Source organism: Rosa rugosa, chromosome 5 (assembly GCF_958449725.1).
Source record: "Rosa rugosa chromosome 5, drRosRugo1.1, whole genome shotgun sequence".
NCBI lineage: Eukaryota > Viridiplantae > Streptophyta > Magnoliopsida > Rosales > Rosaceae > Rosa > Rosa rugosa.
This window is the reverse complement of record NC_084824.1, coordinates 53499157-53642021: the sequence shown is the minus strand read 5'-3', so window position 1 is coordinate 53642021 and position 142865 is coordinate 53499157. Positions and strand designations below refer to the sequence as shown.

Here is a 142865-nt window from a genome sequence, read left to right as displayed (position 1 = left end):
GGTGGCCATGCACTTTGATCGCAGGAGCAGGGAAGGCGCCATATACTGCAACGGCGCAGTTCATTGGATAAGAGAGACAGGGGAAGCAAGATTTTCATTCTGCTTCTTCCCAGGTGGTAGGTTTGAATTCGAAAGAAAGGAAACTGATGTGCTGCACTACTTTGATATAGGCCAAGAACGTCTGCTGCTCGTGTCCACTACCCCTCCTGTCCCCTTGGTTGTCAAAAACATTCCGCAGGATTCTGATCCATGGCCCACTGAATGGCCGAGATTGGCTCAAAGATATTTTGGGGAGTCCGGTGGCCATTTGTATTTGATTGAGACTTATAAGAATTGCAAGACCCAATTTGATGTGATGGAGATGGAGAGGGACTACTCTGGCTGGTTTGTCAAGTATCATGTTGATCTTCATTCGGTATTCACAGCTCTTCCTGATCCGAATGCTTTTGTCATCTTGTGCCTCTCTCAAGAGAAGGAAAAACATGAAGAGGAGGATTCTTCAGCTGATCTTTTGTTGTATATGCCAGATAAGGTCATATCTTATAATCTGAAGAATAAGACCTTCAAGGCATCTGTTGTGGAGTTGGCCAATGAAGAACTTCTTCTTGCTATGGATGGTCGATTCTATAGGGATGAGGTTGTTATGTATCCTTACATGGAGGGTTTAGCTTGTGTGGAACGATAGAATCTATATACATTCCATATAAATTTTAGCTGTTTAGCATCTACTCTGCTTTGTACTAGAGATCTCTTTATAGTCACAATTGTAACATTCATTCAACTGCTTATTCGATATTTTTGCGGTTAAACAGTACGAGAAATTTAACAGTTGATTTAGAAAAATCAATGAGCCAATCTATTTTAGATCTACACATCTCTGGCACCCAAAAGAAAAATTATTCTTCCCTCTGATGCAATATACATTTCCCCAAGAGTTATCAGAGGGCAATTCTTTGGAAGTCCCGACGAATGCAATGAATAGCTTTCCCATTATTATGCAACTCAGCAATAAAAGGAAAAATGTGAAATGTTATACAACAAGAAGGAAAAATGACATTACGGATCAATTTAGTCACTTGGACAATACAGTTTTGACAAAGTTATGTTGTTGAGTTCCATATCGGAAGCACAATGCCAAGACATTCACTGGTCAAACAGTTATCATGAAAAAGGATGAGAATGCTAACAATCCTTTCCCAATTCAGATAGGTTTGCCCTTTGGAACAATTTGATCTTTGATCCACATGTAAATGGGAACCAGCACATAGTAAGCTCCTGCAGTTGCTCCAAGAATTAGCCGGAAAAGAAACACAAATGGATTGACGGGCTTCCTCACATCCTCAACCTTTGGACCAAGCTGCACCAAAACAGATATCACATAAATACGACAAGTGAATGCATCAAAGGGCAGGGAATATAAGCCTTCTCAGTAAACCTAGCACTTAATCCTCTAGGTACAATGTGTAAACACTTGTAGCCTAAATGGGCATATTCTGATTCAAAGGTCATTAACTGTAACTACTTCACTTTAAAGAGGTGTTTTAACCTGCTCCTGGACTAAATACTTGAATCAAACCTCAAATCTTAGGTTGTATTTACTGTTTAGCGGGATTGCTGCGTTCTATTTTCTGTTTTTGTATTTAAAATGAACCACATCGATCACTGTCACAGTCTCACCAACACCATCACAACTCCTCTTTGCCACTACTGCAAGTCCACAATCACTAGCATGAGCACCACCACGATCGGCATTCCACCAAATATGGTCGCCACTTCCTGTATTACCATTGCACCAATATGGTCGCCGCTGCCATTGTTGCAATGACATACACTGCCACTCACTGCTAGTACCAGAATCAACTGCCATAATCTCCACCACCACACAACACTCCTACCAACAAGTTCGACTTCGGTCAAAGTTTCTAAGAATGAAATGTGACAACCACTACTTTTGCAGGTATTTATAGAACTAAAACTTTATCTAAAATTTTCTCAAAAGGAGAGTATTCCGAGCTGAATTCTAGAGTAATAAATCACAGAGCTGGTCAATTAAGTCATGTTTCCTTCTTCTCTCAAGGCATAATGGTGCAAGTACTAGCTCAACAAATGGAATGTTGTTGCCTCCTAATCAAAATATTTTACGAGGATAATAACAAGCAAGCCTCGAATTATAAGTTATTGCAAGATGCTGCTCCGGATGTGGTATGTTTATCAAATGCTATAACGGTGACACTGATGCCATAGAAGAGCTTTCCTTTTCTAATCTGAGAAAAGAGCTTACTTTAACTTTTTACCTCTTTACGGGATAAAGAATAATGTACCTGGAGAGGGGAATCCCCACTTAAGGGCTTCACACCTGTCACAGAGCAACCCATAATCAGGCCATGCCGGCGAACTCCACGGTACCACTTTGGACCAATTCTTTTTAGTTTAACATCTTTGAAACCTGCCTTTTGGAACCACTCAATGTATTCTTCCTCTGTTGGGAAGAGCATCCACATGTCTGCGAAAAAACGAGACAGCCAGAAGGTTGGGTACACAGGGCCTATAAGACAGGCTTTTCCTCCTATTTTTAGTACCCTGTATGCTTCCTTGATTCCACGCTGTGGATCCGGCCAGTACTCTATACTGAGGAACAAAATCATAAGATTGCATAAGATTGGTGATTCTTGTATAAACAATCTATCTTGTATAGTATTACAACATGCTTTGTAGTGGAAAGCCCTAAAAAGCCCAACAATCTGAAAGCATAATACACAAAATTAATTGAACTCTTAAAGTTAAATTTGCTATAACAACTGCTTTCAATTTCTTTCATCCACCTCAATGATAAATCTGAAATAACGAAAGCAACATCATTACAGGAATGAATATCAAAATAAGATCAGATTCCATTTTTATATCACAAATTTCAATCCTCACTTGCACTTCCTTTTGAATGGCACTACATTACAGCAAAGCAACAGCAACATAGATGTTACCTTCCAGCAGAGACATATCTATCCGCATAATCAGTTGGGAATGGCAGATCCTCGGCATCACCTTCGATAATCTTGCACTCTTTCAAGGGCTCCTTCTCCTTAGCCTTGGCAAGCTGGTGCGGTGATTGGTCAAGAATTGTAACATTTTTGGCATCCACATGCTTCACAATCCCCAGTGTTGTGAACCCAGTTCCACCTCCAACATCTACCACTGTCATATTCCTGTCATAAAGATCAGCCGGCTCAAGAGCATCGTCTCTCATATCCTCAGTCCAATGCCCAGGGTTTATCACATGATCATAGACTATAGATAAAAACCTATAGAACCAAAATGCTTCTTGCTTGTGCTGTATAAACCTAGGCTGAGATGCAGGCCTTGAGGATGAGACACTGCATATGGGTCCCAAAATTCTAGCCTTGGAATTCCTTCCATAACTAACTGAAACCTTTTTGGGGAAAGACCCATATTGAAAATTTCCCCCAGAACCTAACCAAGTCGGTGCTATGCCAGAAGTGAGTTTCAGATTTTGAGCTCCATAGAGCATTGAAATAGCCATGGTATGATAAAAGGAAACAAAACCCACAAAATTAAAATGCTAATTTACACTTTTTTATCTCACTGATTACTCCGAACTAAAATCAAAGAAATGTATCAGATAACATGGGGATTAAGAATCAGAGTGAAGTGAGCATAGAAGCAACAACCATGGGGATTCATACTGAAACCACCATACTCAAAATCAAATAAGGAAAGGATTACCAAACAGAACCGGCTTACCGATGATTGTTCTACAAAGGGAGATAGGAAGACACCACGTGCTGTGGTAGTAGTACTTGGGTCAGTGCTGTAGTAGCTGCCAGAGACCTTAAACGTACCGTTTTGGACATTCATGTAAGACAAAGGCTGGTGCTTTTATTATTTGTGTCTTCTTCTGAGTTCAGATTGGCTATTACCCTTGGGGAATCAAACTGAAGAGCTTTAGAGTTATAAGCTTCTATTTGGTTTTGTCTTGCAAGAAAAATGTCAAAGTTGCATGCATCTACTTCAGAGATGGTTATTTACTACGTTTGGAAAAACTCAATGCGCTCTTTTATTGAATGGTCGATAATGAAGAGGGGAGAAATTTTGTTCAGAGATTAAAGGCACACATGGACAAAGCAAAAACCTGCAAATACTAAAGCCTAGAAAAAAATACTGCTTATACTATATACTGCACTCTCATTATTCAGATACGGGGATCAAACTATGACTATGTATTTATAGATTCCCTTTGCAGTTTGCGCAGATCATGATTTATGACATCTCTCAGGCCACCTCTGATTGTCTCTTCAATAGAAGCTCTGAGGGCAACTCCAATGGACCGTCTGATGACATGTCCGATGGAATTTCTGAAGGTATCTCCGATGAAGTCTCTGAAGGTATCTCAGATGAAGTCTCTGGAGGCATCTCTGATGAAGTCTCTGAAAGCATCTCTGATGAAGGCATCTCCGACGAAGTCTCAGAAGGCATCTCGGATGAAGTCTCTGAAGACATCTGCGATGCAATCTCTGATGGCTTTCGAACTTCCCTGAGCTGAACTGAGTTTTCAAAGCAGTGATAGAAACCGAAGTGAGGGAATCTCTCATACCAGGTGTCTTCCTGCTCATGTGTATCCCAGTGATCACCGCTGCTGCTCTTCCCATACTTGTGAATCCACCCTGAACCATTGTGGCCCTCGCCCCATGTTTTGTTCCACCGCTCTCCATACTTGCCTTCCCACCATGTTTCACCCTGCTTCACACCATGGCCATTTGGATCAAAATGTTCATCCCATTTGTCACCCCATTTTGACCAACCATCTCCCTCGCAGCGTTCAGCCCATTTGTCAGTGTATTTATTACTCCCACCATGTCCATCATACGTTTCACCCCACCTGCAACAGAAGGAAACAAACTGAATACTTCGAAAAAAGAACAGAAGTTTTGCAGAACATATGTTCAATCAGGGCAAGAGTAGGTTCACCAACACATGCACAAGTATTTGTATGTGCAAAGCAACTGCCAAGTGAAGATGTTTGGATCGCTTGTAATACAAATTAAGTTAATATCTGGTACCTTTCATGCCAAATGTGAGCATGACCAACATCAACTGGTGTGTTTGGATCAATTGTACACCACTTATGAGCCCATTTCTCTGCTTGGCCTGAAGCATCATAATGTTCCCACCATTTCTCTTGCCATTCATCACCTCTACCATTCTTTCCCCACTTGTCTGCAGATTTCTCCATATGCACAAGCCCACAATCCTGCAACCGAATCAAAACTTGCAATTCAGTTTGTCTTGCAATATACGGAATAAATGTAAATAATCATATGATAATTAATAGTTAATGCCTATAGAAGTGCAGGCAAATAGAGGGCCAAGGTTGAACCAGATTGAAGAAAATGCACATACATGGAGATTTTTGGCTACCAGTAGGTGCAGGGATGCTAGACATCATCCCAGAATTAGGTAAGGGTGAGGCGTTTGAATATAAATCACATTTCAATTAAGCCCAGTACAGTTTGTGTCTAAATCCTACTGGAAAGAATGGTTCGCAAATGTCAAATTAATAAACTCTAGTGGCAATCTCTGGGAACAGGTACGATGAGACGAACAAGAGAAGTCAATGAAAGAAGGAATGAGAAAGTCACTGAATATCAACCTTCGTTGTCAATAATAGTTCTAACGAGCAGATGTTAAGAAGTCAAGGGCTACAAATAAGCTGAAAACGGCTATATATCTCTTTTTATGACAATTCTGTTGGTGAAACATAGGATTACATTTTAGGGCGTTTTCACTTTTACAGAACATGAGAGAAAAAAAGAGAAAAAAAGAACAGCCTATATGATGAATCTGACCTACCACTATATAAAAAGTCCAAAGTTTTATCAAAGCCTTTGAGAGAGAATCTAGGAATGCAATCACTATAACCCAGTTATTGCTCATGACCCAAAAACAAAGGCTAATGAAATGAATACATATATATCAAGGAAATTAAAAAAGCATGAAGCATTATTGGCAGCTTTAGAAGCAGTCCTTGATGGGATCAAAAAGAAAGAGAAGAAGAATAGTGAAGCACAATAACCTGCCACATAGCTTCTTTCCAATGTTCACGCCAAACATTTCCGTATGCATCACGTCCTGATTTTTCTGAACCAAGCTCCTTGTGGCCTAACTCATCTGCAGCCTCCCAGTACTTATCTTGCCACTCAGTAACTTGGTCGGCACTGACACCTCTGATCATTGTCCACCTGCACGTCACGCCATCCGGCCTTTGCTCAACTCCAGATTCCTTCCACCACCTAGCTCCATCCGTATACACACCAGATAATGACTCCTGATCCGCCTTATCAAGAGCACGAGCAGCTTCTGCTGCATGTACTGAAAACTCATGTCCAAGTTCATGTTCCTCTTTTGTGGAAGTGGACTCAGCGACATCCACTTTCTTGACCTCCTTCAGTGATTGCAAAGGGGGAAGAGGAATTTCAGACAGATGACTCTGAAGGGGAATTGAGAGAACATCCAAGGATCGCTCTTTCTCCTTCACTGGAAAACTCAAGTTTGGATTTGCTGAAGGCTTTTTCGCTGCCTGCAAGTCGATTATATCATCTGAACTATCACTACTCGGCGGGGTCCAGGACCAAAAGTCTGGACCTGGAGTCCAAGTTCCTGAACTTTCTTCTGACTGAGGCACAGATATACTCCCATCCTGCATTCCTATCAAAACTAAAACAGTTCAACATGCAATTCAAAGAAAATGCTCAAATCACTAACAAACAACTGAAGAAGAAAGAGAGCAAATATGCAACTGAAATGAATCACTTTACAGTTCACCGAAACACTATAGTAACAATTTGCAAGTATCAATCTTTATTTTCTTGTGTTGGTGGAGAGATATGGCAAGTTACCAAACATGGAAAATAAACCATCCAATTCTACCAAAGAAGGAGATGACTCATTTTCAAAGCTTTTATTAGACTGAAAATTTTCCAGTCAAAGAAAGTCAACAGTAAACAAGTTAAGCAGAAATTCAATAGATCACAAAGTTCAGAGGTTGATACTTAAACCATTTCAATAGCTCAAAGTTTCAGATTTTTTTTTTTTTTTTTTTTTTGATTAGATCAAAGTTTCAGAATTTGATGGATGCAATCATCACAAATCAAATAAAGCCAAAACTTTACACTATAAAAATCCATGAGCATCAAATAGACCAGAAATTTAAACTATCAAACTCCAATTAATCAGTAATTCAAATTTAACAAATATAACACACAATTAATCAGTAATTCAAATTTTTCCAAATTCAAAGCAACACAAACTTGAAAACCTTTACGGCTTTACCTTCATCAGGAGCCTCAATTGCTCCACTCAAATCCGGTTCAGTCCTCACTCCACCCAAATCCGGTTCAGTCCTCACTCCACCCGAACCCGGCTCACCTGAACCGGACTCCTTCTTCGAGCCGCTCTCTTTCAAAAGCGCGCGAGCCGCCGCGATCGCCGCCGCGGCCCTATCGACGACCTGCATTCGCTGAATCCGATCCCTCTCCTCCTTCGGAACCTCCAGAATCTTCTCGAACTCCTGGCTCTTGTGCTCCAGATTCTCCGCAATGCTCTCGCCGGCGCCGCCGACGTCGTTGTCCCCCGGAGCTGAATTCTCGACGATTTTCTGGAACTTGACGGCCTTCTTCTCGTTCTCCATCGCCTTCTTCCACATTCCGAGGTACGACTCTCCGCCGCCATCGGAAGACGCCGCCCTGACCTTCAAGCTTACTCCTCTGTTTCCGGCGAACGGCGCGGTTCGCGCCTGCTCGAGAAGGATCGGGCATCGGTGTCTGTGCCCGTGTAAGGAGAACTGGGAGGCGCGTGGAGTACAGGCGCCGAGATAAGACGACGCCATTATTGTGGGGGAGAGTGTTTTTTGATCAGTGGAGAGTGAAGAGTGGAAAAGGAAGGTACTTTGGAGTCGAGATATTTCTAGTTTCTTATTGTTTATTTTGTTTTTTGTTCAGGAGTGAGGTAGCGAGTCACGTCGGTAACAGAGTTAGTGAATGTCTCACTCAGATTGGATTCGAATTGAGGTCCACCAGATGGAAGATTAATTCTCCACCGTAATCATAAGAACGCGAATACCCCTCAAACTTACTATCAGAAAGCGATTAAGGTTGAGATTTAAAATATTAAGCATGAAAGTTTTTTTGCTAGGCCGCTCAATCAACCTTCTCTAGGTGGTTAGATATTTCTAATTTCATTTTTTTTTTTTTTTTTTGGGTTTTTTGGAGAGGGGGGGAAATCATGTGATTCGTTCCGTGGAATAGAAGGAAGCTTGTGACGCGGATTCTGTTTGGGCCAATTTAGGGAGGATTTTTGGATGGGGGACACGTGGCGCGAATTGGAGGGAGGGACGGTACGTGACCGGAAAGGATTCTTGTATTGGGTTTAGAACCCGAAACCGTCCCCGAGACTTGGATTATAAAACGGAGCAGGTCCATGTTATGAACGCTTGTCTTGAGCTCTTTTCCTTTGCTTCATTGCTTGTGAAAAAAGAAACACAGATTGAGGTTGAAGCAGGGTAAGATAGATCGATATGGCTCTAACAATTGTCGCAGCTTTAGAAGCAGCACTGAGGGAAAGAGATGGCTATATATAGCTAAGACAGGTATAACCACACTACTCTACTAGTGCGTACATGGTATAACCGAGGCTAAGACATTAGTTCATCAAAATATTTCAGAAAAATAGGTGGCTGATTGAAATTAGCTTATTTAAAAGGAGATAGCTTCCAAAATTACTAAATTAGCTTCCCGCGGGTGGCTATGGGGAAATAGAGATGGCTTCCCCAGTTGGCTTAAGAAAAGAGCTAGATAGCTTCCCAAATTAGCTTGTGGCAATGGGAAAAAGAGAGGGCTTATTGAAATATTCGAGATGTGAACCAGCATTTGAATGCAACAAATAACCAGTATTTGTATAAACTAATGAAATAATGAGATGTGATCAATTTCGATGTCAAGAACCGAACCTAAAAAATCAATTTAACTTCCAATTCCACAACATTGAAGTGATACATGCACTAGCATTGACATGCAACTTTCACTTGGGAAATTAAAGTTCAGATATATACATGGAGACTTAATATGAAGATATATGGTTGTTTTTTTAAACAAAAGAAAATATTCCAGCTTCCGTTTGCTTCTCTAGTGATACATGCATCAATATTTTTTAAGCAAAGACAAAAAAAAACTAGAATGCATGTAACTAACATATATACAGACATATATGGTGTAAAGGTACAGTGAAGCTTTGATTTCCTTCGTGATTCCAGGAACCAAACTCGATAGAACTGCACGTTCCAACATGTTGTGTATGTGCTGCACCGGATTGGTAGAAAATGCTGATTAGAAATGTAACAACATTACATGCAACTTCAAGCTATTGTACCATTGAACAAGTAGAAGAAAATTCCCTGATATATATATAAAACCCCGTCACCCCGTGGCCAAAACCCACAATTATGTATACAATTTTCTGTGTTTCCTTTCTACTTCAAAACTTTAGACAACAATAGGCCCGCCTGGACCCGTAGGCGGTGGCGGCGGTGCTGGCGGTGGAATAATCTCAGGCCCAGGAGGCGGTGGAGGCACTATATCCGGTGGCTGCGGCGGCAGTCTGTCAGGTCCTGGAATTGGGTTATCTGGAAAAGGACGTGGCACATCCGGAACAGGAGGTGGCTTCAAAGGAGGTACTGGAAAATCCGGACCCGGGTTCGGACCGGGGTCAAGTGGTGGAGGATAAGGGCTGACCTCAGGTGGAGTAGTTGTTGGGATGTCAACTTCCGGAGAGGTAGATATTCCAGGTACTTCGGGTGGAACAGAAGGCCGGTCAAAACCCGGCACCGGAGGAGAAAACTCCGGCGGGCTCCGAGTTGGATACTCGTTGGGTGAGTCAGATAATCGAGCATGGACTAAAATCTGAGGTCGAGTGGGAAAGATAGGGTTCTTGAGTGACAATAACAATGGAGGGGTACTGGTGCTAGTACTTGTTTTGGATACTGAGCAAAGTGGAATGGTTCGTTTTACGAGTGTGAATGAGATTGCAGAGATGGACGACATTGTTGTAACCTTTTACATCAAACAAAATTTTGGAAACTGATTTGAATTTGCATTCAACAGAACTTTGAAGGCTGAAGTTTATGTAAATCATAAGCAGGAGGCAGCTGCATGTCGGTGACAGATGTATGGAGGTGGCAACGTGACAGATGGAGATCGAAGAGACGTGTATGTCATGCAGTGAGAACGACAAAGTGATTTGAATATGGAGGACTAGACACGTAACATGTATTCAGCAAGATAGTCATTTTATATTTATCCATATAAGGTTAGACCGTCTGATTACAAATAACTTAACTAAACAGACAAACAATGAACAAATGCACCGATATATTGGAATAAATTCTATATGACCCTATTCTCTCTAGCAATGCTGGTAGACCTGTAAATTGACCGGATTTGGATCGGATCGACCTAAATCCAAATCCGTTTACTTAAAAAAAAATTCGATCCAAACCCGCTCCGTTAACCCGGCGTATCGTTGATAGCTCGATCCAAATCCGTATCCGCCGGGTTAACGGATACCCGATCCGCCAATCCGACCCGTTATAATTTCAAATATTATAAAATTTTAAATAGTAATATTAAATTTATATCATTATACCTCATAAGATATTAATAAAATATTAAAACAACATGAAAAGTATCACCAAAAGTAGAATTACATTATCAAAATTCTTAATGCTTCTTGGAATCTTGGGTGATAGACTGTCCCTTAGATTTCTGCAAAAAAATTGTATTAGAAATTCTTCATATTTTATATTTTATATTTTTTAAAAATAATAATATATTAATAAAAAATAATATTTTATTATTACAAAAACGGGCCGGATCATTAACGGATCGGATCGACCTAGATCCGTATTTGATCCGTTAAATAAACGGGTTAACTGATTCGGATCATTAACGGATCAATGGATCAAAACTTTCGATCCAAACCCGTCCAATAGTCACGGATATGGAGCGGGTCCGGATCAAAATCCGGTCCATTTACAGGTCTAAACGCTGGTTCTAGCGCTAACCCTAACGCCGTCTACTGATGTCGGCGATGCATATGGTGGTTCCCACCGCCTTCCAAATTCCAAACCTATAGGTCCAATTGTCTTCCTCCCATCTGATGCCTTTGCGGGAGATGGGCACAATCCTCCTTATGTGTCAATTGTTGCACTGCCCTCTTGGAAGGGCAATTTTCTGCTCAATAGCAACCTGAAATCTTGGTGGTGGTCTAATGGGTGGTGGTCTAATGGGTGGTGGCCTGATTGGAGGCAGCCCGATTTCCAGAAGTCTCGACATGATGGCTGGGTCATGGGATATGGTGGTGAAGGTGTTGCGATCTGGATGCCAGAGACCTCTAACTCTCTCCTTGTGACTTCAACAGCTTTGACGCCGTCGTATAAGGCGCGGACGGGTGGCGGGCTGAAGCTGCTGGTAGGAACGATGTACTGTGGGATTCGACCGGAGCTGATGGAGATACCATGCTCGATCTGGGTGTTTCGAGCCCAGTTCTTGATGGTTCACATGATGGTTACCTGGTGGTGGCCACAGGTGGCTGGAATGGTCGTGGCTAGGAGGGTCTTTGGCTGTGGTACAAGGGGTCGTGCGACTGGTGGGATACTTCCCTACGACGGCGAGGCCGGAAACTATGGCATGCATGCTGCTGCCCGTGGGATATTGGGTTTTGACCTAATTGGGCTAGGTCAAACTATTGGGCCTATGCTTATGGCTTTTGGAAATGGGCTCAATGCTGTTGTGGGCCAAAAAAGGAAGATGAAGAAACTAATGGGCTTGGGCTCGTTATTGAAGCATTCGAGTCCATTCGGGTCTTCAAAAGTTTGGACAACTATGGGGCTTGCTTCACTCTGTTGTTAGGCCCAATCTCTCTATGGACCGGGATGCAATTGTGCCCGACAATACCTCCTTGCACTAACTTGAAGGGCGAGGAAAAAATATAGATAGGTGTGGTAGGGGCCTATTTACTATGTCTTGCTATTTTTCCATAGTTTATAGGCTCGCTTTTAATAAGTGAGCGGTTAGTTCGAATATAGATGGTTTGTTTCTATGTATCACAATAGTTCTCTTACTACAACTTCTTGATCTATCTAGTCAAAGGCAGCAAAAGGATATGTAATGGTCATCTTGGCATGAGTTAATGAAATTCACATTTGTTTCAAAAATGAACAAATGCACCGATCAATGATATACATTTCCAAGAGATATAACTGGCTCAAATTATAGAAGTGATTACTGCTTGGTTTGGGGTTTAGATACATGATTGATTCCGATTTTTATCTTTCTTTTTACCAAACATATAATATCTATACTATCCTTAAGAGAATGTTGTTAGCCAGAATTAAAATTTTTAACATAAATGACTCTAGAAGATTAAAATTTTATAAGAATTAATCAAATCACAAGACAATTATGACATTTATAAAATATATTTCTATTAAAAAAAAATTCACAACCCACTTTTTTCTCCCACTATCTTCTCTCTGCAATAACTGTTCTTTTTTTAGATACTTGAACATGCAGAGCATGTGTGAAGAAATGCTAGTTATTCACTATTAGAACAGCATATACATCAATCTTTATAATTATATCATATCTCTGAGGATAGGTAACTAAACAAATTAACAAGTACCACTCATTTAGACAAATAAGCTCATTTATTCAAAACGAGCCTACAGAAATGAATAAAACACCAAGTAAACCTAACTCTCAGAATAAAAAATTTAACCGTTTAAGAAACTCAATTATTGTACAATTAAACCATCTAAGAATCAAGTATATCCATCTTGTAAGCTAAAGAACTAAATAAAGCTATAATTTTTACTTTGCTTTTATAACTAGGACAAATAGTACCATTGTCTACTGTTGGATATATAAGACAAGCAATGCGGAGCCCTAGCCCCTAGGTTTCTTGTTCTTACTACCTAATGACCGACCCACGTTCCTTTTTCAGCAGCACATACCCCTCTTCCACAATAACTCAGAAGTTTCCACAAGACCCAAAGCAGCATCTTCCATGGTTGGGCACTTGGGCGCCTATAAACTTCTTTGGGGAAGGACAATCACCCCCATTCCTAGCTCTCTTCTACACCAGCAGAACCAAAGCTCTCTCCACAGTGACCTTTTCAGACTCATCAGCTTGATGGTCCACCCTGCGAATTAGAGAATTCTTTTCCTTAGAGCAACTCCAACAGATTCCCTATATTTTTATTTTTCTCTATTTTAAGGAAAAATAAGTCTCTTTTGCTCCAACAGATTCTCTATAACTATCCCTATTTTAGGGAAAGTGAGGAAAGAGAAAACCAAATTCCCTATATTTACAGCAAACTCTAAAATTTTAAGGAAGAATATGAAGATTTTAGAAATTGTTGTAAAATAGGGAATCTGTTGGAGTTGGAGAAGAAAAAGAGGCTAAAGTTTTGACTTTTGCTTCCCTATAATACAGAAATTATAGAGAAGCTGTTGGAGTTGCTCTTAGTAGGTAGAGGCATCTGCACATGTGAAAAAAAATTGAACAAGACAAATACCCTAGGGATTTGAGCCGCCAAAAAAAAAAAATGATGCTCTAGACGGCACAAGAGCAGCCCACCTTGGCATACATACTCCATCAGTTAAATTGATTAATGCCTTTCTTCATACGTTTAACTCAACAGCCCAACCAGAGAAAACCTAGCAAAGCTCCAAATGACGTATTATATTTTTGATAATTTAATTAAGAGGCTTGCTCTAGAGAGGACCTTCTTACTTTAAGAATTTAGAAATTTTCACTATTTTACACTAATATGTGACATAATTTAATGATCTCAACTTTTGATTTTTTAGATTCCTATGCAAGAATTATGTCTACAAAAAATCAACTAAATCCATGATCATTTGGTCATTCAAAATTGTGTAAACAAATGTGGTCCGTTAGATAAAATTAAAATGAATATTGAGCTAATCAAATGGTTAAACGTTTTTCGATTTGGTTAATTTTTTGTAGGACTCATATATATGTGTGTATGTAACTAGAGGATGAATGGTTTAGATTATTATACTATAAGCTAAAAATAAAAACATCATCACTTTTCAAATTTAATGAGGTCATCTCTAAATCCTCTCTCATTTAATTAATTTATTTCAAAGTTACAATGTCTTTCTATTTATTCATTTATTTACTTGCCAATATAATATTAAGAAACAGGATAGTTAATAAAACTAGCAAAACCTAGGGTTTTGAGCATAGAGAGCGACGGCGACGGCTTGCTCCTCATCGTCGGTCTAGCAGAGGCGCGATCTATCGTCGTTGAGCGAGTTTCAAAGGTGAGGCAGGGGAAGTAGGTTTTGCGGCTTGGAGCGGGTTTCTTTTTTGCGGTTTGGAGCAGGTGTTGCGGAGGAGCAGCTGGCGGATTTGCAACGACGATTGAACTAGGTGCGGTCTGTGTAGCGGCGGTGAGCGAGGATTGGCTGAATAGGAGGCCTCTGTTGTTGCGGTTGCAGTTGGGTTTGAGATCAGAGATCCTAATCGGTCCCTCGATTTTGGCCGTTTGGGTTTTGTTGTTCTTCTCTCCCAGTTCCAGCACCGATCGGGTTGATGCTGATCTGTGCTCGGTTGCTAAAAGGAGGTGGCGCTGATGCTGCGTTGGAGGGGACGTCCGCCAGAATCTGTGGCGGCGGCGGCGATGATTGGCAGAGGTAGATTAAAGTCTGCTATGGTGTTGTTGTTGGTACCCTTGGGCCTGGGCCTGGGACAAAGTCTTTTGGGCTTGGTCTCAATCTCTAGGCTAGTTTGGTTTGTTAAGAGGTCTGACCCTTTTACAAGACAAGAGCCTATAGATGTCTAGTTGTTTTATTTGCATCTATGTCTATGCTAGTACTAAGAATGTCTCTATGAGTCTATGTCTCTATGAGTGCTTAGCTTTAGCGTACCACAACTGCGTGCTCGGCGTTTTAAGGTTAGGTAGAATAGATTGCCTGCAAGGCGAGGTATTTTTATGTGGCATAGAGCCATAGACTACTCTGAGCAGAAATGTATTATTGGAGTAGTCTTTTGTACTATTTTTGATCTATGAACCGGGACATACTATTTGTATGCTTCCAATTTATCAAAAATATATATATATAATATTAAGAAACATTCTCAATAAGAAAAAAAAATATTGTTTTAACAAAAAGGAAGCTTCTATTCATACCTCCAAAATTGGTATTTGGACCTTTCTCTTTTTCCAATTTATAGTTGACTTTGTCAACTCATGTCAAATTACCAATAAGGACACAAAAGGAGGAAAAAAAATCTCTCTTTTTTTTTTTCTGAAAATATTTTTTTTAACCCTACCCCACCCTCCATTTCCATGATGTCAGTGAGGAATATTTTTTTATTGGACGATGGGCGTTATGGGAAAATTATGGAGGTTTAGATAGTAAATTGATTATTTATAAAAGTAAGTTGGAGATCTATTATGTTGGGAGGTCTAAATGCCAACTTTGGAGGTATGAATAGAAGCTCCCTAACAAAAAAGTTGCATCTCCTTAAGATTTTGATCATGGTTAAAATAGCAATTTTAAGGAAAAAATACGTGCATCCGAAGCAGTATGTACGTGAGCATCTAAACTCTCTCTTATTTACATACAGTATGCAATCTAAATCCATAATTTAACCATTGAAAAGTTAAATCACCATTTAAAGATCATTGCTGCAAAAATTTATTTTAATAAAAAATTGTTTACTCATTCGATTGCATCAAACAAATGAATAGCTACATTGAAAGTTAACAGTTGTTTGGCTCCAATTTTGTTGCAGCTGGTCAACAGTCTCTTTTCTGCGCGGGCGTGCCAGCACCGTTCGGGTGCGGTCGTCGGGGGTGTCCCTTGACCTGACTTCTTTTGAGCGACTGTAGACGAGGAGAGCACAAACCTCGTCGTGGGATTCTTTATGCCTCGTGGTGAGGACTTTTGCTGAGCTTCTTGAAAATCACAATCGATACTCGATGTTGTAGATCGAGCAGAGCGAGAACCACTGGGAAGTAGAGAGAACTTGCTAAAGCGTGACTTTAGCTTGGCTGGTTTGCGAGGGCGTTACCCTTGCTTGGCTGGTTCCATAACCGTTGTGGTCGTGGTACTACAATCGGCTCCCGAGGAGACTAGGACCGTACGTTGACAGAGGGTTTGGTGGCACTGAAAGTCGGCTTCTGAGAAGACTAGGACTAGGAGTGTGATCACCGATAAGAGAAAGAGAAGGAGAGGAGTTGCTCTTAGAGAGGTTTGCTCTAGAGAGAACTTAGATCATCTTAGAGATGTTTTGATGTATGAATGAGTCAATTGTTCTATGTTGTAGCCTCTATTTATAGGCTACCAAGCAACACTATTTGGCCTTAAACAACTTATAATGGGTTAGGTTTTAGCACTTAAACATTAATGGAATGTTAGGTTTGAATACTTAAACACTTAATGGAATTTGTTAGGTTTAAGTCATTTTCTGCTCCCTTATCCCTCAATTTTTATCTCCACTAAGAACTCAGATTCAACCTTCGATTTCTTCATATGAAATGATCCACCATGAATGTATATTATTTTGGTAAAATTTCAGAATTTATTTCCATGTGGTTGGGCCGGAAATGCTGCTGGACCTCTTACAGGTCCAGTTTCCAAGTTTTGCTTCTGCAGAAAATTGGACTGTTTGTTTGAAGGTTTTCCACTCCGAACGAGCTTTGGCACTCTTCATAAGAAATGATCAATGGGATGTCTAGAATTAATCTGGAAAGTTTCAACTCATTTGGAGTTCGGATGGTTAGTCCGCCATCCCTCATTTCTTGTCTAGCTCGCTTTCTCCTAGCCGAAGTAGGAAAATGTGCTAAAGTTGATTTTTCATTTCCATGTTTGGTAGGCCTTATTTAGCCTCTTAATAATATATTTTTGAACTTATCGAAAATATATATGTGAGCCACTGATATTGGCTCAATTTCTCCAAGACACGCTTTGTCAAACCAAAATGCTCATTTTGGGTCCAAACAACAGTCTCATGACAACAGTCCATTGGTTTGATGCAATCAAATAAGTAAACGATTTTTGTTAACAATGAATTTTTGTTGAGATGATCTTTAATGATTGATGTAACTTTTGAACGGTTAAATCATAAATTTAGATTGCCGACTATATGTAAATAAGAGAGAGTTTAGATACTCACACAGTCACACACATATGCTGGGATGCAAGTATTTCCTTTTTAAGGCTCCAAGTAGCACATTACACTATTACAGTGGATCATGATCATAAACATAAATACTGTGGCTAATTATCGTCAATTAGGTAAATAATGATGTTTTTGTAACTAAAGTCTATTTTCTCTGAGATGGGCCCAATCAAAGATGCTTTTAGGTCTTTTCATCAATTTTTGAGGATGGAAGGAGATTCAAAGATAATTACAAATAGCCTGCAAGTGAAAGTGCCGAATTACCTGGCATATCTAAATTCGTTTATGTAATATTGAAGCTTTGCACAGCTATTTGATTCCTTCACTTTTTCTCATTATTGGCATTGTACAAGTTTTATGGAATAATCTTTCGCATGCTTGGTTTACTCCAGCCAAATCATAAAATATGGCTTTTTCTCTCTCTCTTTTTTCAGCAATTGAAACGTTTTATTTAAATATTGTGGTTGATTCTCATCAATTTGGTAAAGTAATGATGTTTTCTTAACTAAAGTCTATTTTGTCTTAGATGGGCCCAATTAAAGATTTTTTTTTGTTTTTTTTAGGTCTTTTCATCAATTTTTGAGGAAGGAAGGAGATTCAAAGATAGTTTCTGATAGTCTAAAAGTAGCCTAAAAATAAAAGTGCCGAATTACCTGGCAAAGCTTTACACCGCTATTTGATTCCTTCACTTTTTTTCATTATTGGCATTGTGCAAATTTTATGGCACAATCTTTCGCATTCTCGATTCACTCAGCCAAATCATAAAATATGACTTGCTGTCTATCTCCTTTTCAGCAATTAAAACATTTTTCATCGATAACTGGGGACGTGCAAGTTAAAATTTAATTAAAATAATCATTAACATTAAACCGACTTGAGAAACACCAACAACTTTCTCTCTCGAACCTTTTATATTCCTTTTCATATTGTAAAACGTCATTTTACTTAATTTTTGCCCTAAACGTGTTTAGAACTCTAATTCATGTAGAGCAAGATAGTGAAGGACAGTAGTAGGGCTGTCACTCGGTTGGTTTGATCAGTTATAAGTATTACCAACTTCAAAACCAAAATTTTTGGTTTTTAATTGTATCTACCAAATTCGGTAGTTTGGTTTTCGATATTATCAACTTAATTTAGAACAACTAATTCTTTGTAATATAAATTAGAATGAATAATACTAGATTTTTCAATATTATAATCTTAAACTTTGTATTCATCTACTTATTATAGCTTTCTTTTGTATATATGATATCAAGTTTTAGCCATTTTCAATAAAACTAGGTTATTTAACCATCTTTGGGCAGGTTACTTAAAATACATGTACTATTAATGTAGTATACGTAGTAATATTCATACTATTGTCAAAGTTTTTATGTTTATTTCTTAATATACAATATTCATACTATTGTCAAAGTTTTTATGTTTATTTCTTAATATACATGTATGTGTATTGAAAACTATAGTATATAAAGCTAATATTTAAATAATCGGTAGATTCGGTATTTACCAAAATCAAACCAGCTTTTTGGGTAATTTTTTATTTCGGTTTTATCGGTCTCAATTACCAAAAAATCGGTTTACCAAACCTAAAATATCAGTTGGTATTCAATCGGTTTGGTAATTACCAAACCAAGTGACAGCCGTAGACAGTAACCCTGCCCTCCCTGCCCTCACCAGCTCAATCATCATTAACTACTTGTGTACTTGACCCTTTCTAGAATACTAAAAGCTCTTTAGAGGAGAATTTTTGTCCTTGTCTACGGTTCCTAACTTCCATCATACGCGGGGGTGAAAAGTGCGGAACATGGCGTGGGACTTGCCCTGCATAAAGTCGAAGTAGGAATCCAAATAGACTCTTTGGACTATCTCTAAGAGAAACGCAGAATAAAAAACAACATCAACACAAAAGAATACCAGCTTTCATACTACCAACCAAGAAAGAAGAAAAAAAAGCTCTCTCTTTTCTCCTTTCCTATCATTCCTTCATTCAAAAAGCCAAACCCAGAAAGCCCTGTGTGATAGATCCATCAAAGGGGTGTGGAATTTTGGTGTGGAAAATTGCTTGTAGGGACCATAAGGATTTCTGGGTCGTGGTTGGTTTCTGCTGTAATGGCCTAGCTTTGATGATCAATTCTGCTGCTTTGTGATATAGTAAGTTGGTTTTGGAATTCAGTGAAATAAAGGTTGGTGCTTTTTAGTGATTTTGTGGTAAGATGCAATCGGACGGGTCCGATTCCGTGAGCCAGAGTCCAACAACCCAAAGGCTGCAGTCTCTGTCAGCCTCGGATACTAGAGGGAAGCATCGGATACTGGCTGAGTTGAAACGGTTCGAGCAAGAAGCTAGATTCTTAGAGGTCAGTGATGGTGTCTTTGTGTTGTTTGGTTTTGAATATTGGGAATTGTGTCAGTGATTTTGTTGCGTTTTGTAGTTCTAATGTCAGCGGATGCATGTGTCAATGAGATGGTTGAAATTCTAGTTTTGAAATTTTTGAACTTCAATATGAGGTTTCTTAGTTTTGTACGGTCATCGAATTTACTGTTTGATGGGAGTTTGAAGGTTCGAAATGTAATCGATGGAATATCTAAAATAGAAATGGATTGGAAAAAATAATGCATTTAAGAGAATTGTTAGCTGGATGGTAGATGTGTTGAAATGGGAACAGAGTTTGAAATGTTTGGATTACTAGATAAGCTGTTTGCTAAATTATGCTGACCCTTTTGAGTGTATTCTCAGCTTTGGTTGTTGGTTTCGTGCAACCATCAAAGTTTCTGTTTAACAGGAGTGTGAAGGTTCGAAATGTAAAGGATGGAAAAATGGATCAAAATTATGCATTTAAGAGAGTTTTGTTGTTGGCTGGTATACATGTTGAAATGTGGGTAGAGTTTGAAATGTTATGGGTTAGTACTTGAGTTGTTTGCTGGTCCTGTTTCATTAAATCAGTAGGTTTGGTTGCCCAATTAGTGCATAATGCGAGAGTTTGGCAAGTTTTATGCTGACCCTTTTGAGTGTAATCTCAGCTTTGCTTGTTATGGCCAAAATTTATGAGGGTGGTGGTTCTTTTACTGTTACTGTCCTTCTATGGAAATGGATGTTTCTGCGTTCAATTTGGGTGATTTGGTTTCCCCTAGTGAAGATATCTAGTTAAGCTCTAGTTAAGATTCAATTTGGGTGAATTTTAGTCGGTTAGGTTGTTAGCTCTAGTTAAGATGTACCTTTGCGCTTGGGCAATCTAATTGCAGTCTTGATTGCTATTAGTTCAGTATCCAAGGTGGAGAAGGGAAATTCAGTTTGCAGCCGATAGATAATAAGGAAGTAGTTGGTTCAGCACTTTTTTGGTGTTTAGTTATGCTGCGTTAGTGAGTACTTGTGCTGGTGCACTTGAAGCTTGAGTTGTAGGAGGTGCTAGATTGTGTCTAACAACAGAACAGAAAGAAGTATCTAAGTCTTCGCCTAGATCAGATGGATCATAAGTTCCGTAGTCGAAGGTACTGTCATCCCCACCTTCCATTTGGTGCTCCATCTCTTCTTTGTCGCTAGTGTTGGTGTCCTGGACTATAGTATCTTCTTCTTTATCAGCCTTCTTAGTTGTGGAAGCTTTCCGATGACCTTCTAATTTTGTGAGCCGAGCGTCCATTGAGTCAAGTTGTTCCACAATCTTCAGCAACAAAACATCTCGCTTATAGTCAGTCAGACGACCCCTGAAGTTTTTCCCTGATCGTGTAGCCATTGGATCAAACTGTTGGTTTACAGACGGTGCCAAAATGATGCAGGACAAGTAGCAAAAGAACTGTAACTAGGGTTTGTTTGAGTACTCTTGGATTTGGTTGCTGTGCTCTTGTTTTTTTAAGAAGAAAAGGGATTTAGAATAAGAAACTTAAACTACTAGCATCACACCAGTAGGGTTTCTAGGCATCACACCCAGAGGTCTTAGGCATCACACCTAAGGTTAGGTTGCATCACACAAACCCGGAGAGAAGCAAAAGCTTTCAATTTTTATCAACTCAAATCTGCCAATAAAAGACTACAAAGGCCTCTATATATAGGGAGGCTAAGATAATTCTAGAATAATTAGGAATATCCTTAAAGAATCCTAAAGAAATAATCCTAATAATTATAAGAATCCTAACAATAAAGCCTAGATTTATTTGAACTACTTTCCAAATCCTAACTTAGAATATTCTGCTCGTATCCTTCATCAAATATAATGCACAATTCAATGATACTCATTCTGTTTTTTGTTTTCTGGACATATATCATTAGTTAAACGTGCGAAACAGTCACTACTTGAGACATCTTTCAATGTAGTTTTTTCAGACGTGTAGTTTGTTGAAGTCTTATATTGAAATAAATTCCAAATGCTCAATATTTTGGATTTATTCTGTGAATCTTCAATCTCTATATATATAATAAATTTCTGTACATTGTGAATGTAGTGTTTTGAGTGGTGAAACTGATTAAGAATAATACTGTCAGGCTTAGTGGGTTGCTTGGATAAATTGATGAGTAGGTTGAGCAAAAAGAGGGTGCGGTGGGCGTTTTGGGTTTGTAACCGAAAAACTCAGATATAATGAGAACGGAAATGCAATTATTTCTTTTGGAGCTGAAGTAACCAACTCTTATTATGACATTTCTTTTGCCGTTGACACTTGTAAATAACTTTTGTCAAGGCTTTTTCATGTATCTGCAACAATAGCCCCCCTTGCATTCCACTTCCTATTTTCAAGGCTTCAATCTGTATCTTACTTCCTGTGCAGTCACTCAGTTATGCTTTTCTTATTAGATACGTTGAAATTTGTGCATCACTGTGTTGACACTGTTCCTTTTGAATTCTCAAATATTTCTATAGCACACCTTAACAATTTTGGTAACCAATAAATCTCTCTCCCTGAATCAATATATCTGATCTACCACCCAGTACACGCACGGTCAAGCTCTTTAGTGACATGTTCCAGCTTCCCATGATCTGATGGCATGTTTCAGCCCTCCCTAATCTGATGACTTGTTTCAGCCTCCCATAATCTTATAATGACATTTCCAGCTTCCCATGATCTAGGTTACCTAAACCATTCAAGCATCTTGTGACATTTTTCAAATTTGGGTTAATAGGAATTGAGTCTCTGTTATGATTATTGTTTAATTTTTTCCTCTCTTTTTGGCCGAAGGATTCCCATGAACTAGTTTTGTATTTTTGTTATTCAAGAGGCATTGTGGGTGTGGCTCTTTTAGACTTGTGAGCATTTAAATTGTGGTTACCAAAATCTTATGGTATGACACTCCCTGCATTGGTCAGTTGAATTGTTGTAGAAAATTTTCTTCTTGCACACAATACAATGCTGTGAGTACTGAACAATAATGTTGAATTTGTTTTTACCGTTTCTGTTATTTGAGCAGGAAGAGCTGGAACAACTTGAAAAGATAGACAAAGCCTCAGCTGCATGCAAGGAGTAAGCATTGACAGATACTCGATTACTTGATATTTATTAAAATCCCCAGTTTTGACTAAGCAATGTGTTGATTGATTTATGTTGTCTATTCCAGAATGCTGAGTAATGTAGAAACAAGGCCGGATCCACTACTCCCAGTGTAACACCTCTGTCCTGATTCTTTGCATCATTTCTCAAATGGACTTTTTGCCTCTGCTTGAATTTGTGTGCTTGATTTTCTGTCCTAGCCCTATTATAAATCTAATGGTCTTTTTGGGTCCTTGTGGCTGAACCATAAATTCATAACCTTTGGATTTATAATACACAGCTTGGATTTGGATTGATCCTAGAATGTCTAAGCAGATGATCCAAGTCTCTGATTTTTCATTCTTCTACTGATTATGTTAATTTTTCTGGAGGACAGAACACATGGCCCCCTTAATCCATTTTGGGACCGATGGTTTGAAGGCCCCAAAGACTCAAATGGTTGCAAATGCTGGATACTTTGATGATCCGACTCACAGACCTCCGGTGCCAATTGTTGACAGAGGCTTACATTCAGACATTTCATAGATTTAGATTTCTTACTTTATTGGCATATGTTATATTAAAGCTTCATTGTGCAGATGACAATTTATGGTAATACTTTCATTTTCAAGCCTCTAATGAAGGGCAATTGTGCATAGTGTAAAATTTTTTCAATTAAAATGATTCAGTGTAATGGCAGACTGGCAGAGCAGAACAATTTTCCAGGCATATCATATTGTTAATGAAATGCTTTAAGATTCAGAATGTAAAATGTATAAAGCATTCGAAATTAGAAACAATCTACAAATTTGCCAGGAAATAGCTTTAATGATACACGACTGTTTTTACATCACTCAGCCTTGAAACCCATATATGAAAAATCTTGTGCAGTCAGGCTCTTCAACTAGGTGCTTTCCCAGTAACCCGTGAGGCGATCCAACCTAGGCCATCATACAACCCATCCCCGTTGAGGGCACAGCACGCTTGGATGTGCCAGTCATGATTCTTAATGCTGTGAAGAGATAGAGTGTCAGTGATCTCAGCTGGGGTCATGGCATCCTTGAGATCTTGTTTATTAGCAAAAACCAGTACAACTGAATGTTGAAGATCCTCATGTCCAAGCAACCTGAAGAGTTCGTCCTTCATAATGGAAATTCTGGCCCTGTCTGTGCTGTCTATTACCACAATGATAGCGTGAGTTCCACGGTAGTATGTTGCCCATGAAGTCCTCAGTCTATCTTGTCCACCCAGATCCCACACCTGTCATTTACATGATTGGCAAGTGACTTTCTTTAGCTCTTTATCATCTAACAATAAGTAAAGTTAAACATGTTATGACGCCTTCAAAGGGAGAAAATGAAATGAAAGTGGCATAAAATGTTGTATCAATAAAAATAAAATACAAGAGGTATATCGCAGCCTTTTAAATTTAGTATTTCAAATTTTTCAAAGAGTTGAAATGAATAGAACGCCTAGACCCAGTGATGTTAACAGACACGGAGCCTGGCAGTAACTTTTAATTACAACATTCAATTTCATGAACTTCTGATCATCAACATTGAGTCATAGCTATGACGCTCAGTTGTCAAGTACTCTTAAGTTTCATGCTTCAATTACCTATAAACAAATCATTCATATTGTTCCCTGATATCTTAATGGAGCAAAGTTCCTAAATATAGAGAATCCCAAATCATCATGTATCTAAAAGAATGCATGAGGGACGCTACAGTTTCCCCCTATCCAAATCAGAATCACATATTCGTAATTGTCTATGCACAAACAATAATACATATTAATTGTTAGAGTGAGTAACTAAGTACTAGGCTAAAAGTGAATCTTTAAAAAGTAATGATGAAAAGGAACTTCCTATTACACCAATATATATGTTCTTCCATCTAATCTAACTATCACTATGCAGAAACCCTCGACTATACCAGAACAGTTTGAAAATATTAGATTGACAGACCATCTTATCTCCCCAACTATTCCTGGCTTGTTGCCTTGTCGGTGTAGTCCCTATCCTTTACATTTTAGGTCTTCAAATACGAAAATCAATCAGCTGTCAAACATTTTGGATTCTCTAAGACGTACAGACAGGTGTCCCAACTAGGAGGTAGGCCTCCTCATTCCCTTGCTAGCATTTAATCTTACCAAAAAGACAATCTTTGCTAATGAAGAAAACTCTATTTCCGAAGTATGCAATTTTATCAATTCCTTTCAAAATTTTCTTTAGCACTGCATCCAACATAGTTTCTTTACTCTTAAGAAACTCTTGATTCACCTCTACACAACAACAAAGCATATGTTTAACCCCAAGCTTACAACACCTCTATCATATTTTCCTCATGCACACGCAATTCATACCCAACAAAAATTAGAAAAACCAATACACAAAACACAGAACAAGAAATGTTTACGGTACCTCAAAGCGAATGTTCTTGTAGACAAGCTCTTCGACATTGCTGCCAACAGTCGGGTTCGTAGTGACCACCTCTCCCAAGTGCAATTTGTAAAGGGTAGTTGTCTTCCCAGCATTGTCCAACCCAACCACCACAATCTTATACTCTTTTGCAGGAAACAACATGAACCAAAACCTCGATATGAACGCCCCCATCTTCTATCCCCCAATCCAAAAATCAAAACTTCACCTAAAAAAGACCCAAAATTTATCACAAAAACGATACAACCCATTAACTCTGGAATCAAACAGCACCCAAAAATTGATACAGACAATTACAGACACATCATTTCTGATTAGCTAAATCAAGATTTACGTGGGTTCAATCCGATTTAGCAGATCCATGATGAAAATTTTCAAGAATTGAAACATGGGAAAGGAAGATGATCGAACCTGGAATCGGGAATTGGCGGTAGACAATGGATGCTGAGGTTGATCTACAGAAACCCTAAATTGAATTTGGGGGTTTGATTGGGAATACAAGTTTGGGGGGTTTTCGGTGTTAGAGAAATCAAAGGTTGCTTTTTTTGGAGAGTAGAGCGATCGGTATATCCCAATATAATGCTTTGTTTCTGCGATGATGGTAACAAAGAAAAGGTCCTTAATAAAGAATTCTGAGTTGTTAGCTTCTGATTCGTTGGTGTGGGTGTTATTACAGGGCGAGCACTATTTGGGGCACCATAACTGCTGACATGTCTATGTTTCACTTTAGGGCCGTAAATCGGCTCGATACAGTTCGTGCTCGTAAAAAAAAAGAGTCGGGTTTGAATTTAATATTAAGCTCGATGAGAAAATCAAGTCGAGCATGAATTTTAGTATATTTAGCTCGTAATAATTAAAGTAAGAGTGCATTTAAGGAAGGCCTAAAATAGAAGTTATCATCAACATTAACATTTAAAGTCAACTAACATATCTTACACAAACAAATAAGTACTCAGTAACTAATAATGAGCTAGTAAACTTTACTAGAGACCTTTCCCTAATGACATATTTACACTAAAATAGAAGTCATCATCTAAACTGAAATTTAAAAGTTAGCTAATATGTCTTACAGTAACAAATAAGTACTAAGTAGCCAATAATGAGCTAAGTAAAGTTCACTGGAGAACTTTCCCTAATGGAATAATTACACTAATATAGAAGTCATCATCTACACTAATATTTAAAGTCAGCTAATATGTCTTACAGTAACAAATAAATACTAAGTAGTCAATAATGTGCTAGAAAAGTTCATTGGAGACCTTTCCCGAATGGCATAATTACACTAAAATAGAAGTCATCATCCACACTAAAATTTGATGTCAGCTAATATATATGTCTTAAAGTAAAAAATAAGTACGAAGTAGCCAACAATGAACAAGTAGAGTTCACTGAAACCTTTTCCTAATGACATATTCACACTAAAATAGAAGCTATCACTCACATTAAAAAAATCGTTATTTTTTATTGGAAAATTTGGGATCAATATAACAAGTATACTTTCAAAAATTAATTTCCTCAGGTGCAATATGTTGTATTCCATATTAAGCAATTTCTTTTTAGATATCAACTTCCCAATCAAATTAGATGTCTAAAACGATTAGCTAGCACCTTTGAACCAACTTTATATGTCACATTACAAAGGCGCAAAGAAAGACCCTTAGACGATCATCATCCCTGTATATATTGGGGCTGCAAGAAAGGCTCACAGAAAACGAGGTCTTGGGAGTAAAGGTGCTTTACTTTTGTTCGTGGCTGACTATGGATTTTTTGTTTCGCATTCACCGAATTTGATTACCAACACTTACGAACCGTTGATGCAAGAAAGGCTTGCTTACAGAAAACCAGTTGGGGCATAAAGGTAAGTTCTTTACATTTGTTAATGGATTTTCTGTTTCGTATTCACTAATTTGATGAGAAAGACTTACACTTTAGTATGTGTTCTTCTCGGAATCATGTCAATTTAGATTATAGTTGTAGTTTGAGAAAAAGAAATAATTGCTTTCTCATGATGAACGTGGTTTTTGAAAATGGGTTCGTTGTATCTTAAGGCTGGAATGTGGGTTAGTAATCTAGGTGCATTAGGGGCGCTATGGATATCTTGAAAGGGTCTTTCTAAATGTATCCAGCAAATTTCTATGTAGACCGAGTAAGTTTTTTACACCCAGCAAAATGATAGAATTTCTAATTACACCCTACAACTTTTCCAATACTACCCTTATTATTAATTAAATCCAGCAAAACTCACACCCAGCAAAATCCACACCCACCAAAACCCTAATTATCTCCCTTCGTTGAGTTACTTATGATGCGTTCCGCATCAATGAGGGTTGCGCCAAGTTTGTTCCCCAACTGAGGAACTAGTGCGGAGCTTCATTAAAGAGGACCGACTCAATGTGAGTTTCAGATAAAAGGAACTGAAAATAGTAAAAGAATTAGACAAGTAGTAACATTCGGTGGTTGTCTGCTGAAATTCTACCAATATTCGGTGTTTATGGCCCGAACATAGCAATAAATTTCGGTGCTTGTCGTCCGAATAGTATAGCAATTTTCGGTGGTTGACTGCCGAACGTACGTATTTCATTCGGTGGTAAACGACCAAATATTCTAATTATTTTCGGTGTTTATTGACAGATCGAAGTGCGATAAACTGCATCAATTTTTTTTTTTATTCCGGTTCTATGATAAACAAAATGAACAAACCTTATTTGATGCCTCCAAAATCATAATTGCAGTTACAACTTTGTCGATATCATGTGTATTAAACCCTTGAAGCAATTATAAAGGAAAGTGAAATTTGGGTTTAAGGTTTTGCTAAAAGAAACGACATAACAACGTGAACACAGTGAACTGCTGGGTACAAATAGAAAAAAGAGTTTCAGACTTTATGGTTTATTTTGTTATTATCTTTATTTACCGGTCGTGACCATTACTGTCATTTCATACGAGGATATAACTGTCTTTTCATGCAAAAATTGATATGCTGGGTCTACATAGAAATTTGCTGGGTACATTTAGAAAGACCCATCTTGAAATTGTTGTAGTTGTTTCATGATATAGTTCTTGTTTCATTGATAGAGCTGTGTTGAAATCCTAAGTGTGGAAAATGGGATATGGAAATGGAGTTATGGAGCTTGAAGATTGATAATTTTCTTAGCACTGTTGACAAAAATGCCACAGAAGGTAACCAGGCTACTTGGGATATCCTCAAAGATACGGCTAAAGATTTTCTAGGATACCTACGTAGTGGGACTCTTGAGCCAGAAATAGAAAGGCAGATTGGGTTTGCCCTGAAAAAATATGATCTTGCGGTATGTACACTGGTCCTACTTTGTTACATGTGCAATGATAAAGTGAAAGTAGTAAAGATTGATGGAAATTTGGAGGTCATGAAAGAGAATATTGGGCATTGGAGAATGATGAAAGATTTTTAGAGATTTGGAGTCACCGTTCGTGATTACTTTCTTGATCCAAAAATCACAGATTGTGAACGAATGGACAATTTCTTGAAATGCTTCAACTTTGGATATATAGGGTATGATAGGCTAACTAATATGGTGATCAAGCACCCGTTTTTAATTGTAAGCGATGGTCGCCGGATGGAATGTTTCTCCAAGTTTTGGCGTCATTACTCTAGTACTACTAATCAAATGTTGTCCTATGCATTAGATCCAAGTGGTGGTATGCACACTACTTATGTTCAAGGAAAACCCCAAGGATGGTTTAAACCAGGCATGCAGAAGGAGTTTCATGACATATGTGATTACACATGGTTTAAGGACATTCGAAAAACATCCTCGAAAATGACATAAACTTGAGACAAGATCTTGATCCATGACGTTTCCATTAGAAAAAGTCATAGAAAGGGTATTTAATGACGTTTTTTTAGCAAATGTCATCTAAACACTGTCATTAAAAGTCATATTTGTAGTAATATGTAACCCTATTTGTTGATGAATTGTCCACTGATATAGTCAATACTCAATATCCTATCTATTATCCACTGAACCAAGCAACTTTTCCAAAATTTTACCTATGGTATTGCCACTGTGGTTTGGTATTACACAAAAATTAAGCACTCTTTTGTGCATATTCCGCCCATAGTCTATGAAATGTGCAGTGATTACCATATAGTTGATGTTTTGACATGAGGTACATGTGTCTGTTGCCAAATAGATAAAAAGTGACCTTAATGGGAGAATGAATTAGAATTGTGTAGGCTCATAATAAGCTTTATATGCTTACTAAGGTGGGATCGAGTCAAAGAACTGATGAATTGGGGACATATTGAAATATTTTTAGGCTGAGTTATAGTTTTCGAGCAAATTGGGGAAGAACAAGCTTCAGTTTAGGGTTTTGATCGAAACGGTTGAAACGGGAGAGCTGATCATGTTTTTGTTATATATGACTCATAAGCCAATACCAGCATGAAAGTGTACACTTTTTAAAACATAGGTTCGGTTCGGTCATTTGAGATTTGAAAATGACGGAACAGTAACGAAACAAAGTTTTCATGTTGCGGTTCAATTTACGAAAAGCACATATTTTAGCTTAGGGAACAAGAACGAACCGTCAATTTCGGTTCAGTTCCACAGTTTCCTGCAATTCTTGAAATTGCATGACAAAACCCAAAGGCCTAAAGCGATCTTGTGCAAGAAAGTGGTAGATGAAGAGCTTGATCAAAGAAAGGGCTTACCAGAAAACCAGGTCTTGGGGCTTCAAGGTGAGTACTTTACTTCTCTTAGTGGGTTAACCATGGTAGACTATGGATTCTCTTAGTGGTTTTATAATGGGGAGCTTGAATTGAATGATGGAGGAAGAACAATGCTTGTTTCCTTTATCCCCTTCCAAGACTTGCAAACAGCAAGGAACGTATATTATTGTATTTTGAAAGTGGCGCACGAACGGGTCTTAAAGCCTTGGTTCTCCTTCCACTGTGCTGCAATAGGTCAACACTTAGTATGCTACGACAGATTCGACATGTTTCTGACCGATGCACGAGTGTCAGACACAATATATGTGAAGGGTTAGTCTGAATTGCCCGTTCCATGGGTTCAGAGACAAATTCGGGAGCTAGGAGAGGCTTTTGTGCAGATGCAAAAGCCTAATGCTACTCATAGTGCACTCAACAAGAGCTCTAGTTTTGTTGTGTGCAATGATGAAGTGAAAGTAGTAAAGCTTGATGGAAATTTGGAGGTCATGAAAGAGAATATTGGGCATTGGAGAATGATGAAAGATTTTTAGAGTTTTGGAGTCACCGTTCGTGATTACTTTATGGTACTACTACACAGAACACTTTTAGTAACATTGTTTCCATGACGTTTTTCAAACGCCACAATTGACGTCATCTCTACTAGTGCCGTCTTTGGTCTCAAGTTGTGAGGGCGTTTGAAAAACGTCATTAAAAACCTTTCAATGACGTTTGCTAAACGTCATAGACCTTCTTCTATTGACGTTTTGAAATCGTCATGGTAAGCATTTTTATGGCATTTGCAAAACGTCATGGAAAGATATTCAATGACGTTTACTAAACGCCATGCAAATATTTTTATGACGTTTATCAAATGTCATTAAATTTTTTATTTGTTTCAAAAAAAAATTCTGAATTTTTTTTCTTCTTCTTGTTACAGCTACATATCACCATAGAAACATACTGATATGTAAGAATGAATAACAAGCTAATTAAGAATCAATACTTTCATTACAAACCTCAATATTTCACTAAATGTTATTATTTGTATCAACTGAATCCAAAGAGTATTGAAATTAAAATGAAAATTTGGACAAACTGTGCAAACAGCAAGGAACGTATATTATTGTACTTTGAAAGTGGCGCACGAACGGGTCTTAAAGCCTTGGTTCTCCTTCCACTGTGTTGCAATAGGTCAACACTTAGTATGCTACGACAGATTCGACATGTTTCTGACCGATGCACGAGTGTTAGACACAATATATGTGAAGGGTCAGTCTGAATTGCCCGTTCCATGGGTTCAGAGACAAATTCGGGAGCTAGGAGAGGCTTTTGTGCAGATGCAAAAGCCTAATGCTACTCATAGTGCACTCAACAAGAGCTCTAGTTTTGTTGTGTGCAATGATGAAGTGAAAGTAGTAAAGCTTGATGGAAATTTGGAGGTCATGAAAGAGAATATTGGGCATTGGAGAATGATGAAAGATTTTTAGAGTTTTGGAGTCACCGTTCGTGATTACTTTATGGTACTACTACACAGAACACTTTTAGTAACATTGTTTCCATGACGTTTTTCAAACGCCACAATTGACATCATCTCTACTGGTGCCGTCTTTGGTCTCAAGTGGTGGTATGCACACTACTTATGTTCAAGGAAAACCTCAAGGTTGGTTTAAATCAGGCATGTGGAAGGAGTTTCATAACATATGTGATTACGATAAGCTGAAGAAAAAAAAAAAAAAAAAAAGACAACGGCAAGGAGGCAATGTCCAAGTTAGAACCAGTTTAGAGCAACTATTGAAGTTTCTGAGAAATGCTTATGAGCATGTGATTACTGTAGAAGATGCATATGCGGAAGTTGAAAAATGGTGGCTTGGTTTTCTAAATAGGGTCCATAAGTCGGCGGTTCAGTGAAGGTGTTCTTTTATCATTAGAAATGGTGGCTCGGTTTTCTGTTATTATTGCTATTATAGTTATTATTATCATTATTATTGTTATTATTATCGTTCTTATTATTATTATTATCGTTCTTATTATTGAAGTAGATGAACTTGGGTTTACTTTGGTGAAACTGAATAGGATAGGGCATTTAAATGATCATTTTGTCTTAACTACGCATGTGAAACAAGTTTTTTATATTGAAGAACCCCTCTATGCATAATGGTCAATATTAGTGAGGTGCCTGGATAAAGACTACGAAGGGACTGATGATGAGTTGGAAAACATAGAAGTTGAGCAACAACCATTTATTCCCACAATTCCATCAGTCAAAACCTTTGATGATGTAGTTGGTCATCAACCTAACCTTCATATTATGGGTTGACAATGAAAGCTTGCCCCGTGACTGATGGGAGTAGCAGGTTTATTAGGTTTCTGATATGAAATCTTATTAGTATAGGCTGCATTTCTAATTGTTGCTTTTAGTTGTTGTACTTTAACCTATTAGTTGATGAAATATATGTTGAATCAAGTTGTTGCTTGATTACTCAAGTGTTTGGTTTTGACTAATATGTCGTTCTAATTGTAAATGATGCATAATATGTCATGTTGTTTGTCATGTAGCTAACAGATTTTGTGCTTCTGTGATTCAGATCATTACACCATCTGATAGAGCAGCAACAGCTAAAGCGATAGCTTTGAGGATGAAAGCTACAAATGAAAAGATCTACTTCTAAGGATGCAGGGTCGTCAACCACACGTAAAGCTGTGTCTCCTAAGAAGAGGGTTGTGCGTGCTAAGAAGGAGGAGGTGTCCCTGAAGAAGAAGGTTGTGGAAATGAAGAAGAATACCAGATCCCCGAAGAAGAATACCAGATCGCCAAAGATGAAGGCCACATCCAATTCGATGGCAAGGTCAAAGAAGTCTATATCAAAGACTAAGTCTGGAAATATTTCTAAGTCTAATAAGACAAAGGCTGGTGAGGATGAGGAAGATCCCGATGCAACTGGTGGTTTGAAGCTGCTAAGGCGAGGGATGGTGACAATGAGTCGCATTACAAGACGACTCATGAGAGGCTGAAAGCTAACTAAACAAATTAATGATAAGGAGGAACCTTATGGTAAGCCAGCAAAAGAAATGCAGTCTTACATTGGGGTCTTAGCAAGTACAATGATCCTGATTCCTGATTGTCACTGCGGATTGGAGAGAGGTCGACCTTGATGGAAAACAAAAAATCTGGGAATCTATTTAGGTATTTAAACTAAACCTTACAATATATAGACTATATAGCTTTCAGTTACACTTGTTTCAGGTGTAAACTAACCTTCTTCTCCTTATACATAGGATGCATATGTGATCCCTAAAGAATGTAGGAAGCTGGTGATTACCTCTGCTACAAATAAATGGAGGGAATTCAAGAGCAAATGGACCAACAAGTACATTATCCCTTATATGGATACCCCTAAACTGCTTGAAAATCCACCTGATGATTATCGATGCGTTCAGAAGGCTAATTGGGATATCTTTGTTGCTGACAGGATTTCAGAAAAATTTCAGGTTTGTTAACTGTTGGAAACTTAGTGAATATGTTGGTTTCAGTTTACTGGTGGTTTGTATAAGTTAAATGCAATGTTGTTCCTAATTATGCTTTGTCCTGTTGGAACTGCATGATGCACAAAAAGAAAGGAAAATCGGTACCCTCATCGTATGGCACGTAAATGATATGCTTATTTACAAGCAAAACTGGTTAGTTTTGGATGATACTTATTAAACTTTGTGAATAGAGCTTATTGTTAGCAATTTTAATATAATTTTTATTTTTTATAGTCCAAGTCAATCCCTATAGAGGAACTGGATCGTGTGACAATGTGGGTGAAAGCACCTGAGGTGAAGAAGACGGCGAAAAGAATTGTAAGTTCTTATCTGAAACTTATTTTCTTGATTTGGTATATATATAAATATACACATATATTTGTTTATAATTGTGAATTACCTAATAAGTGAGCTTATATACATATATTTGTATCAGGAAAGCTTGAGATGATGTGCTCACCTTGGCATTGGGGAAGCTTGAGCATTCTGGCAGGGTACGAGGTGTTGGTGGTTTCACCAAACCAGCTTCGTACTTTAACCCGCCAAAACGCAGAAGGAAAAGTGTGGAAGAGACTGTGAGGAAGAGTGTGAAAATAATATTAAAAGAGGAGAGAAGGAAAATATACTTTCTATGAAAAGAGCTGCACGGGAACATGAAAGAGATATACAAGTTGCCGAGAAAAGAGCATATTGGACAGCCAAGTTTGCGAGGAGGTTGGAAGCAAAAATGAGGTGCCACTAGAGTCACCAAAACCTTTGACGCCACTCCATAAACATGATTCAGGCCAAGGGAGTTGGTTCGGACAACCTAAGAAGATTGCGACCAATATTGTGGAGGGTGAGGCCAAAACAGCAAAGAAAAAGTTGGTTCTGCCTTGGGTTGGGTGGCCATTGTAAAAATTTAGTTACCAAGCACTTAGCTGCTATACTTAACCGTCACTTATTTTCATATCCACAGCATAATCCAACTTATCTTATGTTATCCCACCAAAAATAATCCTCCTCCCGAGCCACGTCATCAAAGAGCCACACGGCAGCGCATCGCTCTCTCAGTAGTCCCACCCCACCTGGACTTCCTTGTACTCTCCTCCCTCCAAAGTCCAAACTTGGGTTTCTCCGCCCTTCTTTCTCTAAAGCCCCAACCTTTTCCCCTCTCTCTTCCCCCAAACCCATTTCCGGTCACAATGTCTCACTCCCTTCACCTCCTCACCCCCACCACCTTAACCTTCCCCAAACCCCATTCCTCCTCCTCATTCCTCAACCCCTTCTCCACTCCCTATCGCCGGTTTCCGGTCACCACCGCCTTCCCCACCCTCTCCATCAAAGCCTCCGCCGCCTCATCGGATCCCCAACCCTCCGTGCTCGTCTCCGGCAACGGCACCTCCTCCTCCGCGGTACAATCCCAGCAGGACTATGCCTCCTCCACCTCCATCGAGGTCGATGCCGTTACGGAAGCCGAGCTCCGGGAGAACGGCTTCCGAAGCACGCGGCGGACGAAGCTCATCTGCACCATCGGCCCCGCCACCGCCGGCTTCGACCAGCTCGAGGCCCTCGCCGTCGGCGGCATGAACGTCGCCAGGCTCAACATGTGCCACGGCACGCGCGACTGGCACCGCGCGGTGATTGAGCGCGTGAGGAAGCTCAACGAGGACAAGGGCTACGCCGTCGCGATTATGATGGATACCGAAGGGAGTGAGATTCACATGGGCGATCTCGGCACTTCCTCCGTCAAAGCCGAGGTTTCGTTTTCACAGTTTCGGAAATTTCATCGAACAAAGTTGTGTGCATTTGTTAATTGATGCTGATCGGCTTAGTTTTTGGTGTGTGCAGGATGGTGAGATATGGACTTTCAGTGTCAGAGCGTTCGGTTCTACTCTTCCGGAACGCACCATCAATGTGAATTACGAGGGTTTCGCCGAAGGTAGTTAAAGAAGTGATCTTTGCTCTTTTCATTTTCGTACTTGTTATTGCAATGATTGATTGGTTGAGTGTGAATGTGGTGTAGATGTGAAAGTGGGCGATGAGCTACTTGTGGATGGTGGAATGGTGAGGTTTGAGGTGGTTGAGAAGCTTGGCCCGGATGTCAAGTGTAAATGTACTGATCCTGGACTGTTGCTGCCGCGGGCTAACTTGACTTTCTGGAGGGATGGGAGTTTAGTGCGAGAACGAAATTCCATGCTTCCCACAATTTCTTCCAAGGTTTGGCATTGGTTTGCTTTTACTTAGAATTTCACGAATGCCGATGCATCTTTTTGTTTAGAATATTTGCATGCCAATGATCATAATGAGGACAATGCATGGAGTTTTATTCATTACTGAATGCCAAATTGCCATTGCATCTGGATCGAAGATTTGTTAGTAAAGATTAGAATATCTGCATGCCAATGATCTTGAGGATAAAGCATAGAGTTTTATTCATTACTGAACACAAAATTGCCAATGTATCTGAATCTAAATTCTTTTCAATAACTTGCATGCCAATGATCTTGAGGACAAAGCATAGAGTTTTATTCATTACTGAATGCAAAATTGCCAATGTATCTGAATCTAAGTTCTTTTCAATGACGATTAAAATATCTGCATGCCAATGATCTAGTGTGGACAAAGCATAGAGTTTTATTCATTACTAATTGCAAAATTGCCAATGCATCTGAATTGGGTGAGAATTCTAAGAAATCTTAGTAAAAGTCAGAATGACTTGCTTACCAATGACCTTGCTGAGGACAAAGCATAGAGAGACATCATTACCAAAACATACGCCATCCCCAAAACATATCAGTACCCTCACAAGCCTTCCTTTGTTATAAGTTATATTGACACATTAACCTTAGCATGCGATTTACCCTACTTCAGGTTCGGATGGGTTTGGAGTATTTACACAGAAAGCTGTCCCAGATTTTGAATACATGCGCAATCCCTTTTCATTGCTGCAGACTCATCATCGAGTACCATCTGTGGTTCTTTGGAATTGATTGTCCCTGGAACTAGGCGAACTTAGGCCCAGGCCTCGGGCCTATTCTATGGGCCTTGAAAATAAAAACTTATGTTACACAGCGCACAAAAAAGAAAATGCAAGAAAAAACAAAAGAAAAGATAAATGGGCTATTTAAAAATTCATCTGTTTTCATTAATTGATCTTGTATGGGCTTGTCCCTTTGGTGGGCCTTTTAAGCTCTTTCTAATTGAATTTCACTTGGTTTATTTTTGATGTCTTGTAGTGTTTATTTGTTGAGGTTGTTTAGTTTTTCATCTTAATCAATTTATTTTCTTATTAAGTTGTTACAATAAGAAATATTTTGTTTTGGTTTAATTTATTTATTGATCATGCAAGTTTAATAAGCACCTTCGCAGTATAAAAGTGTAAGACGAGTCGTATTTCAGTGTTACTTTGAAATATATTTACTCATAGATTACATATTTGTGTTGGATATTAGTGTTTTTCCCCCCTTTTGGGTAAAGTTTTGATTGAACTAATTTGGTCTTATGCTATGAAATCTTTATTTTAGTAATATTTTGTATATAGATTAGTTAAAAATAAATATTTAAATGTATTCAGAACCTTTCACTCTCGAGCCCTGTAAATTTAGTTTGTCCTGGGCCTCCGAATTCTCAGGGCCGGCCCTGCTGAAACATGGCTAGAGTCCCACGGTGTCCTTGCTGACCTCTATCTCCCCACATGATAGCCTCCTATGCAGTGCAAGTCCCACTACCTGAAAAGAACTCTGATCAAGCCTTGAAGTAACCTTTTGAGTCAACTAGGGGATTTCCCTCTTATAGCTACCCTGCTGGCTACACTTGTAACATTTCAAGCTAACTACCTGGCACTGCCCTTCATGATAACTACCTCAAGTACGACATTGTGGAAAGTCTCCCTGATTAGGAAATCCTCCACTAAAACTGCTGATGTCTCCATTAAACCAACCAATATTGTCCCCAAACTATCGCTCACTAAACCAACCACGTCTTGTGTCACAGCCTCTGAAACCAGGTCCTGTAGACAAGTATTATTATAAACTGACTTACGAGCTTATTATACAGTTATTGCCTAGCTTAGGAGATTTCTTATTATACAGTTATTGCTCTTTTCTTATACACGATACGTTTGATACAGTTATTGCCTAGCTTAGGAGATTTCTTATTATACAGTTATTGCTCTTTTCTAATACACGATACGTTTGATACAGTTATTGCCTAGTTAAGTCTGTCTCATCAAACTTCGAATCTCTCACAAAAGCATATCATGATCATTAACTATAACTTGAAAAGCCTTTGTCCTTTGTGTTAGTATGTGCCCAAGAAGACATGCACTTTTGCTTATTTTGATGAACTGCATGTTTATTTTCTTCATTGTCACAACTAATGATCTCATACTTAAGCTTTCATTATATTCAGGATTGGTTGGACATTGATTTCGGGATTGCTGAGGGTGTTGATTTCATTGCTGTATCTTTTGTCAAGTCTGCTGAAGTGATCAATCATCTTAAAAGCTATATTGCAGCACGGTCTAGGTAAAGAGTTAACTCTTAAATTCCACACTGGCACACAGCATACATATGGAGACCCATATAAAATATATGTATGTACACAGTATGTATATTAAACTTTTTGGTCAACTGTTATCAAGTCATCACGAAATCTCCATTTCCACTATTGTATAATCTCCTTCCCACACCTGTTTGGTCATACTACCAACTGCTCCTTGATCGTTTTATTGTTGTTAATAAGTTTGATACACACACACACACACACAGGTTGTATACGCTAATATAATCCAATATTTATGTCTTTTTGCTGGTCAAATCCAAATTGGTTGGTTTTGCATTCATTTTAGTTCAGCAAGTAAAGCATATAGTGCTATCACTGTTCCTTTTATTTTGGCAGTTTTCATTATGTCCAAGATGGTAAATTTGTATCTCATGAGATTTCTTTCATCATGTTGGTGCAGCGATATTTCTGTTGTGGCAAAGATAGAGAGTATTGACTCTCTAAAGAACTTGGAAGAGATCATCCTTGCATCAGATGGAGCAATGGTAGCAAGAGGTGACCTAGGTGCTCAGATACCATTGGAACAGGTCCCATCAGCCCAGCAAAGGATTGTTCAAGTATGTCGGCAGCTAAATAAGCCAGTCATCGTCGCTTCTCAACTACTCGAATCTATGATCGAGTATCCTACACCCACTAGAGCTGAAGTGGCCGATGTTTCTGAAGCCGTGAGGCAGCGAGCTGATGCTCTGATGCTTTCTGGTGAGTCAGCTATGGGCCAGTTCCCAGATAAGTCATTAGCTGTTCTCAGAAGTGTCAGTTTGAGGATCGAGAGGTGGTGGAGGGAAGAGAAACGTCATGAACCTATGTTACTCCCAGCTATTGGATCATCATTTTCAGACAGTATATCAGAGGAGCTTTGTATTTCTGCTGCCAAGATGGGTAAGCATTCTTTGATTGATATCTGTTATTAGCTTTGGTAAATATGTTTGTGATTCAGCTGAAGGACTTGTCCAGTTGGTAAGTACTCTATTGTTCTGTGGTATGAAGCTCGCTGAGTTGGTTGCATATATCACATAACATACATGCAGTAGATGTGCATTGATTGTCTCAATAAGAAGTCTTGTTTTCTGCTAGAATGAATTTTGCACCAGATTTTCTAATGAATTGATTTTACAACAACCTTTGTGTAGAAAGATTATGTAACAAATTCAACAAACTAACAAAACCCACACATGAAATAAACGTCCAATGCTCGTTTGATTATTCAGAATCATTCATATTTAGTTTGTCCATTTGGTAGCCCTGGTTTATTCCTGAAAAATTTCCTTTTATATAGAGGATGATGCACCAAGCCTGGTTGTCTAGAAGCTGGACTAACATTTCCAAATGACATAAACTTGGACTTTTTCCTCTTTATACATTGTGGCTCCATCTATATTGTACATTTCATTCTTGCATGTCTTCCTTCCCTCCTCTTTTAGTAATTTTATTTTGTTGTATATACTTGTTCTCTTGATGAGATTATGAATCCACTACTGCATGTATTCACGAATTGTTGTTACTTGTGTAATTTTATAATGTATATACACTGGTTCTCCTTTTAATCTTAGTATTACTAATCCTGATATTGCATAAAGAAAATTAGTTTACTGTTATGAATAAATTCCTGTGCAATGTTGATTTGTGCCCTTCTTTTGTTTTGTTATTTTGGCTGGTATGAAGTCATTTTTCTCCGATTGCCTCACTCATCACTAGCTCCACTCAGGGACCTGACTTGTCAAATAATTGACCATTGCTGTTAGATTTCATTCTTCTTCAGATCCCCAAAAGAGAAAAATCAAAATTTCTTGCCATTGTAAGCTAGCATGTGAACCTTTATCTTGATGTAAATTGTCATTTTGCAGCAAATACTTTAAGAGGCCTGACTTGTCAGATAATTGACCATTGCTGTTAGATTTCATTCTTCTTCAGATCCCAAAAGAGAAAAATTAAAATTTCTTGCCATTGTATACTTGCATGTGGAACCTTATCTTGTTGTAAATTGTCATTTTGCAGCAAATAATTTAGAGGTGGATGCTCTTTTCATCTTTACAAAGACGGGCCACATGGCATCTCTCCTGTCACGCTGCCGGCCTGACTGCCCAATCTTTGCTTTTACCAACACAACATCTGTGCGGAGACGTCTGAACCTACAGTGGGGGCTGATACCATTTCGTGTTAGTTTCTCTGATGATATGGAAAGCAACCTTCACAAAACCTTCTCACTGCTGAAGGCCAGGAATCTGATCAAATCAGGTGACCTTGTCATTGCTGTCTCAGACATATTGCAGTCCATTCAAGTTATGAATGTACCATGAATAACTGAATACTGGATCAGTTAGATTGCAAACCTCTTCTTGATCCTACTTGATTGTGTTATCTGTCGAACTGCTATATTCGTTGCTATCGGTACTACAATTTGTTTACGGTGGAAGAAAAGCGGGTCATTCTGGGAATAGTTCAGTCTTCAGTTATTTACCTTACCTCCGGGGTACCCTGCTTCAAAATCTCACCATAAAGTTTGGAGGGTTTATGCCACTTGAGCTGCCTGGTTTGTTCACCGAAGTACTTGCTAGTTGTAACATTAATTTGCTGGGTGTTGAGTAATATGAAGAGGTATGTATCCTTTAGAGGCAAAGATGCTTTTATGTTTTGTCAAAACACAATAATTTATCCGAACTATTGTATTACCTTGTTCAAGTTAATGCAACTGTTTTGACATTTTTATGAAATTAGATCATTCATGATCAACAATGATGGAACCATTTTGAAGTTACTGTGGAGTAATTTATGTATTCTCAGTCACTCTTTTTCTCCACTTTGCTTGCTTTCAGTCATATTTTGATGATTTGGATTGATCTCACACAATTGTTAGTGGAAAAACTAAAATGATTACACCCTCTCCATATGATACATTCAAAACTGATTGACATGCTTCACATAAGTAATGGAGCAAACAGGTTTATCCTCGTTAACCAATTGATAAGAACGCAAGATGTTCTTGAAATGCAGATTCAGGTCTGAGATTTCATCAACTTCACAACCTATTCATGCTTTACCAAACCCTAAACTAGCTACATAGATGACAGTACCTATGCAATTGCATGCATTTACATTTCCAAGTGGAGGAACAAATGACAAGATGTGTAGATTGCTTGTTTACCAAAAAAAAAAAAGACAAGATGTGTGAAGGCAGAGTGAGATTTAAAGCGAATTAAGTTGAGCAGAAATCAAACTAGTTCAACTAGTAATCCAAGAGGTGTGAGAATAAAAATATACATTCTAAAACAATATGGTAGATCTTTTCCATTGTTATTGTTTCCTAGGATTTCCTTCCACCAGGGATTGCATTTTTATATGGTAGGCAGTGGTCGGCAAATATCTTTAGAAGGACTTTAGTGCCAAATGTCTACAGAGAGGCATGTCTCAATCCTCTCAACAATATTGCATACAACGAGGATTGTTGCTTCACTCCATTTGATGACCCACTAGTTGACTTGCTGCATATGGTATCTTATGCGCCGACGGAGAGATCAATCTGTTTGTAGTGATGGCTGGATCAAGAATCCGCAGGGCAGCAATGCTGTACAAGATTTCCGCCTCTCACTTAGGCACAGGGATGTCAAGTACTGACGTTCCTAGCTAGGCTGCGTTTCATTCCAGCAAGAGTGGTACATGGTTCAAAACACCTTATTCCATCCAGCGTGAATCTCCTCCACCACTGGTATCAGGGGGTAGAGACCTTTATGAGGAAAATTGCCTTCCCATGCGACGATGAGTATGAGTGAATGTGTGGAGTTTGTAGTTACAGGCTGCAATAATCACGTGTACATTCTACAAATGTCATTGATTATGACACGGATCACTTTGCTAATCATTCGAGGATACAGCCTCTAATTGTTTCTTGAATTAATCAACTACAAAGTGCAAAACATTTGCTGATACCATATATATATAGCTAGTGAGAAATATTGTTCCAGCTCGCTAGGCTTCTCAGAAGCTAGTGGTAACGATCATTGTGGTGCTCCAACACCTTCCGACTCAAAATGCTGTGATCGAGCATTCGAGCTGCTGCATGAGTATCATCTCCATATTCGGCTGCCCTGACGATCTCTCAGCACTTTGGCACTTTAAGGACGGTTGCAGTGTTGCACTTCCAGAAAAAGGGGCAGTGGGGACGATATCAAGTGTATTGATCGAACAGACTAGCTAGCAGGCCATTAGCATTAAGTCTTTGCGCTTGTGAAACTATTGTGCTTAATTTCCTTGTATTGTGCTTCGAGTATTTTAATTAAAACACAAATGAAGAAGCTGATCTGCATGTATTTTTGGTTTGATCATGGATACCATATTTCACGATGCATTTTCTTCATGAAGCACCATAGATATATATTATCATTCAAGATATTCTTCACTTCGTTCTCTCCTATATTCACCGGACCATTTCATTTATATTTGGTCTGATCATTTCCTTTGGATCAGTCTATGTTCTAATACAATCTCGTGCATCTTGTTTCTAATGTATAAATTGTATTTACTTCTCTTCCATGCTGTCAAAACTGCTGAACATTGACGATTTCGGGTTAAGAAAAAGCCTGTCTAGAACTCCAGCTAGATCATTCATAAGATCGACAATGGGGTATTTGAAGCCACTCGAGTACACAGTACTGCCTCGATACAGTACGTGCTGAACGCATATATAGGTGACATATGTACATCGGTGAGTGCGAGTTCTGGAGCATTAATGATCTTTCCTTACAATGGAGAAATTCTACACATGTTTGCCAAATAAACAACGCATTCCGAATATCTGATTTACAAGTTCACAATACTCTCAATAACTTGAGCAACAATATATGGTACAAGCTAGCATGCAGAAAAATGTACCATTGATTATATATATAATGCAGAAGATACCATCTGGAGTTATATATATCTCCATTTCTTGGAAATTAGTTTGTCTCAGGAGTTGGGTCTACAAAATGATCGATACTCATACAGATTCAACCCTACTATGAACACAGAACAATTGTATCCCCTGACCGGCCAAAAACTTATCAACCAATCATAACTAGTGTTCAATGCAATTAACTTCGACTGGCTTAAGTTCAAAGTGATTGCAAACACAGACAGGCTTAAGTTCAATAGCTATAGGTAGACAAAGGCATGTAACGAACCATGCTTTGATGGTTAGTTGCTGACCATAACTTCGAGAGGTTATAGAGATCATCAGACATCAAGCACACAGGTATTTGGGAATTTCCCAAATAAACGACGCGTTCTTAATATGGTAATCAGAATACACTTTCACAACGTACTCTCAACTAGCAACACTTGATGGTTCATATAGTGCATCGACTGACATCCAGTATATAATGCAAAACATATATCTGAAGTAAAATACTTAAATATATCTCTATTTGTACGTTGGAAACTAGTTACTGTCAGGAGGATTCTGGGGTCTCAACACAATGATCGATATTCTTACGTACAGATTCAGTTCCCTACTAATGGCTAGTTGGCTACTATATGAAGACAGAATAACCGTATTCCCTAGCCAGAAACTTCTGTTCAATCAAAACTAGCTAGCTAGTGTAGTAGTGTACAATGTGACTAGTATCGACAGAAAAAGCCATCGAGCCACGCTTTGATGGTGACTAACTTCTGGAGGTTATAGAGATCATCAAGTTTTCATGTATACCGATTGCATGTGTGGTAATTAAGTAGCAAGTCTCAGATACAGTAGGGTATACAGCACATACAAGAAACATAATTATATACATTATTAATGAAGAGGAAGTAATCTAACTCATGTGCAACCTTTAATTATAGACAATAAGTTTTGCTTTTACATGGAATATGTGTGGTGTTGCAGGCCTAATTAAAACAGGCCGGACACTAATAAGAAACAGTCCATAACAACCCTACTTGGAGCTACTCGGAGCTTTTCAAACTATTGCATGCATTGGGAGACAGCTACAGAGGCTCCTTTTGTCCTCTCTTTCTTGTTCTTCTCTCATTTAATTATTCAAAAGACTTGCTAAATCACTACATTTCAGTGAAGAAAAGGAGACCTAATCAAAACCTTACTGTGGAGTGCTGGGTTTGCTAAAAGCACAGCAGGCCAAGAATTTCAATGACATAATCACAGTACTAATTAACTTTGCTTTCAGCTAGCTAGCTTTTTCCTCAGTGCAAACCATAAAGAGGTGGGCTCGAACTATCACACTAAAACTTCATAATTCAACTTGCCCCCACTCCACTTCATAATTGAAAAAGTTTCGAGGTGACTGAAAGCTCTAAGGATGAAATCTTCTACATTGGCAAGTAGTAATGACCGGGGACCTTTCAATCTGATAACAGCCTGTTACCTCCAAATATAAACACCACTAATATTACTAATGTGATATATATAAAGGAGTAAAACTAGATTTTACCCTTAAAGATGATTTCATTTGATACCTAACGTACGTACTATTAAAACATAATGATTTATCAATTAAAACTTGTAATGCTAGCTGCAGTTCAAGCCTCTGGTCACTTCCCTGTCATTATACGGATTATTTCACAACCTACAATCCGTATCGAACACTGTCATTCTACTTCTTGCAGTTCCAAACTCTCAAATAGTCTCAATCTCCTATTTATATTTGATGGTAGGAGAACGAAAATTAATTTTAAAAAAAGACCCTAGCCAAACTATCTATTAGAGGAGTCTGATGAAAGGAAATCATATCAAAAGAACTTACATTATTACCAAAGAGATATTTATAATCTATAAATATAAATTTGTGAAGTTTTGGTAAAGCTTGTCAATAATATGCGAGTGTTCCTCTCTCTTTTTTTTTCTAGCTTCTTTTTCTTTTTTTTTTGGGAGGGAAAATTACATTGAAATCTCATCCAATATTATTGTATAAGAAAAAAAAAAAACCACTAATAGCTATTAATTAGTAATCATAGGCATTTGAGACATATCAAGAAACTAAATCTGTGATGGGTATGATCCTAGATGATCTCTATCTTGGCATCATCGTACTGTATCAAAACCCACTTAATGAACATTATCATTCTGGACCCCTTCAACCCATAAGCTAAACATCCTAATGAAGTAGTTAATTATTCAATTATTGTAATATAGTAACCTAAACCTCATCATCAAGAGTAATATAAACAACAAATAAAGGAAACAGTATCAGAGCAATTGCTTACTGCGCTCAGTACTGCTTTTGCCCAGAAAAATGAAAAATAAAAAAGAAGGCCCAGCTAAAGAATATAAACTGCAATAGTCCAAACAGATGGGTACTGGTGTTGGGTGGACAAAGACAAAGCCATCATTTCATCTATAGGTTTCCTAATCAAGCAACTTTATGTCCTCATCAATCATCATCTATCATTTAAACACAGGCTAAGAGAAAATAATAATTGTTGAGGCACCAACTTTGTTTTAATTGATACAAACCAACTGATGTTTTCTTATAACCTTAAATACTAAGATGATGCACCTTCTCATCACAGATGATACACAAGAGGTGCTATATGCCCTCCGATCTGTTGACAAAGTCAAGCAAAGAAGCTTATCCTTGTGTGTGTGTGTGTGTGTGTGTGTGTGCAACTTTGCAACATTCAGTCCTCCTTAGTCCTTACGGTTTGGAATAATGAGTTTTATGCATGATGGAGGTTGGAATCCTTACAGTTTCTTGTAAGCGAGGTCAAGGTTTGGTTATCAAGCAAAATCTTACATAAAACGAATATATACATATCTCACACATTCAAGTTTAGAAAAATTAGTTTATACACACACACACATAAACGTTAATTTATGTTCGTTTCACTTATTAATCACATAATTAGTTATTATAAAAAAGACGCACACGAATTTTTTAAATTTAATTTGTAATGGGAAAATTTTACAAAACCAAAGATGGAGAGTTCCACCATATAACAATGCACTAGAACTAATTAAGATCATATAATACTACTCACTACTGTGCCAGCTTGAGAATTATATGGCAGGCTAAGCTAAGCTAAGCTAAGCAAAGCAAATCATATCATACAGATATATATATATATATATATATATATATATATATATATATATATATATATACATACAAGTGTTTGTGTGGTTGGTTCTACAATATAGAATTCTGATCGAGCTAGCTTAGCTAATTTAATAAGAAAGATATAGATTGGACTAGTTTAATAGGGAGGGAGGGCCGTAAGGGTTTGGTAGGCCAACAGATGTGGTCCTTTAATTTAGAGGAAGATAGACTAGTGACACTATTGTAGTACATGTGACAATGTGACATATGCCCTCTATTTCGTACTTTTAAAAGTGGTTAAATAGTGGATGGGGCGTTTTTAGTAGGTACGTAGCTTCCGCAGGATGGTAACCAATGTTGGTACTCTATTTAGCTTTTAGGGTTTAGGGTTCCAATAATGCAAATCATAGGTAGGGTTTAAAGAAATCATAACCTTAATCGTCCTCTTCTCCTTTGAGGTCTTTTCTTAATTTGTACACACATTATTGTTTATGGGGGAAAAATTTCACAAATGGTCACTCAACTATGACTCATTCGATACTTTGGTCACTCAAGTTTCAAATATATCACTTTGGTCACTCAACTATTACATTGCCAATCACTTTAATTACCCAAAGAGTTTTTTTTTTAATGAAAAAAATTAACAAAATGATTGACAGTGTAATAGTTGAGTGACCAAAGTGATATATTGAAACTTGAGTGACCAAAGTGTCGAATGAGTCATAGTTGAGTGACAATTTGTGGAATTCTCCCTTTATGAGGCTTATTTAGTAGTTGGCTTCTGCAAGATGGTAATCAATTTTGGTGATCCCAATATGTTAGTCCTTCATTAAGTTTTTAATATTTATGGGTCGAACAATGCAAATCCTCAGTTAAAAATAGGTTTGAAAACCTAATTATATCGTTCTCTCTTTTGCCTTGTACGTGTTCTTAATTTGTACTCATATCAATACTAAAACTAGCTAAATAAAAACAGTGTTATACTAAATTTTTGCAATTGAATCTTCCTCTAGATGATGGTTGAATATGTATGACCTCAGATCCATTATATCGTTCTCTCTTTTGCCTTGTGCTCTTAATTTGTACTCGTATCAATACTAAACCAACTTGCTAAATAAAAACAATGTTACACTAAATTTTTGCAATTGAACCTTCCCCTAGAGGATGGTTGAATACGTATGACCTCAGATCCATTATTGAAAATCAAAGTGGGTAAAAGGAATGGTTCAAGTCTGAGTTCTATTAATTAGTAGTTAAGCAGTACGTCATAGAGACAGTGTTGAAAGTCATCTAAATAGAAATGAAAAGGGAAGCTAGGTAGACTCCAAAATCTTGTGCATATATAAAGCACAAGCATGAGATCGTCTGCACAAAGAAAATTATCTGGGGGATTAGATCAACCTTTCCAAGTAATATCAGTAGATGTACCATAAAAGGGGGTCTCAATGCATAATGAATTGATGGGGATCATGTGAGAGAGGAGGGTGGGTGTACCTTATGTGATTTTAGGAGAGAGTGGGTATACCTTATGTAACTTTGCTGTTAATTGCATGTTTCTGTTCATTAGGGCAGCACGACCTTCCCATGAAAGATCGATCCCTTCTTGTAGTTCAAAACAAACAAACAGCTGCAAAATGAGTAACAACATTAGAAGAACACGAATAAACTGATTATAACAGATCCAGTAACCCTACGTACCGTCTGTGCATTTGTATTTGTCTCAACTGTCACAACCTCTGTGATACCCAGGTTTTCCAAATCCCAGAGAGTTTCCAATAAGATAAGATTTGTTTATATCTATATTAGTTTTTGAACAATATCAGTAGTTTAGTACACCATTATTGTATATAGGGTCCCTGCATAAGGATTTAGACGTCTCATCTAATCTACCAGGAAAATAAACATAAACACACACAGACCCACTTCATAAAACTCTCACTTATACACCAAGCTCCTTCAACTGTCATGACTAAATGGATCGAAACTGGAAAATGACATGTATGTATATATATTGATGCAACAAAATTGACCAATTAATTAAGTCGGATCGTATCCAACTTTATTTTCTTCTTTATTCAGCAACTTGCCATTTCCTCAAGCTTACTATATTGGTGTTTCTATTGGCGGATCTTGTCATCTATCTCTTTCTTTTCAAATAATTGAGTAAAACTATTAGCCTCCATAAATTTGATTCCTCGATCTCCAATGAGGTATGAGCTAAGATAATTTAGATTCGAGCTATATATGGTTTTCTTATATTTAAATAGATTTACCTGAAAATTTAATCATATGATATATATTGCTATACTACTTGAAACAGTTGAATTAGCATGCATTGTATGGTATGGCAGCCACAGAAAACCTTTTCAGCATTCCCAAAATGTAAAAAATAAAAAATTAGAAGAAGAAGTTTTACCTACTCAATTCATCCACACACACACTATATCTTGATTAAAAGTGAAGTGAAAATAAAATATTGTCTAATTATCTACAAATCAATATTTCCATTGTGTCCATACTAATTCTCTAGTCTATGACAAAAAGAATGAATAATATTTAGATTCACTTTCATGATAAATGAATAAATTTACTCTAAAGTTGAACTAATTAAAATTTACTCTGAAGGGACGTATGCACTTTATGTGTCTCTAGTGCCTCTGGAGTAGTACTGAAGGAGAATTTACGCTAGTCTCTACGAATTTATATATTAGAGTAGACCGATTTCTATGTACCACCGTGGGTACTACCACACCTTCTTGATCTGTCTAGTTAAAGACAGCAAAATGGTATGTAATAGTCATTTTGACATGTGATGAATGATATTGACACCCGATTTGGATTTGATTCAAAAAAATAAAAATAAATAAATAAATAAAATGAAGAAATCAATAAACCAAAACTAAAGACGTATAATAGAGCATTAGGGATATATGGTTCACGTTAAAATGGGTAAGTCTACACATGAAAGATAGAAGAAATCTCAATGAAAAACTAATGACTCGACTAATAGTGGAATACCAAATTCATCCACACACACATTCTTTTGTAATCAGTCACACTCTAAGAAGACAAAATATGGTTTTATAAGAGATAAGATTTAGGGTACGGTTTTGCTAACAAAAGTGCAATTAAGTAAAGTGCTTAGTTTGTTTAATTTTGTTGCTCTACAACACTTAAAGTATGTCACCAAATAAAGAAAATCTGTTACTTTTCTCAAGTCACAAAATGTGTTAAATTCTAAATTTAAAGCATTTGAATCCCAAAAGCTAATAACAAGCCCATGTTCCCAAAAGCTTTAAAGAGAGAATGATGAGCCTCAAGAAAAGAAATTCAATTATTGCATTTTGGACATCATGAAAAGAAGTTCACTAAAGTGACATGAACAGTCTAACCTCATTAATTAAGGTCCTAACAGAAAGAAATTAAAGGGATATTAGTCTATGGGACATGATTTTGTTGCACTAATTCTTTTAAGAGTTGGCTTTTCATCATCTAAAGCATAAAAGAAAAAGAAAAAAAAAAGAAGATACTCACAGTATTATTTGACAATGGAACCTTTCAAGTTTAAATACATGAAGTTAGGCCTCAAAGGATGTTTGAACTTTAGAGAAAGGAGACACTGATGGTAACATTTGAAAGCTTTGGCACTCGTACGTTACTTGCACAGGAATTTAGGTATTTTGTTGGCTACAAGTTTACAACTTTAAAAAGGATAATGATGAAAACCATTTCACATTGTAATTATGTGTGCGATTGTGAGTTATGGTAACAAAGGTAGTACATTGAGTGACATTATCACCATCTCATTTAGATTGTCTATAAATTTTTAACAACTTCTCTATTATTTCTATCCAAGCCATTTCGACAAAAAAGTTGAGAAAACTTCATTTCATTTGATCACCGTATTTTGCCAATAACTTCACTAATGTAAAAAAATCCATTAACAAGGCACAATACATAATTAGTGCAAAATGAGCCTCGAATAGTATACTTTTTTAATTACACAATATTGATGAATTTTAAACTGTAGACCTCATTTAACATTGTAGGAGAATTAGCATTAGATTAGTTAATAAAGGAAGAAATAATATTCACAATTTTCACCTTTTGATTAGATACATCTACCAATGTAGGTCATGTGACGAAACTCAAATTTGGACCACATTTTCTATGTTGTAAAACTATATATGGTAAATTTCTTGAAATTTAACTATAACCAAATGCAACCATGCAAGATCGATCTATAGTGAAGTACGCTCTGTATTTTTGCAATTCAAGTGATTCAACAAATGCCTCAACGGCTCAAACTAAGATCCATCATTTTTATTTTGGCAGGAATGAAAAAAATAAGATGTACGTACATAGCTAGATAGAAGTGATTGGCCATAATGGGAAGAGGGGAAGACATGTTACAAAATATGAAGGCCCCTTCATTGGATGGTTTCAATTCGTGATCAGTAATTTAGATTTTTCCCCTTTGCTTTTAATAGGCGAACCCAAAAAATGTACACAAAATTATTAACTTTGTGTCCTCATTATAACACATTGTTCAAAATTGACCAGACATGCGTACAAGAGAAGAGTCATGACTCATGATCATCAATGTAAAAATCTTTTGACTTCACTTTTTTTACTGCTAATAAACTCATTTGTCAATTTTGTCCAATTGTCGAATGTTTGTTTCTCTCGTACTCGTACACATTGTTTTCAAACCTAGCTCAATCAACCTAACGGTCCAACTCTTTTAGCCATTCATTGGCCACTCACAGTGAACTTCAAAATTAAAATGGTAAGAATTGAATTATTTCAATATTGGATGAGTGAATTTCATGTATGTCTCTAGGCCAATGTGATCAAGTCTCAAGAATGTAATTACTAGAATTTTAGCTCTTATGAGTCAACATCACCATCGTTTCTTTGAGTTGACTAGTCAAAAGATTTGTTAGTGAGCCCAAATAGCTAAAATATCTTTGTAAATTGCAGAAAAATAAATGGTGCAAATATGGTTATTAAAGAATTATACATAGGTTTACAAAGAAGGGTGATGAATTGGGTCTCATTTTACTCACCAAGTTCTGCAAAATATATATGTATATAAATCACAATACTTCAACAATAATATATTTTCATTTAAATTTCTTTAGTGGAAAATGTCAATTCAAAAGGCTGAATTTTACGTTTTTACGTAAATTACCCATCTCTTAGGGTCATGATGGAAAAAGTCATCACTAAATAATTTCATATGATCCTACTAGTGATAGCATTGTAAAATAGAAATTAGTCATTACATATCATAGAATAAAGAAAAAAGGCTTCATTGTCAATTTGGTACTTTGGGTTTTATTATAGTGTTAATTTACTAGTTTAGGTTTTATTTTTGCCAATTTTGCCCTAGATTTTCACATATAACCAGTCTGCTACTCTAAATATTATTTTAGCTAATTTGCTACCGTATATTCTAAAAATGAGCTCATTTACTACCCTTCTGTTAAATTAACTTTAAAAAAATAAAAATAAAAAAGGGGTATATGGGAGGTTAGGAGGCTCAGCCCCACGCCCAATAATATTATTAATAATAGAATGATGAATGTAATCATTGTACAGCGAGGGGACATATTACTTAAACCTCAAGTACTAGTACAAAAATCTTCAAAGAATGCATCATGGATAATCACAGGAGCATTATCAAACCAATAATCATTTAAATAAGCAACACCAACACCAGCAATGTAAGCCAATCTATGAGCCACACAATTTACTTCACGATAGATAGATTATAAATTTAAAGAAGGAATTGCACGCATGTATGCTTTACAATCCTCAACAATACAATCTAGGATTGCTTTAAATTAACTTGTTTTAATTCGTTTATTCCTCGTCCAGACATTGATTAATTTTGAAAACTAGCTAGGGTTGCAAATGGCTAGTTTTGAAAATTTAGGGAAGCAAATTGGTTAATTTTAAAAGTCTAGAGTATTAAATTTGATGCAAGGCTAGTAAATTGGTTAAGATAAAACCTACTATAGTTAATAAGTTAATTTTAAAAATATAGAATAACAAATTATACTTTATACTAAAACCTACCCTCCAAATAACTGTTCATTACTATTCAATGACTAGTAATTGAACGATTTTGCCCCTATATGTCACTATGTTGCAAGATTTACTCTCTCTCTCTCTCCCCCTCCCGCTACCCCGCATTGCTGCGGGAGGCTTAATAGCAACTAGTTGACACTATAGGTGAAATGTAGAGTAACAAATTGGCGATAATCCCAAAACAGAATATTGAACTTGGAAAGTACTTCATCTCGTAGGGTCATGATGCTTCTGCTAAGGTGTCACCAATTTTACGGTCGGAGAAATCGACAACGTACTGTTTCTTCTTTATATCAATACCAGGTTCGAACACCTCCTTTGGCCAACTTCTACTCCCCAAATGCCTACCTGAGCGCTTACCTGTGGGAGGAGCAACACTATACGGCCAATGTACGTTGGAAGCAATCATTCGTGAAGCCCAACCAAGTTGTTTCAACCACCTTAGCAGCCTCCCTAAGCCGTTCTAATGCAAAACAGAGCTGAATGAGAACTCATGGGAGAGGAGATTGAGTCCCAGTTAGTGCTCATTGCATCACTGTCGTTGATCGCCTATTCGTCCCACATATCAACTAGCAAGTGAACGGATACTCAAGCAACGAACACCAAGAACTCAACCTTGACTTTCACCGATTAACCAAAAGCTCCTCCCAAACCCAAACCACAACTCAAACATATGTTGGACGCTGAAACAATCTACCCCCAAAACCCTACCCTAGGTACAACGCCTACCACCGCCTACTTGCAATATTGTCGGAAGTAAATTCTCAACTGCACCCACATTAATCTTCAAGGACGTCAATAGGATTAACATAAGGTTAGAGCTAGATACTGTAATAGTTGCCCGAGATCACCATTGCACTATCAAATTGCCATGGTCTTATAGGGAAAATCTTTGCATGAGACCTGTTCGATGGAAATGACCAAGAAATCCACCCCATCTCTTTCTCGAATGGTCTTTCTAAATGTACCCAGCAAATTTCTATGTAGACCTAGCAAATTTATTTGTTTATAAATATTTCTAATTAACCACCTAAATTCCCATACTAACCTTTTCTTGTACCCAGCTAAAGAAACAAGCCAACGAGGCGATGAAAACTTCCCAGCTTCATACCAACCACGGCCAAAGCCTCGTCTCTCCGATGGAAAATTCTGAGGCAGCAGTGAAGCCGAACTCATCTAAGTAAAGTTGTGCCTATAATTCCCTTGATTGATTCTCTTTTAAAAGTTTGAATAGGAGACAATGAGCTTAGCACTCGTCCAGGGCTATTCTTCCTCTGAAGAAGAAGAAGAAGAAGCAGAAGAAGGCCAAAATGGCCTCCATTACCATAACTCATCGGACGACGACGGCGTGGAGCACAAAGTAGCATCCTCCTCCGTTTATGAGTCGTCCCGACCCACCTCCTCCAATACCTCTGCCCTCCAGTCTGCTTCCGACGCCTTCTCTGAGAGTCCGAGGTACCTCTCTTCTTTTTTCTTCTTTCTCTGCAATTCAAAGTTCAAAATTCAAAATTAGGTCTTAGAATTGAATTGTTTGTGTTTGTTGTGAAGCCCTTCTTTGCAAACTAACCGGTCCCTTCCTCAACCCTCTCTCTTCCTCTTTAATCAAACTGAGCTTGAAATTTATGTATCTGAATTCTATGTGCTGGAGCAGATAAGCAATCTGCAATTGGGGTTAAGCGAATCACGAGGAAGACGACGCTAAGTTTCCATCGCTTAGTTTCTTTGTTGGGTACAAGATAAGGGCAGTTTGGGAAATTAGGTGGTTTAATTAAAAATATTTATAAACAAATAAATTTGCTGAGTCTATATAGAAATTTACTGGGTCTACCCCTATGAACGATGCTTGAACTTTTGAAAAATTTATTTAAATAGAAGACATCAAAATAATCAAATCACAAATCAGAACCAAGTACTGGTGCAAGGTTTGAAGCTACACTAATTGACATATCCTTGATATACTCCATAGAAAAAGAGAAGGTGCTACCCCACACAAACCCTAGCGAGCGTAGACGTGGTTGAAGAGTGAAGAATCACACATCAGAAAAAGTGACATAGAAATACAACTTACAAATTAGTTATTGACGTAATTGCAATGAAGTGTTTTTGATAAATCACACCTAATAAGTGGTTAAGTAATTAGATACAATATTGTGTTTTCAATTAGTAGAGGGTCACGCTTGTTGTTTATCTTAAGGGAGTAACATAGTTCCACATTAACCCAGCTTTAACGGCACAAAACTAGCATAAACCGGAATATCATACCCACGGTTGATGTCCCAGAACCCAGAGGCCACAATCGCCTCCTCCTTTACGGTCAGTCTTGTCATATAGACATAAGAGCAATCATCCCCATCCAGGCGACGGGAACTTATCATGAACTTATTAAGTTGCATCTCTTTCCCTCACATGTTTCTAATTTATATTTTTACATTAGGGAAAAAAATTATCGAAGGATTTCTGATATCTAAAAACAAAATGTCAAATAAGAAAAATTAAAAACCTTTATAAGAAAAGAGCTCAAAATTCATAATTTGATCCCCACAAACGGACACCACTTGATTATATACATATGTACTAATAGCATAAGCGTCTCTTTAATAATAAAAGGGGATTCCTTCAATTGATTTTTTGTCCTATTGTACTATAACTTTGGTAAAGTAACATTTCACTGTAGGAATCATTTACTTATAGGTCACCATCATATACGATCGTTCTAAAGATTTCACGGGAACCCCAGTAGTTACTGTTTTCTTGACTATTCTGATGTATTAAAAAAAAAAAAAAAAAAACTATTCTGATGTAACCACATTAATTAATTTATAACAGTAACTAATTTTAGCAGTTAATGAAGGCAGAAAATGAACCAAGTAGGTGAATATATTAAATCTTGTCCTCTTGGAATGGAAACATCAAATTCATTTCAAATGGAAATGAAGATTTCTTGAGGTAAATGCAGACTGCATTTATGTGATAACAGAATGATTCAAGTTTAGATTTAATTTAGAAGAAATCTACAAAATTGTCATTAGATTTAACTACTTTTTATGAGTTGTGCGTATATATAGAAGGTTATTAAAACAAAAGTGTAGCGAAAATGAAATTCTTGTGACATATGATAGGAGGAATTCAAAAACCAATTAGTTAAAGAACCACTTAATGTTTTTCCATTCAATCTGTTCACCACTCACGTTAATCCTATCACATAGGCATTGTACTCATAAGGGATAGCTTTCATTCTTTGCTTGTGCTTGAAAGACGTTACTTTTTCTAGGTATAAGTTTAATATGTTATGCTTCATCCATCAAATTTGCAAATTTGAGTAATCACCATTAGGGTGGACTCAATGTCATCGGATTGATTTAATGCTTTTGTTTGAACCAATTATTTTATAGGTTACCTCGATTTTACTTTATGAACAATACTGGCCAGATTGTGTCACCATTCTAGTTTAGATTTGACCAAATGTTGCACAAATCCGGCATCTAACCATCTGCATAATATCTAGCTATATTGATGTACTCGATGCATCGTCAATTCAAAGAAATTCCTTATTGATTGTTGAACTGTACTGAAAATCAACACTTCGTTTTAGACCGATTTAGGGCGTAGTTGTCTAGTGTGAAACTGCAATACCACTATGAGTTTGGTCTAAAGATAAAAAAGCTATCATCTAATCAAAACAAACAAATGATTACTATCTTGAATCATTTGATAGGTGTCAAATCTAAAATTCTTAAACTCAAATTTATATTAATAACTCATTTCATACAACACGTGATAAGAATTTCCAACAGCTAAGTCAGATAACAATTGTGTCGTACAAAACATCACATGCCGTGACAACATAATAGAACTTAAAAGTTTATTCGGACAGAGAAATTTTTATCGTAAAACGAATATGAGAAAAAGAAATATTTTTATTTTTATTTTTTCCTAATTAGTTCAAGTTGTTCAGATATTTTACCCCGATTCATAAAACGGGAGTTAATGTAGCTCAACTGTACGACTGTAGGCGACCCTCAACACAACGCTCCAAAAATGACGTCGTCCTACTCTGCAGTTAAAAATCACGAAATTAACCAAAATCCTTCACACGTGTCACCCCCACGCCTCTCCAAAACCGTCCGAGCGCTTCACACCCCAGCCCCGCTCTCACACGACTCCCACGCTTTCATAACACTTTAGCGGAAAGGGCACAACCGTCATTTGTCTACCCCCCACACCCGGCGTGCAACCTCTCCACGTCAGCACATTGATTTACCGGATAAGCCCTCCCCGGTAAAAATCACACGTGGAACGGGTAATCCACGTCACCGGACTCCGGGCCCCACTCCTTTCATTTCCTATAAAAACGCCAAACCCATCCCCCACTCTTGTGAAAAACCACAGTTTCTAGTCTCCACTACTCCCTCTCTATAGCTCAGAAAAACCAAAACCACCATCGTCGCCGGCGACGATTAATCGCCGGGAATGATTATTCCGGCCACGGTGTTATTCATTTCTATACGCAATGTCCGTATCTCCGATCATCGCAGTCACGTTTTCCACGAAAAGCGATACTCTTTCGCTTAATTTTACCTCCCAAGTTATTCCTAATTCCTTCTTTTTGAGACGGTGAAATTTTTGTTCTTGTTTAGCTGACTGAGACGAGAAAGCCAGGCATTAATTTCATAATCGAGTTAATGCAAATTTTGTTTTCAATTTTTCACCTCATTTTGTTTCGGTGTAAATGCAATAGAGCTGTGCATTGAGTGACTGAGATAATCGCAAAGCCCCCAAAACCCTCTGAGATTTTGAATTCCCGGAGTTTCGATGCCTTTTCCGATGAAGATCCAACCGATCGATATCGATTCCGAGGCGGTGAGAGAGCCGGTCCGGATCGACTCGGCGGCCAAGCCGGTGTTGAAATCCCGGCTCCGGCGGCTGTTTGACCGGCAGTTCCCGAGCGTGCTTAGAATCTCCTCGACGGAAAAACCTACCGTCGCCGGCGGTGATTTCAACAAGGACGGCGGAGGAGGAGGAGGAGGAGCCATCGTCGAGTTCGAGCCGAGCTCGGTTTGCCTTGCGAAGATGGTTCAGAATTTCCTCGAAGAAACCAACGAGAAGCAGCAGGCGACGAAATGTGGCCGGAATCGCTGCAATTGCTTTAACGGAAACAACAATGACAGCTCCGACGACGAGCTCGACGTCTTCGGCGGCGAGTCCATCGCCACCAGCGGTTCCTTTGGCGGCGACGCCTCCGATATCCTCAAGGTATAAACGACGTCGCTTCAACCTCACTTTTTCTATATTCTGTCGCGGTTTCTGGATTACGAAACAGAAAGCATAAATCTTCTCTTTCATCTGATTCGAATTGTTTCTTTGCTTTTACGATTTTTCAGAGCCTGATTCCATGCGCGAGTGTCCACGAGAGAAACCTCTTAGCCGACGCAGCCAAAATCGTCGAGACGAACAAGCATCTCAAACAGAAAGACGAGCTCAGAAAGATCGTCACCGATGGCCTCTCGTCTCTCGGCTACGACTCCTCCATCTGCAAATCCAAGTGGGACAAATCACCGTCTTTTCCTGCCGGTACTGTACCCTAAAATCACCGCTCTAATTTTTTTAAATTAAAAAAAAAAAAAAAAAAAAAATCACAACCAAAATTGGTGTCTGGTTTTCAGGTGAATACGAGTACATCGATGTGATAGTGGAGGGGGACAGGTTGTTGATTGACATCGATTTCCGATCGGAATTCGAAGTGGCGCGTCCCACTGGGGCCTACAAGGCAGTCCTTCAATCGCTGCCGTTCATTTTCGTCGGCAAATCGGACCGTCTCGGCCAGATCGTCTCCATCGTAACGGAGGCGGCGAAGCAGAGCCTCAAGAAGAAAGGAATGCCGTTTCCGCCGTGGCGGAAAGCCGAGTACGTCAGAGCCAAGTGGCTCTCTCCTTGCACAACCAGAACCACCATCTCGCAGCTCCGGAACGACGTCGTTGCTCCTGCGCCGGAGAATGGGACCGTCGTCGTTTCCGATGACCTGAGCGAGTGCGGAGAACTCGAGTTGATCTTCGGCGAGGACGCCGTGAATTCGACCGATCCGTCGCCGGAAGTTGAGGCGAAAGTGACCGGAAATTCAGTGGCGGTGGCATGGCAGCCGCCGGCGGTCAAGCCGAAGAGCGTTGAGAGAGGAGCGAGGATCGTGACCGGTTTGGCTTCGTTGCTAGCAGCAAAACCGTGAAACAAATTTTGGACCTTTTTTTTTTTAAATTTTGAAAATTTTCTCCCAAACGGAAAAAAAAAATGAAGATAAATATAATATTAAGAAGAAGAAGAAAAAGTATAATCGGCGTCGGAATAGTAGAGTAGTACGGGGACTTGGTACAGGCTTTTTAACTTTTCCTTTTTTCCCACTTTCCCTTCCTTTTTTGTTAGCAAGGGCACAGTTGTAAGAACCAAGTAAATCTATGGACCATATTATCTCTCTATGTAATAAAATAAATAGTACAAAAAAAAAGAAGAAGAGACTTTAATATTTCTGAGAAATCTACTTGTGCTTTTGCAGCACCTGGTGTATGAAACAAAAATCCGAAAAGCCTTTAGAGTATTGAAATTTTGAAGTTGAATATTCATAGATTATTGACTGTTTACAACAATGTTTTGATTTGCGTCAGAGTATTGAAATTTTGAAGTTTAATGTTTGTAGATTATTGACTGTTTACAATAGTGTTCTGAACTGATCATCTTATAGTGTTTCAGGATATTAAAATTCTGAATTTGAATGCGGTAGATTATTGACTGTTTACACTGTGTTATGGAATGATCAAACGGCTTTGTATATTGGAATATTTGAAGTATTTAACTAATGCATTTAGACTTGTGTGCTAAAATTTGTGGAATGGTAAAAAATATTTTTGGGGTTAGGTGGTGCGGTTTTTGAGGACCTTGTATTACACAGTGACGGTTTCTTGAGAGGGGAACAAAGTGGGATGAGGCTCTCTCTGCTTTCTTAAATTTCCCATCTTTTAAGGGTAATATTTACTTTTTTCGAAACAAGTTAAATTATTTAAAGTGAGAAAAAGTGATGGAGAATATTAAGCAATGTAACTGACGATGATGATGAAGATGACGGCAGAGGGAGGGGGAGGCTCGTGGAGTCTCGAAGGCCGTGAAGGGCAGGGGAGGGGGGTAAATAAATAATAGTAAATATTATATATTACGAGGTTCATTAGAATTGCGTGATATTCCCTCTGCTTGTTTTGATTTTAACAGTTTGAATAAGGTTAAATTTGAGCTCGTGGAAAAGGTTAAAAAAACGAGTCATGGAGACGACCAGGAATGAGGGGAAACTTTGTGTGGAAGTCTCAGTCGGTGTTTTTTTTTTTTTTTTTGGTTTGACCGAGGACTTGTCTGGCTTCTTGCTCACGAGTTATGGGACTCTTCTCTAGGTAAGACGTGTGAGATTTTGACTGGGTGGTGAATTGTGTTTGTTTTTTTTGGACAATGTGAATTGTGCAGCACTCAAGCTTTTGGGATGTTTGGAGGTGAAGGCATATACTAGATCACTAGGCTTTGGTCACGTTAAACATTTGCAACTTGTGTTCCCCTCGTGCATTTGTGTTGTCTATGGTGTGGTAAAAAAGTCACCACGAGAGTAGTTTTTTTCACGTTCGAACATGTGTCAAAACTCTCACTTATTTGCTTATATTCAGTAATGTAGATCTAAATCGACCATATGTATATTTTCCTTCACGTTTGCTTATTTGTCAAGAAATTCAAAAGTGTCTTGTTAAGACACGAAACTCGTCAATTTTATATGATAAAGTAATATAATTCGAGATAAAACCCACTAAATCGATATGGCTAGATTTAGATAATATAGATCTGAATTGGGAGATCGTCACTCCAACAATTCGACTAAATTGAAAATCGTGCAGTAATTTAATAACTGTTAAATATATAGACGAATATAATATTTAAAATAAACACGCACTAATTATCATCTTAATTTCAAAAGAGGATTGAGTGTTCTTCATATATGAAGTGGAGTGTGTTACATACCTAAAGTGGGGTGTGTGACGCAATATAGGAGAAGTGTCATGCTAAATTGATGAGGATTATAACAGTTGAGTGTGTGACAATATTCAAGCACCGCAAATCCGCAATGCTTATATTCTATGGTTTGGCAATGCAAATATTCCAACTTTGGAAAAACACCATTTTCTCGTTCAAACTCACGCTTTCAAGGGTCCAAACTTTACATATTATGCTAATTTATCTCCATAGTGGACATTCATGGACAGACCGACCTTTCCTCTTGTTGGCATTTCATAGCACAAACGTGTCTTTTCTTTGCATCACATGGTAATAGTGGGTTTTACCCAAACTCTTCCATTTTCTCTTCACTTTTTTAGCAACGCTAAAATCTCCAACCAACATACTTTAATAAAGTCTATTGCAATCGATATTTTTAAGTTATACAAATTCTCACTACACTCCATATTTCAAATGTATGAATACATTCACCAAGTATTAACTGATTCATTTGATTTACTATACTCATATATGAACATAACATTTGATAATATCAAACATGAGTCAGACCGTTCTAACTGTTTTATTATTTTTTACTGATAAATTTAAATTTAACTACAGATAAGCACAATTGACTACGAAATCGACTAACTATCTGAGCGGTACTGTATCAAGCATTTTTAGTCATCAAAACCAACTTCATTATTCATTTCAACCAAAAAAAAAAAATGATTACTCACCATGATTCATATCGATTTTTCAGGATAAAAATTATATTTTCTTGTAGTATTACTCCATATTTTAGCATAGAAAATTAGAAATCATTTGTGGTGGGGGCTCATGCAATCCATTATTCTGTCAATAAATATAATATTCATTCATGTCATCATATCTTTTATTTTATTTTTTTTGAAAGGATCTTTTATTTTATTAATTTCGTGAAGTGGGTAGGGTCGGTTACAAAGCTCTCAGAACCAGAAAAGGCCAAAATAGGGGGTTGTGGTTGTAGGGTCCTTTTCCTTTTTTTAATTTTTCTTACTCATTATTTTTTTTTTGGGTGATAAGATTGATGCTGGGGCCTTCAAAGCAAAAAAAAAGAATAAAAAGAAAAGAAATTTTTTTTACCCAAACATAAAAAAAAAAAAAATAATAATTGGCCTTGTGAAAGCAACATCCCACCTACTCTCTCTATGAGATTGCTTGTGATGTGTAAATTTTGATTCACCTTGGTTTGCCCAGACCACACGAAACCAAAGCATTAATAATTTCCCATTTTGGGAGGGGATTTGGTGCGTCCGGTCTCATTTTTAGGGTGGTGTGATCGAGTGAGGGGGCTGTTGGATTGGGATATTCTCTGGGGATGCTTTTGAGCACGAAATATGAGGAAAGTTGAGGGAAAAGGTGTGTGAGAGTTCACGAAAAGGTAGAAGCACCTTCATTCAATCACAGCTTTATCCAATCATGATGTGACAGGTCTCTGGGGTCATGAAATTTATGCCCTACAGACATTAGGGTCCCTTTGATTAGGTGACATGTGGTACTACCTTAGCCCCTCAGATTCTTAACGTTGCGGTTTTTTTTTTATTTTGCTTCAGTTAATTGGAAATATAGAAATTCATTTAGAAGAAATTTTCTACCCTATGGCAGGTTGCCATGTATTTGGTAATTTCAATTCTTGACTTTGATTTACTTTTTATGGGAACTATTACAGTGATGATGATTTTGGTTTACTTTATTCCTGAGTTTGGTGAATGGGTATTTTCAGTTAATTGGAAATATAGAAATTTATTTTGAAGAAATTTTCTACCCTATGGCATGGCAAATGACTTGACATGTATTTCGTGATTTCAATTCTTGATATTTATAGTTAACTTATTTGATTTACTTTTTATGGCAACTATTACAGTGATGATGATTTTGGTTTACTTTATCCCTGAGTTTGGCGAATGGGTATGAGACGGTCTATTTCAGTAACTTAGGCGATAAGGAATGGGCCATAGAGTTTCGATATTGCCTTGATCGTGCTAAATTATTACTACCAAGTGTGTTTTACTGTCGAGATTCAATTGGTTTCGATCCTGTTCAGGACTTCCACCTACTCGTTAGGTTAGGAGACTTATGAGTGAAATTTTGACTTCAGATTAAGTCGAGTTTGTGTGATGTTAGATTTAACCCGACTCAATCTCCAAACCCGATTGCTACTTTTGGGATACAGTAACTTTTAGGCCCACCTTCAACTAGTTCAGTTGGAAAAAGATATTTTCACCCTGGTCCGAGTAGCAAGAACAAACGGAAGTAGTGGTGGACATGTCTAGACAAGAAAGAAGAGTATGGATCCCTGCGAAGAAAGCGCTGTGGTCCACAAATGTGCTACAGGAATAGATGTTGCCATATTGATCTGAGTTCATCTTTTGAACTTCCTCGTCGATTCTAGAGTACGTATTCTATGAACTTTTTCTCTTTTGATTAAATATGTAAAACTGTTTTAGATAATGTCTTTTCTTTGTTGTGCCTCTCGAAAATAAATCATTATGATCTTATAGCATTAATACAATTGAAAATTTTAAAGTTTTCAAATTAACAACATGAATACTTGGAGAAGAATATGTATCTCCTTTTTCTTCTATCTTTTCCCCTTTTCTTCCTTTTTCTCTTTCATTTCACTGTCCTGTTTGGGATTTAAAGGCATGAAGGTACCCAAGTTGGATAATGGGGACCAAAGGTAAAAGTTAAAACTACACACCTGTATTTCTTTGTAACATTACTATGGGCAGATAGTGAGACCACCCATCACGATCAAAAAAAAAAAAACAATGAGAATATAAATTGAGGTCACCTCGGAAGATATATGTTGCTTGCTTAATAGTAGTTAAAGGCATATATAGTGCTTTGTTGCTCTACAACCACAAATAATCCTCAAGAAATTTGTTTCAATAATTTAGCATATCTTTAGTTAGCTTCCGTCGTTTTAATGTAGACAGATGATTTCTATGGACTTGACTAGCTCTTTGCTTAACCTTTAGCTTAAAAATCAACACGCTTTTACTTCATAAATTGGCTCTATATGTTTTACCCTATACTATATGATTCACGAAGACCATCAATATCTTCACGTCAACTATTATATGAACTAGAAGAACCAATAGTGATGACCCATGTATATATCTAGATGAGCCAAAAACAAAATGGTCTCAATCAATTTTCATAGAAATTAATGTTTCATGACTGTGTTTCTTTATGCTTAGACAAACATATTGGCTTATCCGAAGTTTGACATTGAATAATTACTTATTAGAAAAGAAAAACAAACTCAATAATGTGTCTAGTAATTGATATATAATTTGAATGTGATGCCATGGAAGTGGTTTTAAAATGTTTACAAGTTTCATATAGACCTAGATCAAAAACGTATTGAGTCAGCTCATAGACTTGCATATATGCTCAAGTTGTGATCAGTTGATTTTTTGGATGGAGATGGGGATATGGTTGGCTTTTACCTTGATTTCAAATAAGTATCAAATAAATATTTGTGTTGAAATTGTAATTACCGTTAAAATAATATCATTGAAAACCTCTAAATAGTTTTCTCTTTATAAAAATTGTAAATTACTTTTTTTTTTTTTTTTTTGAGAAAAAATTGTAAATTACTTGAGTGAATTGTTTTTTTGTTGATAAAATTATTCTCATATCGCTAAGTTTTCTAAGAAGAATGACTTTAATAAGAGCCTAAAACAGTTTCATTGAAGGATACAATATAAGCATTGAAAGAGATAAGGAAGCAACCATGAAAGGTGCCTCATCTTCTCATACAACATGGTTATATTAGTAATAGAATGAGCGAGATTATCACAAGTTTACGGATTATTAGCGCCAGATACGTGAGTAAACTGCTTTGAATAACCCTTTGATTTCTTCTTTTACAATGAGTCAATGACACATAAGAAACTCAGAAAACAAATGACTAATATTCTATCAAGAATAATTTCAAACCAAGGAAATAAATGATCCAAGACCACTGACAACATCCAATTATTTCTCGAATGGTTTGATTAACTAAAGCATCCTTAGCGGTCAAGTCTCACTCAATCTAACATATTCATTTGCAACAAAGTGTGAGAAGAGTTGGAATCAGAGGGTGATTACAATTGGACCAAAAATGATGAAAGCAATTAGATTAATGAAATCTAAATCCCCCCATATAAAATAGAGGTCACATCAATTCTTCTTCTATGAGGTTCTACATTTTGTCTGAGCCAAATAGCCCAAAAATAGGTTTATGCGGAAAAACCGGTTAATATTGACCTATAATTTGCATTTTTGCTTATTGTTGCTTTCCAAATGAACACTACCCAGAAGTCTTATATTTCAATATTTCATCCGAGCAAGCAAGCAAGCAAACAGTAATCTCAATTTTCTTTTCTTATCACCAAAGTATTGAAATGACATTAATTGGATTTCAATACTTTCTAAATGGGGTTTTTATTATGGCATCATTAAGAGCCAATTAAATATATATTAGGTAATGAAATAGTAGTTACTACTTACTAGTGATCCTGCATTTGCATTCAAGTCTACTGACTGCAATTTATTGTAAGAAAGAAGAAAATGGCAAAAGACCCCAATTATTTTCTTCATAACAGGACAAATTTGTGATCTCATTTGAGTAAGTTATTAAATCAACTGTGATGCATCAGAAAAAATTTGAACTCAGCCTAGCTCTAAGATTATGAAACAGTGCAGCTACTGATGCATAAATGTGTTTACAGTCTTCATAAATGTGATATATTGCAGAGGTCCAGTACCCTAGTGTGGGATTAAATCAAACTCAGATAATTATCACATTGTGTGCAGCAGACTTTAATTTACTGAGGTGAAAAAGATCTTACACCTAAACAAGAACTGATAGTACAATTCAGAAGTGATGAATGAAATTAGCAGGACCACTCTTTTTTGTGTGCGGGAATTGATTGTTCCAGCAAGAAAACTCAACCAAATCTTTGCTGAAATGGTGTAATGACTTCAATTGTTTATACATAACAACCATGATACTGACATTTTGCTGCTCTTTTATTAATGATACACTTTCTTTGTTCGTTTATGCAGAGACCACTTCTGTCACATCTATTACTGGTTTTCTCTTTTGATGAGATATTATACATTCTTAGGGTTCATGATGCATTTTGAGACGACCAATTCCCTTATATCCTACAGAATATGCTGAACCCTTTATATATGTACTACTTATTCTTATTGGATTTCCACTTGGTGGCCATTTATATTTTATAAAGTTTTGTTTCCATAAGCTAAAATTGAGCTATATAAAAATTGAATATAGAAATTCTAGGGATGTTGGCAATTGACTGAAAAAGATGTTCTAGATGGTCAGCAAAAGAACTTGGCTTTGAATTATCACACTATGGTTTTCAATTCATATGTATTGGGAATGTCATCCCTTGAGGCAACAAGAGTAGACAGCATGGTGGTCGATAGGCTTGTATACTATTGGCATTTAATATACTTAATTGCAATTAGTTCCAGAAGTCACCTCCATTAGGGTCTATAGGCTTCATTGTAATGATGTTTCAGGCAATGCTCAGTTTGAGTGTAACTGTCATTTAATATTGGCTTTTGTATAAATATGAGTCTCCAAATACCATAGTCTCACTATCACTTTTCTATGGTAATTACTAGTCAATTGGGAGTTACTCAATATCGACAAAAAATTTAGTTGGTAAATGTCTCCAAAATATGTTTATTTTTGCTAGTCACTTCTCTACTCGGCAAAAATAAACATATTTAGGAGAAAAGGGCAACTCGCAATTGAACTGAGGCCAGAGAGTAACATCTTTGTTTCTTCTTCTTCTTCTTCTTCTTCTTCTTCTTAGAAGTTGATTTGACATTGAGCATTAAGGAATTTCTCTATATCTAATATATAGTTCATGTGGTAGGGGCTCTTGTTTATATGTGTTTTTACAGTACATTATAGTTCTGAATTTCCATAAGCTCCCCTTTATTTATAATTTGAGTTGGTCGACAGTCCATATCTAAGTCAAACAACAATCATTTCAGTCCACTTCTGAATGATTTTTTTCTCATTTTTCAGTCTGCAGTTATTTGATTGCATAAAAAAACATTCTGCTTACATGTATTGATATATTAATTACATTGTGAAATGTTCAATACAAGACCCTCATGTAGGATCCTGAATCACCAATGCTTCTTCATACTTCCGCTTGCAATTGCAAGAACCATTCAAATGCGAAGGCTGGCATTGGAGATTATGTTCAACCGGTCGTTCTGTATCATAATACCAAAGAGATTTCATGAGAATTATTGATTATTCCCGGTACCTAATATAAAAAGATAAGTAGAGGGGCTAGTTAGACTTGATTTTATTTGTTGATCTGCAGTCAATGATTGACTAATCATTATGAATTTTATGTATTCTTTAGTACCATGCCCTGAGCTACTGTATGTGGATTGTGGGGAAGACGCATCCTATAGGCTGGTGGTTGGTCTTAAATCAAGTTCCCCATTACAGTTTGGAACCCTAAATCAAACCAATTTGAGAAGAAGAATCACAATTACCTAAGAGGAAAATTCAGTCGAAGACACAATGACCACTACAATAGGAACTTGAGGACCTATAGAACATCCACAGCACCAACATAAAAGTCTGTTTCCGTTGTTGAAAGAAGAAACAAGTAGTTTCAACAATCAACTAGCATTTCAACATCCAAGACAATGTTGAAACATATTTCCTGGTCTCATACGATAGACCACAAGTGAACACTAGAAATATATTAATATTGGAATCAATTAATGTACTGATCGACTTTATTCTCTGCAATTTTAGAACTGAACAAGTCCAGCATAATTCAACCTTGACATTGATCAAGTCAGCATACTTCAACCTTGACGGTAAATGGAATTAGACGAGTCTAACCCTGTCCAACTTCCTTAAGTGATTCTATTCTGTTACGATCAACTCCCAAAACCTTATAGCTGTAATTATTCGACAAAGTGCATGACATACTGAGGGGCAGGGGAAGCACGGTTTCTTCTCCTCTTTATACTATCCTATCCTCCTACTCCTGCCAAATACACACCAATGGACAGGTAGACACAACTGAAATGAGTTCTCAAGCAACAAAAAAGAGTTGCTGCAACCTTAGTGAAATTTATTCACTTTCAGCACCATCTTCAGCAACTTCACCAGACAAACATGATTTCCTCCTGAGGAGATGGGAGTAGGTTTACTAGTATTCGTAAAGTAGGGCTATCCATACCTCAAATATAAGTACCACCATTTATTTGAACAGACACATAATTTCCTCATAAACACTAACCACAGAGTTCTTATTCCAATAAAATCAAAAGGGTACAAGCACTAATCTCATTTAACCACACAAACATCAAGATATCTCACTGTGCAAATTTTCCATAAATTCTCCAAACCCTTCAAATCATTCCAACACATCACATCTATAGTAATCTCAGAAACACATAAACAAAAGCAATTGAAACGGTAACAGTTAATAATAACTAATAGATAACCATAGTCTGTGGGATCTTCTCATATTGTTTATACTGAAGTACTCTCACATAAATGAGTTCTTAAAGATAGGAACATAATTGAATTCCTAATGTTAGGAAACAACAGACTCAACAAAATAAACATACTTTTTTGCCATATCAAAACTGAATCAACACATGCACACTAAAGAAATGAGGAAGAAACCTAACTAAATGCAAATTGGTAAAAATTGATGAATTAGAAAAGCAAATTTTTCCCATTTTTGTTTCAAAATCCTCAGCCGTAACAGCAAAATCATCAGCATAATGGCCATCTTTCTCATTGTCTCATTGCCCAACATTCAAAAGCATGCTGTAGCTTCTAATACTATTTGAAAATAGGATTTCTCTACCTCTAAAAAGGAAAAGAAAAAAAAAAATCCTATATATCACTTAAACCTATTGAAGTTAGACTCATAACATTAAGATTTCATTATTGTTACAAAGAATGCTATTCCATTCTTTATAGAAAATATTGTTGTGTTGACTGTAGTCAAGTCACTACAACCTGATTCCTTTGACAGATGAGTTTGACAGAAGGGCATAACATTAAGATTTCATTATTGTTACAAAGAATGCTATTCCAGTCTTTATAGAAAATATCGTTGTATTGATTGTAGTCAAGTCACTACAACCTGATTCCTTTGACAGTCAAGTTTGACAGAAGGGTAAGGGCAGTTTTCTAACCTTCTAACCTCTTCTAGCAGGTCTACTACCATGAAAAATCTGGTTAATTGTAACTCCTTGTGGTTTCTTTTTGTCACAGCCAAAACGAAATCATGACTACTTTGAGAAAAGGATCTGAACATATATAACCTTTGCAACTCAAAACAGAAAATATCTACAATTATTTGAAAAACTAAAAACAATATTACATCCCAACCAACTGCAAGTAGCCATTAGCACTAACAGACAATGGACCAGCACCATGGCTGACTAAGAGAGATAGCAAACAAAAGATTTGCAACCAGATGCCAGCTCAGCTGAAGTGGTATGAACCACAACTGAAAACTAGATAATGTTGGATTTCATCTCAATTACAGTACTCATGTCATCTTTCCTCCCCCATTTTACAACTGAACAGATCAAGCTACTTCAACCTTGAGAGAGACAATAAGAGGACTTAGACAAATCTAACCCTACGTGAACACAAAAGTCTAGAAAGAACTCATTCATTTCATAGAAGTTTTCAGACTATCTATTAAAAAAAAATTTACTTAACAGGAGACTAAGTTCAACGAGAATGGATGTTTATCAGAAAGTCCACCCTTGGTGTTGATGAACATTCCACTCACTTTACCCGAATCATATTGACATTACTACCTCGAAAATGGTATACTCCCCCTCTACTACGATAAAATCTTTGAGCACTCACAAGTACATAATTATCGGCTGGACTTATGGGATGGAACAGTCACTTCCACTCTTCTAGTAGATGCAATCTCAATACGAATACAAAATGGCCACCAACTTCCACAAATATGAACTTCTGTTTTCTCTGACCAAAAACCTGTACGATTTTTTGGATCCGTAATCCAAACTGCGCATTTAACTAAAAGTAATCATACTTCTAAGAAGACTTCTAAATTCCAAGTACGCCCCACAAGGTTCATAACAACTTAGGAAGTTCTTAATTGCTACTGGTTTGGTTTGTCGAGGCAAATGAAGATTGAATGCAAGGATATCTTATAGAAGTTTTATCTTTATCTTTCAAATATTGAATTGATGTGTACAAAATTAACAAAAATACACTTGTAAAAAGTCCTCCCCACCCCCATTGGAGACTAAAAGAACAATCTAAAAACCCTCAACATTGTGGATAGAAATTAACTTTCTATCTTAAAATTGTAGTCAATAATTGTTTGATCAATCTAAAGTTTCAGTTGATTTTAGGCAATACTGCAAATGTCAAGATACTTTACTTCAGAACTGTCTTGACAAGGCATAGCCAGAATAACTATTGCTGACAGAGGGTAGAGTAGTGTTCTAACTTCTAACTTATAATCCTCTACCATGAGGAATCTTTGCCCTTCCATTAAAAAATGCTGCAAACTTCATCAGTACCATGCAGGATGAACAGGCATCTGATTTAGAGGGAGGTAACATAAAACTCCACCTATTCCAACTCCTTGTGTTTCTTCTATAGCTATGACTATATTAGGAAATCCAGGATTTGTACATTGATATCGCAACAAAAAGACAAAGTCTTCCATTAATTAAATAGAAAACAACAACATTACTACATCACAAGACACTGCAAGTAGCTTTTTTGACATTGAAAGACAATCAAGTAGCACCCAGGCTGACTAGCTCATGATAAACCTAAGAGAAGATTGCAATCTGGTGGTATGCTTAAGTGATTACTACATCACAAGACACTGCAAGTAGCTTTTGACATCGAAAGACGATCAAGCAGCAGGCTGACTAAATCGTGATAAACCTAAGAAAAGACTTGGATCTGGTGGTATGCTGAAGTGAATTTCCAATATATGCATAGATTAACATGTAAATATATGATTAAATTAGAGAACCGATCATTCTGTGTTCTGCAAGTACCTACTTCAACCTTTGACAGTTAGAGACAATACTCGTAATCAGACACACCTAACCTATAGATATAATTGCAAAAATCTATCGAAGCACCTAAAAGATCTGACTACCGATATATGTTGTCATTATTAGCAAACCTAAATGGCATACACCCCCTCTGACAAGTTCCAAGAACAGGAAGGGGGCTTCAAAATATATTAGCCAGATCATCTCAAATACGTAAACTACAATTCTAACAAAGCATAAAACAGTAAGACTAGAAATACAATTTCTGCGGATGCAGAACAATCTAAGAAGACTTCTATTTCCAAGAAGACCCAAAAGGCTTTGGGGCCTATCTAACAAGTTCTCATATGAGAGACTTCTGTTCTGTTTGTGTCGTGTTATATCTGTACACTACAGTGTTTTCCCAATTCAATTAAATGTCCAGTGACTTTTCAATCAGCACGATTAATACGATATACGGATATAATAAAAAGCTAAGATCCAAATGTTGAAATTGAATAGTATGAAGGTCTTTTTAAACTCATCCTAGTTAATTTTGCCAATCTATCGAAACCTCCGAAACCAGTATCACCAAAATCCCAAATACCACAACGAAGAACAAATTCTACATAACCAAACAGTAGATATCATTATCTGTTGCATATCTATTCAAGCGGATTACTCAAAATTCCAAATATCATATTACATAATCCTCCGAATTTCGAAATACACAAACAAACATAAAACCCTAGAAATTCTTGAGCTAGAAGAAGATCTCAATTTACTTATCTTTAGTGGAGACGCCGTACTTCTCCTGCATCTTAGCGATCTCCTCCTCCTTCTTCCTCTGATCAAACCTCTTCCCCATCTTGGCCTGCTGGTAATACAGCACGATCAGGTACCGGTTCGCCACGTTGAACCCGGAGAGATGGTCCACCGCCGTCTTCGCGTCGTAGATGTCCTCGTACACCACGTACGCCGTGCCCCTGGTGTCCTTGTTCGTACCTATACGTATCTGCCGTATCGCGCCGTATTTGCCGAAGATGTCGTACATCTCCTCGCTCGAGATGTTGAACGGGAGGTTCCGGACGTACAGGACCCGGTTCACTTCCGGCGGCAGCCGGGTGTTGCCCTTCCGGAGACTGATTGCGGCCATCGGAGAGCTCTCTAGCCGGAAAAGTTGTGCTCTTTAGGGTTTTAGGGGAAAATTTTGCAGAGGTGAGTTGTTTGTTTGGTTTCTGAGATTTTTCAATTTGGGATTAATCTGTCTATATATAGGTACGTATATAGTGTCACCGCCTTGTATAAGGAAACCGTATACGCGTATGAGAATTACAATTACGGACACGTGTCGGTTTGCAGTAGTGTGAATGTGTGCCAAATTAAAATTGGGATAAATAATTGGTTAAACTTCAAACACCTTGACCTTGAAGTGAGGTTGATGACACAAAAACTGTTGAATGAAATTTGATAACTATTGGAATATCATTCATGGCATGATGGATGTTGCAACTGTGTTGGATCCAAGGTATAAGTACTTTTTTTTTTTTTTTTTTTTTTTTTTATAAAGAGAGACACTCACCGGAAGTTATAGAATTAGAGATTTGGCACATAACTTGATAAGTCATTATCGTCTGAGCTTGCAGTTCGGTCAAGTTTCATCTCAATCTTCCATTTCTCCTTCAATACCTTTTGATTTCGATGATGACTCTTTGGCATCCATTGATTTATATGTTTCTACTAAAAAACTCAAGTCAGAGTTGGAGGATTATTTGGGATAGTCTTTAATACCAAGAAGTAGAATTGCCGGGGTGTGTGTGTTTGGTGGGGTGGTAAGGCTTTGGTCTCATATATAAGAGGTCAGGAGTTCGAGCCCCATCAAGGGTGGGAATGGGGTGGGGTTTTTTTTTTTTTAAAAGTAGAACTGCCGCTAATGGGGTAAGTTATAAGCCATGGTTAGAGATATTTTGGCTATCCTGCTGTTCACCGTTGCTTTGGAGTCGAGATTTAGCACGAGTGGGAGAGTTGTGAGCTCCCATCGGAGTAGTCTACATGCAGACACCTTGGAGACTCTTATAGGCACCCGAGATTGGATGTGTAATGATATGAGAGGTTCTTAATTTCTTTTATCAATTATATGCATATCATATTTTCATAATTCTATTTTATCTATCTATTATAAGTTTACAAATACTCTTCTTTTCTTTTGTCAATTGCAGGAATTGCTTCAAAGGGAGATTGCACATTTAGAGGGGATTTTGACTTACTCGGGCCATGAAGGAGAACAACACTCTTTATAATTGATATTGGAATAAGCGATTGTCGTTGATTAACGTATGATTTTGGTGGATAATTGTTTGTTAAGATGATAAATGTATTTAGGATTTATTATGATTGTTTGTTAAGATGATAAATGTATGTAGGATTTATTATGATTGTTTGTAAATTTTTTTTTTTAAAAGGACTGGTGCGGCTGCCTTCAAGCATTGATTAATGAAACTATCACTATGCCAAAAAATGCTTCAGACGACAGACCATATCTGTCGTCTGATGAAGTAAAAATCTGTTGTCTAAGTGGCTGCCGTCTCTAAGCCATTCAGACGACAGATATTCTCCGTCGTTTATAAGCTACTCAGACAACAGATTCAGTTTAAGTTCTGTCGTCTGAAGTACCTAATATTGAAGAATCGAAGTCTATCTGTCGTCTGAAACACCATACCACTACATATTAATGTTGTTGGAAATTCACTTCATCAACGGATTCAAAAAATAACTGTCGATGTAGTTAATGTAAGATGACGGAGTTTTTGATGTTTCTGTCGTTTGATTGAACCAATATTAAGCTTAGTTGATGCTTCTGTCGTCTGATTTGAAGAACAATGACAGTTATATGTTGACTGATTTCATACGCAACAACATTTATACCATGAGTTATGTTGTTTGAGATTTGTTTGGACTACAGATAATTTTGATTCTTGTGGTTAGATTTGGTTTCCAACTACAGTTTTAGTTGTTTTATGTTGTTTGAATGTCACTTAGAATATAGTCTTACTCAAATTTCTGTTGTCTGAAGTAGTATTCAATCTCATTTTTCTGTTGTTTGTTTGCACTTTCAACCATTGTTTTAGTTATGTTCTGTTGTTTGAAGTTGGTAGAAACAACATATCTACACATACTTCTGTTGTCTGAGAGCTATTTGACCTCTACTTTTCTGTTGTTTGAACGTGATAGAATCAACATATCAACACCTACTTCTGTTGTCTGAGAGCTATTTGAACTCTACTTTTCTGTTGTTTGAACTTGATAGAAACAACAGATGATCATTTGTTTATGTTGTTTCTATTTTCTTGATACAACATAAACCTGCATATATCTGTTGCCTTTCAACCATTTCAACATCAGTCATTTACAATCATCAAAACCATAAAATTGGACTAAACTCTGCATTGAAAATGATGGCTATGTTTCATTAATTGCATCAACATCATCCAAAATACAATCCATAGTTCCAACTCTAAACCTAGCCAACATCATCCAAAATACAATACAAGTAATCTACAATACACCAAAAGTCCATCTCATTAAAGGGGAATAAAGATCCAAAATGCCGTACTCTATTGTTTTGACCAATTCTTCAAAGTTGTTGTTACACTAAGTAGGCTTCAAATATATATAACTAATTTGATTCATACCAGAAGTAAAGAAATCTGCATATACATATGTTGTGCCTCATGGAGCTCCATTCCATGGAAGAAGACGTGTGCAGATTGTGATTCTTGTTCTTCCTTCTTCCTTTTCCTCCTCACATCACCGTGCCATTGCTTTAGAATGCCAGCCATGTTATCTTCTAGTATCTTACCCTTGAACTGTGAACCCATCTGTGTGTACATATAAACAAGTCACATATCAACCAAACTAGAAAGATTGCCCGCATGTTGCTATGGTGTTGACTATTATGAATGAAATGGAGAAAGAAGTGCTGATTGAAGTGAAGGAGATGTTTCTATGAATCACAAAGTTCTATTCATATTTACACAAAGTGATTTGATTACTTTATGCAACATATTGAAAGATCAAAAGCAGAGAGAAATCATGACAGCTAATTGTTTTAATCCAATTAGTTCTCAGGGCTTAAATATCTATATCTGGAAAGGTGATTTGTCCGGACTCACCTTCTTTATCCTATATCTGGAAAGGTGATTTGTCCGGACTCACCTTCTTTATCCTATATCTGGAAAGGTTTGCTCCTAATTATCCAGAAAAATGCACAGGTTAAGCATCAAGATTACAACAAGTATGATAAACGAAAACTGAAAACACAAGAGCAAAAGAGGCCGAGACATACAAAAGGCTGCATGGAATGGAGAGAAACCCAGATTGGAATGTGTTCTTGAACATATTTTACTTGCTTCTAAGTCAAGCTGCAATCAAAGCCATTTACGCAATGAACCATTTGAATGATAGAAAAAGGTAAAGAAAACTACAGTAACAAGGTAATAGTTGGATCCAATATCTAGTCCATCTCATTAGGGTAAAAAAAAAGTAAGAAAGAAAGCCACAAAAGTAAGAAAGAAACTGCCTTTGGGGTAAATTGCTGCCAACCTAATCAACTATGGGCAACGAAAAGCACTAGACTCCTGTTGCTAGATAGCACATTCTATATATGTAAATTCCTGTAAAACTATATCATCAATACTCTTATATCATCAATAGTTTTAAAGATAGAACTCAGCACACAAATTTTAATGGCCCATATCATTGATACTCTTATATAGTTTAGTGGCAAAATCATAGATTTTTCATTTGTGTTTTCATTTGTGTTTTGTATTGTGTTGTGTTGTATGACTATAGAAAACTGTACAACTTCAATATAGACATCAGCTTTGCATAACTATAAAGCGTACCTCCCCAACTGTTAAAATTCCAATCAACACCAGCAACCTTTGGCTTTGGCTGAGAACCTGATGCGCATCAGTGAAGTTCGATCACTAGTTCTTTCAGTAAAGTACTAATGGAAAATATATTAACAAGAAGAACTAAATCTGAGGATTTGAGGTATAAATTGAGCAAATCAATAAACATACCATTTGCCTTGCTTGGGCAGGTGCTTTTACTTGTGTGGATAGCAACCTTTTATCATTCAAGAAGATTGGCAACTCGACAACCTGAATACAAGATAAACACATAACAAAAGAAATGATCAATTAATGAATTGTAACATTCATCTTTTCATAAATCATTTCAGACTCACCAACACATTTGTTACAGACACATAATCAAAAACTAGCATTTTCAAACAAATTGTTCAAGTTATAAACTCTATAAATTTACCATTGCAGAACGCAGCGTCATATCATTTCTAGAAGTCCAAGGAAGTGCTCTATGGCTCTTATTTAAGCTTGAGTACATGTTCCAGCTATTAAGTTCAGCCACTGATCACAAAGTAAACTATGCTAACTTAACTTTCAAATGCCAAGCCAAAAATTTACAGTAAGTAATCAATTCATGAACATCTCCAACAGAAAATTACCATTTGAAATACCAGTTGCATAGCTTCTTGACCTAGGAGATATCTGCACATATAGCAACATGTCAGGAATTGACACAAGCTGGACATGCACTTCCAACAAAAACCATTCAAGTTTGTCAGAATTGTGATATCTAGAATTTATGCAAAATTATATACCCAAATCTTGTAGCTATTACACAAATCAGTTTGCCAAGAATTGTGATATGCAAAATTGTGTCCTGCAGCATTCTTCTCTCAACAATACCAATTCTCTAAGGGGGCTACACAATGAGGCTCACCCTTCCTTGAACTAAACCCAGAGGAATCTGCCAAGAATAGCTTAACTTAGCCATAGTGTCAATAATACAATAGAAAGCCAATTTATGTACCCTGTAATTTGATGCATCTAGTCACTATTGTAAGCTGCTATCTTCTATCAAGTATCTAAACTTAAACTAAAAGCAACTTCTGAAAGGAAAGCCCCAACACATATACGTCATAGTTTATTCACTAGAAGTGTATAGCAAGCTGGAGTTTATTCACTCATAACAACACGTAGAATTAATCGTTAAACAACAGATCATAAGTAGCAATGAAGTTCTTACAGACATGGCATTAAGCCAAGTTGGCAAGCTAATCATATTTTTGCAAGCTAATCAAATTTCTCATTTGATATTTCGGGAAGACATCTTACTTTGGTCGCCCTCTGTAGGGGTACAAAATATCAGAAACACTTTCTTTCATGTAGTTCCCAACTTTACCCATGTTCTTCCAAACCCCTGAGCGACAAGATCTGCATTTCTTGAAAACCTACACAATTATTGACAATATCAGGAAATGCCAGACAACCCTTCAGGGGCGGATCCAGGATTACAAGCTCGGTGGGGCTTGAACTTCCTAACAGAGGAAGGAAAAAAAATTCAGCCACAAATGTTGACACTAGCCTGAAATATTGAATTACACACACAAAAGCTGCAAATTCGGCAGTTCATGGTTCAACACAAAAACATGAAAGACAAATGCATTCTTAACATCTCTTAACAACAATCCCCTCTTAAAGATACTCGGTTAGGAGTTAGGACCCTATAGACATCTAAAAGACATGTTTGAAGCTTAAAGCTACAAAGCCCTTATCTTGGTATCAATAACTTATCTCAAGAAACCGTTCCCTTGCTTCCTTAATTCCATATAATTGAGCTTCACAGAGAAAGCACCAATTGGACTCCTCTGTATCATTTGGATTATGGGCAACATCTATTCGGAACTGCTCTGCCCCTTCTTCAAATCTGTACATAAAGATAAATAATTTAACCCCAGACACATAGCTTCACCAAACCAGTTCTAAAGTTTTACACCCAATTTGGGGACCAATAAATTTTAGTTCCATACACGCACAAATTCAGCAAACCCAACCCACCAATAATTGGGATTTATCAGAATTAACAATTGAATTAACAATTTCAATTTGGGTTTTATCAATTTGGAGATGAATTGAGTTTTACTAGAATACCTCTTTCGGTGGAGTAACTGGAGTGAATAACCCAGCAATTTTGAACATTGATCAAGGGCTGAGCCGCGAGCCGCCGAAAAACGGAAGAACTGAAGAAGTGAAGATCAGAATTCAGAAATCAGTAACTTCAAAAAAAGGGTATATCTGAATATAAAGGCGATGAAGAAGAGAACAAGAGGAGGAGAAGAAGACGGAGAGGGAGAGAGAGATACCTGGAGGCTGGAGCTCGGAGACTGGGAGGAGGAGAAGAAGTGAAGGAACAGCGCTGGAGTTCGGCAGTCCGTAGTCCCGAAAAAATAAAACCCAACATATATACCTAATTTTTTTTTTGAGCCCAAAAAGCCCGGTGGGGCTTGAGCCCTACCCAGCCCGTGGCTGGATCCGCCCCTGCAACCCTTACACATCAGGTATATAGTTTCGGAGAGGAAAGAGACACTGGAACCTAACAGAGAGAGATCGACGTTGTTAAAATCAACGAGAGAGGAAAGAGACACTGTCATTCTTTCTCCAATAAATTTTCCAGATTTTCTGTTTGGGAGGGAGCAATAATGAAAAAGCAATCGACAGATCAAGAAAGAGAGAGAATTACCCATCCGTGGGGAGCGGATTTATTTTGCTCAGAGCTAAAGAATCTGAGCTCCAATTTGGTTTCGACGAGGAAGAGATGGCAGACGAGAGAGAGAGAGAGAGGGACGGAGTCAGTGTGAGAACTGAGAAGAATACCATTACCTTAGTTCAAATTGACGGGTTGGGTGGGGCTTGAAAGACCGGAGAGGCAGAGATGCCTCACGCCGAGACGGGTTGGAAGTTCCAAGGAGAGAGAGAAGCTGGATCGGGAGTGTGGAGTTCCGCGGAGCTCCGGCGTCAGAGCCGGAGAAGGAGGATGGGAGCGGAGGCGGAGGATGAGGGTGATGAAGAGGAGGTCGGCTGTCGTGTGGTTAGGGTTGAGAAAGAAACTTTATGTTTTTTTGACCAAGTGTTGAGAAAACTCGGGTATAGGCTAGGCATCTGCTGTTTTTTTTTTTTTTTTTTTTTTTTTGCAAATAGTTCACATTAAGTTTTAGTACGTTCAACCAAAAAAAAAATTTGTCCCGATAAACTTTTCCCTTTACTCAGACAACAGAATCTGTTGTCTGAATTCTCTAAATTAAAACAAACTTGAAAAAGTTGAATTGGTGTTGATTTTGATACCATTTAGACGACATAAATAGTTAAATCTGTTGTCTGAAGACGTTCAAAAAAATCAGACCACAGAAAAAACGTCTTCTGTCGTCTGAGGGGTATGGTATGAAGCATTTTTTGACATAGTGTATTGAATATAAAGGGGGGGGGGGACATTTAGCCTAAATCCCTGAGTCTCTACCACATAAATGTATTCAACAAGGCACCAACTAGCAAATAGCACTCTACCGGCAACTTTATTTGGTTTGACATAGTGGTGACATGATGGAAAAATAACTTGATATGTAACTCGTTTTTTTTTTTTTTTGATGCAATGAGTGATAGCAGAGAAGCAACCTCTCAAACTCTCCAATTTATTAAGCCAAAAAAATGAGAATAACAATGGAGGGGGACCTAACCAAAACCTCAAGAATAAACAAGCAAAACAAACAAGTCAACGAAACCTAAACTGTGGAAGACCCAGAACATCACTCTCATAGAACGACAAGAGAAATGGAGGAGGCATATCCCACCATATATACTTGCTCCGACAAAGATGTTCCATGATATGTAACTCGATTACAACATAGCATAATTACTATAAACACAACTTTCCTACTATGTTGTCGCCGGAGGATAAATCTTGTTCATTTGTGATGCTAGAAGAACGCAATCATGGGCTGCTTTCGTGACGCTACAAGAGTGGAAGTTGCTGCATGATAAAATGGAAGAAGCATATGAAGGAGCACGCTCCCTTATTTTTGGTGGACACAAACCTTTAACTTGATTTCCAATAAATGACTGATGATATGGTAAAGCCACCGTACTTGTTTTTTGCCTACAATTTAGTTTATTTGCCCTATTTTATGAGTGTGTTCTTCCTTATTTATGGTGTTTGTTGAGTGATTGTTGGAGTCCTATGTTTAATACTTTTTCCCCATTAGTTGTTGATAGAGTTAGAAAAGAGGAAGAAGTGGAACGACATTTCTACCATGTTATCTTTGGAATTGTTGTAGATTTAACAATCGGATTGCATTTTTGTTGAAAGCTCTTGTTTGTATTTATAATCTGACGATTATATTCTTTATAGATAGGTTTATCAAAAAAAAAAAAAAATCTATTCCAAACTGGGGTTTCAACATATTAGGGATTCTCCTACAAATAGACATATGAAAAATCTAAATAACTATGTTGTATTGGTCATATATCTAAATAGCTAAAAAAGAACGGAGATAGGATGCTCAAAGACAATGTGCCACACATAAACTCTATGATCTATTTTCCGAATGTCTCTTTGAAATGTATCGTTTCGTCGTCAAGGTTATGATTATGAGAAGTATCCGGATTATAAGGATAAAGAAATAGGTTGGAACTTTCTTCTTACTGAAGAAATCAACAAACTATCAGATATGTCCTCTTTAAAGTTGGATCAGGAATCTACAACTAGATCCAGCTGCAGAAGAAATAAAGGAAAAGAAAAATTAGGTAAATTTTCTCAGTCGGTCACAGAGACTTCAAAGACTCCAGTGATAGAGGCCCTCAATAATATAAATCCAAAATGAATTGCAATCAACATACCTCATTTTCAGATTCAAAAAATTATGCTAGATATTGTTATCAACCTTGGTACATAAAATAAAGAAAATGGTAAATTCGATATTGAAAATGTTACATATCCAATGGTGCGGTTAAAATTGTTGTGATGCAATCAAGCGACAAGCTCAAGCATTTTGCTTGGAGTTGCAAAGATTTTCTTTACTGCTAGGGATGTGACGAATTGTTTGGAGGTAGCTAAGTTTTATAAGGCTCTTGTTGATTGCAAGACTTCCAAAGACTTTAAGGATTTACACTTCCAGCCTCTCTTGTACTAAAAAATGAGACGAAATATTTCATTCTCAATATCTTACTAGTGGCCAACCATATCCAGGATACTAAAGCCCACATGTTATTATTTATGATGATGAGATTAAAAGCATGCTAAATTAAAATTATGGTCTTTTGAAGATAGTTTGAAAGGCAAAAAAATTTAAGGGACTTACGGACAAAACCAAATATGGCGATACTTATGATAGTCTAAGAGAAAGTTCACCCGTAGTCAAGAAATGTCAAGGTCGAGAAGTCAAGAATTCGACCAGTCAAGATACTGTTCACTGCCACTGGACATGGGTTTACACCCGTTGTTTTTCTTGACCGATCAAGACTGGTCAAAACTCTACCGAACATTACCGTTACAATTAATTCCTATCAATATTAATTCATCCACCGTCGGATTGTTCACCTTAATTGAAACCAACGGCCCAGATTAAAGGACCGTTGGTTTCAAATTTTCTGAAAAGCCAACGGGTCGATGCCACCTGTCCCCTGCCGCAAAAGCAATGTCGCTACAAGACAAAATACGGATATGTAGAAGGTGCTGGGCCACATGGCGCTTCTCGATTGGTCCGTGGCCTCCACTCCCGCGTCTGTCTCCTTGCGTCCGCACCTGACATCACTCACGTTCTCCTCTTTGGCGAGCTGGCAGCTCCATGACCTTGGGCAAGAAAATAGTCAGAGGCTTGCCCATTTTTTTGGCCTGGGTCAAGAAAAGGCAAAGCTTGGCTGGTCAAGCAAGGCCCGGTGGAAGGAGCTTTTTCAATATACCCGGTCAACACATCATCAAAATGACATTTTTTGCCCAGTTAACTCCACCGCTGCACTTGCTCTAATTGGCATTGCAAAAGTGTTTTTTCATCCCTATAAGACATACTTGGGCAAAAATCTGAGCATGGAAGAAATATATGGATACCTCTATCAAGTATCTCCAGACATGAGGATGATAATTCATTTGACAATTTTGTTGGTTGGGATGCAGGAGTATTCTCTGTGGAATTATGTATCTTAGGTACTCGGGATGTGCCGGACATGGCAAGATCCGTATCAACAATATCTTTATTGTTGACTCTGTTGCCAAGCTTGGCTCTGTGAGTGTAACAGGGCGGGCTAGAGGTGACATGGACCAATTTTACCAAATGCTCTACAATCTCAGTCATGGGGCAGCACAGCCACCCAAATTGTTTTTTTATATAAACAATGTGACACAAGCCAGACTACTGATATATGTTGTCATTATTAGCAAACCTAAATGGCATACACACCCTCTTACAAGTTCCAAGAACAGGAAGGGGGTTTCAAAATATATTAGCCAGATCATCTCAAATACGTAAACTACAATTCTAACAAAGCATAAACAGTAAGACCAGAAATACAATTTCTGCGTACTATACACTGAGTTCTCAAATTACACTGAGTACTATACGCACTGTTTGCGGTCCAAAGTATCTGATATGATAACTTAAGAGAATGAGATAGTAGAGATGAAGTTAGCAACCATTAACACGAGAATAAGATATCAAAGCATAAATCATGAATCAAAATATAATGAAAAGAGAAATCAATCAAGAACAGAGATGAACGCGCATACAAAGTTTTTATCACTTTGTAGTAAACATGCTTGCTATTAACTAGATGAACGCACCATAGTGATAAATTGAAGCAATGTATTGCAAGGATGAACAGAGAGAAAAGAAATTTGAAATTTGTATTGATCATTGCTTGCTTTCTTCATTACAACAGTGGGTTATTTATACAAGAGGTAGTGGTCCAGATTATACAGGGAATCCTAGAGAGAAAGACAAAACTTGCGCTATTGGTTAATTTGTACAATTAAAGCTGGTATAGTGAGCAGAGGTTTTAGGGTTTGGTCAGTCATGCCATTGTTGTGAGTTGTGGCCATGTTAAGGCTGAAATGCCTTGGCTCTGTTTGGACAAGTTCTGTCTTCAATTTCAGGTTTTATCCTCTTCTGAGTTTGGACTTGTTCTGCTCTTGTTAGGGCTGAATCACCATCTGATTCATCTTTCTCCTCCAACTCATATGATGAATGTGTAAGTGACTTGTGTTGTATTCTTGAGCTGGTATGATCTGGTGTTGCTCTGCCATTACATAGTTCATCCTATTAAACATGCTTGCTAGTGATTGAACGCTACACACATAACAAAATATAGATAACACAAGAAGCTTTGAAAAAGTTTGATTGATTTAAGAAGAACACACAAGTTGGAACGCCATACAAGCATGCAAATCTCATTGTTGATTTACCTAAGTTCATAAGTTTCTACTTAGTAATTAAGACCTAAAACGCTAGCATCTTAATATAGAAACAATTATATGCAAATCCTATATGTTTCGAACCAAATAAGATAAACACATAAAAAGGTGGGGTTGAAGCACAAAATCAACAAACAATCATCATCACATGGTGAAGTCGCAAATTACATTATGAAAATCCTAAAATGTTTATCATGCTTCATGGTTTCAAGAACTAAACATCAATGCATAAACTTTATTCTCACAAGGTTTCGAAATAACCAAAGAAAACAAAAACCTAGAACGCTAGGGTTTGTTGCGTTACAAGCATATATAAGAAACCAAAAACAAAATAGAGAAGGTCATAGTTACACTTTTGAAGAACTTTAAGGACGCAAGATGATCTTCAAGAGGATGGAGGCTACGGCAAGGATGTGTTGGAGATGATGGAGCTTGCTTCACGGCTTCAATGCTTGCACAATGGAGAGGGGCCAGTAAAGGTGGAGAAATTGCAAATTTGATTATGAGTTTTGATGATGAAGAAAATGTCAATCTCTCCCCCTATTTATATTGCACAACATGCCTTAGATGTTTAGGTTTTTCTCTACTTATTTTGCATCATTCAACCAATAGAAAACCACCAAAAGAAGTAGAAATCTAATATGAATCTAGAAACTAGGAGCTTCGCCGAATTTGCAATGTATATGGACATAATTTCGGCCAACTTGCAATATTTATGCAATCAGGAAACATATTTGATAATTATTCTCTATTTGTCAAGAAAATGAGCACACATCTGTGATGAAAAGCCTCAAAGGAGATCCTCTTCATCATGCAACTACATTCACTAAATTCATGATTCAATTAGCAGTAGCCTAGTACTATTCCCACCAGATGTTGCAGGATCTTAATTATGTCACATCACCTGGAGGCTTGGCATCGAACTTAAGGTCATATTACACATGTACTCTTGCTCATATCGGCTGAAGCTTTTGAATGTAGTTGTCTTTCTCTCACTTCCTTCTTGGATCTTGTTTTCTTTTTCTTTCTGTTGCTGTTGAATGAAATTATTAGGTTAAAGTTAGAGACACATGTAGGAAATGTGGATCAAAAGCGTACCAAGCAAAGTACATGCTTTGAACATGCGATCAGTACTATACTCTGGTATACATTATGCTCTGCTAAAAATAACACGCAATTTAAAACCCTTTTTGTTGTCAAGTTGTAGTAGTGAAAGTAAGGGATCGTTCTACGCCAAGGATCAAGGGTTCACCTTCAATTTATGTAACCTACAAAACAAAGAAAACTAAAATACAGAAAAACACAATTTGGGGGGGGATTGTTGATTAATTGTGCTGAAAGTAAAGTAAGAACAAAAGATGAATTTAAAGTAAAGTTTGTGAATATGATGATGAGTAGTTAGGAGTTCGTTATCCACCACTAAACACAATCCAAGTTCCAATTTTTCTTCCTGTGTTTATTACTAAGTCATGAGAGAGAGATTGACCAAGTTACAAAGCTAGAAGCAAGCTAAGTACCTTATATTACTTCCCTATAATGTTCTAACAAGAACAAGCGCCGTTATTAGAACCTTTTGAAAACATGCAACATAGAGATCACAAGCGGCTCCTACATTTAGCAAGTTCTAAAGCATTAAGCACATATGGAAGGATGTCAATCTAAGTGTACAAACTAGTACAACAAGCGTGTCTAGTTGCATTCCTCATCTTTGGTACACACCTAGGCGAGAGGTTTTACTACTTCGGTTAAAATCACAAAACTATTAGGTGAATTGCTATTTAACCTAGCACCAATTACATGCATATCCTATATGTTTGCAACCACATAAAACATACATATAAAAGATTCATCTAATCCAGAACCAAAGAACAATCTCATCGACAAAGTAACTAAAACATAGAAATTTATTATGAAACTTGAACCATAGTTTAGGGCTTCAAACTAGCCCCTAACACAAAAGTATTTAGCTACTCATTGTTCTAAGGTAAACACACAGTAACATATTGAAAATAAAAGGACAAAGTCGCAGAAAAAGGGAGTGAAGAGACACGGTGGATGTTGCTTGAAGATGGATCGATGTTCACGGTGGTGGTAGACGGCGACTTTGGCGGCTTCTTTTCCTTATGCTTGTATGGAGCTTCGAAAATCAGAGAGCTAGGGCTGTTTTGAGGCGTGAAATCTGTATGATATTGTCCCCTTGATGCAAAGAAGCCTCCTATTTTTATTGTTTACAAGCCCCTAGTTTTTCTCCTCAAAACCGGGTTGAGTTCTCCTTATTCTTCTCCAATTCCACTTGCTTAGCTGCCACACCATCTTCTGAACCTTCCTTAAGTCTTCCTAACCATCTCTTGATAAGTATAACGCAGCAAAAATCCAATAAAATTCGTCCCAAAATCTGCCAAGAATATCTTCAGAAAATATAGCCTTTAATTCACTTTCCTTTCTCAACTAGGATTGATTTTCCTCTCCATGTTTGACAAGGGTTCCTGGCAGATTCGAAGGTGATATTCTGCCACATAATACTCCTGATGTCACTCTTCGAAAACGTGCAAAAACCTTTTAGAAAGCTTCTTGAAACGTGGCCCAACAACGGTCTTGAAAATGCTTCGCAGAAAGACTTGTCAGAAATTCCAGATTTTCCTTATCATCTGCTCATCTTTGCAGCATCATAACTAATGCATCCCACCATCTTTCTGGATGATTCTTGATTCTAAACTTCTCTAAAACATATATTCTTCAAATCTGGGCAGAGAAATTTATGATTTTCATCCTTTAAGTTCAGTAGAAAAGTCCTTGAAAAAGCTTCCTAAAAAGCTGATGGAAACAGTCTTCTCTGGGTACCAACTTTGAGCACAGCCTCTGGCTTCCTCTTTATCATTCTGGACTAAATCTTTGCCTGAAGTTATAGTAGAACATATGATCTTCAAATGTTGCTAGGCCTTTCTTCATAACTCCACTCGAAAGTTCTTCAAAACAGCTTCCCAAGACAGAAGAAAATAAGGCAGACTCTGTTTTCTGCTTCTCTGCAACTGTTTTGCACAGCAACTCTCTCCATCTTCTCTTGAGTTTTAGGACCAATGAATGATCAGAATCCATCCTTTGCATCACTACTTCTTGTGAAGTGCCTTGATTTCACCATTGTAGCTCTCTTTTCTCCTTAACTGCTCCTCAAAGTACCTAAGAAAATAACAAAGTTAAATTGATCTTTTTAAGGAATAAACTAAGCAAAAGTATAAAGGTTTGAACTATAAATTCGATGCATTTTATGCTCCTATCAAATTCCCCCACACTTAGCTTTTGCTAGTCCCTTAGCAAAATCAAAACTAACAAGACTCAATCAAAATGAAACAAAAGACTCTAGACTCAAAACAAACTAGCCTTTCAACATTGTTGTCTCAGCAATCTCTTACCTTCATAGCATCAAGATTAGCACGCAACCAAGAATCAATCATGAATAATTCGAAAGTTAATTAAAACATATATTCCACATATAAACATGTAAGACTTGGGTGTGACAATGGTGATGGGTGGAGCTCAGCATGTATCCAACAAGTATGATTCAAACCTCACAGGATTCACCACTCTTTCTTCTCTCAGATCGTGACTAATGCTTAAAAGCTTCTTCACTCAAATATATGTGAGAGATGATAATATTTTCAACAAACAAAAAGCTCACATATATAAAGAAGGAAAGGCTATGTCGAAATATATGCATTTTTTTCTTTTACGATCTCATGAAAGATACCAACTACTTGTCGAACGGACCGAACCATATGCTCAACTCTTGTAACCAATCTCCACAGATCAAAGGCTGCCCATCTTAAGGATCAAAGAGGTCTTAATTAAGGTTGTAATGGGGCCAAGGTTTAGGGGTTTAAAGAAACGAACGGGTAAGGAAAAATCACAAAGTGTTCTAAAAACCTAGTGGAGCCTTCATTGAAGCATTGAGACATCTTCTTTTGGTCACCAAGGCATCTTGCAACATTGAACTTCTTGTGTGTCTTTATTGAGGCCGGATGTCATTGTGTTGGGCCCTTCATTCTAACATTCCTTTGAACACTTGTGGAATAGGACAAAGACCAAATTTATCGTACTTAGGCCTTCAATTCAAAACAAACTCCTTATCCACAATGGGGGGACTAAAATCCATAAATACTTTCATACATTTTTTTTTTTCGCCGTACACTTTTTCTTTCATTCTTTTTTTTTTTTTTTTTTTCATGGACAAGTCTTTCCCCCACACTTATTCTTTCTCATCAGCTCTTTTGTAGTGCCTTCAAAATCTTGTCTGTCTCGTGAATTAGCTCCACTAAATCCTTAGAACAAAGGGTAGAGATATAATTATACTAAGGTTTAAAGGTTAGGATTTTGAGGGTGATGAAAGAAAAAGGTTTGAATGTAGGCTCAAAGGGGTTGAACTAAGGGGTGTACATCTTGTGTACACAATTGGGGACACAGGCTATTTTTGGCTTTGGTGGAAGTTCCTAGGTGCCTTTATCATTTCCGAAATCAGGGACATGTATTGATAAAAGTTTTGACCAGTACAAGAGCAAGTTCTAGTAATCTCTAGAGGCCGTTAAACTTAATCTGTGGCAAGCAGTCAATCAAAGAGAAAGATAATGAGATCACTAAGCATCACCAAGAAAATAAGAATATATTTTTCAATAAACACTCACAAAGAATGGCAAATAGGCTCAAAATCTCACAAGGGTTATTATGAATCAAACTCATCATCAACATGCTCAAAATTCTGTACCAAGGTCAACGAAAACCATATCTACTACACAATCATATGCTTTATATATATCGTAATTAACCAAAGACTTATTTTAACATCATCTCAATATTGTGATCCTCTTTTACCTATAATTTCAGAGATATAAGTTCATCCCAGACAGTTGAAAGGCAACCTAAGACTCGAAAACAAAACGAAAATTGAGAAACAAGAACTAAAAAATTCCAAAAGAAAGAACATAACTAACGAAATTTTTAAAAATTTTTTTTTTTATTGTTTTATTTTTTATAAGACTCAAATTTAGACAAATTCCCTTCCCCCACACTTGAATCATACATTGCCCTCAATGTATGGCAAATTAAATCAAACAATGCATAATAGAAGGGTAAAGAAAGGAAATCAAAAGATTAAAAGGAAGAAAAGTGAGGAAGTGTATAGAAAATCTCCCCCTTGTAGACCTCTCATGCTCACGACCTTCGGAGATGACTATGTGTCGTCAGGCCATGTTTCAAGCCTCATAACTGTTTGATGCAGCGTCAGATGACTGAGATACCAATTGGAGGTAGAAGTTGACGTTGCTAGCTTTCTGTGAATATATGGACTCTTGCTAACTCCAAGCGGTTTGAAAGTTATAGCCCTGTGAAGTTAGAGAAAAAGCAGGAAAACGAACAGAAAAACTGCCAGAATGACCTTTACCCACTCAAACCTGTATATTGGGAGTATCACTAGTCCAATGAAAGATATTTTTGGTCTGCATGTAGTACACATATAGAGCTTTAATTCCATATAAAGAACTCCTCATTTGGACCACGGGAAGCTTTCCAGTTTTTCCTTATGTGGGACACAGCTGCACAGTTTTCTGTTTTCTTGGGCTGACCTTGCTGCATTCAAACTGGAACTGGGAACGCATATAAACTCCAAATCCAGTTTTGTAAAAACCAACAGAAACTAGACTCAGAGACCTCTTTTTACATATGTGGTACGTAGTCTAATTCCATCTGAGCTGAAAACTGCAACCATCCAAAGTTGACTAACTGGGCGGCCTGCACTCTGTTTCGTGTACAGCTTCGAGTCTCTCCTTCACTTTTCCTTCCTATCTGACCTGAACACACACTAAACACATCAAATTGAACAAAATATGAATGAAAATAAACAGAAAAAGGTAAAATATTGGGTTGCCTCCCAACAAGCGCTTGAGTTAACGTCTTTCAGCCAGACAATATCCTCTATGGATCATCCAAAGGCTCCACGTGAAGCCTTGTCAAACAACCTCGCCATTGCCTTTGTGTATGAGTGCTTGGTTGAATCTGGTGGGTCATCTGTTATTGCACATACCTCTTGTGGCGTTGGATTTCCTAAGTGAGCCCTATCAACAAGAACACTCTTACAATTAGTTAAAGGTAAATGAATATCAGAATTAAAATTACCTTTATTTTCTTTATTCAAGTTCTTCAGAGAGTGTTCTTCCTTCACTTTATGCCCCTTCCAACCCCTCAGAAATCGGACTTCTTCTCTTAATTCCTTGTCCTCACGCCCCACCATTCCTTTCGTGATGTCATTATGCTCAAAGACTTGAAACGTTACCCTTTCTCCAAGGACTTCCATAGTCAACGTTCCCTTGTAGACATTGATGTTCGTGTGAGCAGTTGCCATGAAGGGACGCCCTAAAATTAAAGGCAATGATGTGGGACTTGACGTCTCCTCCATGTCAATCACAAAGAAGTCAGCAGGCAAGACCAATCCATCCACCCTTACTAAAACATCTTCAATTACTCCTAAAGGATGAACAGATGAGCGATCCGCAAGCTCAATCACCACAGAGGTCCTCTTTAGTGTACCTAAATTAAGAGCTGAAAACACAGAGAAGGGCATTAAATTTATAGAAGCTCCTAAATCTAGTAAAGCCTTATCAAACCTCTTTACACCAATTGTGCATGGAATGGTGAATTGTCCGGGGTCCTTGAGCTTAGGTGGAAGCTTTCGTTGAAGAATACTTGACACCTCCTCACTAAGAGCTACTACTTCATTCCCCTTGAACTTCCTCTTCTTGGTGCATAAGTCCTTCAAGAATTTGGCGTACTTTGGCACTTGTTTTATGATATCCAAGAGAGGAATGTTGACTTGAACTTTCCGGAGAATATCCAAAACATCCCCCTTGTCTTCTTCTTCCTTTGAATGAGCAAATCTACTTCGAAAAGGTAGACAAGAAGAAAGAGGATTAGTAGGAACCGGAATTGAAGAGTTAGGAATTTTACCTTTGGTTTCTGGTTTCGTTGGGGATTGCAATGAGTCTTCAATCCTCGTAGTCGCTGGGTCTGGGATTGCAAGTTCAGTTTCAATCCTAGAAGGGTCAGAAACACTTTTGTCCTTCTTCTGTGCCTTAGGGACGTCATTGAGTACTCTTCCACTTCGTGTTGTTACTACTTTGGCGGACTCAAACCCTCCTCTTGGATTTGGTATCGTGTTGCTTGGAAGTTTTCCTTGATCATGCAACTGATTCAACTTGTTGACACATTCTCCCACTTGTTTCTTAAGGTCTGAAATTTCCTTCCCTTGATTTTGTTGTGATTGAATGAGTTGTTGAGTAGAGGATGTCAAAGCTTCGAACATCTTGTCATACTTATCCAAGATTGGAGCCAATGAAGAACTAGAAGCTTGATGTGGTGGAGAGTTCTGTGTAAATCCCCCTTGAGGACGTTGAGTGAACCCTGGAGGTGTATGGTTGTTCCCTTGAGATGCTTGAAAAGGGCCCAATACATTATCATTGTTACTCCATCGAAAATTTGGGTGATTTCTCGAGCCAGGATAATATGCATATGGATCATTCTTTACATGTTGTCCTCCTTGCTGAAAATTTCCCACAACTTTTACCTCTTCTTCCTCATACAATTGAGGGCAACGATCAGTACGGTGGCCTTCCATTGAGCACACACCACAAACCATAGCTCCTTGCTTCTTGTTACCTAAGACCTGAGATAACATAGAGGTTAGATTTGATAATTGAGCTTTAATTTCAGAATCGTTACCTCCTTTTGAAGAGAAAGTTTGAACACGTCTTGAGGTATTATTGAATTGTTGTGCATTCAATGCACGATCTGCTATGAGCTTCATTCCATCCTCATTGTACTTGTCCATAAATGATCCTCCAGCTGCTGCATCCAAGATATCTCTCTCTATGGGTATGAGGCCATCATAGAATGCCGTCAACAAACTATCCTCACTCAAACCATGCTGAGGACATTGCGTAAGCAAGGTTTGAAACCTCTCAAAGTATTCGGAATATGACTCGTCCATGCCTTGCTGAATTCCAGTAATTTGCTTCCTCAATGCAATAATTTTTGAAGTGGGGAAATACTTTTCCAAGAATGTCTTGTGCATGATATCCCATGAGGTTATATAGCCATTTGGAAGCCTATACAACCATGTCTTGGCCTTGTCTGCGAGAGAAAACGGGAAAGCCTTAATCTTCATGATATTCTCATCTGCATTCTCCGGTGTCATGCTTGAGCAAATAAATTGGAACTCTTGGAGATGCAAATTAGGGTCTTCATTAGGTAACCCGTGAAAGGTGGGTAGCTTGTGGAGAAAACCAGTCCTAAGCTCAAAATTCCCTGTCTTTCCTTCAGCCGGTTGAGGGTAACGAACGCATGATGGAATACCTCCAGCTATTAGGGACGTTGAGAGCTGCCTAATGGTCCTCCTTGGTTGTGGTGGTGGTGGCAGCTGCCGATTGTCTTCGTCGTCCGACATTTGGAAAACGAAAAATGGGATAATGGGTTCGGCCTCTTCTTGAGCAGCTTTTGCTTCTCTTTTCAACCTTCTGTTTTCTCTTACTAGCTTCTCTAACTCAGTATTCAAAGGCACTAACTCCCCTTTCGGGTTTTTCCTTGTATGCATGCACTAGTGAAGCCTCCTTCAATGAGAGAAAAGAGACGCAAGTTAGTTCAATAAGAAACTGGAAAGAAAAAGAAATTAAGAAGAAATTTGAAACTAATTGTAAAAACTAAAAGAATAAAGACACAAAAACATAAAAAATAAAGGTAAAATTCGATCCCCGGCGACACGGCGCCAAAAATTGCTCTGCTAAAAATAACACGCAATTTAAAACCCTTTTTGTTGTCAAGTTGTAGTAGTGAAAGTAAGGGATCGTTCTACGCCAAGGATCAAGGGTTCACCTTCAATTTATGTAACCTACAAAACAAAGAAAACTAAAATACAGAAAAACACAATTTGGGGGGGGATTGTTGATTAATTGTGCTGAAAGTAAAGTAAGAACAAAAGATGAATTTAAAGTAAAGTTTGTGAATATGATGATGAGTAGTTAGGAGTTCGTTATCCACCACTAAACACAATCCAAGTTCCAATTTTTCTTCCTGTGTTTATTACTAAGTCATGAGAGAGAGATTGACCAAGTTACAAAGCTAGAAGCAAGCTAAGTACCTTATATTACTTCCCTATAATGTTCTAACAAGAACAAGCGCCGTTATTAGAACCTTTTGAAAACATGCAACATAGAGATCACAAGCGGCTCCTACATTTAGCAAGTTCTAAAGCATTAAGCACATATGGAAGGATGTCAATCTAAGTGTACAAACTAGTACAACAAGCGTGTCTAGTTGCATTCCTCATCTTTGGTACACACCTAGGCGAGAGGTTTTACTACTTCGGTTAAAATCACAAAACTATTAGGTGAATTGCTATTTAACCTAGCACCAATTACATGCATATTCTATATGTTTGCAACCACATAAAACATACATATAAAAGATTCATCTAATCCAGAACCAAAGAACAATCTCATCGACAAAGTAACTAAAACATAGAAATTTATTATGAAACTTGAACCATAGTTTAGGGCTTCAAACTAGCCCCTAACACAAAAGTATTTAGCTACTCATTGTTCTAAGGTAAACACACAGTAACATATTGAAAATAAAAGGACAAAGTCGCAGAAAAAGGGAGTGAAGAGACACGGTGGATGTTGCTTGAAGATGGATGTTCACGGTGGTGGTAGACGGCGACTTTGGCGGCTTCTTTTCCTTATGCTTGTATGGAGCTTCGAAAATCAGAGAGCTAGGGCTGTTTTGAGGCGTGAAATCTGTATGATATCGTCCCCTTGATGCAAAGAAGCCTCCTATTTTTATTGTTTACAAGCCCCTAGTTTTTCTCCTCAAAACCGGGTTGAGTTCTCCTTATTCTTCTCCAATTCCACTTGCTTAGCTGCCACACCATCTTCTGAACCTTCCTTAAGTCTTCCTAACCATCTCTTGATAAGTATAACGCAGCAAAAATCCAATAAAATTCGTCCCAAAATCTGCCAAGAATATCTTCAGAAAATATAGCCTTTAATTCACTTTCCTTTCTCAACTAGGATTGATTTTCCTCTCCATGTTTGACAAGGGTTCCTGGCAGATTCGAAGGTGATATTCTGCCACATAATACTCCTGATGTCACTCTTCGAAAACGTGCAAAAACCTTTTAGAAAGCTTCTTGAAACGTGGCCCAACAACGGTCTTGAAAATGCTTCGCAGAAAGACTTGTCAGAAATTCCAGATTTTCCTTATCATCTGCTCATCTTTGCAGCATCATAACTAATGCATCCCACCATCTTTCTGGATGATTCTTGATTCTAAACTTCTCTAAAACATATATTCTTCAAATCTGGGCAGAGAAATTTATGATTTTCATCCTTTAAGTTCAGTAGAAAAGTCCTTGAAAAAGCTTCCTAAAAAGCTGATGGAAACAGTCTTCTCTGGGTACCAACTTTGAGCACAGCCTCTGGCTTCCTCTTTATCATTCTGGACTAAATCTTTGCCTGAAGTTATAGTAGAACATATGATCTTCAAATGTTGCTAGGCCTTTCTTCATAACTCCACTCGAAAGTTCTTCAAAACAGCTTCCCAAGACAGAAGAAAATAAGGCAGACTCTGTTTTCTGCTTCTCTGCAACTGTTTTGCACAGCAACTCTCTCCATCTTCTCTTGAGTTTTAGGACCAATGAATGATCAGAATCCATCCTTTGCATCACTACTTCTTGTGAAGTGCCTTGATTTCACCATTGTAGCTCTCTTTTCTCCTTAACTGCTCCTCAAAGTACCTAAGAAAATAACAAAGTTAAATTGATCTTTTTAAGGAATAAACTAAGCAAAAGTATAAAGGTTTGAACTATAAATTCGATGCATTTTATGCTCCTATCACATTATCCATTCAAATTCAGACAAAATCGCTAGCTACTGCAGCTAGGACCCTCTGAGCATATATGACTCCGATGAGCACACCATTACAACTTGCACAAAGCTAACATTGTGTAAGCAGGAAATTAAACCATTCCAGCAATGGTGTTGCTTCTAGTGTCATAATCAGGGACACATCCTAGCAATTCTTATTTTGGATGATGCAGGCAATGACATAAAATTAAAGAGTAAAATAAATAGGCAAGTACATAAAGGATACGGCTTCAGCTTTGGGGCATTAAAGTCTTAGCAGACACGCTGCCCACCTTTGCATCTCCTGAACATCAGCCTTAATATTGTTGCACCATGGCAAGCACATTGGCTCCCTTTGGTAATTTGGAGTAGATATGAACACTCAGCCACCAGTAAATCAACTATGACATGTATCAAATCCATCAGTGTAGTAATGAAAGAATCACAGAGGTTGAAGTTTTTGATCAACGGCCCCAACAGACAAGATGTTATACATCAGAGTTGTTAAGTTGTTTCTTGTTTGTCTAGACCACAGATAGTCAGTCAGAACTTAGAAGTGACTTAAAACCAAATTATCTTCACAGTTGGTTAATGATTACATTGGTTGGTCATGTAGCCAGCAATGCCTTGAATTCCTCATGAGAGAAATGATGGAGAAAGAGGAACAACATCAAATGATTCAGATCTAACTGACTATATGCTTTGCACAGAACCTGTGGAACTGACCTGGTGATCGCAAGTTCTCCTCACCACAATCTCAGAGTGACCTGGCGATATGCATAAACGGTCATTTGTAGTCATATAAAATGGCAAGGTTAGTTCAACAGTAAATGGAGAAGAAAACAAAATGACAATGAATGGGGAAATTGAAGCCAACATTGTCGAGGACATCTCCTGGATTCAAGCCAAATCTTTCAGCCATTGGTACAATTCGCTCAGGTCAGCTGCACTTAATTGATGAACTTAGTTAAGAAGAATACATACTTAAATTAAACTAAAGTGGGCTTTATTCTAGATAATTAATGGACATCTCATTGAAAAGATGAGCTATATATGAAAATGTTATGTTGGATGAATTACAGGGTTTACAAAGTATCTTCAGTTTTAGTGTAGGCAGCCTTTGCATTCCCCTCCATGCATGTGCATAAGAAGCTGGAGGAAATTAACAGCCAAGCTTATTCAGTAAGGCTTGATGTACATGTCTTGTGTTCTATAGATTTAACTGCAAATTTCAATATGTAAATTTGAGCTACAAGTCTAATACTATGAAAGATGGTATTGGCATTCAACTTATCTGTCATGCATTGCAGCATTCCAAAAACCACAGTAATCAATTGCAAGGTTTTGAAACTCTATTCCAAGAATAACATGGAGCATACGTTAGTTGGATGATATGCAAGGCTAGAACTGACAAATACTTGACTTAAACCAACCACTTCACTCTACTCGGATGCCAGATTTCTTTCAGTTAGTAAAAACTAAAAACCAAAACAGTGTTACACAGTGGCTATATAGTTTCTCAGCACGCTATAATAACTTAAGGAGAGATGAACCTATGTAGTGGCACAGAGAGTACCTGCAAGCTGTGATTTTCCCGACCTGAAATCCACTTGTATATGGTCAGTAAATAAGTAGGTAAATCAAAACAGTGGAATTCAAAATGAAATAACGTAAGTATCAATATGTCTGCTCATTGTCAAACATTCGACACCTCCTGGAATTTATAAACATGCCAGTCAAATGAAGACAAACTGGCCAACAAAATAAAGAATGCTCTAAAGTCTAGATCTCGTAACTATGAAAGCAAGACTACCACCTAATTTTGGATGAGATAACAAGTATAATCCAAGGAAGGAGAAAGACTAAACAAGCATATGCTGCTATATTTATTAAACTTTTTTTGAAACAAGGGCCGGTGTGGCCGCCCTCAAGCCTTCATAAATGAAACCGATGAATACAAGGGGGGGACAATGAGCCTAAACCCCAGTTTACAATAGACACCTAGAGTACATCCCGAACAACAATCAAGAGACTCTACTAAACACTTGTATTCAAAAACGCACCAACTAGCAAAGAACACGCTCCAGACGGTTCGATTTGCTTTACAGCGGTGACACAACGGAAAGTTAACTGGAGCTGCAACTCTAGTACAGCCAAGCATAGCAACCATTCTCGCAGCTTTCCTATCATGTTGCCACCCTGCCACTAGGAGGCAGCGACCATTTGACAAAGCAATGAACTCGCCGCCAACCTAGAGCAGACCAGGCACATAGAGTGCATCCACAGGCACAAGGCCCGACTAGTCCTACACAACGAATGCAGGGACTTATTGTACGCAAACTGCGCAAAACAAACCACAAGCAACAAACAAGTAAACAAACAAAGCAACAACTGGAAAAACCAACAGAAAATAAAAAACAGCAGCAAAGCATGCGTGCTGAAGCACGGCCCATCCACCATCTCTCCCAAAGGCCCAAAGCAGAAGCCCACCAAGCACCAGACTGCCCCCAAGGAGCAGCACTCCGCCGCGCAGCAACCCTGCACCGCCGTATCACCACGGCACTGTGCAGGCCCTTCTTCAACCCGATTGGTGCCCGAAACCAGATCCCGAACCGAGCCTGAGATCGTGATCGCAGCCACCGTCCCCCAGCCCCCAGTTGTCGCAGAGCCTCCACGATTCGCCGCCGGTCATCCGTGTCCCAGAGCCACTCCAACTGCCCCAGAAACAACACGGAACAACACCAGCAAACTCCCGTACAAACCCGAATCCAGATCGAACAGATCGAACAGATCGGATCCCGAACCACCCAAACCCCGAGCGAACCAGCCTCCTCCCACCGTGGACCACGCTTCAGCACCAAAGACCCGCTGCACTTCCAAACCAACATTCTCTCCCGGACCGGAACGCAGCGGCAAGAGAACCGCCGGCGTTCGGCCGGGAGAGATCGCAATCACTCTTTCCTTTTTCTTTCTGGCGCGTGGGGCGCGTTCTTTTTGGGGTGTCTACAATTTTCTTGCTTTCGGCTTTCTTATATTTATTAAACTTTAACAGATACAAAGCTGTCAATATATGATCCAGGAAAAGTGCTCATTAGATGATGAACTTTCATCACTGAATCAACCTGGTATCTAGTTGAGATTGGGACACTATTCTAAATACTACAAGTGAAAAATAAAGCAAACGAATAACAGATAACTAGTTAATCTGGTAGATGGTAAGGAACTAGTCCATATAACTAATCGCATCCACATGTCTGGGTCAACAAAGTATATACTGTGGTCTTCATCATATGACTAGGTACTTCACAGCAACTGAATCAAATCATCGCTTAACCAGCTTCACTGAATCACTCTTTCCCATCAGCGGCTCGAAGAGAGCCGAGTTGAACTGGTGCTTGTGTTCCTACTACTTTTGATGTGCCATAACCTGACACTTTAATTCCCTGAGCCTCCTCTTTCTCAAGTTGTTCCTTTATCCAAAAGTATGTTATCCTCAGCCCGTCCTGTTGAAAGCATTGTTGAAACAGGCATCAGTTTAGCGGGTGAGGATCTTCCAAGTCGATAAAGCAGCTAAATCACTTCTAACTGATCAACTATACCTTCAATTTCATAGCAGGAGCCCATCCAAGCTTCTCCTTAATCAAAGTGTTGTCTGAGTTTCGACCACGAACACCCTCAGGGCCAGGAATATGGTGGATGGGAAGCTTCTTGTTCTCAATGCTTAGGACCATTTCAGCCATCTCATTCATGCTAACCATCTCATCACTTCCAATATTTACCGGATCCCGGAAGTCAGACTTTGTCAATCTGAATGCAAGGAAAGTCAGATGTCAAACCAGTATATTTCCATTATCACTTACCAAGATTCATCTTTTTGATTTTCAAAGAAACCTCAAGAAAAAGACTAATAGTAATTCTGATGGTCAGTTGTACCAAGTACGGGATATGCAGGAATCAATCAAAGAGAATATCAAATATGCATGTAAAGTTTAGGCCACTCACTTATGCACCACAAAACAATAATAGTGGTGATAAGCAATGAAACTGATGAAACTGATTTACCTTGATTCCTCCTTCTGTATTGATTACACTTTACTGATATATGTTTATCTTGATGATTGCTTGATCTTAGCATGTCATGATCTAAACTGAAAATCTCTAGAATCTAAACTGATCAGTAGTGCTTCAATTGTATTCATTGTAATGACTGATCTTTAGGAACAAAACTGATCAGCAACCATGTATATATGATTGTCATACTTCAATGAGAAAGATAAGAAAACACTTTACTCAAATCTCCTTCATGGTATCAAGAGCCTTTGTCTAAACGACATCTCCTAAACTTTACTTACTCAAATTTTTTTTTCTCTTTCTTCTGCTCTTCCTTCCCATGGCTACCCCCACCAACACCACCACCACCACAACCACCTCAAACTTCCTCACCATCAAACTGGACCGAACAAATTACTCCTTATGGTTAGCCCAGATTTACCCCCCTCCTCAAAAACCGAAATCTCATGGGTTTTGTTGACGGAACAAAGCCTTGTCCTCCTGCCTTTCTTCGGAATGCAGCTGGCGAATTGACTGAGAATGTGAATCCTGCCTATGAGGAATGGATAGCCACTGATCAAATGATCCATGGCTGGATCAATGGCTCCCTTACACCTTCTGTCTTGGCCACCGTTTCACGCTCCATTTCCTCACACACTACTTGGACGTCTCTTACACGTCGATATGCCTCACAGAATCATAATCGCATTCTCCAACTTCGCAGCAACCTCCTCCGCACCACTAGGGGTAATCTTTCCATCTCTGATTACTTGGACAAGATTAATCAGGTTGCTGACTCCCTTGCTTTATCTGGGCACCCGGTTGATGACTCCGACTTGATTTCTATAATCATGAATAATGTTGGCCCACTCTATGAGAACACCATTAGCTCTGCTCAAGCCCGTGACACCCCCATCACTTATGATGCCCTTGAAGCATTACTTTTGGGAGCTGAAAGTCGTCTGCAAAACCAAGCTCTTGTTGGACTAGAGTCAAATCCCTCTGCCCTCTTCACCAACAACCGCCAAACTGCACCATTCCAAACTGGTGGCTATCGTGGTCGCGGCTCATTCTCTGGCTCTCAAAGAGGTCGTCCCACCTTTCATGGCCGTGGCTCCTCCTCTGGTCCTACCACTTATGGACGTGGTTCCAACTCCCGCTTTCCATCCCGTGGTGGTTCTATTCTTGGTCCACCTCCATCTTCTCGATCTACCTATGAGTCCCGTGGCCCATGCCAAATCTGCAACCGCAATGGTCATACAGCCATTGATTGCTTCCATCGCCTCAACATGGCTTATGAAGGTCGCACACCTAGCACCCGTCTCTCTGCCATGGCTGCCGCTACATCCTCTCCCCATGATTCCTCTACTTGGCTTCTAGACACCGCTCCAATACCCACATCACCAATAATCCTCATAAATTAACAAATCCTCGCGAATACTGTGGCTCTGACACGGTTGGCGGCGTTGTATCTGGTCAAGGTTTGCATATTTCGAAAATTGGAAATACATCTCTTCCTTCTTCCCCCTATCCTATAACTCTTTATGATGTTCTTTATTGCCCACATGCCTCTGCAAATATCCTTTCAGCTCATAAATTGCTTTCAGATAACTCATGCTATATTCTAATATTTCCAAATTGCTTTTATGTCAAGGATCTGAGCTCAGGGAGGACGCTTTTGGAGGGTCAGAATAATAATGGATTCTATCCCGTCAGTCATGTTCCATCATCATCTAATAAATCGAGTCTTTTTCATTCATTTGCTGCAAATAAAGTTTCTGCGGATGTGTGGCACTATCGCTTAGGACATCCATCAGCTCAAATCCTTCATCGTCTTGCCTCTAGGATATCCTTGTTAGACAATAATCATTCGTCACCATGTCATTCCTGTCCGTTGGGCAAATCCACTAAATTACCATTTAATTTATCGAACTCTGTTACTTCATTTTCTTTCGAATTAATACATAGTGATGTATGGACCTCTCCCACTCTTTCTATTCAAGGTTTTAAATATTATGTTATTTTTGTCGATGACTTTACCAGATATGCATGGTTGTTTCCCATGAAACACAAATCTGAAGTCCTTACACTTTTTGTTGCCTTTTTCACCTATGTTGAAAATCAATTCACCACCAAAATAAAAACTATTCAAACAGATGGTGGAGGTGAATACAACAGTCATGCCTTTAAACAATTCTTACTCCGAAAAGGCATTCATCATAGAATCTCTTGTCCGCATCACCCTGAGCAAAATGGTTTAGCTGAACGTAAACATCGTCATCTTGTCGAAACCGCTCTAACTCTTCTTGCTCATTCTTCGGTCCCAAAATCATATTGGGTCGAAGCAATCAACACAGCTTTATATTTAGTCAATCGATTACCAACTCGAGTCCTCAATTTCTTCTCCCCCTATGAAAAATTATTTTGCCGCTCTCCCAATTATTCCTTTCTTCGTACTTTTGGTTGTGCTTGCTTTCCTTACATTCGTCCATACACAAAAGATAAATTGGATTTTCGGTCAACAAAATGTGTCTTTCTTGGTTATTCTCTCAATCACAAAGGATATCGTTGTTTAGATCTCTCTAGTGGTCGAATTTATCTTTCACGTCATGTTGTCTTTGATGAGTCCAACTTTCCATTCAATGAATCCATTATTACTCCCCCTGCAGAGGCTACTCCAACTCCCCATCCCATTCCCTTAACTATCACTACTACCACTTCCAATCTCCCGATCCATTTACCAGCCCCATACCCAAGCCCATCTACTCCCCCTCCTCAAAACACGCCTACCATCTCTCCACCAGTTCCCCATCTTCCTCCTCCCGATCTCACACCCACACCCAACTCGTCCTCACCTCCCCTTATCACCTATCACCGCCGCCGCCCACCCCAGCCTCCTCCGCCACCATCTCCCAGACCGGTTCTAACCTATCACCGCCGCCAGCCAACCCAGCCAGCTCCACCACCGCCGGCCACCTCTTCACGGCAATCTGTGCCTCCTCAGCCCTCTGTTTCGCACCCGATCCTAGCTCCTCCATCTCATCCATCTGGACCTGTCACTCGTCGTCAACAAGGGATCGTCAAACCCAATCCCAAATATGCCATGGTTGTTTCTTCCATCACTCACCAAATTGAGCCAAGCTGTTACTCTCATGCAGCCAAGCAGCAGAAAAGTGAGACGGGAGACAAAAATGATGGAACTATAAACTGATAGTATAAGACATAAACCATATATCTGCTTTGGAAGGCAGTTTTACCTCAGGACACCTTCTACACATTCATCAATGAAGGTGAAAGACCGAGTCTGTAGCCCGTCTCCCCACATCTCAAACCTATCAGTGGAAGTAAGGGTTTTTCTACAAAAAGCAGCAGGGGCCTTCTCTCTACCACCTGCAAAACAAATGACAAACAATATATATGCAGCCATGAATTTGCCAAAATACAGAAATGTGTGTACATGTCTTTGTATCAAGTCATGGAATAGTTTACAAAGCCCACCTTTCCAAGTGCCGAAGGGTCCATAAATGTTGTGAAACCGTCCAATCCGACATTCAATACTGAAATCCTTATTAAAGTGCTTGCATAATTCTTCAGTCATGAGCTTCTCCAAGCCATAGGCGTCTTGTGGCTATTCCACAAGCAAAGCATTTCAAAAATAAGGTTAACAGATTTCAAATTTAACTTTTATAGCATAAGCTTTCTGCGAAAGTAAAAACCTCTGCAGGCCAAGCATCAGACTCCTTCAAGCTCACATTAGTATCCAACTGTTTGAATTCAGGGTAAATGCAAGCACTAGAAGCATAAAAGAACCTGCAAGCCATGATGAGAAGTTAATGGTTACATGAGTGAGAAGATAGGCATGCATACTCTCTTCCTTCCTAGCATACCCCACATTTTGCAGTAAGTGAAATGGTTATATAAGCTCATTGATATGAAGGGATGTTTTTATGTAACCAAAACTCAACAATACGACAAATTCTTGTCAAATATATGAAGCCTTCATAAAAGATGCATACCTTTCTGTCCCTAGAAGCTATCATATTAAGGATCACTAAAAAAGAAAATACCGAAAAAGACACTATTCTACTACATGTAACAAGTGGCAATTGGATCTTCAGAACATATTCAAACAGCGAAGAATAAATTGAGCCAAGTATAAAAAATACATAGAGATACAGTATGTGAAGACAATATGACTTCACAATATAACATACATAGATGAACAGATAATTTCAATGTTATCTAAAAAGCATGGAATCACACAGATTCATAGTGGGGACTAGTGGGGGGATTCCAATAGAACAATGCTGTGAAACATAAGTATCTAACTGACAAATCTAAAACAGAAAATTAATTAGAGGTAAACACACCTCTTAGCTCCATTGATCCTTGCTGCCTCGAGCATATTAAAGCTGATCATTGTGTTGTTATACATAATGACGGAATGGTTGGACTGAATGAACCCCATACCTCCCATGTCAGCAGCAAGGTTGAAAACATGGTTAACACCAGCAGTAACCTTCAAACAGTTATCCATCACTCTAAGATCAACCAGATGGAACTCGTTACAGAACATGTCCTCGGTCATGTGCTCATTTTTCTTCCAGTCAGAAGCAATAATGTAATGACCCTCACTCTTCAGTCGCCTGGCAATGTGTGAAGCAATGAAACCACCAGCCCCCGTTACAGAAATACGAAGCTTCTCAGAAGGCCAGTACGGTTCCCTCTCCAGGTTCTCATATGTGTACTCACCGTATCTACTTCCCATTCTGTAATATTCAAATCCATATATAAGAGAGATAAGAGAAAAGACCTTACAACATCTGTACTTTAACCACACAACAAATGGAATTGTAACTGTTCTCCTAAAGAATGCCTTACATGTAGCATTTAAACAAGAAGTTCTCAAATATTGAACTCTACCTTAAGCCAACATGTGATTATCCTCAAGCCTCTTCTTGTTTTCAAAACAAGAACACAGGCTGCTTGAATTTGAACGAGGAAGCTATTCTAGGTGCTATTTTACGTTTATTCTTGTGCTAAAAACAGGAAGGCCAAAATATTACAGTAACAGTTCATTTCAACAAATAATGGCAAGTTCCATTGTTAACCAAGGACCATACAAGTAGCAATGAAACAGAATCAACTCTCATAGCATACAATAACGGTTCATTTAAACTGAAATTGACAATACCACTATACTGTGGTAATGAAATAGTGCAAAAAGTATTGGGATTAGTGGTATGTAAAAGAAACCTATAAGAAAGCAAGGAATTGTGCTGACTAAGAAACCTAACACATTCCTCTAATATATGCCATGCCATTGCATCACCTTGAGACACCAACTAAAGCGACTACCATCGTAAAATGAGCATGAATCAAAATGATAGAAGCAACCAATAAGAAAAATCAAAGTATATAACAGAGCATCCATCCAATACCACCCCCAAAACACATGACTATAGAATTGATCCAAAATCAAAAACTTGCATGGACGAAAGCAAACCCATCACTAAAACAATGGCAGTGAAAGCCTGAAGCCACAGAGCAACAGAAAGAATATAACGAAGGGAAAGCAAATACAGAATGGTCATAAATTATTTGAAAGCCAAAAGAGTGGATTACGAACCTGGCAAGCTTCAGAGAATTTGAACAAGAACAGAGTTTGGAAGCTGGAATAGAATCATAGATCATGCCCAGCACTATAAATAGAGCAAAAATAAATATTAAAAAAAATTAAATCCAAATTTTTTTGATGGTGATGTGGCATTCTATAATTGGACTAAAGCCCCTCAATTATTACATTCTCGGGAACAGAGCGTCTCTTATCTTCTCTTTCACAACTAACTACCTTAACCGACCACCACTTGGCGCCATTTCTGAAAGACAGACAGAGAGAGTGTCACTGTAAAACGACCATGCTCCTCGCGCCACCACCTGATTGGCTCCTTCCGGTTCGTCGAATTTACAGACCCAACTCACGACCACCGATCAGAACTCGGACTCGGACGACTCGGCTGTTCTGTAGAGCGAGTCTGATCACCAACTCGGACTCGTTCGAGGTGGGTCGACTCATTGGCAGCTATGGCTTCATGAACATCACTAGGTATACATACACTTGTGCTCAAACACCACTCTCAGTTTTGGTACCATTGTCTGAGTTGTTAATTGGGTTTGAACTTTGTTTAATATTGTTGATAATTGCATGCTTTTATGGTTGGTTGCTGAGAAATTGAAGTGAAAGGAATGTGCGTTCTATAATCTTAATGAGGTTCACTAACACTGCAGAATATAAGATTGAACTTGAAGTTTAGAAATTTTCAGTTGAGTAGCCAAGGTTAAATCTTGATCGATGCAAACCCCAATCTTCAGCTTGAATAAATAACTTCCCCACTACCAATTTTCATGTCCAGTAATCATCCCTAATACCAATAGCACCAGTTGAAGAACCTAGAACCATCAACATTCAACTTGAAATGGCCCGAAGGAGGTTTACACCAGGCCAACATTTCGACTTTAAAGTTCTTTTCACTAGCAGATTTGCTAGTAGGAATTAATCATTCAGAAGCATATATGGCTGAGGATAGATTTGGAAAGAAAAAAATTGAATAAAAAGTAACTTTACCATTTCCAGATGAACCAGCAAACCACGATGAAGATCATATTTTTTTAACTGACACCCTACCTTCTGTTTGATATTAGTCCATAATCCAACCAGTCCAATTAAAAGAGAAAGAATTGATCTATCTAACCCGGACGTCAATGTTTTTCCAAACCTGCCTGGCTCTTGAACACGTCACGAAGCAGGTAAAACATGTTTTCCACCTGGTCAGGATAAACATGACAACTTGGTGTAGTAGTGTTTCTTTTAAACATCTGTTCATTAGTGAGAACTGAGAAGTCTTCCATGAACAAGCAACCAAGTGAAAATTTTAAGTCAAAGACCAGATCTCTTTCCATCTATAATCACTTAATCAGGAAGCTCACGATTCATATAGAGGTTCTGATAGGCAGATTTGACTGAGAAAATGCCACTAGATGTATTACATTCCCATGTAAATTTTTCATTATCACCAAAAAGAGATATAGGATTACTACTAAATTACTAATAATCTTCACCACATCAGCAGGGAGATGAGAATGAAGTTTTGGACGGTTCTAATGTCTTCCCTGCTAAAAATACTAAACAACATCATTCGAGTTGCTTGCTTGGTATTTCATAACATACCAAATGGAAAAAAAATAAAAATAAAATAATTGAGGAAATAATCTGACTTTTGTAGTTCTACTTGAAACCTACTTGAATTGTTTTCTTTGTTTGAGTTTTAGTTGACTTTGGTTTCAAATCAGTAGAAAGATATGTTATTTTCCCTCCTCTTTGTCTGAAACAGCTTTTCGGGATCTCCAGGCACAGATAATGAATACTCATCTGGAGATTTGGGGCAGTTGAGGGTTCAAGATGTAGGAGAAGGCAGTGTAAAGATCAGGTACATTCTAACTTTCTAAAAGAATATATCATTCTGGTAGGGCACGACTACATCTTCTCCTAAACTTCAGCCATCTGATTCTCCTACATTAACTACATAGGCTGTTTTGATTCTTGTGTATCAGTTTAGATTATAGCTGTATCAGTTTAGATCATAGCTGTAAAGAGGATTTATTGGCAGCATTGTAACCGTAGCAGCTAGCTGCATATATATGTGTATCCAGTATCCTTGCAGATATCAATACATTGAAAACTTACTTTCTACAGCTTTGCCTTATTAATCACTAGTGGAAAGGAAAAATTGAGAGGAAAAAAGAGCTTTGTAATGGAAAAACACCAAAACAGTTTATCATAAGTTTCATGGTAGTTGAGGGTGATACACTTTGGAAGGAGATCACTGTATCACTGCTATACACAGCTATGATTGGATATAAACACGTGAATATGTGGACATGGAAAACACAATGAAGAATCATGCTCTTCATGGTTGCTTGCGCTCATTTTTTCGTTGCCTCACTAGCAAAATAACCCAACTAATGGAGTTGAGCATGGCACCACTAATGGGAATGAATGTAGCTTCTAAGAACTTAAGTACTGAGTGATGTTTGGTATACTTAGGACCTTAGTGACTGAACATAGAAGTTTGCGAAAAGTAGCCAAAGGCAGTTTGTGATGTGACTATCAATAAGTTATGTCTAGTCCCTCCTCCTAGATGCTAATAGTACTCATGGCAGTTCTTTTGCAGGCTATATGATGGGAGAGTTACTCAGGGTCCACTGAAAGGGACTCCGGTTGTTTTTAAGGTAATATCGTTAATCACTCTCATCCTCCTTACTTACAATTCGATTTTCCAGATTTATATGTTGACTACTTTGAATTGACTACTAGAGTTTTAAACCATGAAGGTTTATCCTGGACAAAGGGCTGGTGGAATTGAGGCTGATATGATGGCTGCTAATGAGCTAAATGCTCACACGTCCCTTCAGGTAATACAAGTTGTTATTTAGATTCTCCTATGTATGATTTTATGTGCCTTTCCCTAATTACAATGCTGATCAGTACGACTGTACGAAAAGAGTTCCGGTTATTATTTTTTTTTTTTTAATATTTTTATTGATTCTCTCCTTTTTCCTTCGTTTGCAGGACAGTTCAGATGGTATCTGCCAGAATCTTGTGACACTCATTGGTGGGTTTGAAACAAGAACTGGGGAGCAGGTTTGTTTTTGGAATTTTATATTAAAACTTAGCATATAAAAGGAGGTTGTTAGTTCTGTTTGGTAGTAACAATGAAGAAGTTATTATGTGCAGTGGCTGGCTCTTCGAAATGACGGGAAATATAGTGCGGCAGATTATGCAAAAGTTATGAGTGAAAGAGTTACAAAAAGCCGTGCTGGGGGAGGACAGGTTTGGAATAAGTTTGAACAAGAGCAAACAATCAAACGCAGAAGATACTTTGTTACCAAGTTGCTTCAGGGTACGATGAGAGGTCTAGCATACATGCATGATCGTGAAAGGTTACACCAGAGTCTGGGACCAGCTTCTGTTATTCTTAAGTATGTTGCTCTGAAACATTCAATATGCTTCAAATTGCTTCATAAAGATTATTATTTGTGTTTGTCAGGTCCACCCTGTGGTATCCTACTCATATTTTGTTAACTATTGGCAGCACAATTGTAGAGAGAGAGGCCATATACTTAGTACCAAGACTTCGGGATCTAGCCTTTTCTGTTGACATTAGGTAAGCAATGTCTTGGCCAATCTACTGTTCTTCATTGGGTTCTGAAGCATACAAACAAGTAGTAGTTGGTTGCTTTTGTCTAACAAGTACTATCAAGTAGCAGAAAAGATCAATAGTGGATATCTACAAACAATAGGATTGATTGGACTACCTTATCACTACTGCATATCTAAGCACATAGTTTCCTAGGTATTCAAATCTAGAAGGGAGGCCTGGACTACTGTCAGAGGGACTGTGGAGACGAGCATCCAGTGCTGGTGCCTTCACACCTATGGATAAAAGAGCATTTGGACTAGCAGATGACATGTGAGTTGATGCAACTTGGCTTCGTTTTAGCATTTGAGTTAGCTTCATATTCGTCATACTAACTTTTTAATCTCTTCATGCAGATATGCAGCAGGTCTTTTCTTTGCATACTTGGCATTTGTTCCATTTTGTGAAGCAGGCACAATGGATGGTCTTTCGTTGCAAGTAAGCTTCAATGTTACCATAACTTTCTTTTGTTTTTGGAATTTGGATTGTATTTTATTTTCCTTGCATGTTTGATTGATGTAGGACAAAACAAAATGGATACCGCATGAGTTATATATTGTGGTGGCTATATATAGACAAAGACATTAGTCAATAAGTAATTAGTTAGAAGAACAGTAGAGAAGAAGATATTGACCCAAATAGATTGACTTATAATAGTTTCTTAGACTAAAACTTCTAAATTTTCTGTCTGTAACTCTCAAGTGACAACCTTTTATAACCGGCTGCCCGACTGTTATGTTGTTTTTCTTGTTTAAATTACCAGGAATATTCTCTTCTAACAAAAGTGCTCTTCGTCACAAACTTGGGCTTCCCAAATGATAGTTCTTGTCTTACCAAGTTCTTTCATCAGTGAGAGTCATATTAGCAAGTCTTCTAGAAATAATTGTTTATTTTGTGAACTTGCAGAGGCTTTTGGAGAGCACTTTCCAACTTGATATTGGAGCAACAAGAGAGTAAGATACTTTTGATGCCATATGAAAGTTCTCTGTATGTTAGAACTTTCCCACAGTAATGTTTTAGCCCTATCTCAGTCATCCCACAGTCTGATGCTGCTAACATTTTTAAAATCTTCTGATCAATCCTGATTTTCCATTCTGCATCATTGCTACACAGTTGGACAATATGGATTATTAAATCTCGGTTCCTAGCTAAATTTGCATATTTTGCATAACAGTTAATCATCTACTACATTTTCTGCAATATAAAAAATGGGGTTGCTAAAGACCTCTAAAACAGTGTCCAAGTTTTGCGTGTTAATTTTTCATTTAGTCAATAACATAAAAGTCTGGTCCTATTGTGGCTTTGTATTGCTTCTTCTTCTGTTGCTTAATGTTTCCCGGCTACCCTGTTTTGGCAGATACTGTTTAGCAGATGACGGGCTATTAGATGCTGTGAAATTCCTGGATCTTGGAGATGGTGCTGGTTGGGAGTTACTCCAGGTTCTCTTTCATTAACAGCTGATCAATGGTTTCAGACTACTTTCAGTACTATTTCATCATTATTTGATGAAAGTTAATATGATCTAAGTTAGTGTAAATGTATGTCTATTTTGGTAGTCACTTCAAAAACATCTATATTTTTTGGATTTGAAAATGACATATCTGAATTTCAGTAGTTAGCATGAACAGTGTGAAATTACGAATAGTTAGCATGTCCAAGAAAAGTTTATGGCTACTTCAGAATCTGTTCCGGGGAGACTATTCGAGCAAGGCTCCCTTCTAGGCATTTGATAGGTTATAATGTGACAAATTTTCCCATCTGAGGCAACTTGAAGGGTCAGAATAAAGATACATTCCCTCTTTTATCATGTGTGGCTCCACATGATTATATTTCACAACAAAATCGGGCTGCTTGATTTACTGGCTGTGTACTATATATTTTTTTACTTGCACATTCCGCTTCTTCTATGTGATTCCAAGATGTACACTAATAAGCATTGTTGGTGAGTCCTGCATTACCAGATAAGGGTGCCTCCAATATCTCTAAGTAAAAGTAAAACAAAAATGTAACAGGATGGACTGATGGATGTGGTTTTCTTCCCTACTTTCATACTTTCCAAAATCTGGTCTCAAGAATTCTGCTTACTCCATATTTTCAGGATCAGAATTGCAGTAATTAGTTGATTCATGAACAGACCCAATAATTGTTAGCATGTCTAAAAGATTATTGCTATTCTATTGCCTTTTGTGTGAGATTAATAGAAGCTCCAAGATGTAGAAGAAGTTATTACCAACGCTATTCTGCACTTCCCTGTCGCTTGCATATTTTTCTAAAACAATGTTTCACTTGGTTTAGGCAATGCTGAATCCTGACTTCCGGAAACGGCCGATGGCACAGACTGTACTCAATCATCGATTCATGACGGTGGGTGTTCTTTGAGATTTTGCACCACAGAATTTGATCTACTGTTGTTGTATGATAGACATGGATCATCAAGTGAACTATGTATAGGTGATATTTCTTTGCGGTAAGAGTACATGTACTATGTATGCTGCATTATCAGTATTAATTAAGCTCTCATTTTGCTATTGTATTCAGCACTAGGGAATCGTTCATCTACACCCAAAATTAGGGGAGTTAACTTGATTTTGACTTCAGTTATGTGCGATGTAACTTTTTAGTAATCAAAACAAGAGCAACTTCATTCCTATTATTTCACCAACAGTCTCCTAATTAACAGACTTTCCTAAAGACAACTTCATTCCTATTATTCTAAGGATATATCTATAAATTCCTATTATTAACAACACTCTCCTATTTTAAAATTTTTTTCCAAAGACAATATTCCAAAGATATCTTCTAAAACATCTACAAATCCCTATATATATTGTGATATGTTTAGATCATCTTAGCTATAAATTATACCCAAAACCCTCCTAGAGAGTCTAGAACCCGCTCCAGAACCACAATATGGTTTCGATCAGACACCCTCCTGCACTAAGCAAATACAACCTTCAGATCAGTTATGGTGGAAAATTTGTCAGTGATGAAAACTTTTGGCAAGACTATGAGGGAGGAGAAGTAGTTTTCGTTGATGATCTTGTAACAAAAGAGGCGAGTTTGGATGTGTTTAAGGATATTATAACAAAGCTCGGTTATCAAAACTCCAAAATTTGGTACAGGTCGAAAATTGGACGTATTTCGGAAATTACAGACACCCAGTTTGTCACTAAACTGATTAGTGAATTGGCTGCTGATCGAGAGTTGAAAATTTTTCTTGTTGATGGAGGAGCATCAGAGGGTGAATCAAGTTCTCAAGATCTCAAATGCTAGTTTTTATCTTTATTTTGTTTAACTGTCGATGGGCTTTCCATTGTAGTTCGAGTTTACTTATTCTCCAAGGTTGTATAAAGTATAAACCCTATAGATGTAATGTGGGTTGTTTTTTATGTAATAGAGAGTTTGTGGTTTATGAATATAATTGCGGTATGAGTTTGCTCTATTTTATGAATGCGCTCTTCTTCCTTGTTTATGGTGTACGTTTGTTGAGTGATCGTTGGAGTCCGCTACCTCATCCCTATCACATGTTGCAGTTGTGTTGAATTTGTGTTTATAATCTGACCACTATAGAGATTATCGAAAATATCTGTTCCATCTCCTGCAAACAAACATATGGAAGATCTAACTAACAAACTTGTATTGGTCATATCATTTAGAGAGAGAGTAAGGGTGCTGAGAGTAAGAAATTTAGGTGCAATTTTGCTTGTAACTGGGTTCGGAGATGAGTATGAGGTGTTGGGGTCAAATAGCACTGTCCCACTTCCGGGGTAAGTGATTTCTTGTATGTGAACTTTTGAATCTCGATAACTTAGCTTGGACATGATGGTGATTTTTGAATTTGATTGTGGAGAGACGTTTCAATTGCAGCTTAGGATCTGCTTCTCAAGAAGCATCTATATATGCCGAGTAATATCAGTGTTTCAGCCAAAATTCATTCCTTCGTCATGTCACTGGTCCTTCTGCAGTAATGGGTACTGATATCTATATTCTCTTAAATATTCGTCTTACATATGAGGATTGATTGGATTACCTTATCACAGTTGCATATCTAAACACAGTTTCTTAGGTATTCAAATCTAGAAGAGAGGCCTGGAATACTGTCAGAGGGACTTTGGAGATGAGCATCTACCGCCGGTGCCTTCACACCTATATATGGATAAAAGAGCATTTGGAATAGCAGATGACGTGTGAGTTGATGCAAGTTCGCTTCATTTTAGCAGTTTAGTTAGCTTCATATTCATCACACTAACTTTTTAATCCCTTCATACAGATATGAAGCAGGTCTTTTCTTTGCATACTCAGCATTTGTTCCATTTTGTGAAGCAGGCACAATGGATGGCCTTTCATTGCAAGTAAGCTACCATGTTACCAGAATTTTCTTTTGTTTTTGGATTGTAGTGTATTTTCCTTCCATGATTGGTTGATGTAGGACAACAGAAAATGGATGCTGCATATAGTCATGTACTGTTATAGGAGATAGATATATATAGACAAAGACATTAGTCAATTAGTACTTAGTTAGAAGAACTGTAGAGAAGAAAATCTTGGCCCAAATAGATTTACTTATGATAGTTTCTTAGGCTAACACTTCCAAATTTCTGTCTTTAATTCTCAAGTGACAAACTTTTATAACTGGTGGCCCGACTGTTTTTTTTTCTTTTCTTCTTCTTCTTTTTAAATTATCACAAACATTCTCTTCTGACAAACATCCTCTAGCTTGGTCATAAACTTGGGCTTCCCAAAATGATGGTTCTCTTCTTACCAAGTTCTTTCATCAGTGAGAGCCATATTAATAAGTCTTCTAGAAATATTGTTTATTTTGTGAACTTGCAGAGGCTTTTGGAGAGCACTTCCCAAATTGATATTGGAGCAACAAGAGAGTAAGATATTTTTGATCTCATATGACAGTTCTCTGCATGATAGAACTTTCCCTCTTTTTGCAACAGTTTACTTGGAGAACCTCCTACAGCTTTGTTGGCTTCATATTTCATTACCTTTGTTTCTGTTGCTAAGTGCTTGTTGCTATGGAATTGAGTTACTGGAAGTAGTAATCTGTAGTCTGAGGTCTGAATGAAGCTTAGTAACAGTTAATGGTAGATAGGAATAATCCATACAAGGACAAAGCATAATGTGCCTTGGGCGACCTAAACTTTATGTAGCAATTATTTTGGTCATCATGTAAATTACATGACATTTTCCACAGTAATATTTTAGCCCTATCTCAGTTATTCCAGAGTCTTTTGCAGCTATCATTTTAAAAATCTTCTGATCAATCCTGATTTTCCATTCTTCTTCATTGATACGTACACAGTTGGACAATATGGATTATTAAATCTTGGTTCATAGCTAAATTTGCATATTTTGTGTGAACAATAATCATCTAGAACATTTAGATGAGGATAATAGATTGAGATATAATAATTGGGTTGCTAAAGACCTCTCAAACAGTGTCCTGGTATACTGTGTTTATTTTTCATTTAGTCAAGAACATAAAATTGTGGTCCTGTTTTGGCTTTGTATTGCTTTCCTTTGGTTGCTTATTGTTTCCCGGCTACCCTGTTTCGGCAGAAACTGTTTAGCAGATGACAGGCTATTAGATGGTGTGAAATTTCTGGATCTTGGAGATGGTGCTGGTTGGGAGTTACTCCAGGTTCTCTTACATTAACAGCTGATCAATGCTTTTTCAGCAAAATGAGTTAATATGGTCTTTTTTTTGTTTGGTGAAAGTTAATATAATCTAAGCTAGTGTAAATGCATGTCTATTTTAAACACATCTATATTTGTTGGATCCTTCAAAATACGACATATCTGAATTTCAGTAGTTAGCATGAACAGTATAATTAGTTGTTGGCATGTCCAAGAAAAGGTTATGGCTACTTCAGAACTCCTTCCAGTGAGACTAATAGAAGCGCCTAAATATTAGAAAAAGATGGCACTTGGAAAGAATAAGGCTCCCTTCTAGGCATTTGATAGGTTACAGTGTGACGAATTTTCCCATCCGAGGCAACTTAAAGGGTTAGCATAAAGATACATTCCCTCTTTTATTATTCAGAAAGGGATGTCTGGCTCCACATGATTTCATTCCACAACAAAATCGGGGTGCTTGACTTAGAAATTGCCTATGTACTATAACTTGTTTTACTTGCACATTCCGCCTTCTCTCTGGTTCCAAGATGTACACTAAGCATTGTTGGTGAGTCCTGCATTACCTGATAAAAACGTAACAGGATGGACCCATGGATGTGGTTTTTCTTCCCTACTTTAATATTTTCTAATAATCTGGTCTCAGGAAATCTGCCTAATCCATATTTTTAGGATTCTTCGACATATGACATGTTTATATTAGAATTGCAGTAGTTAGTTGAGTCATGAACAAACCCAATAATTGTTAGCTTGTCTGAAAGGTTATTGCTATTCTAGAACCTTTTGATTGAGATTAATAGAAGCTCCAAGATGTAGAAGAAGTTGTTACTTGGAAGCAACGAGGCTTAGTTGGATCTGTTTAATTACTTTGATAGGTTAGAATGTCTGTTTAAGTATGATATATCTTCAGTATGATATATCTTCCAATTAATCCAAAGAAGTTTGAAGTCATATATGTTGCTCCACACGATTCCAATATGAACAAATTTGCTGGTGTAGGAGGAGCAAGTTACTCAGATATTGCCTGTGTAGTGTAAGTTGTTTCTGCATGTACTCACACATTTTTCTCTCTGGTTCCAAGATGTACACCATAGCATTATTGGCTGGCTTGTACATAAATATAGAATTACTGATGTGCTTCTTCTTGCCTACTTCCATACTTGCCAATAGGATGAGCTGCCAATGTCCAAGGATTTTGCCTAATTTTCTGTTTCTCTGCATTGATCCTCATGCAGTCATGCTCAACAATGAGCTACCAACTTATGTATTCTTAAATGATCAGATGCTATTTCATTAGTTTTGAATTGTCGCATGCACTTCCCTGTCGCCTGCATATTGTTCTAAACAATGTTTCACACAAGCTAAATCCTGACTCCGGAAACGGCCGATGGCACAGACTGTACTCAATCATCGATTCATGAAGGTGGGTGTTCTTTGAGATTTTGGACCACAGAATGATCTACTGTGCATGTTGTAAGAGTAGATATGGATCATCAAGTGAACTATGTATAGGTGATATTTCTTTGCAATAAGAGTACATGTAATATTAATTTAGACAATAAAATTTTCAAAAACCCACAATGCCGGCCCACAATAGACTAGTTGTATATAAATTGTTTATTTGATCAAAAAAAATCTTTCAACTTCTATGCACGCTGTGATACCAGGCATATCTCGAGAGACCTTATCAACTGTGGAAGAAAAAAGGGCATTTCAGGTTACACCTATTTGAATTTTAATTTTAATCCCAACTAGAATCAAAGGCAAACATAAAAGGACTGAAAAGAAACAACCATCCTATACAACATGAATTTCAGTCATAACTGATTGTTGAAAAGTGATTATGTCTTAGCACTGTATCAGATTCTCCCATATTTCCTGAGGTTTGCCACAATCAAGAGTCAAATTTTAGTACATGGTTTCTTTTTAGTTTTGTATTTTCATTTTTTATGTTATTACCTAATTATGAAATGTTTGTTTTCCATTCAGGTCAAGCTGAAGAGCTATTTGGAAAGGAGGGAAGCTGATGGAGGGACTTGATCTACTTCATCTTTTGTTGTAAAATAGACTTAATCTTTAGTTAATATAATGATCATGTCAACTATATTTTCTATGCTTTTAAATTTAGTCCTTAAATAACATTGTGTTAGCTCCAAAACCCGCAGCAAAGTGCGGGCACAATTTCTAGTGAAAACTAAACCCTGGAACTCTAACGGTAATAACTCTTTTAGCTTAGAAATGAACCATTACAGCTGACGTACGTTGATTAGCTTTGCGATACGGACATACCACAAAAGAACTATAGTAATCAATGACTGACAATTTATACTCGAGCATTTGCCGTATGGCTCTCAATTTGCTGATCAAATTACTAGGAATAGAGAAGGAGAGGAGAGGGTGGAGAGATTCTGTTAAGTCAATAATACTTAGTACATAGTACATACACGATTTGATCGCTTGTCAGGAGTAGTCGATCATGAGTTCCAATAGTGCAGTGTGTCAAGGCCAAAAAAAACTTTCTTAAGTACTATACGGAGCTATATCATTAGATACAAACTAGTCTATGCTAGATGCGTTTTGATTCTTGGTTTCGAAATTACTTTGGTATGAAAATTGATTATTCGATTTCGCTTGATGGATAACTCTTGCATGTTTATGTTTTATGATGTACACATAGAATATTATGAGCATGTAAGTGGGGCTAGAAATAGATATTTTAATCTCCTAAATGGTTAATAATGCTTGTTTCATAGGTAACAAAGTCTATAGGACAATAGACCAAATCAAATAATGAGAGTTGCATGCTAGGTAGGCGTTCCACACTAGTATTTGATTCTTCTTTTGATTAAACTTACACATGTGATTTATGCTTAGAATAAATTGTTGATAGGATAGTGTTCTATACCTTGATTGTTTGTTCTAATAAAGGCTTAGTAATAGTGTCTTCATCTTGCTTAAGTAATCTAGAGAAGTAATAAGAACTTATGCATGCGTTCATGGTTTTTTCTTGATTGAAACCTTTTTCATAAACTTAGTAATCTAAACTAGGATAATAAACTTGAGCATGTTTGGTGGTGAACTTCCGAGTCTCTAACCTTTCTCCATCTGATTTTCAAAATCCTATTAAAAATCTGTTTTCTTTATTTTTCGTTTCTTCTATCCCCTTCTCTATCTCACTATCTTTCTCTTTTTTACATTTTTCTTTAGTTTTAGAAATAGATTGTTTTGTGTGATTAACTTGTATACCCTCAATCCTTGGCATCGAACGATCCTTAGCATTTAACGACTATATTATATTTTGTAAGGTTAAGTTGAACGCTTAATTTTAGAGTATCATGGACACAAGCCTCAAGCTGCAACTATAAAATTTTAAAAATTAAACAATTACCTTTTTTTTTTTTTTTTGAGAAGATTTTAAACAATTACCTAGTTGATAATTTGACATACAATGCAAAGATATAATGACTCATGCTCTGGAAATCATATCATTGTCACTTGCCATCCGTAGAAATTGATGGGAGACCACCTTATTTTCATAACTTTATTTGAAATACTATTATTATTTATGCATATCGTTTTTGAAACTTCTTGAAGAGTCCAATATCCTTCAACTGCCTAGAACTTAGTTCTAACATAATAAAACATGTTGACCTTGAAATTCAACATGACTTTCCAATTCTTTCGAAAGATGTGCGCTATAAAGATGTGTGCTATAATCTTTTAGAGTATCTTCAGCAAGCATGGAAGCTCAGCGAGTTAATTCCAAAAAATGGTAAAATACATGAAGGAAAGATTGTGGAACTGAAAATATGTAGGCAAGTACTGTAATACCCCGGAAAAAAAAATCCAAATTAAATTCCGTGGATTTTTAGAAATGATTTCACGATAGTAGGAGCGAGTACGAAGCTTGGAGAAGTTGTGGAATTAGTTCGAACGATTTTATTTTCGAAAACGAACGTTTTTAGGGGGTCAACAAAGTTGACTTTTTATACGTTCAAAATTTGGGAAAACTTCCTTCATGAAAGTTGTAGAGCTCGTCGATACGAGTTCGTGGACATGTGGAACGCATTATTCGGAGTTCGTATGATTAAGTTATGAATATTTGAAAATTGGGAATTTTCTATAAATAGGAAAAATTTCTGATTTATTCATTAAGGACGAAACTTTTCTGTTTTTGCGGAATAGTCCCCCGGACTCTCTCTCTCTCTCGATCGAAAACCCTCAGACCCGGCGGGTCGAGCTCGACCCGACCCGGCTTTTTCACCACCCTCCGGCCACCTCCAGCTCAGGACCCGGCGCCTCCCGAACTCGCCGCCGCACGCCCAGTCGCCTGGTGGTGTCATCTTGCTCCGCCGCTGCCCCCAGAAGTGGATCGAAGCCCCCCCGAAGCTAGAACCCGACCCGACCGGAAAACCACTTTTCCGGCGTTGCATGGGCCGATCGTTCCCATTTTCGTGATCTCCTCTTCATGCTGATCATCCCCATGTAAGCCTTTCATCACGATTTTGTGTATAGAACGCTAGATCATGGTTTGACTTTTTCGACGTCCCTGATTTAATCTGAAATCTGATCAGACGCACGAGATTAATCCAACTTCAACGCTTGATCTAGGACGATCTAGGCCAAACCAGACTTAGCTCCAGGTATGAAAGTCGACCACCCTTTCATTTTGAACCAGTTTGTAGTTGGTCACTTTGCCATCTGAGGTGGTTGACCGGCGTTGACCGCCCACTGACCACCGCTTGTGGCGGCGCATCAGACCATATTTCGAGTTTTCATTATCTAGGCGATGATCTATGCATCCATACGAGCGTTTTGATATATAACATGGTCATGTTAGAAAAAGTTGATAAATAGTGGATTTACGTTTTGACGTTACTATTTAACGTTTTTACGTTTATCTTCGGTTTACGATCTGTGAAGATCTGACCATCGGTTTTGCTTCAATTTTGGATATGTTGATCGTATGACTGTCCCGGTGACTTTGTGAGGTCACGGGCGAAGATCCGACCGTTGGATCTTCGTATAATTGAGAAATAGTGATTCGGAAGGCGATTCGTGAGAATCTGACCGTCGGATTTTCATATAATTTTATGGAGATGTTTGTTAGAGTGATTCAAGAAGATCTGAGTCTTCGTGATAATTTTGGAGGATGATCCTAAAGGCGATCCGTGAGGATCCGACCGTTGGATCATCATTAAATTCAGATCCGACCGTTGGATCATCGTATAATTTCGATCTGACCGTTGGATCATCATTAAAATTAGAATCCGACCGTGGGTTTCCGTATATGTGTGCTTTTGAGTTGTTGGCTAAGTTAAGATCATTATTGGATTAGGTGATCGATGGATTTATTTGGCGGACGATTCGTGAGATTGTTAATGGAGCTGTTAAGAAGACGCAGCTGGATTAGAGGTGAGTAAACCTCACGTGGTTCATATTACGAACCCAATATATTTAATTGCTTTATTTTGCAATCATATGAACTATAGTTGGTATTAATGGGCATTCCTGTGTGAATGTCTATCTATATATATATTATTTATGTGAAATAATATGTATTGTTGAAATTGTGAGATATTATGTACTGTTATGGTTGTGTTGAGTTTATTGTTGAAAAGCAACAATATTGTGAGAGGTATTAAATTTATTGTTGAGAAACAATAAATTGTTGATTTGTTGAGATATATTGATCTGTGGAGATCAATAGGTCACGGGGGTGACCATGGCATCTATTAGTGAACCACGCCCTTGTACCGGGTAGGTGGAAACTAATAGCATTAAATCGTGAACCACGCCCTCGCGCCGGGTAGGTGGAAACGATCAGTTAGAGCTCTAGTCTGTCTGCCAAATGTTGAGTGACCTTATGAGGGTAACGGGGAGTGACTCATAAGTGTATAATATTTATATATATATATATATTTATATATATATGAGAGTGAGAAAGTGAAGTGGTTTTGTGGTGATCATTGTAATTGTGATGTTTCTACATTTCTATACTTGAGTTAAAGGAAATGTATTTTATTAAATCAACAGTTCTTCTTGTTTACTCATACTGGCTGTAAAAAGCTTACCGGGTTTTGTGTTGTTGCAACTCCCGGTACACTATTCAAATTGTGTAGCGGGTAATCCTACAGGACAGGAGAACCAGGACGGTGATCGTGCGGTTAGAGCAATTGTTAGAGTTTTACAGCAATTGTACGTTGTGAGGTGTGTTATGCTCATTTGAGCTTTACAATATTGCTTGTGAGAGTGAATTGTAATAATGAACTCGAAGTTTCGAGATTTGGATTTTGTAATTGTAATTATTCATGTTTCGGATTTGAATTTATTATTCAAAATTCGGGGCGTGACAGTTTGGTATCAGAGCGTAAGGTACATATTTGGTGATAATCAGTACTCCCCGAGTGATGGCCCGTCTGCAGCGGATCCCCATCATATACTCTTCGGTACTGGTATAATCATTGGGTATGTCTTAGTATGGGGTCTAGACAGCGTGTATGTCTGTAGGACGGTAGAGTTGTCTTCTAAGTTCGTATTAGAATAAATTTAGTTTCCGCAGGTTGTAATCTTCGAGGAATAGAGACCTCTAGATTTAACTCTGATGAGTCGGTGAGATTTGTTTTATGGAAGTGAGGTCCTTTTGGATGTTGAAGTGTTGGTTGAAGGCATGATGTTGACCTATGCACGTACCTAGTGTGGATACGAGTATGAATTGTTATAAATTTTGTCTTCTTAAGTTGGACGTACAGACGTTTGGATGGGATGTACGTATCAAGGATTAAATATCTTGTTTTGTAATGAGATGTCCTTGTGGAGTTTGTTAGTAGGGTTGAGGTTAGGAAAGAAATTATTGTGGTTACTTCTTCCTTGTGCTTGTAAGTTGTTAAGCAGGGTTTAAGGTGCGAGACAAGAATTTTATTTTGTGCTCGATGGTTAGAGATGAGAGACCATTGTTTTGGGTTGTCGTTGAGTACTATAATTCCTTCAGAATCAGGATTGTTGGTAGAATTGGAATTAGTAGTAGTTTTGGTGATTCGGAATTTGAATTGAGTTCGTGAGATATGTCTTATATACGTGGTTGATGTTGCTTGCATCATTTTGGAACGATACGTTACGATTCACAAGGAAAACTGGATTTGAAATTTATTCATTTGAACACCATGGGTTGATGACCTGACCGTGACTTGTGAATATAGTTTTGTTCAAGTGAATGAAATTGAATTTTGTGGCCTTTGTGTGGTGAACTAGTTTTCTTAAGTGTTGGATCGTAGTATGGAGATGGACTGCAGTGAATTTGAGGTTGTTTGTGTTTTAAGTTTAAGTAGGCGGGACACTTAAAGTTTTGAAATGGAGTTTGATCTTGGTCGGTAAATAATGGGGAGATTTAGAGTCAACTCTCTGTAAATGTTATTAGATGAGGGTGTGTTTCTGTGGTGATGGATTTTAGGAGAAATGGTTAAGTGCAATTTTGGGTATTGATTTTGGTGACTTTGTTAGGTATCCATAGTGGTTCAAGTGAATTACTATGTGATATGGAGTTTGATTCGATTTCTGAATCGCTAAATGTTAGGGATTGAATTGTGGTGAGTTTTTGTTGAAACAATTGATAGATGGAATTATCGAGATTCTATAAGAGTGGTAAGAGTAACTCTAAAAACGTGGGTTTTTCCTAGCTAACTCAGGATGTGTTTAGCTTTATAAATCCCTAATCCTATCGATGCAATTGTTGTGTTTGGTTTGACTCAGAGGATCCTAGCTAGACCTCGATGCGACTTAATTGATTGTTGGATTCTTTTTGAGTGATTGTTTTTATTGCATCATTATGAAAGATGTGTGCAGTAGAGTTGTTTATGGTTTTGAAAATAGTATTGGGTGACCAAGGTTCGATCCTTGGTGTTGTTGTTGGTTAAACAAAAAGAAAAGAAAACATGCACACCATCTTATTGAGTTATATTACAAAAAAAAAAAAAAAAAAAAAAAAAAAAAAAGGAAAACAAGGACTATGCTATACTAAGCCTAGTCAGCAGCTCCGGATGGATTGAGGCTGAGCTCAAGAGAAACGTTAGAGCCACTGTTGTAACCGCCTGAGCCACCAGAATAGTAACCAAATACGCTACCTTCCTCGGATGTAGTCTTCAGGTTACCAAAGACGTCCTCGCCGTGCACGGGGAACAGAGGAAGAGTTTGTACCTCCTGGTGATCTCCTCCTCGTTGTTGCAGGGATGTTTGTCCTCCTGTTGTGCCAAAAGAGTTGGACTGGTATTAGTGTTGAAGTGTGAGGAAGAATATGAAATAAAATTTAAATCAAGAAATCCTTCATTACCAGTAGAATAGGTGGAACCAAAGTTGAGATCAATGGATCTACCATCATCAGTAGAACTAGTGGACCCAAAATTGATGTCAATGGATCCACCAGCTGGCCCAAAATTGATGTCGATGGATCCACCAGCACCAGTAGAACCAGTGGACCCAAAATTGAGATCAATGGATCTACCAGTACCAAGAGAACTAGTTCCCATGGGCACTGGAGCAGCCTGATTACACCTATTCGCCTGCTTCTCTCGAGCCCTGACGTTCTGGAACCAAAAGTAAATGTTCTTACCCTCAACATACCCATACTGGTTCAGCTGGAGACAGATCTCGTGAATCTGCTCTGTAGTTGGGCACTTAAATCCCTTGACGTAGTAAAGATCCTTGAGGATTCTTATTGGGCTAAATACAAATTACTACCCTGTGGTTTAGGTCCAAAATCAATTCAGTCCCTGAACTTCCAATTTCATCAAAAACACCCCTGCACTTTCAATTTTGATCTAATAGGTCCAATTTGTTAGTTTTCCGACAATTGAGTTATTTAACTTGTTAATGTGGCTCATATATGGCCTATGTTTTATGATGTGGTGTCGAGGTGGTTTGCATAGTCAATTTAGGAGTGAGTCCTACTATTAAAAATAAATAGTTTTTCAACAAATAATCCAACTATAACTTGAACCCATAACAGAATATTAACAAATTGGACCTATTAGATCAAAATTGAAAGTGTAGGGGTGTTTTTGATGAAATTAGAAGTCCAGGGACTGAATTGATTTTGGACCTAAACCACAGGGTACTAACTAGTATTTAGCCCATTCTTATTTGTTCTGGAGTAGGAATCCACCTGGTACGGCTTCGCCAGAAATCCACGTTGGCACTACTTCCAGCTGCTTGGGTGTTTCCTCCCTCCTCTGTTGGTTGCTGTTGTTGTGGTTCCATTTGTTGCGGGGTTTGGAGCTCCATTAGTTGCAGAGTTCGTGGCTCTTGGGTCATGGAGTGAGAGGATGTGAAAATCGAGGAATACATGGTTTAGTGTTTGAGGGAGATTTTGTTAGAAGGATTGGAGTTGTTGAACTGGTGATTGGAGATCTGAGATTCTCAGAGGAAAGATGAGATCGAATCTTCAAATGGAAGAAAAGATCTGAGAAAGAAGGATTGAAGATTTGGAGGAAAAGATTGAAGATCTGAAAGTTCAGAGGAAAGATGGGATTGAATCAACTAGATGGGAGAGAAGATCAGAAGAGAAGGATCGAAATTGATGAAGAAAGGATTTGAGAAGAGAAAGGCTGAAGAGTTGAGAGAGAAAGACTTGAGCTCGGAAGAAAATTTCTTTTCTTTTGGAGTGAACAGTTTTTCTCCAGAATGCACCTATTTATAGAACAAGGTGAGCAGATCTCCACCGTTGGATGAACGATCTCAGAATTTGAATCCACGCGTTGGATTAAAGTCATCCGAAAACCCGGAAAAGTTGTTGGCGCGTGGAGAGCGTGTAAGGGGACAGGCCGAACCTCGAGATGCTGTGGCAGACAGCTTTAGCCGAAAGCAGATTTGACTGCCGTAAATCACGGAAGGGATAAGCCGTGACACAAGTGGGCCGTACTTGGGCCTGTCTCGGATCAAGGCATCACTGTAGCTGTGGGTGGAGGCCTGATGGGCCGAGTTTCAGAAACAGTTTTGGACATGATGGGCCGAGTTTCTGAAACAGTTTTGGATGAGTTGGGCCGGATTTCTGTAACAGTTTTGGATACGTTGGGCTGGGTTTCTGCAACAGTCTTGGATGTTTTGGGCCGAATTGTTGAAACAGTTGGTTTAAATAAAAGGATTGGTATGGATAATAACGTGAGCAGCCGTGCTCGAGTGGTTGAGTGTACAGTTCGTGTACAAGAGGTCTGAGGTTCGAACCTCGCCTCTCGTTTATTTTTATTATGTTCGTTTATGACATAATAAGTATAAAATTTGTACACATTATATTAAGCACAGCTTGTGCTCCAGTGGTTAGGGGACAAAGGTTTCGTGCGGCAGGTTGAGGTTTCGAACCTTGCCTTCCCCGTTATTTTATTTATGTCACTTATGACATAATAAATATAACACGTGAGCATATATTAATGAAGGCAGCTCTTGCTTCAGTGGTTGGGAGCAAAACCTTCGTGTTTGAGGTCGGGAGTTCGAACCCTACCTCTTACAAATATTTTTGGGTCTCGTATATGCTTGATATACGGACGTATATACGGTATGTACGGTATACATACGTATATACGGTATGTACGGTATACATACGTATATACGGTCTGTACGGTATGTATACTTATATACAGTTGTACAGTATGCATACGTATATACGGTCTGTACGGTATGCATACGAATATACAGTTGTACGGTATGCATACGTATATACGATCTGTACGGTATGCATACGTATATACGGTATGTACAATTTCATACCGTAGCCGAGCTGGAAGTTGGTGGGCCAAATAGTAAGCTCGAATAGTAGGCCCAAATGTTAAACCCAAAATGGTTTGGGCCGGTTCGAAATGTGGATGGTCCGATTTCTTCAGGCCCAATTGGCCAGCCCTAGTGCTTAGTCCAAGGATTGAGCAAGCCCAAGTCATCATCATTGGGTGACATAATTTATTGGCGTGCTTTTGGGGATGATTTGTTTTGAGTGATGCATCTCTATGGTTGTGAAGAGTGGTGCATGCTTAAGTTTTACTATGGAGATTTACCGTGATGCTAATTGAGTAGCGAAACACTTTGTGGGAGTGTTTACTGTGCTTGTATGCCAGTACAGAGTGATGATCTATGTGAAGATCTATGTGATGATCTATGTGAAGATCTATGTGAGGATCTATGAGATGATCCATGTGACGATTTTGTGTATGTGATGTGGAGTGTTGTTGAGCAGTTGTTGTGTGAGTTTACGTTTGTGATGAAAGGATTTAGTGGCCATAGGAATGTATTTTTATACAAAGGATTGAGGCTTTGTAGATTACTACAGATTTGGAAAAGATGGAGATTCTATAGTTAGGTCAACCTTAATCGAGAGGAATTGACTTACGCTTAAATTTCGGGACGAAATTTCTTTAAGGAGGGTAGATTGTAATACCCCGGAAAAAAAAATCCAAATTAAATTCCGTGGATTTTTAGAAATGATTTCACGATAGTAGGAGCGAGTACGAAGCTTGGAGAAGTTGTGGAATTAGTTCGAACGATTTTATTTTCGAAAACGAACGTTTTTAGGGGGTCAACAAAGTTGACTTTTTATACGTTCAAAATTTGGGAAAACTTCCTTCATGAAAGTTGTAGAGCTCGTCGATACGAGTTCGTGGACATGTGGAACGCATTATTCGGAGTTCGTATGATTAAGTTATGAATATTTGAAAATTGGGAATTTTCTATAAATAGGAAAAATTTCTGATTTATTCATTAAGGACGAAACTTTTCTGTTTTTGCGGAATAGTCCCCCGGACTCTCTCTCTCTCTCGATCGAAAACCCTCAGACCCGGCGGGTCGAGCTCGACCCGACCCGGCTTTTTCACCACCCTCCGGCCACCTCCAGCTCAGGACCCGGCGCCTCCCGAACTCGCCGCCGCACGCCCAGTCGCCTGGTGGTGTCATCTTGCTCCGCCGCTGCCCCCAGAAGTGGATCGAAGCCCCCCCGAAGCTAGAACCCGACCCGACCGGAAAACCACTTTTCCGGCGTTGCATGGGCCGATCGTTCCCATTTTCGTGATCTCCTCTTCATGCTGATCATCCCCATGTAAGCCTTTCATCACGATTTTGTGTATAGAACGCTAGATCATGGTTTGACTTTTTCGACGTCCCTGATTTAATCTGAAATCTGATCAGACGCACGAGATTAATCCAACTTCAACGCTTGATCTAGGACGATCTAGGCCAAACCAGACTTAGCTCCAGGTATGAAAGTCGACCACCCTTTCATTTTGAACCAGTTTGTAGTTGGTCACTTTGCCATCTGAGGTGGTTGACCGGCGTTGACCGCCCACTGACCACCGCTTGTGGCGGCGCATCAGACCATATTTCGAGTTTTCATTATCTAGGCGATGATCTATGCATCCATACGAGCGTTTTGATATATAACATGGTCATGTTAGAAAAAGTTGATAAATAGTGGATTTACGTTTTGACGTTACTATTTAACGTTTTTACGTTTATCTTCGGTTTACGATCTGTGAAGATCTGACCATCGGTTTTGCTTCAATTTTGGATATGTTGATCGTATGACTGTCCCGGTGACTTTGTGAGGTCACGGGCGAAGATCCGACCGTTGGATCTTCGTATAATTGAGAAATAGTGATTCGGAAGGCGATTCGTGAGAATCTGACCGTCGGATTTTCATATAATTTTATGGAGATGTTTGTTAGAGTGATTCAAGAAGATCTGAGTCTTCGTGATAATTTTGGAGGATGATCCTAAAGGCGATCCGTGAGGATCCGACCGTTGGATCATCATTAAATTCAGATCCGACCGTTGGATCATCGTATAATTTCGATCTGACCGTTGGATCATCATTAAAATTAGAATCCGACCGTGGGTTTCCGTATATGTGTGCTTTTGAGTTGTTGGCTAAGTTAAGATCATTATTGGATTAGGTGATCGATGGATTTATTTGGCGGACGATTCGTGAGATTGTTAATGGAGCTGTTAAGAAGACGCAGCTGGATTAGAGGTGAGTAAACCTCACGTGGTTCATATTACGAACCCAATATATTTAATTGCTTTATTTTGCAATCATATGAACTATAGTTGGTATTAATGGGCATTCCTGTGTGAATGTCTATCTATATATATATTATTTATGTGAAATAATATGTATTGTTGAAATTGTGAGATATTATGTACTGTTATGGTTGTGTTGAGTTTATTGTTGAAAAGCAACAATATTGTGAGAGGTATTAAATTTATTGTTGAGAAACAATAAATTGTTGATTTGTTGAGATATATTGATCTGTGGAGATCAATAGGTCACGGGGGTGACCATGGCATCTATTAGTGAACCACGCCCTTGTACCGGGTAGGTGGAAACTAATAGCATTAAATCGTGAACCACGCCCTCGCGCCGGGTAGGTGGAAACGATCAGTTAGAGCTCTAGTCTGTCTGCCAAATGTTGAGTGACCTTATGAGGGTAACGGGGAGTGACTCATAAGTGTATAATATTTATATATATATATATATTTATATATATATGAGAGTGAGAAAGTGAAGTGGTTTTGTGGTGATCATTGTAATTGTGATGTTTCTACATTTCTATACTTGAGTTAAAGGAAATGTATTTTATTAAATCAACAGTTCTTCTTGTTTACTCATACTGGCTGTAAAAAGCTTACCGGGTTTTGTGTTGTTGCAACTCCCGGTACACTATTCAAATTGTGTAGCGGGTAATCCTACAGGACAGGAGAACCAGGACGGTGATCGTGCGGTTAGAGCAATTGTTAGAGTTTTACAGCAATTGTACGTTGTGAGGTGTGTTATGCTCATTTGAGCTTTACAATATTGCTTGTGAGAGTGAATTGTAATAATGAACTCGAAGTTTCGAGATTTGGATTTTGTAATTGTAATTATTCATGTTTCGGATTTGAATTTATTATTCAAAATTCGGGGCGTGACAGTTTGGTATCAGAGCGTAAGGTACATATTTGGTGATAATCAGTACTCCCCGAGTGATGGCCCGTCTGCAGCGGATCCCCATCATATACTCTTCGGTACTGGTATAATCATTGGGTATGTCTTAGTATGGGGTCTAGACAGCGTGTATGTCTGTAGGACGGTAGAGTTGTCTTCTAAGTTCGTATTAGAATAAATTTAGTTTCCGCAGGTTGTAATCTTCGAGGAATAGAGACCTCTAGATTTAACTCTGATGAGTCGGTGAGATTTGTTTTATGGAAGTGAGGTCCTTTTGGATGTTGAAGTGTTGGTTGAAGGCATGATGTTGACCTATGCACGTACCTAGTGTGGATACGAGTATGAATTGTTATAAATTTTGTCTTCTTAAGTTGGACGTACAGACGTTTGGATGGGATGTACGTATCAAGGATTAAATATCTTGTTTTGTAATGAGATGTCCTTGTGGAGTTTGTTAGTAGGGTTGAGGTTAGGAAAGAAATTATTGTGGTTACTTCTTCCTTGTGCTTGTAAGTTGTTAAGCAGGGTTTAAGGTGCGAGACAAGAATTTTATTTTGTGCTCGATGGTTAGAGATGAGAGACCATTGTTTTGGGTTGTCGTTGAGTACTATAATTCCTTCAGAATCAGGATTGTTGGTAGAATTGGAATTAGTAGTAGTTTTGGTGATTCGGAATTTGAATTGAGTTCGTGAGATATGTCTTATATACGTGGTTGATGTTGCTTGCATCATTTTGGAACGATACGTTACGATTCACAAGGAAAACTGGATTTGAAATTTATTCATTTGAACACCATGGGTTGATGACCTGACCGTGACTTGTGAATATAGTTTTGTTCAAGTGAATGAAATTGAATTTTGTGGCCTTTGTGTGGTGAACTAGTTTTCTTAAGTGTTGGATCGTAGTATGGAGATGGACTGCAGTGAATTTGAGGTTGTTTGTGTTTTAAGTTTAAGTAGGCGGGACACTTAAAGTTTTGAAATGGAGTTTGATCTTGGTCGGTAAATAATGGGGAGATTTAGAGTCAACTCTCTGTAAATGTTATTAGATGAGGGTGTGTTTCTGTGGTGATGGATTTTAGGAGAAATGGTTAAGTGCAATTTTGGGTATTGATTTTGGTGACTTTGTTAGGTATCCATAGTGGTTCAAGTGAATTACTATGTGATATGGAGTTTGATTCGATTTCTGAATCGCTAAATGTTAGGGATTGAATTGTGGTGAGTTTTTGTTGAAACAATTGATAGATGGAATTATCGAGATTCTATAAGAGTGGTAAGAGTAACTCTAAAAACGTGGGTTTTTCCTAGCTAACTCAGGATGTGTTTAGCTTTATAAATCCCTAATCCTATCGATGCAATTGTTGTGTTTGGTTTGACTCAGAGGATCCTAGCTAGACCTCGATGCGACTTAATTGATTGTTGGATTCTTTTTGAGTGATTGTTTTTATTGCATCATTATGAAAGATGTGTGCAGTAGAGTTGTTTATGGTTTTGAAAATAGTATTGGGTGACCAAGGTTCGATCCTTGGTGTTGTTGTTGGTTAAACAAAAAGAAAAGAAAACATGCACACCATCTTATTGAGTTATATTACAAAAAAAAAAAAAAAAAAAAAAAAAAAAAAAGGAAAACAAGGACTATGCTATACTAAGCCTAGTCAGCAGCTCCGGATGGATTGAGGCTGAGCTCAAGAGAAACGTTAGAGCCACTGTTGTAACCGCCTGAGCCACCAGAATAGTAACCAAATACGCTACCTTCCTCGGATGTAGTCTTCAGGTTACCAAAGACGTCCTCGCCGTGCACGGGGAACAGAGGAAGAGTTTGTACCTCCTGGTGATCTCCTCCTCGTTGTTGCAGGGATGTTTGTCCTCCTGTTGTGCCAAAAGAGTTGGACTGGTATTAGTGTTGAAGTGTGAGGAAGAATATGAAATAAAATTTAAATCAAGAAATCCTTCATTACCAGTAGAATAGGTGGAACCAAAGTTGAGATCAATGGATCTACCATCATCAGTAGAACTAGTGGACCCAAAATTGATGTCAATGGATCCACCAGCTGGCCCAAAATTGATGTCGATGGATCCACCAGCACCAGTAGAACCAGTGGACCCAAAATTGAGATCAATGGATCTACCAGTACCAAGAGAACTAGTTCCCATGGGCACTGGAGCAGCCTGATTACACCTATTCGCCTGCTTCTCTCGAGCCCTGACGTTCTGGAACCAAAAGTAAATGTTCTTACCCTCAACATACCCATACTGGTTCAGCTGGAGACAGATCTCGTGAATCTGCTCTGTAGTTGGGCACTTAAATCCCTTGACGTAGTAAAGATCCTTGAGGATTCTTATTTGTTCTGGAGTAGGAATCCACCTGGTACGGCTTCGCCAGAAATCCACGTTGGCACTACTTCCAGCTGCTTGGGTGTTTCCTCCCTCCTCTGTTGGTTGCTGTTGTTGTGGTTCCATTTGTTGCGGGGTTTGGAGCTCCATTAGTTGCAGAGTTCGTGGCTCTTGGGTCATGGAGTGAGAGGATGTGAAAATCGAGGAATACATGGTTTAGTGTTTGAGGGAGATTTTGTTAGAAGGATTGGAGTTGTTGAACTGGTGATTGGAGATCTGAGATTCTCAGAGGAAAGATGAGATCGAATCTTCAAATGGAAGAAAAGATCTGAGAAAGAAGGATTGAAGATTTGGAGGAAAAGATTGAAGATCTGAAAGTTCAGAGGAAAGATGGGATTGAATCAACTAGATGGGAGAGAAGATCAGAAGAGAAGGATCGAAATTGATGAAGAAAGGATTTGAGAAGAGAAAGGCTGAAGAGTTGAGAGAGAAAGACTTGAGCTCGGAAGAAAATTTCTTTTCTTTTGGAGTGAACAGTTTTTCTCCAGAATGCACCTATTTATAGAACAAGGTGAGCAGATCTCCACCGTTGGATGAACGATCTCAGAATTTGAATCCACGCGTTGGATTAAAGTCATCCGAAAACCCGGAAAAGTTGTTGGCGCGTGGAGAGCGTGTAAGGGGACAGGCCGAACCTCGAGATGCTGTGGCAGACAGCTTTAGCCGAAAGCAGATTTGACTGCCGTAAATCACGGAAGGGATAAGCCGTGACACAAGTGGGCCGTACTTGGGCCTGTCTCGGATCAAGGCATCACTGTAGCTGTGGGTGGAGGCCTGATGGGCCGAGTTTCAGAAACAGTTTTGGACATGATGGGCCGAGTTTCTGAAACAGTTTTGGATGAGTTGGGCCGGATTTCTGTAACAGTTTTGGATACGTTGGGCTGGGTTTCTGCAACAGTCTTGGATGTTTTGGGCCGAATTGTTGAAACAGTTGGTTTAAATAAAAGGATTGGTATGGATAATAACGTGAGCAGCCGTGCTCGAGTGGTTGAGTGTACAGTTCGTGTACAAGAGGTCTGAGGTTCGAACCTCGCCTCTCGTTTATTTTTATTATGTTCGTTTATGACATAATAAGTATAAAATTTGTACACATTATATTAAGCACAGCTTGTGCTCCAGTGGTTAGGGGACAAAGGTTTCGTGCGGCAGGTTGAGGTTTCGAACCTTGCCTTCCCCGTTATTTTATTTATGTCACTTATGACATAATAAATATAACACGTGAGCATATATTAATGAAGGCAGCTCTTGCTTCAGTGGTTGGGAGCAAAACCTTCGTGTTTGAGGTCGGGAGTTCGAACCCTACCTCTTACAAATATTTTTGGGTCTCGTATATGCTTGATATACGGACGTATATACGGTATGTACGGTATACATACGTATATACGGTCTGTACGGTATGTATACTTATATACAGTTGTACAGTATGCATACGTATATACGGTCTGTACGGTATGCATACGAATATACAGTTGTACGGTATGCATACGTATATACGATCTGTACGGTATGCATACGTATATACGGTATGTACAATTTCATACCGTAGCCGAGCTGGAAGTTGGTGGGCCAAATAGTAAGCTCGAATAGTAGGCCCAAATGTTAAACCCAAAATGGTTTGGGCCGGTTCGAAATGTGGATGGTCCGATTTCTTCAGGCCCAATTGGCCAGCCCTAGTGCTTAGTCCAAGGATTGAGCAAGCCCAAGTCATCATCATTGGGTGACATAATTTATTGGCGTGCTTTTGGGGATGATTTGTTTTGAGTGATGCATCTCTATGGTTGTGAAGAGTGGTGCATGCTTAAGTTTTACTATGGAGATTTACCGTGATGCTAATTGAGTAGCGAAACACTTTGTGGGAGTGTTTACTGTGCTTGTATGCCAGTACAGAGTGATGATCTATGTGAAGATCTATGTGATGATCTATGTGAAGATCTATGTGAGGATCTATGAGATGATCCATGTGACGATTTTGTGTATGTGATGTGGAGTGTTGTTGAGCAGTTGTTGTGTGAGTTTACGTTTGTGATGAAAGGATTTAGTGGCCATAGGAATGTATTTTTATACAAAGGATTGAGGCTTTGTAGATTACTACAGATTTGGAAAAGATGGAGATTCTATAGTTAGGTCAACCTTAATCGAGAGGAATTGACTTACGCTTAAATTTCGGGACGAAATTTCTTTAAGGAGGGTAGATTGTAATACCCCGGAAAAAAAAATCCAAATTAAATTCCGTGGATTTTTAGAAATGATTTCACGATAGTAGGAGCGAGTACGAAGCTTGGAGAAGTTGTGGAATTAGTTCGAACGATTTTATTTTCGAAAACGAACGTTTTTAGGGGGTCAACAAAGTTGACTTTTTATACGTTCAAAATTTGGGAAAACTTCCTTCATGAAAGTTGTAGAGCTCGTCGATACGAGTTCGTGGACATGTGGAACGCATTATTCGGAGTTCGTATGATTAAGTTATGAATATTTGAAAATTGGGAATTTTCTATAAATAGGAAAAATTTCTGATTTATTCATTAAGGACGAAACTTTTCTGTTTTTGCGGAATAGTCCCCCGGACTCTCTCTCTCTCTCGATCGAAAACCCTCAGACCCGGCGGGTCGAGCTCGACCCGACCCGGCTTTTTCACCACCCTCCGGCCACCTCCAGCTCAGGACCCGGCGCCTCCCGAACTCGCCGCCGCACGCCCAGTCGCCTGGTGGTGTCATCTTGCTCCGCCGCTGCCCCCAGAAGTGGATCGAAGCCCCCCCGAAGCTAGAACCCGACCCGACCGGAAAACCACTTTTCCGGCGTTGCATGGGCCGATCGTTCCCATTTTCGTGATCTCCTCTTCATGCTGATCATCCCCATGTAAGCCTTTCATCACGATTTTGTGTATAGAACGCTAGATCATGGTTTGACTTTTTCGACGTCCCTGATTTAATCTGAAATCTGATCAGACGCACGAGATTAATCCAACTTCAACGCTTGATCTAGGACGATCTAGGCCAAACCAGACTTAGCTCCAGGTATGAAAGTCGACCACCCTTTCATTTTGAACCAGTTTGTAGTTGGTCACTTTGCCATCTGAGGTGGTTGACCGGCGTTGACCGCCCACTGACCACCGCTTGTGGCGGCGCATCAGACCATATTTCGAGTTTTCATTATCTAGGCGATGATCTATGCATCCATACGAGCGTTTTGATATATAACATGGTCATGTTAGAAAAAGTTGATAAATAGTGGATTTACGTTTTGACGTTACTATTTAACGTTTTTACGTTTATCTTCGGTTTACGATCTGTGAAGATCTGACCATCGGTTTTGCTTCAATTTTGGATATGTTGATCGTATGACTGTCCCGGTGACTTTGTGAGGTCACGGGCGAAGATCCGACCGTTGGATCTTCGTATAATTGAGAAATAGTGATTCGGAAGGCGATTCGTGAGAATCTGACCGTCGGATTTTCATATAATTTTATGGAGATGTTTGTTAGAGTGATTCAAGAAGATCTGAGTCTTCGTGATAATTTTGGAGGATGATCCTAAAGGCGATCCGTGAGGATCCGACCGTTGGATCATCATTAAATTCAGATCCGACCGTTGGATCATCGTATAATTTCGATCTGACCGTTGGATCATCATTAAATTCAAATAAATTGTTGATTTGTTGAGATATATTGATCTGTGGAGATCAATAGGTCACGGGGGTGACCATGGCATCTATTAGTGAACCACGCCCTTGTACCGGGTAGGTGGAAACTAATAGCATTAAATCGTGAACCACGCCCTCGCGCCGGGTAGGTGGAAACGATCAGTTAGAGCTCTAGTCTGTCTGCCAAATGTTGAGTGACCTTATGAGGGTAACGGGGAGTGACTCATAAGTGTATAATATTTATATATATATATATATTTATATATATATGAGAGTGAGAAAGTGAAGTGGTTTTGTGGTGATCATTGTAATTGTGATGTTTCTACATTTCTATACTTGAGTTAAAGGAAATGTATTTTATTAAATCAACAGTTCTTCTTGTTTACTCATACTGGCTGTAAAAAGCTTACCGGGTTTTGTGTTGTTGCAACTCCCGGTACACTATTCAAATTGTGTAGCGGGTAATCCTACAGGACAGGAGAACCAGGACGGTGATCGTGCGGTTAGAGCAATTGTTAGAGTTTTACAGCAATTGTACGTTGTGAGGTGTGTTATGCTCATTTGAGCTTTACAATATTGCTTGTGAGAGTGAATTGTAATAATGAACTCGAAGTTTCGAGATTTGGATTTTGTAATTGTAATTATTCATGTTTCGGATTTGAATTTATTATTCAAAATTCGGGGCGTGACAGTTTGGTATCAGAGCGTAAGGTACATATTTGGTGATAATCAGTACTCCCCGAGTGATGGCCCGTCTGCAGCGGATCCCCATCATATACTCTTCGGTACTGGTATAATCATTGGGTATGTCTTAGTATGGGGTCTAGACAGCGTGTATGTCTGTAGGACGGTAGAGTTGTCTTCTAAGTTCGTATTAGAATAAATTTAGTTTCCGCAGGTTGTAATCTTCGAGGAATAGAGACCTCTAGATTTAACTCTGATGAGTCGGTGAGATTTGTTTTATGGAAGTGAGGTCCTTTTGGATGTTGAAGTGTTGGTTGAAGGCATGATGTTGACCTATGCACGTACCTAGTGTGGATACGAGTATGAATTGTTATAAATTTTGTCTTCTTAAGTTGGACGTACAGACGTTTGGATGGGATGTACGTATCAAGGATTAAATATCTTGTTTTGTAATGAGATGTCCTTGTGGAGTTTGTTAGTAGGGTTGAGGTTAGGAAAGAAATTATTGTGGTTACTTCTTCCTTGTGCTTGTAAGTTGTTAAGCAGGGTTTAAGGTGCGAGACAAGAATTTTATTTTGTGCTCGATGGTTAGAGATGAGAGACCATTGTTTTGGGTTGTCGTTGAGTACTATAATTCCTTCAGAATCAGGATTGTTGGTAGAATTGGAATTAGTAGTAGTTTTGGTGATTCGGAATTTGAATTGAGTTCGTGAGATATGTCTTATATACGTGGTTGATGTTGCTTGCATCATTTTGGAACGATACGTTACGATTCACAAGGAAAACTGGATTTGAAATTTATTCATTTGAACACCATGGGTTGATGACCTGACCGTGACTTGTGAATATAGTTTTGTTCAAGTGAATGAAATTGAATTTTGTGGCCTTTGTGTGGTGAACTAGTTTTCTTAAGTGTTGGATCGTAGTATGGAGATGGACTGCAGTGAATTTGAGGTTGTTTGTGTTTTAAGTTTAAGTAGGCGGGACACTTAAAGTTTTGAAATGGAGTTTGATCTTGGTCGGTAAATAATGGGGAGATTTAGAGTCAACTCTCTGTAAATGTTATTAGATGAGGGTGTGTTTCTGTGGTGATGGATTTTAGGAGAAATGGTTAAGTGCAATTTTGGGTATTGATTTTGGTGACTTTGTTAGGTATCCATAGTGGTTCAAGTGAATTACTATGTGATATGGAGTTTGATTCGATTTCTGAATCGCTAAATGTTAGGGATTGAATTGTGGTGAGTTTTTGTTGAAACAATTGATAGATGGAATTATCGAGATTCTATAAGAGTGGTAAGAGTAACTCTAAAAACGTGGGTTTTTCCTAGCTAACTCAGGATGTGTTTAGCTTTATAAATCCCTAATCCTATCGATGCAATTGTTGTGTTTGGTTTGACTCAGAGGATCCTAGCTAGACCTCGATGCGACTTAATTGATTGTTGGATTCTTTTTGAGTGATTGTTTTTATTGCATCATTATGAAAGATGTGTGCAGTAGAGTTGTTTATGGTTTTGAAAATAGTATTGGGTGACCAAGGTTCGATCCTTGGTGTTGTTGTTGGTTAAACAAAAAGAAAAGAAAACATGCACACCATCTTATTGAGTTATATTACAAAAAAAAAAAAAAAAAAAAAAAAAAAAAAGGAAAACAAGGACTATGCTATACTAAGCCTAGTCAGCAGCTCCGGATGGATTGAGGCTGAGCTCAAGAGAAACGTTAGAGCCACTGTTGTAACCGCCTGAGCCACCAGAATAGTAACCAAATACGCTACCTTCCTCGGATGTAGTCTTCAGGTTACCAAAGACGTCCTCGCCGTGCACGGGGAACAGAGGAAGAGTTTGAACCTCCTGGTGATCTCCTCCTCGTTGTTGCAGGGATGTTTGTCCTCCTGTTGTGCCAAAAGAGTTGGACTGGTATTAGTGTTGAAGTGTGAGGAAGAATATGAAATAAAATTTAAATCAAGAAATCCTTCATTACCAGTAGAATAGGTGGAACCAAAGTTGAGATCAATGGATCTACCATCATCAGTAGAACTAGTGGACCCAAAATTGATGTCAATGGATCCACCAGCTGGCCCAAAATTGATGTCGATGGATCCACCAGCACCAGTAGAACCAGTGGACCCAAAATTGAGATCAATGGATCTACCAGTACCAAGAGAACTAGTTCCCATGGGCACTGGAGCAGCCTGATTACACCTATTCGCCTGCTTCTCTCGAGCCCTGACGTTCTGGAACCAAAAGTAAATGTTCTTACCCTCAACATACCCATACTGGTTCAGCTGGAGACAGATCTCGTGAATCTGCTCTGTAGTTGGGCACTTAAATCCCTTGACGTAGTAAAGATCCTTGAGGATTCTTATTTGTTCTGGAGTAGGAATCCACCTGGTACGGCTTCGCCAGAAATCCACGTTGGCACTACTTCCAGCTGCTTGGGTGTTTCCTCCCTCCTCTGTTGGTTGCTGTTGTTGTGGTTCCATTTGTTGCGGGGTTTGGAGCTCCATTAGTTGCAGAGTTCGTGGCTCTTGGGTCATGGAGTGAGAGGATGTGAAAATCGAGGAATACATGGTTTAGTGTTTGAGGGAGATTTTGTTAGAAGGATTGGAGTTGTTGAACTGGTGATTGGAGATCTGAGATTCTCAGAGGAAAGATGAGATCGAATCTTCAAATGGAAGAAAAGATCTGAGAAAGAAGGATTGAAGATTTGGAGGAAAAGATTGAAGATCTGAAAGTTCAGAGGAAAGATGGGATTGAATCAACTAGATGGGAGAGAAGATCAGAAGAGAAGGATCGAAATTGATGAAGAAAGGATTTGAGAAGAGAAAGGCTGAAGAGTTGAGAGAGAAAGACTTGAGCTCGGAAGAAAATTTCTTTTCTTTTGGAGTGAACAGTTTTTCTCCAGAATGCACCTATTTATAGAACAAGGTGAGCAGATCTCCACCGTTGGATGAACGATCTCAGAATTTGAATCCACGCGTTGGATTAAAGTCATCCGAAAACCCGGAAAAGTTGTTGGCGCGTGGAGAGCGTGTAAGGGGACAGGCCGAACCTCGAGATGCTGTGGCAGACAGCTTTAGCCGAAAGCAGATTTGACTGCCGTAAATCACGGAAGGGATAAGCCGTGACACAAGTGGGCCGTACTTGGGCCTGTCTCGGATCAAGGCATCACTGTAGCTGTGGGTGGAGGCCTGATGGGCCGAGTTTCAGAAACAGTTTTGGACATGATGGGCCGAGTTTCTGAAACAGTTTTGGATGAGTTGGGCCGGATTTCTGTAACAGTTTTGGATACGTTGGGCTGGGTTTCTGCAACAGTCTTGGATGTTTTGGGCCGAATTGTTGAAACAGTTGGTTTAAATAAAAGGATTGGTATGGATAATAACGTGAGCAGCCGTGCTCGAGTGGTTGAGTGTACAGTTCGTGTACAAGAGGTCTGAGGTTCGAACCTCGCCTCTCGTTTATTTTTATTATGTTCGTTTATGACATAATAAGTATAAAATTTGTACACATTATATTAAGCACAGCTTGTGCTCCAGTGGTTAGGGGACAAAGGTTTCGTGCGGCAGGTTGAGGTTTCGAACCTTGCCTTCCCCGTTATTTTATTTATGTCACTTATGACATAATAAATATAACACGTGAGCATATATTAATGAAGGCAGCTCTTGCTTCAGTGGTTGGGAGCAAAACCTTCGTGTTTGAGGTCGGGAGTTCGAACCCTACCTCTTACAAATATTTTTGGGTCTCGTATATGCTTGATATACGGACGTATATACGGTATGTACGGTATACATACGTATATACGGTCTGTACGGTATGTATACTTATATACAGTTGTACAGTATGCATACGTATATACGGTCTGTACGGTATGCATACGAATATACAGTTGTACGGTATGCATACGTATATACGATCTGTACGGTATGCATACGTATATACGGTATGTACAATTTCATACCGTAGCCGAGCTGGAAGTTGGTGGGCCAAATAGTAAGCTCGAATAGTAGGCCCAAATGTTAAACCCAAAATGGTTTGGGCCGGTTCGAAATGTGGATGGTCCGATTTCTTCAGGCCCAATTGGCCAGCCCTAGTGCTTAGTCCAAGGATTGAGCAAGCCCAAGTCATCATCATTGGGTGACATAATTTATTGGCGTGCTTTTGGGGATGATTTGTTTTGAGTGATGCATCTCTATGGTTGTGAAGAGTGGTGCATGCTTAAGTTTTACTATGGAGATTTACCGTGATGCTAATTGAGTAGCGAAACACTTTGTGGGAGTGTTTACTGTGCTTGTATGCCAGTACAGAGTGATGATCTATGTGAAGATCTATGTGATGATCTATGTGAAGATCTATGTGAGGATCTATGAGATGATCCATGTGACGATTTTGTGTATGTGATGTGGAGTGTTGTTGAGCAGTTGTTGTGTGAGTTTACGTTTGTGATGAAAGGATTTAGTGGCCATAGGAATGTATTTTTATACAAAGGATTGAGGCTTTGTAGATTACTACAGATTTGGAAAAGATGGAGATTCTATAGTTAGGTCAACCTTAATCGAGAGGAATTGACTTACGCTTAAATTTCGGGACGAAATTTCTTTAAGGAGGGTAGATTGTAATACCCCGGAAAAAAAAATCCAAATTAAATTCCGTGGATTTTTAGAAATGATTTCACGATAGTAGGAGCGAGTACGAAGCTTGGAGAAGTTGTGGAATTAGTTCGAACGATTTTATTTTCGAAAACGAACGTTTTTAGGGGGTCAACAAAGTTGACTTTTTATACGTTCAAAATTTGGGAAAACTTCCTTCATGAAAGTTGTAGAGCTCGTCGATACGAGTTCGTGGACATGTGGAACGCATTATTCGGAGTTCGTATGATTAAGTTATGAATATTTGAAAATTGGGAATTTTCTATAAATAGGAAAAATTTCTGATTTATTCATTAAGGACGAAACTTTTCTGTTTTTGCGGAATAGTCCCCCGGACTCTCTCTCTCTCTCGATCGAAAACCCTCAGACCCGGCGGGTCGAGCTCGACCCGACCCGGCTTTTTCACCACCCTCCGGCCACCTCCAGCTCAGGACCCGGCGCCTCCCGAACTCGCCGCCGCACGCCCAGTCGCCTGGTGGTGTCATCTTGCTCCGCCGCTGCCCCCAGAAGTGGATCGAAGCCCCCCCGAAGCTAGAACCCGACCCGACCGGAAAACCACTTTTCCGGCGTTGCATGGGCCGATCGTTCCCATTTTCGTGATCTCCTCTTCATGCTGATCATCCCCATGTAAGCCTTTCATCACGATTTTGTGTATAGAACGCTAGATCATGGTTTGACTTTTTCGACGTCCCTGATTTAATCTGAAATCTGATCAGACGCACGAGATTAATCCAACTTCAACGCTTGATCTAGGACGATCTAGGCCAAACCAGACTTAGCTCCAGGTATGAAAGTCGACCACCCTTTCATTTTGAACCAGTTTGTAGTTGGTCACTTTGCCATCTGAGGTGGTTGACCGGCGTTGACCGCCCACTGACCACCGCTTGTGGCGGCGCATCAGACCATATTTCGAGTTTTCATTAACTAGGCGATGATCTATGCATCCATACGAGCGTTTTGATATATAACATGGTCATGTTAGAAAAAGTTGATAAATAGTGGATTTACGTTTTGACGTTACTATTTAACGTTTTTACGTTTATCTTCGGTTTACGATCTGTGAAGATCTGACCATCGGTTTTGCTTCAATTTTGGATATGTTGATCGTATGACTGTCCCGGTGACTTTGTGAGGTCACGGGCGAAGATCCGACCGTTGGATCTTCGTATAATTGAGAAATAGTGATTCGGAAGGCGATTCGTGAGAATCTGACCGTCGGATTTTCATATAATTTTATGGAGATGTTTGTTAGAGTGATTCAAGAAGATCTGAGTCTTCGTGATAATTTTGGAGGATGATCCTAAAGGCGATCCGTGAGGATCCGACCGTTGGATCATCATTAAATTCAGATCCGACCGTTGGATCATCGTATAATTTCGATCTGACCGTTGGATCATCATTAAAATTAGAATCCGACCGTGGGTTTCCGTATATGTGTGCTTTTGAGTTGTTGGCTAAGTTAAGATCATTATTGGATTAGGTGATCGATGGATTTATTTGGCGGACGATTCGTGAGATTGTTAATGGAGCTGTTAAGAAGACGCAGCTGGATTAGAGGTGAGTAAACCTCACGTGGTTCATATTACGAACCCAATATATTTAATTGCTTTATTTTGCAATCATATGAACTATAGTTGGTATTAATGGGCATTCCTGTGTGAATGTCTATCTATATATATATTATTTATGTGAAATAATATGTATTGTTGAAATTGTGAGATATTATGTACTGTTATGGTTGTGTTGAGTTTATTGTTGAAAAGCAACAATATTGTGAGAGGTATTAAATTTATTGTTGAGAAACAATAAATTGTTGATTTGTTGAGATATATTGATCTGTGGAGATCAATAGGTCACGGGGGTGACCATGGCATCTATTAGTGAACCACGCCCTTGTACCGGGTAGGTGGAAACTAATAGCATTAAATCGTGAACCACGCCCTCGCGCCGGGTAGGTGGAAACGATCAGTTAGAGCTCTAGTCTGTCTGCCAAATGTTGAGTGACCTTATGAGGGTAACGGGGAGTGACTCATAAGTGTATAATATTTATATATATATATATATATTTATATATATATGAGAGTGAGAAAGTGAAGTGGTTTTGTGGTGATCATTGTAATTGTGATGTTTCTACATTTCTATACTTGAGTTAAAGGAAATGTATTTTATTAAATCAACAGTTCTTCTTGTTTACTCATACTGGCTGTAAAAAGCTTACCGGGTTTTGTGTTGTTGCAACTCCCGGTACACTATTCAAATTGTGTAGCGGGTAATCCTACAGGACAGGAGAACCAGGACGGTGATCGTGCGGTTAGAGCAATTGTTAGAGTTTTACAGCAATTGTACGTTGTGAGGTGTGTTATGCTCATTTGAGCTTTACAATATTGCTTGTGAGAGTGAATTGTAATAATGAACTCGAAGTTTCGAGATTTGGATTTTGTAATTGTAATTATTCATGTTTCGGATTTGAATTTATTATTCAAAATTCGGGGCGTGACAAGTACAAAATTTTACTAGTTGGTATGGAAAAGTGAGTGCTTCTGGCAGTGGGTGCTCAAATATATTAGAAAAGTTAATAAAGGATGCATCTTTGGCTGAACTTGCTGTCATTTTGTTCAACACCATGATCTCTCTATCTAGGAATTTAGAGATTGAATCTCAAGGCGCACAAACAAAGCTTAAGGTGATTGATATAAGTTTGGAATACAACAAATACTTAGATGAAGAATGCAGCAAGTACTTAGAAGACGACTTCGATATCAACGATGTTAACACTGGCGTTAATGAAGCGTTTAAGTTTTTGCATAGCACTTTGGAATGGTGCCATTTAGAGAATGATTCTGAATATGATTTTAGTCGTATGACTGAAAAGAAATTAAGTGATGGACTAAACATCCTTGAACAAAAAATGTTAGAAACAAATAAAGATGTCATGTTGGCTAGAAGATTAAAATGCTGGATAGAGTTGATAGACAACGACACTAAAATTGAGAATCTTGCAGATTTAGCTGACAAAATTACAATAAAAAACTAAATTAAGTTGCTAGAACAAATTGGATGTATTTCAAAGGAAAACGGAGAAGTTGCTTTAATAGCTAACAACTCTGAACTAATAGTCAACTGCTTTCAGAATGCAGTAACTGAAGCTCTTAAACTACTTAAAAGTACGTCCAAAAAGTCTATAAGTTTCTTAGAATATGAGAATAATCTTATAAAGGCATACAACCCAAATATACATAACTTCACCGTAACGTATAACGTTTTCACGTGCTATTCTATTTGCATTTTTCGCATTGAGCAACAAATTTTTTTACATACATATAATGCAAATGCCTGTTTTTTAAAGTAATGAGACAGAAATATGACTAATATACTTCTTTTGTTACATTTATTGATTTTTGGTACTAATTTGATGATTTTGTAAGTTCAAACATGTACGTAATAGTTCTATGGTATAATGTCCGACACTAACTCTATTAATCAAGATTAGGTCGAGTTTTCCATCAAGCATATATAAACTCCAAATACTTGGCGTGAACTATGGTTGCTAGTCCTATATGCTTATGTATGTTCCTCATTTGTCTTTTTTTTTTCTTTTTTTCTTTTTTGAACAAATAGAAGGGATTTCTTCACACAGTAAAAGATACAAGTAATTTCACCAAGCACCTTCAACAAGTCCATAACCGTCAAACAAACTCAAACTGAGGAAGCACAAAATACTGAGCACTCACAGAAATTTCATGTGAAGAGTAGCAAAAAAAAAAACACCCAATTTGCGCATCCGTTTCTAGATCTGGCCTCGTGAAATGGACTAGACTCCATCTCTGTTATTTAGCACTTTAGCGCGATTTTCGGGCAGGTTCAGGCTCGAATTAGCTTCGGTTTGTGTGAGCCTAACCCACCTCCAACATTCACAGTGCTTAAAATATGAGGAGCTGTGCTAAACCCTTCAATGCAAAACACAAGCTTAGCTAGCTATGACTGTGATTGTGAGAGAGCTTGATAAGCTTATAAGAGAGAACGAAGAATCGATTCCTCTGTGGGTGTGTTTTCATTCTCTAGCTAACTTCCTATTCAGTTCATTATTCTTTAGCACATTATTTTTCCTCAAGTTCCGGTTCTTTATTAATATCTGTTGTTTGTGTTTCAGGTTGTTACGGTTGAACATGCATATTTAATGGAGAGTTCGAGCATGGCCTGGAGGAGGATATTACAGATGATGAGGCGGATGTGGAATCCGGGTTCATGTCAGAAGAAGAACGATCTTCCTCCCCCTTAAGCAGCGGTACGGTGAATGCAGAATTTGCCAAAGTTGAGGAGAATGAGGACTTCATTGACAAAATGGAAAAGAAGGTATACATGTACTAAAATCTAGAATGTGAATTCATTACGTTTTATTTGTATATTAGATTCTTTGTTGTTGTTTTTAGTTTTCATCAATCAAATAGTTGTTTCTTGATCTAATTCTAATCTATGTAATTTCTGGTTCAGGTGCTTCCCGTGGAACATGTAAGTTGACTATTAGTCTACAATTCTACATAATATAACACTACCGAATCCATTGTCAAAAATTATGATCATGGCTCTGTGTACAGGTTTTGGTTTTGAGAATGGGCTCTGGCATGGTTTGCAAGTGCACGCGGGGTAAGGAGAGCAGTGGAGATTGGTTCAGATTAAATAAAACAATTATTTAGTCTTCATCTTCGATTAATATATTCGGTTTTATTTTTAATTTTCGATTTGAGTAAGCTAGGTTAAGGGATCGAGTCGGAGGCTGAGTAAGTTTGTCGAACCTGATCGATAAAGAAAAGAATGCAGAGCTGGTATGGGAAGGTCCTTTCTTGTCACCATCTTAATATCTATGGGGAACCACATCTGGTGGAGGGATCGACATGATGAAATGCAACGCCCCTCGATCAGCTCGATCAGTATCTCCTATCTTCACCTTCATTCGAAACCCGTCATTGAAATGACCTTCCACAACACCATTAAACAGTTGACCTACCTCAACTTTGCTTGAACCCATACGTACTGGATCTGTTTGTTTTTCTTCAAACTGTCAGGTTCAAGTGTTTGTATGAAAGGCTAGCTTGGATAGGCAATTAAGGGGTAGATTCTTCATATTGATTAAAATGTCGGGTTCATTAATCATGTGTCCAAATATT

At 38.2% G+C, this 142865-nt stretch overlaps 13 protein-coding genes across 16 annotated transcripts in view; 5 read left to right on the top strand and 8 right to left on the bottom strand.

Moving 5' to 3' along the window:
• Nucleotides 1–685, top strand: part of LOC133711893 (F-box protein At5g07610-like) — a 1347-nt gene extending 662 nt beyond the window's left edge. Inside the window, exon 1 of the mRNA XM_062137969.1 lies at nucleotides 1–685. This exon is cut by the window's left edge and continues 662 nt beyond it. Within this exon, the coding sequence (XP_061993953.1) occupies nucleotides 1–685 (685 nt within the window).
• A 285-nt stretch (nucleotides 686–970) lies between these two features.
• Nucleotides 971–3898, bottom strand: LOC133712926 (2-methyl-6-phytyl-1,4-hydroquinone methyltransferase, chloroplastic-like). Of its 2 annotated transcripts, XM_062139035.1 has the most exons (4): nucleotides 2982–3898; nucleotides 2322–2628; nucleotides 1678–1891; nucleotides 1202–1357 (listed from the first exon to the last, which is right to left on the bottom strand). In XM_062139035.1, the coding sequence occupies exons 1-4, from the start codon at nucleotides 3536–3538 to the stop codon at nucleotides 1341–1343; spliced, it is 1095 nt and encodes a 364-aa protein (XP_061995019.1). In that variant the 5' UTR covers nucleotides 3539–3898; the 3' UTR covers nucleotides 1202–1340. The 2 variants fall into 2 exon arrangements, with proteins under 2 accessions (XP_061995020.1, XP_061995019.1); XM_062139036.1 differs by lacking the exon at nucleotides 1678–1891 and having other exon boundaries at nucleotides 971–1357.
• A 150-nt stretch (nucleotides 3899–4048) lies between these two features.
• LOC133712925 (protein LIKE EARLY STARVATION, chloroplastic) lies at nucleotides 4049–7960 on the bottom strand. The gene is made up of 4 exons (XM_062139034.1): nucleotides 7345–7960; nucleotides 6089–6720; nucleotides 5076–5266; nucleotides 4049–4894 (listed from the first exon to the last, which is right to left on the bottom strand). The coding sequence occupies exons 1-4, from the start codon at nucleotides 7898–7900 to the stop codon at nucleotides 4288–4290; spliced, it is 1986 nt and encodes a 661-aa protein (XP_061995018.1). The 5' UTR covers nucleotides 7901–7960; the 3' UTR covers nucleotides 4049–4287.
• A 1591-nt stretch (nucleotides 7961–9551) lies between these two features.
• On the bottom strand, nucleotides 9552–10109 carry LOC133711892 (protein TRACHEARY ELEMENT DIFFERENTIATION-RELATED 7A-like). The gene has a single exon (XM_062137968.1). It carries the CDS (start codon nucleotides 10107–10109, stop codon nucleotides 9552–9554), a length of 558 nt encoding a protein of 185 aa, XP_061993952.1.
• Nucleotides 10110–19077: 8968 nt separating this feature from the next.
• On the top strand, nucleotides 19078–23463 carry LOC133708610 (guanine nucleotide-binding protein subunit gamma 2). Its single transcript, XM_062134073.1, has 4 exons — nucleotides 19078–19637; nucleotides 22676–22728; nucleotides 22823–22867; nucleotides 23132–23463. The coding sequence occupies exons 1-4, from the start codon at nucleotides 19497–19499 to the stop codon at nucleotides 23214–23216; spliced, it is 324 nt and encodes a 107-aa protein (XP_061990057.1). The 5' UTR covers nucleotides 19078–19496; the 3' UTR covers nucleotides 23217–23463.
• On the bottom strand, nucleotides 23442–25786 carry LOC133708609 (uncharacterized). Its single transcript, XM_062134072.1, has 3 exons — nucleotides 25586–25786; nucleotides 25157–25382; nucleotides 23442–23994 (listed from the first exon to the last, which is right to left on the bottom strand). The coding sequence occupies exons 2-3, from the start codon at nucleotides 25346–25348 to the stop codon at nucleotides 23635–23637; spliced, it is 552 nt and encodes a 183-aa protein (XP_061990056.1). The 5' UTR covers nucleotides 25349–25382; nucleotides 25586–25786; the 3' UTR covers nucleotides 23442–23634.
• Nucleotides 25787–34484: 8698 nt separating this feature from the next.
• LOC133708711 (pyruvate kinase isozyme A, chloroplastic) lies at nucleotides 34485–40731 on the top strand. Its single transcript, XM_062134216.1, has 6 exons — nucleotides 34485–35128; nucleotides 35220–35310; nucleotides 35395–35588; nucleotides 37782–37897; nucleotides 38335–38813; nucleotides 39930–40731. Exons 1-6 carry the CDS (start codon nucleotides 34574–34576, stop codon nucleotides 40229–40231), a joined length of 1737 nt encoding a protein of 578 aa, XP_061990200.1. The 5' UTR covers nucleotides 34485–34573; the 3' UTR covers nucleotides 40232–40731.
• A 15702-nt stretch (nucleotides 40732–56433) lies between these two features.
• Nucleotides 56434–58698, top strand: LOC133710798 (uncharacterized). Its single transcript, XM_062136927.1, has 3 exons — nucleotides 56434–57304; nucleotides 57433–57622; nucleotides 57715–58698. The coding sequence occupies exons 1-3, from the start codon at nucleotides 56864–56866 to the stop codon at nucleotides 58269–58271; spliced, it is 1188 nt and encodes a 395-aa protein (XP_061992911.1). The 5' UTR covers nucleotides 56434–56863; the 3' UTR covers nucleotides 58272–58698.
• Nucleotides 58699–70804: 12106 nt separating this feature from the next.
• LOC133712543 (splicing factor 3B subunit 6-like protein) lies at nucleotides 70805–71433 on the bottom strand. Its single transcript, XM_062138640.1, has one exon. The coding sequence runs from the start codon at nucleotides 71328–71330 to the stop codon at nucleotides 70956–70958; it is 375 nt and encodes a 124-aa protein (XP_061994624.1). The 5' UTR covers nucleotides 71331–71433; the 3' UTR covers nucleotides 70805–70955.
• A 2226-nt stretch (nucleotides 71434–73659) lies between these two features.
• Nucleotides 73660–77708, bottom strand: LOC133711953 (uncharacterized). 2 transcript variants are annotated; one of them, XM_062138022.1, is made up of 8 exons: nucleotides 77194–77423; nucleotides 76378–76969; nucleotides 75705–76009; nucleotides 75506–75606; nucleotides 75259–75339; nucleotides 75079–75135; nucleotides 74520–74595; nucleotides 73660–74052 (listed from the first exon to the last, which is right to left on the bottom strand). In XM_062138022.1, exons 3-8 carry the CDS (start codon nucleotides 75763–75765, stop codon nucleotides 74030–74032), a joined length of 399 nt encoding a protein of 132 aa, XP_061994006.1. In that variant the 5' UTR covers nucleotides 75766–76009; nucleotides 76378–76969; nucleotides 77194–77423; the 3' UTR covers nucleotides 73660–74029. The 2 variants fall into 2 exon arrangements, with proteins under 2 accessions (XP_061994006.1, XP_061994004.1); XM_062138020.1 differs by lacking the exons at nucleotides 73660–74052; nucleotides 74520–74595; nucleotides 75079–75135; ... (1 more) ...; nucleotides 75506–75606; nucleotides 75705–76009 and having other exon boundaries at nucleotides 76584–76969; nucleotides 77194–77282; nucleotides 77406–77708.
• A 10758-nt stretch (nucleotides 77709–88466) lies between these two features.
• On the bottom strand, nucleotides 88467–91130 carry LOC133711891 (uncharacterized). Its single transcript, XM_062137966.1, has one exon. It carries the CDS (start codon nucleotides 91128–91130, stop codon nucleotides 88467–88469), a length of 2664 nt encoding a protein of 887 aa, XP_061993950.1.
• Nucleotides 91131–95659: 4529 nt separating this feature from the next.
• Nucleotides 95660–103238, bottom strand: LOC133711024 (GDP-mannose 3,5-epimerase 2-like). Of its 2 annotated transcripts, none has more exons than XM_062137185.1 (7): nucleotides 103118–103238; nucleotides 101859–102257; nucleotides 101205–101298; nucleotides 100987–101116; nucleotides 100746–100878; nucleotides 97038–97245; nucleotides 95660–96941 (listed from the first exon to the last, which is right to left on the bottom strand). In XM_062137185.1, exons 1-7 carry the CDS (start codon nucleotides 103180–103182, stop codon nucleotides 96786–96788), a joined length of 1185 nt encoding a protein of 394 aa, XP_061993169.1. In that variant the 5' UTR covers nucleotides 103183–103238; the 3' UTR covers nucleotides 95660–96785. The 2 variants fall into 2 exon arrangements, with proteins under 2 accessions (XP_061993169.1, XP_061993170.1); XM_062137186.1 differs by lacking the exon at nucleotides 103118–103238 and adding an exon at nucleotides 102412–102603 and having other exon boundaries at nucleotides 96450–96941.
• A 62-nt stretch (nucleotides 103239–103300) lies between these two features.
• LOC133711023 (uncharacterized) lies at nucleotides 103301–109300 on the top strand. Its single transcript, XM_062137184.1, has 12 exons — nucleotides 103301–103594; nucleotides 104880–104975; nucleotides 105720–105777; nucleotides 105880–105960; nucleotides 106118–106189; nucleotides 106283–106527; nucleotides 106641–106712; nucleotides 106902–107018; nucleotides 107102–107183; nucleotides 107652–107698; nucleotides 108103–108184; nucleotides 109041–109300. The coding sequence occupies exons 1-12, from the start codon at nucleotides 103407–103409 to the stop codon at nucleotides 109122–109124; spliced, it is 1224 nt and encodes a 407-aa protein (XP_061993168.1). The 5' UTR covers nucleotides 103301–103406; the 3' UTR covers nucleotides 109125–109300.
• Nucleotides 109301–142865: the final 33565 nt, after the last annotated feature.

Excerpts from the sequence above, each read along its gene's own strand:
- LOC133710798 (XM_062136927.1), top strand. The coding sequence starts at position 56,864 with ATGCCTTTTCCGATGAAGATCCAACCGATCGATATCGATTCCGAGGCG. Across the intron at positions 57,305-57,432 it reads ACGCCTCCGATATCCTCAAG|AGCCTGATTCCATGCGCGAG; the intron begins GTATAAACGACG and ends ACGATTTTTCAG. Across the intron at positions 57,623-57,714 it reads ATCACCGTCTTTTCCTGCCG|GTGAATACGAGTACATCGAT; the intron begins GTACTGTACCCT and ends TCTGGTTTTCAG.
- LOC133711024 (XM_062137185.1), bottom strand. The coding sequence starts at position 103,182 with ATGATCTATGATTCTATTCCAGCTTCCAAACTCTGTTCTTGTTCAAAT. Across the intron at positions 102,258-103,117 it reads AATTCTCTGAAGCTTGCCAG|AATGGGAAGTAGATACGGTG; the intron begins GTTCGTAATCCA and ends TGAATATTACAG. Across the intron at positions 100,879-100,986 it reads ACCCTTCGGCACTTGGAAAG|GTGGTAGAGAGAAGGCCCCT; the intron begins GTGGGCTTTGTA and ends TTTGTTTTGCAG.
- LOC133712926 (XM_062139035.1), bottom strand. The coding sequence starts at position 3,538 with ATGGCTATTTCAATGCTCTATGGAGCTCAAAATCTGAAACTCACTTCT. Across the intron at positions 2,629-2,981 it reads AGATATGTCTCTGCTGGAAG|TATAGAGTACTGGCCGGATC; the intron begins GTAACATCTATG and ends TTTGTTCCTCAG. Across the intron at positions 1,892-2,321 it reads GTGGGGATTCCCCTCTCCAG|GAGTGTTGTGTGGTGGTGGA; the intron begins GTACATTATTCT and ends ACTTGTTGGTAG.
- LOC133708711 (XM_062134216.1), top strand. The coding sequence starts at position 34,574 with ATGTCTCACTCCCTTCACCTCCTCACCCCCACCACCTTAACCTTCCCC. Across the intron at positions 35,589-37,781 it reads TTCCCACAATTTCTTCCAAG|GATTGGTTGGACATTGATTT; the intron begins GTTTGGCATTGG and ends CATTATATTCAG. Across the intron at positions 37,898-38,334 it reads TATATTGCAGCACGGTCTAG|CGATATTTCTGTTGTGGCAA; the intron begins GTAAAGAGTTAA and ends ATGTTGGTGCAG.
- LOC133711953 (XM_062138020.1), bottom strand. The coding sequence starts at position 77,693 with ATGACAGTGTCTCTTTCCTCTCTCGTTGATTTTAACAACGTCGATCTC. Across the intron at positions 77,283-77,405 it reads CTCCGAGCTCCAGCCTCCAG|TTCTTCCGTTTTTCGGCGGC; the intron begins GTATCTCTCTCT and ends TCACTTCTTCAG. Across the intron at positions 76,970-77,193 it reads CAGTTACTCCACCGAAAGAG|ATTTGAAGAAGGGGCAGAGC; the intron begins GTATTCTAGTAA and ends CTTTATGTACAG.
- LOC133712543 (XM_062138640.1), bottom strand. The coding sequence starts at position 71,330 with ATGGCCGCAATCAGTCTCCGGAAGGGCAACACCCGGCTGCCGCCGGAA.
- LOC133711892 (XM_062137968.1), bottom strand. The coding sequence starts at position 10,109 with ATGTCGTCCATCTCTGCAATCTCATTCACACTCGTAAAACGAACCATT.
- LOC133708610 (XM_062134073.1), top strand. The coding sequence starts at position 19,497 with ATGCAATCGGACGGGTCCGATTCCGTGAGCCAGAGTCCAACAACCCAA. Across the intron at positions 22,729-22,822 it reads GCCTCAGCTGCATGCAAGGA|AATGCTGAGTAATGTAGAAA; the intron begins GTAAGCATTGAC and ends TGTCTATTCCAG. Across the intron at positions 22,868-23,131 it reads CCGGATCCACTACTCCCAGT|AACACATGGCCCCCTTAATC; the intron begins GTAACACCTCTG and ends TCTGGAGGACAG.
- LOC133712925 (XM_062139034.1), bottom strand. The coding sequence starts at position 7,900 with ATGGCGTCGTCTTATCTCGGCGCCTGTACTCCACGCGCCTCCCAGTTC. Across the intron at positions 5,267-6,088 it reads GGAAAGAAGCTATGTGGCAG|GATTGTGGGCTTGTGCATAT; the intron begins GTTATTGTGCTT and ends ATTCGGTTGCAG. Across the intron at positions 4,895-5,075 it reads GCTCACATTTGGCATGAAAG|GTGGGGTGAAACGTATGATG; the intron begins GTACCAGATATT and ends CTTCTGTTGCAG.
- LOC133708609 (XM_062134072.1), bottom strand. The coding sequence starts at position 25,348 with ATGGGGGCGTTCATATCGAGGTTTTGGTTCATGTTGTTTCCTGCAAAA. Across the intron at positions 23,995-25,156 it reads ACAAGAACATTCGCTTTGAG|GTGTGGGATCTGGGTGGACA; the intron begins GTACCGTAAACA and ends TGTAAATGACAG.
- LOC133711023 (XM_062137184.1), top strand. The coding sequence starts at position 103,407 with ATGCTCCTCGCGCCACCACCTGATTGGCTCCTTCCGGTTCGTCGAATT. Across the intron at positions 105,961-106,117 it reads ATGCTCACACGTCCCTTCAG|GACAGTTCAGATGGTATCTG; the intron begins GTAATACAAGTT and ends CTTCGTTTGCAG. Across the intron at positions 106,528-106,640 it reads CCAGCTTCTGTTATTCTTAA|CACAATTGTAGAGAGAGAGG; the intron begins GTATGTTGCTCT and ends AACTATTGGCAG.
- LOC133711891 (XM_062137966.1), bottom strand. The coding sequence starts at position 91,130 with ATGCATACAAGGAAAAACCCGAAAGGGGAGTTAGTGCCTTTGAATACT.